At 43.3% G+C, this 144,179-nt stretch overlaps 1 protein-coding gene across 2 annotated transcripts; it reads right to left on the minus strand.

The window, feature by feature from the left end:
• Positions 1-52,012: 52,012 nt before the first annotated feature.
• Positions 52,013-116,747, minus strand: LOC147422764 (ATP-dependent zinc metalloprotease FTSH 9, chloroplastic-like). Of its 2 annotated transcripts, none has more exons than XM_086502483.1 (13): positions 115,465-116,747; positions 89,300-89,365; positions 89,051-89,158; positions 54,980-55,045; positions 54,681-54,866; positions 54,501-54,587; positions 54,293-54,406; positions 54,088-54,212; positions 53,900-54,008; positions 53,622-53,747; positions 53,028-53,351; positions 52,739-52,862; positions 52,013-52,588 (listed from the first exon to the last, which is right to left on the minus strand). In XM_086502483.1, the coding sequence occupies exons 1-13, from the start codon at positions 116,506-116,508 to the stop codon at positions 52,497-52,499; spliced, it is 2,571 nt and encodes an 856-aa protein (XP_086358609.1). In that variant the 5' UTR covers positions 116,509-116,747; the 3' UTR covers positions 52,013-52,496. The 2 variants fall into 2 exon arrangements, with proteins under 2 accessions (XP_086358609.1, XP_086358608.1); XM_086502482.1 differs by having other exon boundaries at positions 89,051-89,185; positions 115,465-116,746.
• Between the last annotated feature and the right edge of the window lie 27,432 nt (positions 116,748-144,179).

The following is a 144,179-nucleotide window of genomic DNA, read 5'->3' on the forward strand; positions in this document are numbered from 1 at the left end:
TTGCAGCAAGCAGTAATATTACAAGTACTCAACCTGCACGACCTAAGAGTACATATCAATGGGTCCCCAAGGCCTTACTTCCAACTACCTCAACCCTCCCATCCATTCCAAGAAAAAATTTCCCGGGAAAACCAAGAGCGCGCCCTAGGAGAGTCAAGACCAAATCACGATGGATTCCAAAACAACTATTAGAATCCCAAGGCTACTATGATGGAAATGAGCAAATTTGGGTACCTAAACGCAAAATGTGTCCTTCCCTATCGACAACAAACCCATATGAGTCAAACAGTGTAACGCTAAAGCCAATGGCAGACCGTGGGAAGGGAAAGATCACAGAATGCTACACACCTAGTCCAGATCTAGTTTGGGCTCCAAGGCAAAACCAATTTATTCCACCTAGCTCAGGAAGGGGGGAGTTCCATGAAGCTTCTAGCTCCTCATGTAATACATCCATAGAGGTAAAAGCTTCTACACAGCCTCAATCTATAGTAGTGGACCTCCATGAAGCTACAAAAGAATCCACACCTCCCAGTGTTCAAGAATCACCTGATGAACCACTTCAAGTTCGATCCTGGGAGAGTACCTTACCACCCTTGCAACTTGACGAGGCACCTAGGGTAATAGAAAACTACTGGCAAAAATCCTCACCTATTACCAACTGGAACAATTGGTTTCAAAGGGTGACGACATCATTTCAAACAGTATGATCTACCCAAGGAAGGGGGGAGTGTTTGTGGACATCCATCATTCACTTGCTTCCCTCTCAACCTTTCTCCCTGACCTCTTAATCTCCAATATTAGGGAATGTATATATAAAGCCTTATACTCACAAAAACAAGATAAAAAAGTAAAAGAGCAAGAGCCATAACACAAATCATAAAAACAAATTATGCACAAGAACACGACCCTTGTAATATTTGCACTCTTACCATCATCTATTTGCGTGTACAGATATGGCTAGTACGCTAGAGTCATCCACTCCTGCCTTGGGTGAGAGGTACCCTCGTTACTTTTCACAAATATTTCACATGGTCTTTCCAGTGCTTGCATGTGAATGGGATTTGATAGGTACGCTAGCATGTGAGAGGAATTTTGAGGAGTTAGAATGGTTGATACGTCTCTTGACCACGTCTGATCCATACTTAGTAGAGAGCGTTTCTCCCATTGCACAAGCCTACCCTTTTGACCAAGATGACTATAGGCGTCTAGTGACCTTCTTAGTAAACATGGGCACCTATGATGAAGAAGAAAATTTACACGACTACACGGATGGCACATATGGTCTCATGGATGATGACTTTGTTTATCTCGACGACGAGGATAGGGGTTTAGCCTTAGGGTTTCCCCCCAACCTCTACAATATCCTATTCCCTTGACTCTCTAGGGGGAGTGCAAATAATTAGGTTAGGGTTCCTTATGTTTTTTGTTGTGTTCAATAAGTGTTGGTACCTTTTTCCACTAATGTGCCTCCTGGAGGTATTCTTTTTGTTTCCTAGTGTGTACAGGAGCGTGTTGCTATGGTTAGGATTTGGACCTTCATGGAATCTTTATCTCCACTTACTCTTCAAATCAAGCGCGACCATCAACACAAACAGGTGTTTCTTGTCCATTAGCATTGCCCCTTATCTTTTTTGCATCTATGACTGTCAGCTTTAATTGTGATTGGTAGCCTAATATTCACCGCATTTGGTTAGTATAAAACATTTAATTCAATGTAATTTTTTGTCATAATCACTTGTTTAGGTTTAAAAATCAAGCAGTCCGACAAACTAGTTTGACCAAGTTAGGTGTTAGAAATCTTCTCTTAATACCATGGAGAATGCCTTCCTAATAATTAATGGTTACTTAGGTTCTTAATCCGATTTAGGCAGCATTGTGTGAAATATACTAGGGATTTCTAGTGGGCTTGACCCTATTGACCTTTAGCTTAAGTATTATAAAGGGAGTTTACTAGAGTGATGAGCCTGGGGAGGTGTATCAGTGTTATATGAACCCCAAAGTTACAAAATTAAAATGCTGAAAATGAACAAACAAAAAATCAAAGTGCCACACTGTAAAATCTTAAGCTGGAAGAGAAATCTCAGCTTGATTTGGTACTTCACTCACATGTATTGCCTATGGTACTAGAGCCCTAGAGGTTCCCAGTATGGGCGCTTTTACTTGAAAAGCAAAAAACCCAAGGCATACAAAATAAGCACACACATCAAAATTGAATCACTGTGAAAAGACTTTGGGGGGTCATAGAAAAAAATAATCAGTCAGGCGATGATTTCATGAGAAATTTCTTTTATGGTAGCTTAACTACAAGGTCTTCTAGATATAGCCTCTAGTCAACCCTCGAACATGAATACTTGGCTCTCGCGATTAAACAACTTAATTGACCACAGAAAATTAAGAAGCTTACCCATGGTATTAATATTCGATCTCTAGTGCCTTTCGACCGTCAAATTAGCGACCCCAGACTTGTTTAATTTTTTACCTTTACATCTGTTTATGCATTTAATTACATTGCAATGTAATGTTCATTGCTGACAAATTGTTTGAAATTCTTTTACCAATCAATTTGTCTACCTAAAACTGCATATGCTTTTTAATCACTTATGAAAATGCAATTACTGTGCCAATGTTGTTTGATTTTGCAGTGACTGAAGAAGGCTAAGGACATTCATCTCAAATGCTCTTCCACCTCGACGAACGAGCTTCAACTCAATAGCTTCCGAGGACGGAATCTACATCAGGAAGGGGGGCATGTTAACCCTCACGGCTCACGGACACCCCATCACCTACGACGGACGTGTATTATGTATTTGGTAGAGTCAGATATCGGGCTTGTCAGACCAATAGGAAAAGGGTAAGAGTGATCGCCGATGAGAGGCGCACTCTAATCGGGACATTCAAGGGATTAGTTGGCTAAGCATGGGCGCCCTAGTGTGAATGGAGTGAGCTCATATAAAAGCCAACTAAACCTAAAATTCACTTATTCTCTCATTTATGCAATAGAAGAGTGCTCTTGCTCCATCTCCATCTCCATCTTCTTCTTCTTCACCTCCTTGTGTGTGTGTGTGTATGTGAGAGAGAGAGAGAGGGAGTGTGTGTGTGCGATCGAGCATTACGAAGGCACGACGGCGGCAAAGCGGTTGAGCGCGACACGACTGCAGCTTCTTCTTCATCGCGGCGAGGAATCCACCACGAAGGCGAGCGTAGAGCGGTGAGTGACACACCCTTTGCTCTCTTGAGCTTGCTAGATTAGTCTTGTTGTGTGCTTGGAGCCATTTGTGGCTCGCACACGGTGTATCGGCAAGTCTCTTGCTTCGACAGTGCGGCAAGGAGCGCACACCTCTTTGGTTTCGCTCAAGAGTTGGCATCATTTTCTTCTTCTAGAGGAGAGCTTCTTGCTTCATCACATGGGAGAGAAATCATTTCATGCCCATGATTTTTGACTACCTCGTCAGATGTTATCATCAAAAGTGTCGTTGATTCTAGCACTTTAAGCTCACATTGCATATAGGCTTTGTGTTATGGGTCTCACACTTTTGAAATCCATCTTTGTATTTCTATATTTCTTGTTTTCAAAATCATGTAACCCACCCTCTGTAGAAGACTCTTGGTCGTCGTGAAAGTGCATCGGCCACTTGATTGTGCTTTTACCCAGCAATGTGAGCAATATGAAAATAAAATTACGAAAGAAAATTTTCCCACCTCATTTGTTTGTCGGAAAGCTTGGTTTGCGTCATGAAGTACTTGAGACTTTTGTGGTCTATTTGCACAATAAATGGAGTCCCCAATAGATAATGCTTCCATGTGTCTAGGACATGTAGAACAGCTAAAAGCTCTTTTTTGCATATATGCAAGACACGTTCATCAGCATTGAGCCTTTGGCTCTCATATTCTATGGCATGCCCTTCTTGAAGCAAGACTGCTCCAAGGCAATCACCACAAGAATCACATTGGACCTCAAATGGCTTTGAGAGATCTGGAAGCATAAAGACTGGTTGGGAGGTAAGTTTCTCTTTGAGCTTGTCAAAAGCATTTTTCTCCTTAGCAGTTCATGAGTACTTAACGTTCTTATAGTGGGCTAATTCTGAATAAATCCAAAACAGTGAGACACTTTAAGTTGTTGAGATATTTTAAGTACGTTGGCCTTGAGGTTCCAGCCAATGACAAGTGGTATGAATATTGATGGTATATGTCGTTTGGAAGCTAGAAAGAGAGCATACTATGCATTTGAGAACATGCGTAATGCAAGAAACATCAAATGTTGGGTTCTCAAGAAGTACCTTTTTGACACATTGGTGACACCAGTCCTTCTTTAAGGAGTTGAAGTGTGGGACGAGAGCATCTTGAAGTCTACTTGGAGATGGAGAATGTCCAAAAGCGTTTCCTTGCAAACTTTCTCCAAGTTAAGAAACAAACACCATATGTGCTCCTACTTCTTGAGTCAAGATCTCTTCCAGTTGAGGTTATGGGCATGGAAAGTGTTGTGGAGTACATGATAAAGATGCGTCAAAACCCCTCATATCAACTTTCTACAATTGCATGGGAAGCAAGCAAAAAAGGTTAAAAAGATGCATAAGAGCAAGATCTTGACCACAAGATGGATGCAAGACATAAAGAAGTGGTTTGGGAGATGGGATGCATTACACTTGCTATATGATGCCTCAATGGACTCCCAAGTGAATGAAGCGTCTCTACAATGCATAAACCTGGACAATTCTCTCTTCCAACTACAGTGTGGTCTCTCCTTTCTGACTCTCTTCACCACAATTTTGGAGCATCAAGAATCACTCAAGGACCACACACATACTACATCACATGTAACTTTGTTCCCATAGGTCATATTGACCTCCAAGTACAATAACAAATGCTATCTATCTATCTCCCGGTCTAATTTTCTCTCTCTCTCTCTCTCTCTCTCTCTCTCTCTCTCTCTCTCTCTCTCTCTCTCTCTCTCTCTCTCTCTCTCTCTCTCTCTCTCTCTCTCTCTCTCTCTCTCTCTCTCTCTCTCCCCCCCCCCCCCCCCCCCATAGCACAAGTGAGAGATAGATTGATAGATAGGTAGATTTTATTATTATCCTTGGAGGTCAAGTATGACCTATGGGACCAAAGGTACGTGTGATGCAGTATTTGTGTGGTTGATGAGTGATGCTCAATGCTCCAAAATTGTGGTGATGAGAGTCGCAATGGATAGCCCACAAGGTGTCTAGGAGAGGAAAGTGTGTAGGTCTAAGTCATGGTAGCTAAAAATGTGAGGGAAGCGAGTTCAGATGTGACCAAAAGCTGAGTACTATAGTAGTGTGGTACTCATACTCTCGCACTTGCAGTGAACATAATGTGCATAATTGATTTGACTCTTCTTCATTACCCAATGCCATGTCTTGCATCGAAGGGAGTGGGAGCTAAGACAAATGTCTACGATAGTGTGTATTGCTGACAAGGGGATAGGATCAAGCATGTAAGGGTGAGTACAGTTTCCTCTTTCTGCAAAGAACATGATTTGTAGTTGCAGAAAATATGGGTGGTGTAATGTATGAAGCGTGCCCACCAAATTCCTCCAAAGACATAATACATTGGTGTCCATTGTAGAAAATCTTCATTCACTTGGGAGTGGATTGAGGCATCATGTAGCAAGTGTAATGCATTCCATCTCCCAAACTACTTCTTTATACCTTGCATCCATCCTGTGCTAAAGATCTTTCTTTTATGTGTCTTTTGAAATTTTTTCTTGCTTCCCATGCAATTTTAGGAAGTTGGTGTGAGGGGTTTGATGTTTCTCAAGGATAACCGTAAGCTTTTGTGCATCCTCTAAAGAGTGTGCTAGAAGCACTACATCATACGCATACAACAAAAACATGATAACCACATTGCAAGTATTGACGTCTTCAATGCCTTTCATTGATCATTACTCTAGGCATGCATGGGTGTATCCACTCAAGATTAATTTTAAAGTGTTCATGTGTTTCAAGAAATTTTTGGTTATGACTAAAAATGTCTCTAAATGTAATATGGGAACTCTTTGTTTAGATCAAGAGGGGGATTATATGTCTCATGAATTTAATTTATGCTTGACTAGTTGAGGGACAAAACACCAATTTACAGTGCTATATAGACTGCTATAAAATGGTGTTTCTAAAAGAAAAACTTGTTTGCTTATAGAGATGGCACAATGTTTGGTCAATAGTCAAGATTTACCACATTTGTTTTGGATTGAGTCTCATATGTGTTGTGGACATGGCACAATGTATGGTTAAGAGTTAAGCTTTACCACATTTGTTTTGGCTTGAGTCTCTCATGTGTACTACTTATGTACTTAATAGGTGTCCTATTGAAGCCTTGCATTTTATGACTCCTTATGTGTTGGAATTAGGGTTGCACAAAAACAAACACAGCTTGGAGAATATGAAGGAATCCCAACACACACAATAGAGAGTGTATTACTTAGTGTGCAATGGAAAGATCGGTTAGCCCTAGATTGATGGGTGTATATACAATGCAGTGAGGGGAAAACCTCCTAGTGAGGGAAAAAATGCCCCAAGAAAATCAGGGTTGCAGGAAAACACACACAACTTGGAGAAGATGAAGGAAGTTGAAGGCACACAATAGAGAGTGTATTACTCAATGTACGATGCAAAGATCAATTATCCCTAGAGTGATAGGTGTATATACAATGCACAGGGGGGAAAACCTCCTAGTGGGGGAAAAAATGCCATGGTGGTTCTAAGTGTGTTCTCACATATCACTACCACATGTATATGGTAACAAATCCCCCTTGGGAGTGATGTGGTGAACGACAGTTAGCACATAGAGTATAGAGAAGTGCCATGCCATGAGGACATGATTGATCCACAAAGGGGAGTAAGCCCAAGTGGAACGCCTCAAACTTCTCATGAGACAATGTCGTTGTGAAAAGATCTGCAAGGTTGTTTTATGTTGGCACATAAGCCAAGATGATCTCTCCTACAAAGAGTCTCTCCCTGACATAGTGGTAATTCATATCAATGTGCTTTGTTTGAGCATGAGAAATTGGGTTCCTTGCAATTGCTAATACGCTCTAACTGTCAATGTAGATAGTGTTGGCAGTGTCCTGTCCAACACCCAAATTGCCAAGGCGTCTGAGCCATACACACTCAACCGTAGTTGTGAAGACTGCCCTGTACTTAGCCTCACAACTGGAAGTGTCGATAGTAGGTTGTTTCTTGCTCAACCATGATATGCATGATCTTCCAAGCATAAAACAAAAACTACTTGTGGACACTCATGTGTCAAAACAACCGGCCCAATCTGAGTTCAAAAAAGCATGTGAATCGGTCAGTAATGATCCACCCTTGGGATAAAACAAGCCAAGATGTAAAGTGTCACTCAAGTGGCAAAAAATCCTCTTGACATCCTGCCAATGCTTAGACCCTGGACTATGCATGAACCTGTTGACCTGTGACACTGCAAATTGAATATTCGGCCTCGTGTTGTATACATAAATGAGGCAGCCAACAGCAGTTTTGTAGAGAGTGACATCGACAGGATCACTAGCATCATGAAGACTTAATTTAAAACATGTTTCCATGGGAGTGGCAATAGGTTTGCAATCCTCAAGTTCAAACTTACATAATAATGTCTCTATGTTAACTTTTCTAACACAAAGCAATACCACCATCACACTGCTTAAATTGTATTCCCAAGTAATGATGCAGTATTCCCAAATATTTCATTTTGAAAGTAGCATTCAAAACAGCCTTAAATTCAACATGTGTTTCATTCAGACCAGTGAGATAATCAACCAAAAGAAAAAGATGATAACCGTACAAAAAACAAGGCTATCCATCAAGCAAAGAGTAATCCAATTGTAGAGTGTTTGATCAAGATCCTCTTCTTGTACATCATAATTCTTTGACTAATGCATTGAATTTGATTGCATTCAATGCAATTGAATTCAATTGCGTATAGGGGAAATTGAGGCCCTGCATGTTGGACTTAGGGTTACAAAAATGCACACACAGGTTGGAGGTGGAGAGGACACTCAAGACACATAATGGAGAGTACATTACTTGGTGTGCCAATACAAGATAAGATAGCCCTAGAGTGATGGGGGTATATATAATTCATAGGAAAGAAAAACCTCATGGTAAGGGAAAGAAAGTGCCTCGGTGATCCTAAGTGTCCTCACACACATCACCACCATATGTACGACAACAAATCAATTTTTGTTCTCAATGATGTAGCTTTGAGCTTGGTCTATATTTGTGTGTGTTTGAAGCTTGTACCATAGTTTGTTCCATTTGCTAATGCTTCTTCTTTCATCTCCACAACATCTTGGTCTTCTACAGATTTTTTCTTCTTTTGTTTAGATTGCTTTTGTGGTTTAGGTTTAGGTATCCAAAGAACCTTCTTTGCCCAAGTTTTCTTGGTTCATTTCATGCATGTGCTTATTGATTGTTGTAAAGCAAAGGTTAAAAGTTATGCCATATTTGCAAACAAAACGTATCTTTGTTTCACAAGATGTAGTGTTTGTGGAAGTTTGTTATCATGTACGAGAGATAGTAATGTAAGCTCATAAGACATTTATGACACTTTTTTCCCTCTTTTTAATGGTGGAAACTTGTATGTAAGTTCCAATAAGGACAATCTACACACTATGGGTTCCAAAAAATATTAGAGATCAGCCTATTACTAATGCAGATGTACATGATGTACTTGATGTGGAAAGGGTTGAGAATGAATAGGCTAGGGGTATGTACACGATGCAAATGTAGATGTATAAGATGTACTTGATGTGGAAAGGGCTAAGAATGAAGAGGTTAGGGATATGCCAAAATGCATGGCGCATCTTTTTTTGCATGACAGTAAATTTGATGCACATATGTCTTTTTGTACTTGTTCAAGTTCTTGCCATTCATCATATGCACTAAATTGTTATGCTTTGGTTGTTTCTAGTTAATGTGATGAAGACAAACCCCTTTGATGAAGCACATAATTAAAAAAAAGGATGGCTACAATGCAATCAAAATATGATGTAATGAAACATGGACTTTATGTGATTTTTCTCCTATCAAAAAGTCCATTAGTAATAAGTGGGTTTAGTTGTAACATAAGTGAGATGGTGAGATTCATCGCTTCTACGCTAGGCTTGTTGCAAAAGGTCATGCACAGTGAAAAGGCATTGACTATGAAGAGACTTTTCTCCCACTTGTCGTAAGACTACAATGCCTTTTCTATATGCATTGGCACCTCATTTTGCATGGAATGTACATCAATCATACATTGTTGCTGCTTTCTTAAATGGTGATTTATTTTAGGAATCATATGTAGTGCAGGCTCGTAGATTTGTTAAGGAAGGATAATAAACAAAAGTGTGAAGCAGACTCCTCCTCATGCTTAGTATGAAAAATATGACACTCATTTGGTTAAATTGGGCTTTTGTAACAGTCCACTAAAAGCACTTTGTATGTCAAGCATGAGGGTGATGTATATCTCATCATAGTTTTGTATGTAAGATGACTTGTTGAGCATTGGTCCAAACGAGACACATATTTTTGAATTCATGGCTGAATTGAATGCCACTTTCAAGATGAAAGACTTGGGGCTTTTGCATCATTACTTAAGTATACAATTTAAGAAAAGTAATGAAGGTATTGTTTTTGTTTGGTGGATACAGGCGTATACACACCAAACCCTGTAAACACTCACTTGATTTTTTGAAGAAAGGCATGTTATTCAGCCTATGATTTGTAATTATGATGTAATATGACAATACCCTCTCAACCTCTCTGAGTCTACACCCTTGTAAGTGGTCGGATGGCCGTGGGAAAGCTCCCTTAACCTTTAAGTCGAAACCCTTAGTTTGAACTAGAGAGAGAGGATTAGCTTGGAAGATTTGAAAACGTGCACTGTGGGAGCCTCTTGTTGCTACAAATTGTAATCCTCTTTTCTCTTGAATTGGTAATCAAAATGCATTTCCGAATAGCACATTGTGTTCCTTGTCTCTTGCTCTACAATCTAAGTGTGATCATTTTCAATTTTGTTGTGGTTTGTAACGCTTTGCTTGTGAGCTAAATGCATTGATTTGGAAGTTAAAATGGTTTTTTTTTAATGTTTTGACCGTGGATAAGTGTTTCTATGCTTAAGGAGGACCTTTTCGAGTACTTTTGTTTCAGACATTTTTTGTGATGGATCGGGATTTATGTACCTTCTTAGATGGTGATAGAACTTGGTAGGATTGTACCCTTAGATGTTGTGATACCTCTCCCTAAGTTTCGTTGCATTCCAAATTTGTTTGGATGCCGAAAAGGCGTGATGACCTAGAGCGGTGAGATTGGATGCATACTGATTGCCTGACTAGGAAGTGATTGATTTGATTTTTTTGTAGAATGAGTAGCCCTCTCATTTCACTTTGGTGAGATCGACACTCTCATTAAGTCTCCGTGCCCCATCCTCAGTCGCTTCCTTGCATATTGGCATTATGTTAGTACAAAAGAGCTATGTTGTAGATGTCTGTCGTGGCGACCCACTAACATTGGCGCCGTTGTTGAAGAAACCGATCCTTAGGTGGTGAGTGACTCAGTGTACGAAAAAATCTCCCTTCAAAGCTTTTGCCCAACCCCGTGGCTAGCTTCTGCCTGCACAGCTTCGACCATTGCTTTGCCAACACCTTCAAACTTTTCCTGCGAGCTCTGATCCATAGCTTCCTTTGATTCTTCATGCATACACTCTTCGACCAAGACCACATCCTTGCTAGCCGGGCTAACATACTCTTATATAGCAACACACCAAATTGGAGGTACAAACTGAAATGAATGACCAGAATGGCCTACCTGGCAAAGCAGCTACCTTTTCAACACTTGAACCTTCTTTTGATACATGGTGAAGCTCCGCTATCGAGCTATACCCATAGTCTATCGGCTTCAACACACCCATCTCCAACTTCTTCTTTGCTTTCTTGCTCTTTGCCTTTGCCAAGCAAACCATTTTCTCATAGTCCTCTGCACCACCGCACTCGACCTTCTCTTTGATTCGCGGATGCAAGCAAGCTAGAAACTGCTCTCGCTTGAAATGGTCTCCATTTCGCACACTTGTAGCAACAGCTAATCTCTCCCAAATAGATTCAAATAGATTCAAATCTCTCCCAAATAGATTCAAATTTACCCAAAAACAAAGAAAAATCTTCACTTACAGCTTGCTTTAGCTTGCTCAACTGCTCACCAAAGTCTGATGGAGAAATCCACTTTTGAAAAGCTTCAACAAACTGCTTGCGAATCTCGCTCAGCGAGACTGACGATCTGCAACCTTCAATCCTTCAAACCAGGCTTTGGCTCGTCCTTGTAGAACGAATGGTAGGGCCTTCAATCTGGCTTCATGTCCACAAATTCTCAACTGCAACAACAGGTATAGCTCTAGATCGAAAAACCAATCTGCAGCCTCTTCTCTTCCAGCAAGCACCAAGTGAATATCATGCATCATCTTCAGGCTTTAACACTTCACTGAGGAGCAATCAGTAGATCCTCAATGGGGGCACCACTGATCGATGGGATGGGGAAAATGGGAACACACACAGTACACAAACTAGATGCCTCTCTATAGCCCAGCAGATATCCAACACCCCAAACCACTCAGAAACATACACGCACGCACACTTTCTGCAACTTGCACTGAACAGCCTCGCTTACGAACAACTTCGGATACACACAATCACATTCACTGACGCATACACCAATGCACCCATATATGTAAACACACTCATACCGGGAGTCCTCGCACACCTCAACCGCACACACACTAACATACTACTACAACAACTCATTAGCTAACACATCTACTTACTATACTTTACACAGAACTAACATTATGGATCTACTACCTTAATTCTAACACCTTATCACAGAAAATACAAAGCACCTTTCAACACCTTATTAACAAAACAATACACTGCAGCAAAACAAACTCCTTCTCAACACACACATCTTCCTTCTTTACCTTTCCTCCATTTCAAAATGCACCACAAAGTAGCATAGAGTGCTACTCGAGCTTAATACAGAGCATTTCCCCGGCAGCGGTGCCAAAAATGTGCTTGTCTGTCGCACGTGTCAATGCAAGGGACTTACCGTACACTGTGTGCGAGCCACAAATGGCTGCCAACACACAACCAAACTAATCTAGCAAGCTCAAGAGAGCAAGGGTGTGTCACTCACCGCCCTATGCTCGCTTTCGTGGAGGGTTCTCTCCGCGAAGAAGAAGGAGCTACCGCCGTGCCGCGCTCAACCGCCGTGCCATCGTCACAATGCTCTAACGCACTCTCTCTCTCTCTCTCTCTCTCTCTCTCTCTCTCTCTCTCTCTCTCTCTCTCTCGCGTGCGCGCGCGCGCGCACGCATACACACACACACAAGGAGATGAAGAAGATGAAGATGGAGATGGAGCACGAACACTCGTCAATTGCATAAATGAGAGAATGAGTGATTTTTAGGTGTAGGTGACTTTTATATGAGCTCGCCCACTCACACTTGGACACCCATGCAAAGCCAACTATCCCTTGAATGTTCCAGTTAGAGTGCACCTCTCATCAACGATCACTCTTACCCTTTTCCTATTGGATCGACAAGCCCGGTACCTGACTCTACCAAATAAATAAATGACGTCTATCGTAGGTGACGAAAATGTGCGGAGGGTTAACACAAAGCAAGAATGAAAACTGTAGAAGAAGAGGCCAAACACTATCTGCTCATTGCCAACCAACTGTATAGGTGGGAAAAGGACAAACAACTATGGCTGTGTGCTACAGAAAGAAAATATTATGTTATCTTAGATCAAGCACACTCAGGACAGCCAGGGGGTCATTTCTCTGCTGATAAAACGGCAAAGCTCGTGCTACACTCAGGCATATGGTGGCCAACCCTGTATATGGATGCAGAGACATATGTCAAACAATGTGATGAATGTCAATGCACAAAAGCACCCCAACGAAGAGATGAAATGCCACTGAGGCCAATGATGGGGGTACGTGCTTTTGCCAAATGGGGCATTGACTTCATTGGTCCCATCATACCTCCGATATACAGGACTCACGCACAATACACATAGTAAGAACAGACTACATGACAAAATGGGCGAAAGCAAAAGCAACCCAAAAAAACGATGCAAGAACTACAGCTCAATTCCTTTTTGAACACGTCTTTAGGAGATATGGACTACCTATTGAAATAGTGAGCGATAGGGGAACACACTTTTTTAAATGACGTCGTCGAAAGTGTCCTTGACGAATGTTGGAATTAGGGTTGCAGAGAAAGGCACACAGCTTGGAGAAGACAAAGGAAGCTCAAGGCACACAATAGAGAGTGTGTTAGTTAGTGTGCGATGGAAAGATAGATAGCCCTAGAGTGATGGGCGTATATACAATGCTCGGGGGAAAAGCTTCCTAAAGAGGGGAAAATGTCCCGGCGGTCCTAGTGTGTTCACATACATCACTACCACATGTATATGGTAACAAATCCCCCCTCGAGTGATGCAGTGAATGAGAGCTGGCACATGAGTAAAGGGAAGTGTCATGCCCTGAGGACATGATCAGTCCACAAATTAGGAGAGTAAGCCCAAAGCTTTGCGAAAACCTTCAAGCTTCTCACGATACAATGTCTTTGTGAAAAGATCTGCAAGGTTGTCCTTTGTTGGCACATAATCCAAGCTGATCTCTCATGCTGAGAGCCTCTCCCTGACATAGTGGTAATGCACCTCAATGTTCTTTGTGCGAGCATGAAAAACTGGGTTCCTTGCAACTGCCAATGCACTCTGACTGTCAGTGTAGATAGTGTTGGCAGTGTCCTATCCAACACCCAAATCAGCCATAAGGCGTTTGAGCCATACACACTCAACCGTAGCTGTGGAGACTGCCCTGTACTCAGCCTCACAACTCGAAGTGGCCACATTAGGTTGATTCTTGCTCAACCATGATATACATGAACTGCTAAGCATGAAACAAAAACCACTTGTGGACACTCGCGTGTCAAAACAACCAGCCCAATCTGAGTCCAAAAAAGCATGTAAGTCTGGTGGCAATGATCCCCCCTTGGGATAAAACAAGCCAAGATGTAAAGTGCCACTAAGGTAGCGAAAAATCCTCTTGACAGCCTACCAATGCTTAGACCCTAGGCTATGCATAAATTTGTTAACCTGTGAGACTCCAAACTCAATATACGGCCTCGTGTTGCATACATAAATGAGGCAGCCAACAGCAGTTTGATAAAGAGTGACATCAGCAGGATCGCCAGCATCATGTAGACTCAACTTCAAACCCGTTTCCATGGGAGTGGCAATAGGTTTGCAATCCTCGAGTCCAAACTTACGTAGCAATGTCTCTATGTAACTTTTCTGACACAAGGCAATACCACCATCACACTGCTTAAACTGTATACCCAAGTAATGATGCAACAATCCCAAATCTTTCATCTTGAAAGTAGCATTCAAATCAGCCTTAAATTCAGCAATATGTCTCTCATTTGGTCCGGTGATCAGCAAATCATCGACATAAAGAACCACAATGAGAAGTACATCACCCTCACGCTTTGCATACAATGTGCTTTCTGTTGGATTGTTACAAAAGCCTCGTTTGACCAAATGAGTGTTAGCTTTCTCATACCAAGCACGAGGAGATTGCTTTAACCCATACAAAGCCTTCTTACATCTACACACTTTGTCCTCTTGTCCTTTTATGACAAAACCGCGAGGCTGTGTTACATAAACTTCCTCAAATATGTCACCATTCAAGAAAGCAGTAACAATGTCTAATTGATGTACATCCCAACCAAAATGAGCTACCAATGCACATAGAAAACGCACAGTAGTCATACGATAAGTGGGAGCAAAAGTCTCTTCATAATCTCTACCTTTCTGCTGTGCATAACCCTTTGCAACAAGTCGAGCCTTATGGCAATTGATCTCACCATCCGGCTTGCATTTCAACTTGTAAACCCACTTTGTACCAACGGCCTTTTTTGCCAGGAGGAAAATCACATAAACTCCATGTGTCATTTTCTATAAGTGCATCATATTCTGATTGCATGGCAGCCATCCAATTTTTTGAATTATGTGCTTCATCAAAAGACAGAGGCTCCTCAACATCATGTAAGCGAGACACAGCCAAAGCATAACAATCTGATGCATAAGATGCATGGCGAGAGCGTGAACGAGTACGACTAGACAAAGGTGCATCCAATTTATTGTCATGCAAAGTGTGCACCAACTATTTTGGCATACCTCTAGCCTGCTCATTTTCAGACCTTTCATCATCAAGTACATCATGTACATCTGCATCAGTAATAGGCTGATTTGTAACATTTTCAGAAACCCCCATAGGCTGTACATTTGCCTCATTGGATCTTACATTCGTATTTCCACCACTGAAAAGAGGCAACAAAGTGTCATAAATGTCCTATGAGCTTACATTATTGTCTCTAGTACATGACAGCAAGGGCTAAACAGAATCTTCCACAAACACTACATCCTGTGAAACTAGAATACATTTTGTTTGCGGATGATACAACCTTTAACCTTTGCTTTCAGCACTATAACCAACAAAAATACATTTGACAGCCTTATCATCCAATTTTTTGCACTGTGTTTGTGGCACCAAAGCATATGCCAAACAGCCAAAAACACGCATGTGCTCAATAGAAGGCTTTCTATCATGTTATGCTTCATATAGAGTAATAGGCTGCAAAGCTTTCGTAGGACACCTGTTTAGTACATAAGTGGTACACATGATGGTCTCAAGCCAAAAAGAATGCGGCAAAGCTTGACTTTTGATCATACATCATGCCATTTCCATAAGTGACCTGTTTTCCTCTCAGAAACACCATTTTGCTTAGGTGTATAAGGCACTATACATTGGTGTTTTATCCCACGACTAGCCAGAAATGCATTGAATTCATGAGACATATACTCCCCCCCTCGATCGAAATGGAGGGTGCCCATAGTACATTTCGAGACATTTTTAGCCATAGCCAAAAATTGTTGAAGCACATAAAAACTTCGGACTTCACTTTAAGCGAAAATACCCATGCATGTCGAGAGTAATCATCAATGAAAGTCACAAAGTACAGGTAATTGCCCAAGGACGGAGTTTGCATGGGCCCACAAACATCACTATGCACAAGCTGCAATCTGCATGTGGCCCTAACTGAACCATCTTTTGGAAACTTAGAACGCTGCATTTTACCCAGAATGAAGCCTTCACAAACATGTTTGATAGGTGCTTCAAGAGGCGAAAAAGAAGCAACCATATCAAATTTCTGCAAACGCAGCAAACTGGCAAAATTCAGATGACCAAAACATGCATGCCAAAGTTTTGTATCTAAAATACCCCTTGAATCTGCAACAGCATTTGCAAAATTTTGTCCACACTTGTCATACAAAGTGAGCTTATACATCCCACAGCACAAAATGCCAGATGCAACAATTTCATCACCAAAACTGAGATCATGAACTGTACATCTGTCATCCACAATTTTGACTACAAGTCCAAGTCTACCAAGTGCAGATACAGAAAAGAGATTTTTCTTGATCCCAGGTACATAAAGTGCATCAACAAGTGTGAAGGAACTGCCATTTGCAGTGGTAAGCACAATCTTTCCAACTCCTTGAATCGGATAAGCGGCATTGTTGGAACAAGTGACTAAATTCCCATGAGGGATAGACTCGAGAGAGGTGAACAATTCACGGTGTGAGGTAATGTGCTTTGTAGCACCACTATCAAAATACCATACATGTGAATCTGCAGCAACTGACATGCATGCATCATGGACAGCAGGATTGTAAGTGCACTCTGCACTAGAAGCCCATTCTGCATCAACATCAGCACAGTCTCAGAACCAGCATTTGCAGTGGAACCACCCTCTTTCTTTTTAGCCTCTTTGGTCTTCAACTTAGGACACGACTTGATCAAGTGATCATTAGCTTTACAATAATGGCAACACATTTTCTTTTTGCCCTTATCACCAGAATTTCCACACGAATTACTGCCAACAAAAGCATTAGGAAGATAATTTTTTCCACTCGCAACAGAACCATAAGAAGTGGGTGTATTGCTGTTACCACCCTTTCTCTGAGAAGCAATAAAAGCCTATTCAACTGCACGTTGCCTAGTCCTATTTTTTCTGGAAAGTGACTCTTGCAATAGCAATGTGCATAATGCATCAAACTCTCGCAGCAGAACCATAAGAAGTGGGTGTATTGCTGTTACCACCCTTTCTCTGAGAAGCAATAAAAGCCTATTCAACTGCATGCTTCCTAGTTCTATTTTTTTGGAAAGTGACTCTTGCAACAGCAATGTGCATAATGCATCAAACTTCACAACTTCAGGATTTCCTTGGATCATAAGTCTCCAAGTACTAGAAAAAGTCTGTAAGAATCTGGTAAGGCATCAAGAACAGTCTGCACAAGGGAACTGTCTGAAATGACTTCATCTGCAAAAATAAGTTGCTCATTGATATCCTTGACACCAGCAAGGAAAGTTTCCATATCATCTTCCTCATGCATAATCTTCGATTCCAGCTCTTTACGCAGTAAAGCAATTTTAGCCTCATTGCGGCTTGCATAAAGACCTGCTAGAATATCCCAAGCATGTTTTACAGATTTTGTTGAACGAATGTGAGGAACAATGGTGCGCTTCACAGACAACACAATCAATGCATGAGCCTACGCATCCTTGACATCCCAACGAGCTTGTTCTGCCGTAGGCAAAACAACTCTAATAGCAGCAATCCTTGCAGCAAGACCTGCAACATCCTCAAGATCACCTGCATCCTCAGAACCAGGACGTACATTAATGCCCTGCACAATATTCCAGACGCCCTTTGACACAAGAACATGTTGCATCATGTAAGCCCACATAGGATAATTGTTCCCATCCAACCTATCCTTAGCACAGCAAACATCTTGAACACATCTGTGTTGTAGTCAGCCATGGTAAATGTTGCACCTGATGTGAAAACCACCCAAAAATATGAGAAACGGAGTGGGAACAACACGTGCTATATAGCACAAACCGTAGAAGATTGTAAGGCACACCTGTTATGCAGAAAACAGCACTGACAGAAATTTTGCACAAAATGACGAAATAGCTTGTGCAGTACTGCCTATAGTGGAAACGGAGGCCAAAATGAGCCCAAATCAAAAATCTGAGCCCAAAATATATGTTGACCTGTGAACGCTCTCCAAACCTCACTGTAATCAAAGAAAGTGAGCAGGCGTGTGCTAGAGAAGCTGCTGGCGACTAAGCCCGGGAGGACGTAACCTGCTCAGGGTTGCAGAGAAACTCACACAGCTTGGAGAAGACAAAGGAAGCTCAAGGCACACAATAGAGAGTGTGTTACTTAGTGTTCAATGCAAATATAGATAGCCCTAGAGTGATGGGCGTATATACAATGCTCGGGGGGGAAAACCTCCTAAAGAGGGAAAAAATGCCCCGACGGTCCTAGTGTGTTCACACACATCATTACCACATGTATATGGTAACAACAAATTCATGGTAGTCCATCACAAATCGGCACCCTATCATCCGCAAGCTAATGGGCAGGCAGAGAGTACCAACAAAATCTTATGCACAGTACTCACCAAAATAGTTAGTGACTCAAGAAATGATTTGGATCAAAAGTTGCACACAGCCTTATGGGCTCTCGCAGTAGCTTTTAAAACTTTCATCGGCACGACTCCCTTTAACCTGGTATTTGGATTTAATGTGATCCTACCATTGGGATTCTTAATCAAAACCCTAAGAGTGGCAACACAATTAGGATGGACGTGCCATGAGCTATCGGAGAGACTAGACACCCTGGAACAATTAGATGAAACCCGACTTATAGCAATAGCTGGGATATATTCTCTAAAAAAACAAATGAATGCTTTCCATGATCAACACGTGATTGGCAAGGAGTTTCAAAAAGGGGATTACGTTTTAATGTATACCCTCAAACAACACTCCAAAAAACTCAAAAAGCGAGGGATGGGGCCTTTTGTAATACATGATATATCACAAAGTGGCGCCATCAAGCTTGCAACATTAGCAGGAGAGGAGATGCCTAATTGGATGAGTGGATGTAGATTAAAGAAATATCTTCTTCCACTGACACCAGAAGAACTCACCACACTACATGCAGCAGCTCAGAGCAGAACAAGCACAAGACATTTGGGAACAGGCACAGCAGGAAGCCAAAATCAAAATATTAAAGCACAAGGAGCCAGTAAACTTGCAGAGGAAAACACAACAGAACGATGTTATCGATACTACTCTAATAGCATCCATACAAACGGCAGCTACATGGTTATGAGGAATGGATCTACGCATTAATTTACAACTTACCGATGGCACCACTGAGCAAGCATTAGTGGACACTGGGGCCAGAGATAATGTGGTTAACTACTCCACTTTGAGAAAAATCGCGGGGGAGCCTCTAATGGCAAACACTATGGGGTTCAAAGTAGCAAACAAAGGCACTATGGATAGCCTGGGCCACATAAATTTACCAACCACAATTGATGGAACAGTTTATCCGCATCAGTTTCATGTGGTCGACGATCAGCATCTTAAAGAAGCAATTATTTTGGGAGTGTTGTGGATGCGCACTTATCAAGCCACACCAAACTGGCAGGACAATACCTTACTGCTCAAACAAGAGGACTAATCTTTTGCCACGCCCTTCGTACAAATAGACCATGTATGGGAACCTCTACCATCGCCACAAGCACCAACTCAGAGATATTCCCCAACCGTGGTCAAGAAAATATGGGTTTTAAAAATCCATCATGCAAACCAATCCTACGCAATTGTGGATACCAAAACGACAAAACAATACAAGTCTGCCTACATTGCCTACACAGAAATGTGTCAACCAAGATACATAGAGATGTTACTATGTAAGTTTGGACTTGAGGATTGCAAAGTTGTTGCTACTCCAATGGAACAATTTTGAAATTGAGGCTTCGTGATGTTAGAGATCTTGTTGATGTCACTCTTTATCAACTACTATTTGATGCCTTATTTATATATGCAATACGAGGCAAAATATTCAGTTTGCAATCTCATAGTTAGAAGATTTTTATGCATAGCCCAAGGTCTAAGCATTGGTAGGCTGTCAAAAGGATATTCTGCTACTTGAGTGACATTTTATATCTTGTCTTTTTCATCCCAAGGGGAGATCATTTCTGCCAAATTTGCATGCTTTTTCATACTCCAACGGGGTTGGTTGTTATGACACACGAGTATCCATGAGTGGCTTTGGTTTCATGCTTTGCATATCATGGTAGAGCAAGAAGCAACCCACTGTGGCCACTTCCATTTGTGAATTTGAATACATGGAAATCTTCTCATACCTACGGTTGAGTATATATGCCTCAGATGGATTATGGTTGATTTGCATGTTGGATAGCACACAACTGACATAATTTATAATGACAGTTAAAGCGCATTGGAAGTTGCAAGGAACCCAATTTTTATGCTCGCACAAAGCACATTGAGGTGCATTATCACTATGTCAGGGAGAGACTCTCAGCAAGAAAAGTCATCTTGGCTAATGTGTCGACACAGGACAACCTTAGAGATATGTTTACAACAAGCAAAACAACCAGCAGCATCACAACTTTTGCAGGTCACCGTCAAACATAGGGCGCTCTTCTCCAATTACTATTGTTTGGACCACGCAGCTTCTATGCAACCTCGTCACCAGCAGCCACTGAACATATTGTTCAGTACCTCTCTCTTGCACAACATTTTTTTCCCCATGCATATCCTCCATCAGCATCATAGAGCCACACTATACGGCTTTTCATAGACACGTGCTTTGTTCCCATGCACTCTACCACATGTTTGTCTAGGACGATTCACTCTAGGAAGGGGGGAAAATGCGGCAGGATTATCATTTGTATATATTATTATCATCAACTTATTTCTTTTCTTTTATCTTCTTTCATTTCTTCTTCTTTAAAACACGTTTTTCAAAGCCTTATAAACTCTTAGCCGGAAAAATCATAAGCCATACCGTCAACATCTAATACCAAGATAAAAATATGTATACAAGGGAGGTTACACTAATTTTGGCTAATTTTTGGCCGACTAATAATGATTGTAAATAATTTTATTTTACAAAAAAGCAAAAAACGACAAATAATCAACAAAATTGATAAGTCAAGCAAGGAAAGTCGGAATTGACTTTTGAAAGAAAACACCGAAACTTCAAAGCAAGGACTTCGAACTTGGAAAATTTTGAAAGATTCAAGACAAGATGGATTTTGAGCCAATTTCTAAAGGATCAAAACTATAGATTGAATGCCATCTGTCAACCGAGCGTCAGAATGATGGAAGGTTTAAACCACAGGTGATATGAACAACAAGATATGATCAATGGAGGTAAGTATAAATGGGACATTCCGGGTAGACTAGGAACATATAGTCAAATGGAGCAACATTAGCTCATTTGCATTGAGAGAGAGAGAGAGAGAGAGAGAGAGAGAGAGAGAGAGAGAGAGACATAAGCATAGAGTTGTCGGATTTGTTCTGCCCGCTGCAACCACCTCGATGAATCTTACTACACCATATTTGATAGGTATGACCATTAACCTTGCAAGAGCATGTGTACTGCATCAACATTGTCAAAACAACAGATCAGAGCAGTACAAGTCACAAAATTGGCAAACTAACAGGGCCAATGGGGAAGTCCAAAACCCATCAAAAACCAAAAATATTTCACCAATAGACCCCAAATAGCTGACAGAATCAGGCAGGACAAAAACAGCAGCAAAAGGTTGTGGAACATGGATCGCGATCCATGTTCCTCAAACCCTAAAATCATAGAAATTTCTACAAGAGCAACCACAGAGGGCCAGGAACAAACTCCTATAACTCTATTTTCAAAATGCATCCCAACATGGATCGCGATCCATGTTCCTTTTTGCCAAAATCAGGGCAAAAGTGGCTCACTAGCTGGGCAGTGCAAAAATAGTACTGGTGTTGCAAAAATGATCACAGAAAGTGCTCTTAAGATCATCAAATCCTCCTTGTTTGCTACCTTCGGTCTGCAAATGGTCCTTTGGTCATTTTCAAAAGGAAAAAAATGTGAGATCCTTGAAAAAAACTCATGAGAGGTCAAATGTTGGGATGCCAGCAAGACTTATAAAGAAGGGCTAAAGACAGAGTTCTTGACAAGTTTTCAAATTGCTGCTAAAGCGAATTGGGAGACTTCACACTCTCCTTGGAGCCTATCAACAAGCAAATGTAACTTAAGGATGGTGGTAGGATCAAAACTAAGCAAAGGATTACTTGCAAAATGGAGAAAATTGCAGGGATCAATTTGTCTCCTCAAATGGATTCAATTTTTGATAGAATTTGACAGGGAGGCAAAGCTATGAACTACATACCTAAATCATTGAGAACCGAGACAATGATAGATCTCAGGCAAAACATGTGTCCAAAAATGGTTGCAAGAATTAGATATGGTCAAAACAGAAAAAACATGGCCATAAACTAGGAAATGGGACAAACTAAGGAAAAACATGTCCAAACTTGAAAATATTTCACCAGTGTACTAGGAAAACCTATAGGAACATATGTACAAAAGAACTGTATCAAAATTTTGTCCAACATGATCGCGATCCATGTACCTTTTTGCCTAATCAAAGCAAAAACCAGGCCATCTGACCGAGTATGTTCAAGAAATCCAAGCCATGAAGTTTCAGGCCATTTGAATCCCAAATCCACTTCAAAATGCCAAGAATCTCTAAGTCTACAAAAGATTTCCAAAATTTAGCCCAAGTGTCAAACCATTGATCCAAATCCCAAAAAAATTGGACCAAGGCATCATCTAGATGAACCCTCCCAAATGGTATCATCAGATTTCCAAAATGTTGCCCAACATGGATCGCGATCCATGTAACTCCAACTCTAAATTCAAAAAAAAATTGCACAGTAGCATCCCCATATGCCGAGGAACAATTTCCCCTAGTTGGAATTTCAAAGTTCTTCCCAACATGGATCGCGATCCATGTTCCTTTTTGCCAAAATTCATCTTGTTACATTATATCCTTGTACCTATAGTAATCCTAGATGCATTGGTGAAATTTGGTCAAATTTGGGATAGTTTTGACAAAGTTATGCTCAATTTTCATTTTATGGTCAATTTTGCACTTTTCAATAGTTCTGATCAATGGCTAAAACCTATTTTCAATGCTAAAACTGACCGCAGGATGCCTCGAAGGAAAGCACAAAGGGAGTGGAATGTTGCACCCAATGAGATAACCGATATCTCCTCAAATGAGAAAGCTCACATCACCGAACAGGTACTTGAATCAATTTCGTCTAACATCTTCATTGGAAGGTTTCAAGCAGCAAACGAAGAAATAGTAAAGGCCACAATCTTCCACGGGAAATGTGGACACTACACCAAAAACCAAAAGTGCAAGCAAGGGGCAGGTGCCTACAGTTAGACAACTTCTTATAATTTCCTCCTTGGGGAACGGACTTCAAACGAGCTCACGAGCTCATAAGTTCAATTCAGTACAATGGGGAAGCAACTCTGACCAACAAGGATGAGGCAGTAGTCAAGGTAAAGATCACAGTAGAAATTATCAATGAAGCCCTCCACCTGCCGCAAGGGACACACAATCTCTTGCAAAAGACAAAGGCAATAGATAATGATAAAGCCTTCTTGAAGCAACGAGGCCACAAGCTGACGTATCAAGATTTGATATACTCAGAAATTGAACTGCCCTGGCGCCTTATATCGCAACACTTCAAAGTGCAAAAGCCGCCCAAATATACAGAACCATTGTTGCACATGGCCGTGGTAATGGCAATAGTCTTGGCAGAGGGAAGAGTGGTCAGTTGCGACTTCGGAAATTATCTTCTTGATAATATTGTCGAAGCAAACCTAAAGGGAAGCCAAAGAAGCAAAGCCTACATGAACGGGGACCAATGTTGACGCGTATTGCCTATCATGCACTAGGAATGGTCGATGATCTACCACCAACCGAAGCACAGATAGATCTGATCCACACATCCAAAAGAGCAGTAAGACCAGTGGCAAGAACTTCCATACGGCCAAAACCAAAAGTTAAGCAGACAAGGAAAAGCGCACCTTTAAAAGATTCTAATAGCAAAAAGACAGAGTCAGATGCTCGGAGTAGCCAGGAAGTGGGGTCCCAGCAGAGAGACACTCCTTCGAAGTACCAGTCTTTGAAGGAGGAGCATGACAGCCAATACACGCTTGGATATACACGATTGTGAAAGAAAGTTGTGCATGTGGTAGAGGCTATTTCCATTACTCATGCCAGGAGGACAATGGAAGAAGCTCAAGCATTGAGGGAAAGGCTCCGCCAACAAAAGCATGATGAGAAACAAACCCAAGGAATAGAAGCGATGATGAGAAAGAGGAGGAAGATGCAGAAAACATTCCACTGCTACTAAGCAGGCAAACACTTGCTTTAGAAAGGATCAAGAAATCGAAGAGGCAGGAAGCTGAAGAAAAATGTGAGATTGTCAGTGCCATGCAGCAACCAATCCATAATGAACTCAAGCGAAAGATGGAGCAAAGGGAAAAAGAAGAATCAAAGAAGCCACGCATCGATGATCTCAAATCATTTGGCGAATCTAATCAAAGCAAAAAGGAGGAAAGTAACTCCCAAGGGGAGGAACAGCAAGACACATAGGACCAGCAAGGTCAATATTTTGGTTCTCCCAAGGACACTAGGACACCTCCGGAGATTGCGAAAAAAGGGAAAGAAAAATTTGAGGACTTGCCAGAACAAGGAGCGGAAAAAAGGCAGTCGGAACTAAAAGCAGATCAAGAAACGGATGTTAAGTATGGAGCCTGATTTACCCTTGTAATTTTCTGTGGTAAAAGCGCACATTTGTAAGGCCCCCATTATGAGGAGAAGCCATCGTGCCTGAAGAAAAATCACTCGCCGGAAACCAAAATTTTCACGGCCAAAAATCAGGGGCAACTTTAGGGGCCTCTGGGGCGAAAGCCCCCGATACTTTTTTTTCCCCTCGCCAGAATATTATGGCCGGGCGGCAGCCGGAAAGTGGTCGGAAACAACCGGTCGGTTGGTCGGTGGCCGATAGTCAATGGGCGGTGGCCGATGGTCGGAAGTCAATGGCCGGCGGCCGGTGGCCGAATTCAAAAGCGGATTTGTCTTCTCAAGGGCGGTCACACATGGGCGGATTGAAGGGTCCGATTTGGACTTATTCACAAAAGGGAGGCTACACATGGCTGCCTCTCATAAGAGAGGGCAGCCCTTTTGGCCTATAAAAGGAGGCCATTTATATACACATTATATAGAGTGAAGTTGATGCAACAAGGTGAGTGTGAGGTGGTGAGAGTGAAGCAAGGCGGGAGCTCCATTAAGGGTATAATCCCTTTGTAAACTACTTCTTGTTTTGAAGTACTAAAGCCATTGAGTGGCTGCTTTCCCGTGGACGTAGCCCACATTGGGTGAACCACGTATATCGTGTGTACTCTCTCTCTCTCTCTACTCTATAATCTCTTGTGTGTGAAATCTATCTCTCTCCATTAAGTAATCTACTCAAATATCTATTTAGCTACGTCATATTTCCTAACAACGGAGGCTACACAAACAAAGCCCACCACAACCTCTGCTACTCTAGAAGATCAAAGATGGAGAGAAAAGCAAACTCATGAGGCTGAACAATCGGATCAGGGCCAAAAAAGCCAACAGAGGCCAAGATCGCCTCGATCACAAGCTGCAATGGAGGAAGGAGCGAAAATAGTCAAGTCCTTTGACATTGATGCTCACTCAGAGCAGATCAAGCTACATTTTCAATGTCAAAGGGCTCTTTACAATCTGCGAGAGCTGGAGTTGGAAGACACAAAGAAAGAAGCATCTAAGACAGCAGCATATTCCATGCAGTGAAAGCAAAGAACAGAGGAATTAGAGAAGATATAACTCCAGCCACAATCGGAGTTGCAAAGGGAACGAAAAAATGCAGCCTACTATTACAAAGAGGTGCAATAGTTTAACGAGGCAAACTCCACACTGCAAGTCAAGCAGCAACATCTCAAGGAGGGGCTAACCAAAGAAATAACAAAATGAGAAGCTGCAAGGCTTGTATGATGTGGTTAGTAGATCTCTCACTCGACTCCTTGCAATACAAGAGACCCCCTCCTCCTCAACGACGACTGCAAGGTCTACCTCCTCAAATCAAGAGATTAAAGTTTTGAAAGAAGCCCTAGCTCAAGAAAAATATGATAGACAGATCATGACAGCAGGACATAGGGCCCTACAACGAGCCAAGGATGAAGAAATCCAAGAATTAAGAAAGCAGTTAGCTGAGGCAAGAGGGGACTTAGAGACTCTGAGGGCCAGTGAGCCAAAGCATCAGCAGGCCCCCATAGAATTTGAGCAGGAAGGAGGATTTGAAACTTCCATGTCTGAGGCTCATCAAGAAGAGGTGCCCACTACCAGCACGGGAAAAGGAACGCAGGAATCTGTAGATCCAGCCACGACATCCACTTCGGAGTTGGAAAAGGAAGAAATTCAGTGCTGGATCTCAGAAGTAAAGGATCCCTCGCACAAAGCTTATATGTAGTATGAATTGAAGGTGCTAGAATCGACTGGCCTCCTCATGATTACTCTAGATGAGGTAGTAAAGAATCTCGGGCATGAGATGATCTCCCTGTCTCACTGATGCGGCAAGAGGCTAGGTTATGGCAGTAAAAAATGCTACCAGAACTTGAACCAAAGAGAAGAGGCGATTACAGGGAGGTTCCTGTCACAGCACTTCATATCCAGACAATCATTGATAATCAACCCCTCTAGCAAAAGAAATGGTTTGATCGAAGGCCAATAGATGAAACCTATTATAGGAACGCTCCCCAGAATCTCAGGATCAACCCAACTTACTTTCCCATCAACAGACGGTGATCCTGGGACAGCTTTTACACTTGGCAAAGCAAAAGGCCGGCGGTGCTGAACTACCCGGTAATCACAAAGCCACTCAATAACAACCCACCTTCAGAGCAATATATGGTTCAAACTCTCAAGGGGGTGATCAACATGATGAAGGAGATCCCGGATCTCGCCTGTCAGATGCTTGTAAAGATTGCCAAGATGCTCATCACCTACATTACAGCTTTCAGTGATATCAAAGCAGCAGAGCATCCTTGGCAAATCTTTGTTGAAGGCACGCGAGGCATTTGCTGGAATATGGAGACCGACTTCCCAAGCAGGAATGTCCTCATGGGATTATATGTAAGAGGCATGTTCCTTCCCTCTCATTACATGCAGACCTTCAAAGAGGCGTTCATGATAGGCTTCTTTGAAGTGTACTCCTCCATATTCAATCCCATGACAAAAGATCTATCAGCCTGTCACATCGCCTATCAAAGTACCCTCAATAATAATCCCTTCAGAGAGCTGGCCACCAAAGTAGAGATTGAAGCAAGAGCTCAGAAGTTCAAAAACCTCACTGTAACGCTCGAGGAAAGACAGTAGACTCACTCAGAGATAGCTTGAATGAGGACGTGCAATGAATAGGAAGGGGGGAATGTTTGGTGGATACAGGCATATGTACACCAACCCTATAAACACTCACTCGATTTTTCAAAGAAAGCCGTGTAATTCAGACTATGATGATTTGTAATTATGATGTGAATGACAATACCCTCTCAACCTCTTTGAGTCTACACCCTTGTAAGTGGCCAGATGGCCATGGGAAAGCTCCCTTAACCTTTAAGGAAAAACCCTTAGTTTGAACTAGAGAGAGAGGATTAGCTTGGAAGATTTAAAAACGTGCACTGTGGGAGCCTCTTGCTGCTACAAATTGTAATCCTCTTTTCTCTTAGACTGGTAATCAAAATTCATTTCCGAATAGCACATTGCATTCCTTGCTCTACAATCTAAGTGTAATCATTTTCAATTCTGTTGTGGTTCGTAACGCTTTACTTGTGAGCTAAATGCATTGATTTGGAGGTTAAAATGGTTGTTTTTGATGTTTTGACCATGGATAAGTGTTTCTATGCTTAAGGAGGACCTTTTCGAGTACTTCTGTTTTAGTTTTCTACACATTTTTTGTGACGGATCGTGATTTATGTACCTTCTTATATGGTGACAGAACTTGGTAGGATTGTACCCTTAGGTTTTGTGATACCTCTCTTTAAGTTTCGTTGCATTCCAAATTCATTTGGATGCCGAAAAGGCGTGATGACCTGAGCGGTGAGATTGGATGCATACTGATTGCCTGACTAGTAAGTGGTTGATTTTCTTTTGTTATAGAATGAGTAGCCCTCTGAGTTCACTTTGGTGAGATCGACACTCTCATTAAGTCTCCGTGCCCCATCCCAAGTCACTTCCTTGCATATTGACATTATGTTAGTACAAAAGAGCTATGCTGCAGACGTCTATCTACATTTGTTGAAGATCAATTTTTTGCTTGTTTGGCATCCAATGTTTCACACAATATCCCTTGTAGTAGTTTGTTTAAATTCTATCCCAAGCACTATCTAAAGGCTATTGTTGTATTTGTCATTCAACCTATAATGGGGCAACATAATTCACTTCTCCCGCCCAAAGGCATAAATTTTCTTCATTTTTCAATGTATAATAGGTTAAGTATTTTTTCTCCACAAGAGATGGTTTGAATCTCCACTTCCCAATAGTATACCCCTAGGTTCCCATTATTGGTCTTAATTCTTTGCATAATTCCAAAATTTTCTAGTACATAGATGATATCCCTTAAGTATTAAAGGAAGTGGTTGTTCAATGATAGCCTCTAAAAGATCACATTGTTGGGATTATCTACCTTAATGATCTAATCCCCCTTTGGATCCATGTATGCTACCTTGTTTATTAATTCTCACTTATTTTTCAAACACTATCATGTTTGTTGATCCTCATAACGTATTCCTCATTAGGGTTTAGGTAGATTTGAGCTATGTGCACGTTCTCCACATGATGAGTTAAAATGTGTTGAAGTCTTAGGCTGGTCCCTATTCCTCATGGAGATCAAGGCAATAGAGAAGCCATATATGAGCTAGAGTTTGAGTGAGTATCTATGACTTCTTCAAGAATAGTGAAGATACAATCTTTAGGGTTAATACTCTCTTCTATAGAATCCTTACTCTTTCGATCTCTCACCAAACCCCAATTTCCCAACACTTGTCTCGATCTAAGGTTTATAAAGATAAAAAATTGACTATGTAATAAATCTTCAACCTTACTTATGCTTACACCAAATTCCTTAACTTTGCAAAGCAATTTTAACCCCTTACTACTTCACTAGTAGATCCTATGTCCCGCACTGCTCCAACTTTGTAAAAAACAAAAAAAAAAAACTTTAGTAGTATTGAATGCATGTATGCTAACTCTAGTGTAACCTGTACTTGGCAAGAAAAAACAAAATTTAGTATGAAATCGACTCCACTAGGTCTCTGAAGCTTGTCTTGCTTGTAACTTCGGCTATGTTGGTGGATATTTTTGGCCCAAACTTCAAACACAACATGCACACAACTAGGGAAAGACACCTGTCAACATGCACACAATTAGGGAAAGACACCTGTCAACATGTAAACTATTAGGGAAAGACACCTGTCAAATCAATTATTCCCACTGTGAAGGAAGATTAAGTATCACAATTTTTAACTTTCCCAAGTATGAAGCTTTGGCCATGCACACTTATTACTAGAGAGCTATCCCCCTGCCCAGTCTAAGTTCAGTTTGGAACACTTTTGTAATATCAAAATTCTAGCTTTTTGTGGATTAAGACACTTTGGTTTTGGATCCTGAGTTTAGACTTGATTTTGTGATCCAAACTTGACTAAACTTCACAAGCACATTCTAAATAGTTTATATATACAAAATATGCCAAAGATTATGCAAAATGTCATATTTTTCCCAAATGTTAGCAATCACAATTTTTTACTTTTGTTCTATTTTGGAAAAGGTACCCAATGTTCCCCACTACTTTGTGATCACAATGGTATTCTCAAATTTGAATTCGGTTTCATAATTTGTCAAATTCCAAACCAATCATGCCATTGCGCAATTTTTAGACCAATAAGTGACTTTCTACACTATTCTTGTGTCCAAACACATTCAAACTTGCTAATAAGCAACCTATAAACATCATGTGCAAAAAAAGTAAAAGTTCAAACTTTATTGCTACTCACACTATTAAGAGATGTACTTTTTAACGATGGACTAAAATTTTGACTTTTCAATCTAAACTTGTTGCAGGCTAGCTAGGTAGTGGTTTTAAGCTTTTGGCAAGTATGAGACTCAAAGGAAATACCGTGAATAGACTTCAAGATTGTCTAAGCTATCAAGATTATGCACTTAAAGCAACTTTATATGGATTTATGGGGTTTTCACACCTCCAATGATGGAAACTACTTGCCCCACTCCTATGAAAACTTAAAATGATGGAATCTACTTGCCCCACTCCTATGAAAACTAAAAATGATACAATGTTTAAAATATTTTTCAAAAATGCCACAATTAAATCCATGACTCAATGAAGATCTCTTTGACTTACCCACAAGCCTCAAGCATCCAACTCCATTCAAATCTAATATAGCTACACTAACGAGGTCCTCTTTGACAAGTATCCACAATACTCCCAACATACCCCAAGACAGCAAGAAAAATACAATCTCCAATTATGTGCTATTAAACGAAAATGTTGACTACATTAGAATGATTTAAAGAAAGCTATGGGCAATCAAACAAAGCGCATGTTTTTGTCTAGTCTAAATTGCCTCATTCCCCACAACGGCACCAAATGTTTCATGGCTCTCTAACCACACCATATCTAATGCAATAAAGTGAGAATCGCATATAAAATTGTCAATCCATCGAATGTGGTTGACCCAAGTAGTGCATTGGGGGTACAAGAGGTCATCAATCTTTGATGATTGTCAGTCACAAAAGGCTAGGGCTTCCTGTAGCAAGCCCAACTGCATGTTTCATTGAGTTAAAGTGCTCTAAAAATAACCAAGCCTAAATAAGTAGGCAAAACCTAATAAGACCTCCCTACAATCTCAAATCCTCAAACCAATGCATGATGAGGCAAGCACTAAAAGGAAAAAATAATTTCTGGTGAGAACTTGGTGGTTGGGTACTAATGGCCAACTCCAAAAGGATGCTCAAAATATGGTAGATACTAAGAAGAAAGGTGGGAGAGGTAATAAGCCTATTGATTTGGTGCCTACTACATGCCAATTTTCAATTTAGATGAGTGTATTTTCATGGTGTCACTCCATGGTATACCTCTCCTAGTGGATTGATTTATTTGCGTGTTTTGTCCTCTAAGATATAGTTACATAATTTTTCATGTTGTTACAATGAATTTCAAGCGTTCCTCTCAAAGAAAAAGCAAAGATTGAGGCCGAGAGGAAGAAGCGTTTCGATAAGGCCACAAGAGTGGACGAGGAGCGGCTCAAAGATAAGAACTACAAGTACGAGAGACAAGTTGCAATGACTTACAAGTTCTAAAATCTCTCCTAATCGGTAATTTGAATGCAACTAAGTGTATATTTGTTCTTGTTCAATGCTTTCTTAAAGTTTAAGTGGTGATTCATTTTAAGAAGAAAATATTATTGCATCTTACAAGTCTAACAAAATCCAAAGACCCCCAATGCCCTCACTTTCAAGATTATAAGGCCTTTGAAATCTACATGAAAAAAGAGAGATATTGGGGTTGGCATCAGTGACTTAAGTGTATATTTGTTCTTGTTCAATGCTTTCTTAAAGTTTAAGTGATGATTCATTTTAGAAAGAAAATCTTATTGCATCTTACGAGTCTGACAAAATCCAAAGACCCCCAATGCCTTGAATTTCAAGATTATTAGGCATTTGAAATCTACATGAAAAAAGAGACATATTGGGTTGGCGTCAGTGACTATGGGGTTGGCATTAGTGACAATGTATCTATGTGACTATGTTGGCATTAGGGACTATGTGACTATGGTTGGCATGTGGCTCTGTTGGTTTGGGAGTTATTATGAGACTATCTGGTGTGACTTCAGAGGTTTATTCTTGTCATGTGACTATGTTAATTCATTCTTTGCTATGAAATCTTTCCTTTATAATCTACGTGGATGTCCCACAGAAGGTGGATTGTAAATGAAATTGAATAGGACAAGCGCAAAGGAAACTTGTCTAGGAGATTGCATGCATGTACTAATTTCATATTATGTGAATGCCTTTGTTTTGGATTCAAAATGCTTATGCTTTGTCTTTTGCTAAAGTTTTACTTCGGGCCTATAGTTTGTGCACATGTTTTGTCTTAGACAAGTTGCAATTCTGCTATGTTGCATTGCAAAAGCTCAAAAAAAATAGAACTACTTGCAAAAGCATGAAGGAAGAAGCTCGCAAAGTAAAATCCCCGATTGGAATGTGGTATTTGCATTAAGCACATGTATACCATTTTTGAAATTGTCTAATTCACGTGAAAGCAATCCAATATGTTACCAAAAGGTCTACCGCCATAGCTAGATGCATATTCATGTGGATATATTCGCACTTGATGACCTTGTAGAAGCAATTTCTTCAGCTCTCAACACAATGAAAACAAGAATGGTGGACATCATCCTCCAAATGGTTTTCATGTCAGTAAGCAAGGCTATCTAATTAATGGGGTTATGTAGCAAAAAAATAGATTAATCAAGAAAATTAATCTACATAAGTTCATTCACACATATGACATGAGAGAGAGACGTAATTTCATAATAATCAATATCTAATTCTCCTAAATGATTTTCTCATGTTAAACTGATAATTTAATATGGGGAAGTGCCACGGGAGAAAAAACTAGAATATTGGTTAAGTTAGCAGACCGGCCACAGTAGGGATCCAAAGGAGGGAAAATAGGGATCCAAAGGCGGGGGCATATGCAAAAGAGCTATGTGCAAAAATGGGCCTAAAAGACCTTAAGATTCATCCCATTAAGACTTCCAAAATGCTAAGGTTCCAAAATTCAAAGGTTGTGTCCAAAGGTCAACTTTAGGGAAAATTGGATGCTTTGTGTGTGTTCCAAAAGTCTTTGTCAAGCCCTACATAGGAGGGGGAGAGCCCAAGCAGTAGGGGATGAGAGAGAAACTCATACACACAGACACACACACACAAGCTCCCTTTGTACACAAGGGGAAAGAGGGACACGTGTCAGCTCCCTAGCCCAGATGCCCACAAGGTGTATCCAATTCCTATTGGATGGCCTTGGAGGTGGACCAATGAGAACTAGTCTAGAATAAATCTAGTTTAATTAATTTAAAAACACTTAATAAAGAACCAATAAGAATTAAGCTCTCTAAAAGACTATTGGACAATCTCCCAAGGGGACCAATGAGCATTCAGCAACCCAATGGATTGCCTGATTCCTATTGGCCATGAGGCAAAGGGGTCCAATGAGAGCTAGTTGAATTATTAAATTACCTAAAGCTCTCACAAAAGGGGAAAGGGGGACACATGTCATAAGGCTATCACTTATGCTGCTTAATTACCATGGGCTAAGCCTGGGGAGGTCTAATAGGATGCTAGCAAGAGCAAATAGCAAGAGGGGTCGACCGAGAGAGAGAGAGAGAGAGAGAGAGAGAGAGGGGGGGCTGATTTTTCAAAGGCATTATCACCTACACACTCACACTAGCTCATGTGTGAAGTAAAGAAGACTCTCTCTCCTTCTCAAGCTTTAATGGAAAGCTTATCACCTACTCCAAGCTGGTGAGAAGGGAGGCCTACACCAACAACTCTTGGCTTTGTGATGCAAATCCAACCAAGAGCCAAGCTTCAATGCATGCTCATCTCCTCTACCATGCTAATTACTAAGCTAATCTATGCTAATATGAGTGATTATGTGAGGAGATGTACATCTTTCTCGTAAGAATACTCCTTCTTCCTCCCAATCTACTCTCATACCCCGCTAGCTCTCACCATCTTCGAAGGTGTGTGAGGTCTTGGGTTCTGAGACCGTGAGGGAATTGATGTTGTGCTGTATAAGTGTTTTGCGTAGTGCATGAAGTTTCCATCTTCATTGCACTAGCTAGTATTGAAGGAACACAAGAAATTGTATTGTAAAATGTCTCTCTTGATGGGAGAAACCATATACAAAGCCTTTTGGAGGGGGGACCGGCTCCATGCAAATCCGGTCCTCAACTATTGTCAATTGCTTAATTTCTCTCTCCTTTGAAGTATTGTTCATGCTATCTAACTAGGTGTTATGCTTTTTGTTGCTTTCTCCACCCAAGCACTCTTGTTATTATCAGTAGGAATCTATTCTAATGAAATGCTCACTATGTTCATGCTATTTTCCGCTACACACAAGTTACTAGGCCATTAAATGTTACATTGTTATCAAAGGACAACTTGTTTCTCTTTTCTTGCTCAAGAAGGGAGGTCCTCAAGCTAGCTATAGATGGTTGGTACTATTAATTGCATGTGAGTAAGTAGAATAGGGATTTTTCAGTCTTGTAGTGTGCTTGCCTTTGTGCAGTTAATGGGGCATCATCGTCGAGAGCTATGGTCTTAATAGAGGAGTCCTACGGGGCTTGCCTACGGCTTAACCACTATTGAGCTATTAGAAGCTTGACAGGAGCCGGTGCTGTTTTGGTGTTGAATGACCCTCTCTTCTTTTCCTTGCAATTAATGGTATTCGAGCCACAGGTACAATAGCTTGAGTGCTTTTTCTAAAGGGGTAAAGAGGAGTAGCAACTAGGGCTTGAAGTGCCAAAGTACACCTAAAAATTTTACACCTAAAAGTTGTTAGAATGGCTGACAATAGTAAAGAGAGTGAAATTAATGTTGATAACTTTGATTTTGCTAATGAGCAAGCTACTAATGATGCCCCGATGCTTGTTATCTATCTTGTTTCTAGGCTTCAACAAGCCATGGGCAATCCATCCCTCCAAAGTGAAGTGCAACGGCAGCTTCGTGCTCATGGGATTCTCCAAGCTCCCCACCATGATGAGAGAACACCTAGGAAGCCTCCTTGCAAGACTTCCAAAAGAGGTCTCTCTCTGATTCGGGAATAAGAAGAGGATCCCTATGAAGGGCTTAGAAATTTTCTCCTTGATGACTTATCTCCTTCTCAAAGGAGAATTCAAGAGCCTCCACCGAAGGAACGAGAAAGAAGTGAGTCTCCTGCCACCTCGACGGAGATGGCTCCACAAAGATGGCGGGCTAAACGCTCTCCATCACCTCCAAAAATGGAGAAGACCATCACATACTTCTCCACACTATACTTCAAAGAGGGATGACAAAAACCAAGAGAAGAAAAAGGCGAGAAAGAGGACATTCTCTTCTCCATCTTCTTCATCCTCTTCCTTTTATGAAAGTGATGGTCAAGACAACTAAGATCAAGGCAAGAAAAAGGCGAGAAACAGGTCACCCTCTTCTCCATCTTCCTCAAATTTTTCATCTTTTAAAGAAAGTGATGGTGCAACCTTTGAACCATCAAAAAGAAGAGGCCATAGGAAATCCTATGCCGCATGGAAGAGGTCATCCAAGCTCACTCTTTCCTTACCTATGATGGCACTTTTGGTGCTACGGACAAATTCTTGGCCTTTATCCAACAATTTGATGCGGCGTTCATAGATGAGGGCTTCACGGAGTCCTCTAAGCTACGCCATGTAGCTATGCACTTTCAAAAGTCCACCAAACAATGGTGGTCTAGCCTACGGGCCAATGGTGAAGCTCCACGAACATGGAAAGCTTTAAGAGATTCCATTATGAAGCAGTTTTTGGCCACCAATGCCAAAGACAAAGTAATCACCGAATGGCGAAGCTTGAAGCTCTCTCCCTATGAATCCATCCACAAATATGTAGACATGTTTTGGGACCTACCACTCAAAGCCACTGTCTTCAAGAAGTTGGATTTTGGAGAGCAAAAGCAGCAATTTTGTGCGGGCTTAATCGAAGAAATGGTGGAGTATGTCAACTCCCAAAGGCCACACACCATATCGGCGGTAATACATTCATACTATGGTGGCCTCTTGAATCAATTTCCAAACAGGGTCTCTAAGCCCCCTGAAAACAAGGGTTCCAATGAGCCTAAGGGGAAGGAAAATGTCCAAAAGTATCCTAAAGGCAACTCCAATAAAGCTAAAGAGAGGGGAGTTTATAAAGTCAAAAATAAACTCTCTCCTGAAGAGCTTGAGCGTTATCGCAAGGATAATCAGTGTTTCAAGTGCGGCGAACAAGGGCATGCGTACCATGGTTGTCCTCAAAAGAACAACCGCCATGATCCTCCTAGAGCTACCTTGGTCAAAATCCAAGAGGAGGAAACTCACCACAAAGGATCTCCTCTATTCCATGCTTGGGAAAAGGTAAGAGAACATGATGCTTTTATTCTCTTTGACCCCGGTTCTACTCACAAACAATTTTATATCTATAGAGTTGGCCACCAAGCTAGGCATACAAGCCTACGAGATGGGAGATGTCCTACCTACAGAAGGTGCTTTCAAGGGGCAAGAAGCTTCAGTCACTCCCTTAATCGGGAAATTGAGGCTCCATGTCCAGATCTATGTGGACAAAGAGGACTTCTTTATCTCTCCTCTCAAACATGAGGATGTAATCCTAGGGGCACCATGGTTTGATTGCATGGCTGCCAATGTTAAATTCCTTGAAAGGAGAATCTCCTTTAAGTTCAGGGAAAAAGATATGTATATAGATGCTAAGGAAATGGGTAACACTATACCCATTGTACATACACAAGCTTTCAACAAGTCAATAAAGAGCTCTATTTCTATGTACATGATTTTTGTTAAAGATTCTCAAAATGAACCTAATGTTTTAACAAAAGAAAATATACACAATCAAAAGGAATTAGAGTTATCCAATTTTCTCAAGGGGTTTCAAGATGTCTTTATTGACGACATCCCTTGTGAGCTACCTCCTAAACGAGGCAATGATGACCATGCAATTGAACTTCTTCCAGGAAGTTCACTCTCAAGGGGTTTCAAGATGTCTTTATTGACGACATCCCTTGTCAGCTACCTCCTAAACGAGGCAATGATGACCCTGCAATTGAACTTCTTCCATGAAGTTCACCGCCTAACAAACCTCCTTATAGAGTTTCTCAAGCTCAACAAGAGGAGATTTGCAGCAAGTGCATGAGTTAGTTGAGAAGGGCATGGTTAGGCCTAGCTCATCTCCATTTTGTTCTCCTGTGCTACTAGTGCAAAATAAAGATGGCACATATCATATGTGTGTCGACTATCGAGCACTAAATAGGATCACTATCAAGAATAGGTTTCCCGTTCCACCGGTAGAAGACCTATTTGATAAGCTACAAGGGTCCACCTTCATCAGTAGGATTGACCTAAAAAGTGGCTATCATCAAATAAGAATAGTTGATCAAGACATTTTAAAGACCGCATTTCACACTATGTTTGGTCTTTATGAATACATTGGCATGCCTTTTGGCTTGACCAATGCACCAGCCACATTCAACCGCTTGATGGAGAAGCTATTCAGGCCTCACCGAATGTTTACTGGAGTGTTCTTTGATGATATCATCATCTACTCTAATTCATTAGACGAACACAAGCGACACCTCCAGGTAATATTTCAAGTTCTAAGAGACAATAAACTTTATGTTAATTGAAAGAAAAGTGAATTTTTCTTACAAGAGATTCAGTATTTAGGTCACATTATCTCTCAAGATGGCATCCAAATGGATCCATCAAAGTTAGAGGTAATAAAAGGATGGCCTAAACCAAAGAATCTTCATGAGTTAGGAAGCTTTATAGGTATGTGCGTATACTATAGATGCTTCATAGAAAAGTTCTCACTAATAGCAGGACCATTACATGACCTAACAAAGAAAAACATTAGGTACACATGGTCTGCCAAAGAGAACAATGCTTTCGAACAACTTATCTCTCAACATGTGCTTACACTATCGGATCTCTCAAAGCCATTTGAGGTCCAATGTGATGCTTGTGGTGATTGCCTTGGAGCTGTTTTGCTTCAAGAAGGGCACGCCATAGGCTATGAAAGTCGAAGGCTCGACCCTGTTGAGCAAGCTCTATGCATATATGAAAAGGAACTCCTTGCAGTTCTACATGCCTTAGACTCATGGAAGCACTATTTATTGGGGACTCCTTTCATTCTGTGAACGGATCACCAAAGTCTTAAGTACTTCATGACGCAAACCATGATCTCCAACAAACAAATGAGGTGGGCAATTTTCCTTTCTCAATTTCATTTTCATATTGCTCACGTTGCTGGCAAGCATAATCAAGTAGCCGATGCACTCTCAAGACGGCCGAGAGTGAATGCGGTTTCCATAGCAACTCAGCATGATCTATCTTTTATGATAGATCAATATGCTATTGATCCCGATTTCAGAGATGTGATTTCAGCCCTTGCACTAGGGAAGAAAGAGGAACCATTTATTTTACAAGATGGTTATCTTCTCTACGGCAATAGACTATGCGTTACTAGCTCACTACGTGAGAAAGTAATGTATGAATCTCATGCTCCTCCTTACGGGTCATAGAGGGATTCAGTCTACCCTAAAGGGAATTGAAACATATTTCTATTGGCCTACCATGAAGGCGAACATACAAGAGTATGTTTCTAAATGTGTGGTATGCCAAAAGACAAAATTTGATAGAGGGAAGCAACCTGGATTGCTTCAACCCTTGCCAATCCCTAATTCACCATGGGAGAGCATATCCATGGATTTTATCTTTGGATTGCCTAAGTCTATCCATGGGAATAAGAGAATATGGACGATAGTAGACAGGTTCAGTAAACAAGCTCATTGTATACCTTTCAAAAAGACTATCAAAGCCCATCAAATGGCAACCCTCTTCATTTCACAAATTTTGAAGTACCATGGCTTGCCAATGTCCATAGTGTCAGATAGAGATCCTGGAATGACCAGTAATTTCTGGAAGGGTCTCTTTGAGAATTTAGGAACAAGGCTAAACTTCTCTTCGGCCTATCACCCGCAAACGGATGGCCAAAGTGAAATGGCTAACCTAACAATTCTCGATCTACTAAAAGCCTATGTAAAATAAGTAGATCAAAGATCCCAATGGGAGAAGTACTTACCCTTAGTGGAGTATGCCTACAATAACAATGTACATACTTCCACGGGAAAAGCACCTTTTGAGGTAATTGAGGGAAGATCAAAAAGTCCCTTGTTACTTAAGCTACACGGGAAGATCTTCGCTGCAGATGAGTACAGCTGAGACCTACAAAAATCTTTCCAAAAGATTAAGATGCTATCTCTATCTCAAAACAAAGGCAAAAGGATAATGCTGACAAGCACAGAAGATCCCAAGCCTTTAAAGAAAATGATTGGGTCTTACTCAAAATTTCCCAAGGCTCGATTAAGGCACACAATGGGCAAGAATCCTACAGGACACCAAAAGTACTACGCTAAGTTAGCAAAAAGTTACTATGGTCCCTTCCAGATTCTTAGGCCAATCAATGAGATGGCCTATCAACTCAAGTTTCCCAACCATTGGCTCATACACAATGCTTTCCATGTGAGCCTACTAAAGCCTTACAAAGGAGAGCCACCTCAAGAACCAACTATTAAAGACCCACCAGAGATCGAGGAACAAGAAGAGGTGCTGCAGCCCGAGTCCATTCTCCGACATGAAGACAAGGTACTAAGAGGTGGTAAGACTATCCGAGGACATCTTATTAAGTTTAAGAATTATCCTTTTGAAGATGCTAGTTGGATGCAAGGCATACAATTAAAGGATAACCTAAACCTTGTCAATGCTTACAATGCTTCCCAAGAGTAAGCAAATGTAAAAATGTTAAAAATGAACAAAGTTATTGTCTTACAAGACTCTCTTTTTCTTTGTTGTGCACAAAAATGAAGTAGTATGCATGCTTAGATCAAGTTTGCGGAGACGACGTCTCCCGAACACCAAGTAGATCTTGTCACTCTACTATGGAAGATTGATAGGACTAATGTGCAGACATGCTTACGGCAGCCCCAGGCTCTCAAGCACCAAATGGACTAGTCATCCATTCTGGAACGATGTCATAGGGTAACATAGGGATCCTCTACCGCTAAGAAAAAGGACTCATGAATATGCTTTATCTTCTCTACACCATATTCGAGGACGACTATGATTTCAAGAGAGAGTTAATGTCATAATAATCAATATCTAATTCTCCTAAATGATTTTCTCATGTTAAACTGATCATTTAATATGGGGAAGTGCCAGGGGAGAAAAAGCTAGAATATTGGTTAAGTTAGCAGACCGGCCACAGTAGGGATCCAAAGGAGGGAAAATAGGGATCCAAAGGGGGGGCCATCTGCAAAAGAGCTATGTGCAACAATGGGCTTAAAAGACCTTAAGGTTCATCCCATTAAGACTTCCAAAATGCTAAGGTTCGAAAATTCAAAGGTTGTGTCCAAAGGTCAACTTTAGGGAAAATTGGATGCTTTGTGTGTGTTCCAAAAGTCTTCGTCAAGCCCTACATAGGAGGGGGTGAGCCCAAGAATTAGGGGATGAGAGAGAAACTCATACACACCCACACAAGCTCCCTTTGTACACAAGGGAAAAGAGGGACACATGTCAGCTCCCTAGCCCAGATGCCCACAAGGTGTACCCAATTCCTATTGGATGGCCTTGGAGGTGGACCAATGAGAATTAGGCTAGAGTAAATATAGTTTAATCAATTTAAAAACACTTAATAAAAGAACCAATAAGAATTAAGCTCTCTAGAATACTATTGGACAGTCTCCCAAGGGGACCAATGAGCATTCAGCAGCCCAATGGCTTGCCTGATTCTTATTGGCCAGGAGGCAAAGGGATCCAATGAGAGTTTAGTTGAATTATTAAATTACCTAAAGCTCTCACAAAAGGGAAAAGGGGGACACATGTCAGAAGGCTATCACTTATGCTGCTTAATTACCATTGACTAAGCCTGGGGAGGTCCAATAGGATGCTAGCAAGAGCAAATAGCAAGAGGGGTCGACCAAGAGAGAGAGGGGCTGATTTTTCAAAGGCATTATCACCTACACACTCACACTAGCTCATGTGTGAAGTAAACAAGACTCTCTCTCCTTCTCAAGCTTTAATGGAAAGCTTATCACATACTCCAAGCTGGTGAGAAGGGAGGCCTACACCAACAACTCTTGGCTTTGTGATGCAAATCCAACCAAGAGCCAAGCTTCAATGCATGCTCATCTCCTCTACCATGCTAATTACTAAGCTAAGCTATGCTAATATGAGTGATTATGTGAGGAGATGTACATCTTTCTCGTAAGAATACTCCTTCTTCCTTTCAATATACTCTCATACCCCGCTACCTCTCACCATCTTCGAAGGTGTGTGAGGTCTTGGGTCTGAGACCCTGAGGGAATTGATGTTGTGTTTGATAAGTGTTTTGCGTAGTGCATGAAGTTTCCACCTTCATTGCACTAGCTAGTATTGAAGGAACACAAGAAATTGTATTGTAAAATGTCTCTCTTGATGGGAGAAACCATAATACAAAGCCTTTTGGAGGGGGGACCGGCTCCATGAAAATCCGGCCCTCCACTGTTGTCAATTGCTTAATTTCTCTCTCTTTTGAAGTATTGTTCATGCTATTCAACTAGGTGTTATGCTTTTTGTTGCTTTCTCCACCCAAGCACTCTTGTTATTATCATTAGGAATCCATTCTAATGAAATTCTCTCTATGTTCATGCTATTTTCCGCTACACACAAGTTACTAGGCCATTAAATGTTAGAGAGAGAGAGAGAGAGAGAGAGAGATGGGGAAAAAGAGTGAAGATAATAGGGTTAAAGGTAGAGAGGTGGAGGTAGAGAGAGTTAGTAAACATAGGGAAAAAGAGTAAAGATAGGGTGTGGTGAAGAATACGTTGGGAGAGGTGAGAGAGGGGGAAAGAGAAATAGAGAGGAATAGAGGTAAAACTAGAAAGAAGATATTTTCAAAAAAAATTATCTCTACAGACGATAGAATGGAAACTGCGCGCAAATATAGTTCATTGTTAAACTTCTTTCCAAAAAACAATAATATTTTATTGTGATACCACATGTTTTAAAATACTAGTGTCACTTTATATTCTTCTCTCTCATAAAGAATCCTCTTACCATGAAATTCTTCTCAATAACCTTATGTAGGCGATAGTGAATTTTCACCTTGTATAATATATAAAGGTGTCGTAGAAAGGGTTAATTTAGGGATATTTCATGCACATATGTGACGTGACCCTACTATTACTACGTAAACCCCCTCAAGATAATGACCACAATAAATTGAGCCTAGATAATGAATAGTAGGTGAGAATAGAGTAAATCCATGCTCATAATGACATATAGCATGAGGGTCCATGATAACAACAGCTCGTGAGACCCCAAAACCAAGCCCCCTTTCGGAAAGAGCTTGAAAATGTCCAAAAGCATTCTCTTAGTCTCACCCAATGAATATGCAAAACTTTACATGCTCCTCCTCCTCGAGTCGAAACCACTTCCCCATGAGGTTATGGGTGTGGAGAGAGTTGTGTACATGATAATGATGCACCTAAGTTTGTCACATCGATTTCCTAGAATAGCATAAGAAGTAACAAAATTCAAAAGAGTCGCACAAGTAAATTATTAAGCTCGGATGAATGCAAAACATCAAGTTCCCTTCGAGGTGAGAAGGCATTGGGACACTATGGAAGAGCCCCTTAGTGTTGAGAATCATAACCTACTTGAGTGCTCAACTTTTATCAATTCAATCTCGCTTGCCTGATATTTTTAACTGCTGGCACCCTCATACCCACAGGTCTCATGCATCGAGAGTCATTTTTCAACTCAGCATAGAGCATGTGACACGTTTCATTTGGCCCCATAGGTCATAGTTGACCTTCAAAATTAATAAGACAATCTCCCCCCCCCCCCCCCCCCCCCCCCCCCCCCGTATCTCTCTCTCTCTCTCTCTCCTCTCTCTCTCTCTCTCTCTCTCTCTCTCTCTCTCTCTCTCTCTCTCTCTCTCTCTCTCTCTCTCTCTCTCAAGCCTCTTGGGATTCCTACTACGACGCTTAAAGAACACCTTTTTCCTGCATCACATGTTGCCTTCTCGTTAGTACGTAATCCCCACACCCTGCATAACATGCTAGCTCAAACGTTCTTGGGCAATCAAACAAAGTGCATGTTTTTGTCTAGTCTAAATTGCCTCATTCCCCACAAGGGCACCAAATGTTTCAGGGCTCTCTAACCACACCATATCTAATGCAATAAAGTGAGAATCGCATATAAAATTGTCAATCCATGGAATGTAGTTGACCCAACTAGTGCATTGGGGGTACAAGAGGTCATCAATCTTTGATGATTGTCAGTCACAAAAGGCTAGGGCTTCCTCTATCGAGCCCAACTGCATGTTTCATCGAGTTAAAGTGCTCTAAAAATAACCAAACCCAAATAAGTAGGCAAAACCTAATAAGACCTCCCTACAATTTCAAATTCTCAAACCAATGCAGGAGGCAAGCACTAAAAAGGAAAATTAATTTCTGGTGAGAACTTGGTGGTTGGGTACTAATGGCCAACTCCAAAAGGATGCTCAAATGTGGTAGATACTAAGAAGAAAGGTGGGAGAGGTGATGAGCCTATTGATTTGGTGCCTACTACATGCCAATTTTCAATTGAGATGAGTGTATTATCATGGTGTCTCTCCATGGTATACCTCTCCTAGTGGATTGATTTCTTTGCGTGGTTTGTTCTCTAAGGTATAGTTACATAATTTTTCATGTTGTTACAATGAATTTCAAGCGTTCCTCTCAAAGAAAAAAGCAAAGATTGAGGCCGAGAGGAAGAAGCGTTTCGATAAGGCCACAAGAGTGGACGAGGAGTGGCTCAAACATAAGAACTACAAGTACGAAGACAAGTTGCAATGACTTACAAGCTCTAAAATCTCTCCTAATCGAATTTGAATGCAACTAAGTGTATATTTGTTCTTGTTCAATGCTTTCTTAAAGTTTAAGTGGTGATTCATTTTAAGAAGAAAATATCATTGCATCTTACAAGTCTGACAAAATCCAAAGACCCCCAATGCCCTCACTTTCAAGATTATAAGGCCTTGGAAATCTACATGAAAAAAGAGACATATTGGGGTTGGCATCAGTGACTTAAGTGTATATTTGTTCTTGTTCAATGCTTTCCTAAACTTTGAGTGATGATTCATTTTAGGAAGAAAATATTATTGCATCTTACGAGTCTGCCATATTGGGTTGGCATCAGTGACTATGGGGTTGGCATTAGTGACCATGTATCTATGTGACTATGTTGGCATTAGGGACTATGTGACTATGGTTGGCATGTGGCTATGTTGGTTTGGGAGTTATTGTGAGACCACCTGGTGTGACTTCAGAGGTTTATTCTTGGCATGTGACTATGTTAGTTCATTCTTCGCTATGAAATCTTTCCTTTAAAATCCACGTGGATGTCCCACAGAAGGTGGATTGTAAATGAAATTGAATAGGACAAGCTTATGCAAAGGAAACTTGTGTAGGAGATTGCATGCATGTACTAATTTCATATTATGTGAATGCCTTTGTTTTGGATTCAAAATGCTTATGCTTTGTCTTTTTCTAACGTTTTACTTCTGGCCTATAGTTTGTGCGCATGTTTTGTCTTAGACAAGCTGCAATTATGCTATGTTGCATTGCAAAAGCTCAAAAAAATAGAACTACTTGCAAAAGCATGAAGGAAGAAGCTCGCAAAGTAAAATCCCTGATTGGAATGTGGTATTTGCATCAAGCACATGTATACCATTTTCTAAATTGTCTAATTCACTTGAAAGCAATCCAATATGTTACCAAAAGGACTATAAAATTTAGTTTTGGTCTAGCGCCATAGCTAGATGCATATTCATGTGGATATATTCGCTCTTGATGACCTTGTAGAAGCAATTTCTTCATCTCTCAACACAATGAAAACAAGAATGGTGGATATCATCCACCAAATGGTTTTCATGTGACTAAGCAAGGCTAATGGGGTTATGTAGCAAAAAAATAGATTAATCAAGAAAATTAATCTACATAAGTTTATTCACACATATGACATGAGAGAGAGAGAGAGAGAGAGAGAGAGAGAGAGAGGGAGAGGGAGAGGGAAGGGAGGAAGGTTAAAAGACTTGACAATAATAGAGAGCCCGATTGGTTAAGGGGGGAGAGAGAGAGAGAGAGAGAGAGAGAGAGAGAGAGAGAGAGAGAGAGAGAGAGATGGGGAAAAAGAGTGAAGATAATAGGGTTAAAGGTAGAGAGGTGGAGGTAGAGAGAGTTAGTAAAGATAGGGAAAAACAGTAAAGATAGTGTGTGGGGAAGAATAGGTTGCGAGAGGTGAGAGAGAGGGAAAGAGAAATAGAGAGGAATAGAGGTAAAACTAGGGAGAAGATATTTTTAAAGAAATTATCTCTACAAACAAACGATAGAATGGAGGAAAGGGTTAATTTAGGGATATTTCATGCACATATGTGACGTGACCCTACTATTACTACGTAAACCCCCTCAAGATAATGACCACAATAAATTGAGCCTAGATAATGAATAGTAGGTGAGAATAGAGTAAATCCATGCTCATAATGACACATAGCATGAGGGTCCATGATAACAACAGCTCGTGAGGCCCCAAAACCAAGCCCCTTTCGAAAAGAGCTTGAAAATGTCCAAAAGAATTCTCTTAGTCTCACCCAATGAATATACAAAACTTTACATGCTCCTCCTCCTCGAGTCGAAACCACTTCCCCATGAGGTTATGGGAGTGGAGAGAGTTGTGTACATGATAATGATGCACCTAAGTTTGTCACATCGATTTCCTAGAATAGCATAAGAAGTAACAAAATTCAAAAGAGTCGCACAAGTAAATTATTAAGCTCGGATGAATGCAAAACATCAAGTTCCCTTCGAGGTGAGAAGGCATTGGGACACTATGGAAGAGCCCCTTAGTGTTGAGAATCATAACCTACTTGAGTGCTCAACTTTTATCAATTCAATCTCGCTTGCCTGATATTTTTAACTGCTGGCACCCTCATACCCACAGGTCTCATGCATCGAGAGTCATTTTTCAACTCAGCATAGAGCATGTGACACGTTTCATTTGGCCCCATAGGTCATAGTTGACCTTCAAAATTAATAAGACAATCTCCCCCCCCCCCCCCCCCCCTATCTCTCTCTCTCTCTCTCTCTCTCTCTCTCTCTCTCTCTCTCTCTCTCTCTCTCTCTCTCTCTCTCTCTCTCTCTCTCTCTCAAGCCTCTTGGGATTCCTACTACGACGCTTAAAGAACACCTTTTTCCTGCATCACATGTTGCCTTCTCGTTAGTGCGTAATCCCCACACCCTGCATAGCATGCTAGCTCAAACGTTCTGGGGCAATCAAACAAAGTACATGTTTTTGTCTAGTCTAAATTGCCTCATTCCCCACAAGGGCACCAAATGTTTCAGGGCTCTCTAACCACACCATATCTAATGCAATAAAGTGAGAATCGCATATAAAATTGTCAATCCATGGAATGTAGTTGACCCAAGTAGTGCATTGGGGGTACAAGAGGTCATCAATCTTTGATGATTGTCAGTCACAAAAGGCTAGGGCTTCCTCTATCAAGCCCAACTGCATGTTTCATCGAGTTAAAGTGCTCTAAAAATAACCAAACCCAATAAGTAGGCAAAACCTAATAAGACCTCCCTACAATCTCAAATTCTCAAACCAATGCAGGAGGAAAGCACTAAAAAGGAAAATTAATTTCTAGTGAGAACTTGGTGGTTGGGTACTAATGGCCAACTCCAACAGGATGCTCAAATGTGGTAGATACTAAGAAGAAAGGTGGGAGTGGTGATGAGCCTATTGATTTGGTGCCTACTACATGCCAATTTTCAATTGAGATGAGTGTATTATCATGGTGTCTCTCCATGGTATACCTCTCCTAGTGGATTGATTTCTTTGCGTGTTTTGTTCTCTAAGGTATCGTTACATAATTTTTCATGTTGTTACAATGAATTTCAAGCGTTCCTCTCAAAGAAACAAGCAAAGATTGAGGCCGAGAGGAAGAAGCGTTTCGATAAGGCCACAAGAGTGGATGAGGAGCGGCTCAAAGATAAGAACTACAAGTACGAAGACAAGTTGCAATGACTTACAAGTTCTAAAATCTCTCCTAATCGAATTTGAATGCAACTAAGTGTATATTTGTTCTTGTTCAATGCTTTCTTAAAGTTTAAGTGGTGATTCATTTTAAGAAGAAAATATCATTTCATCTTACAAGTCTGACAAAATCCAAAGACCCCCAATGCCCTCACTTTCAAGATTATAAGGCCTTTGAAATATACATGAAAAAAGAGACATATTGGGGTTGGCATCAGTGACTTAAGAGTATATTTGTTCTTGTTCAATGCTTTCTTAAAGTTTAAGTGATGATTCATTTTAGGAAAAAAATATTATTGCATCTTACGAGTCTAACAAAAGCCAAAGACCCCCAATGCCCTCAACTTCAAGATTATAAGGCATTTGAAATCTACATGAAAACAGAGACATATTGGGTTGGCATCAATGACTATGGGGTTGGCATTAGTGACCATGTATCTATGTGACTATGTTGGCATTAGGGACTATGTGACTATGGTTGGCATGTGGCTATGTTGGTTTGGGAGTTATTGTGAGACCACCTGGTGTGACTGCAGAGGTTTATTCTTGGCATGTGACTATGTTAGTTCATTCTTCGCTATGAAATCTTTCCTTTAAAATCCACGTGGATGTCCCACAGAAGGTGGATTGTAAATGAAATTGAATAGGACAAGCTTATGCAAAGGAAACTTGTGTAGGAGATTGCATGCATGTACTAATTTCATATTATGTGAATGCCTTTGTTTTGGATTCAAAATGCTTATGCTTTGTCTTTTTCTAACGTTTTACTTCTGGCCTATAGTTTGTGCGCATGTTTTGTCTTAGACAAGATGCAATTATGCTATGTTGCATTGCAAAAGCTCAAAAAAATAGAACTACTTGCAAAAGCATGAAGGAAGAAGCTCGCAAAGTAAAATCCCCGATTGGAATGTGGTATTTGCATCAAGCACATGTATACCATTTTCTAAATTGTCTAATTCACTTGAAAGCAATCCAATATGTTACCAAAAGGACTATAAAATTTAGTTTTGGTCTAGCGCCATAGCTAGATGCATATTCATGTGGATATATTCGCTCTTGATGACCTTGTAGAAGCAATTTCTTCAGCTCTCAACACAATGAAAACAAGAATGGTGGATATCATCCACCAAATGGTTTTCATGTGACTAAGCAAGGCTAATGGGGTTATGTAGCAAAAAAAATAGATTAATCAAGAAAATTAATCTACATAAGTTTATTCACACATATGACATGAGAGAGAGAGAGAGAGAGAGAGAGAGAGAGAGAGAGAGAGAGGGAAGGGAGGAAGGTTAAAAGACTTGACAATAATAGAGAGCCCAATTGGTTAAGGGAGAGAGAGAGAGAGAGAGAGAGAGAGAGAGAGAGAGAGAGAGAGAGAGAGAGAGATGGGGAAAAAGAGTAAAGATAATAGGGTTAAAGGTAGAGAGGTGGAGGTAGAGAGAGTTAATAAAGATAGGGAAAAAGAGTAAAGATAGGGTGTGGTGAAGAATAGGTTGGGAGAGGTGAGAGAGAGGGAAAGAGAAATAGAGAGGAATAGAAGTAAAACTAGGGAGAAGATATTTTTAAAGAAATTATCTCTACAAACAAACGATAGAATGGAGGAAAGGGTTAATTTAGGGATATTTCATGCACATATGTGACGTGACCCTACTATTACTACGTAAACCCCCTCAAGATAATGACCACAATAAATTGAGCCTAGATAATGAATAGTAGGTGAGAATAGAGTAAATCCATGCTCATAATGACACATAGCATGAGGGTCCATGATAACAACAGCTCGTGAGGCCCCAAAACCAAGCCCCTTTCGAAAAGAGCTTGAAAATGTCCAAAAGAATTCTCTTAGTCTCACCCAATGAATATACAAAACTTTACATGCTCCTCCTCCTCGAGTCGAAACCACTTCCCCATGAGGTTATGGGCGTGGAGAGAGTTGTGTACATGATAATGATGCACCTAAGTTTGTCACATCGATTTCCTAGAATAGCATAAGAAGTAACAAAATTCAAAAGAGTCGCACAAGTAAATTATTAAGCTCGGATGAATGCAAAACATCAAGTTCCCTTCGAGGTGAGAAGGCATTGGGACACTATGGAAGAGCCCCTTAGTGTTGAGAATCATAACCTACTTGAGTGCTCAACTTTTAACTATTCAATCTTGCTTGCCTGATATTTTTAACCATTGGCACCCTCATACCCACAGGTCTCATGCATCGAGAGTCATTTTTCAACTCAGCATAGAGCATGTGACATGTTTCATTTGGCCCCATAGGTCATAGTTGACCTTCAAAATTAATAAGACAATCTCCCGCCCCCCCATCTCTCTCTCTCTCTCTCTCTCTCTCTCTCTCTCTCTCTCTCTCTCTCTCTCAAGCCTCTTGGGATTCCTACTACGACGCTTAAAGAACACCTTTTTCCTGCATCACATGTTGCCTTCTCGTTAGTGCGTAATCCCCACACCCTGCATAACATGCTAGCTCAAACGTTCTTGGGCAATCAAACAAAGTGCATGTTTTTGTCTAGTTTAAATTGCCTCATTCCCCACAACGGCACCAAATGTTTCAGGGCTCTCTAACCACACCATATCTAATGCAATAAAGTGAGAATCGCATATAAAATTGTCAATCCATGGAATGTAGTTGACCCAAGTAGTGCATTGGGGGTACAAGAGGTCATCAATCTTTGATGATTGTCAGTCACAAAAGGCTAGGGCTTCCTCTATCAAGCCCAACTGCATGTTTCATCGAGTTAAAGTGCTCTAAAAATAACCAAACCCAAATAAGTAGGCAAAACCTAATAAGACCTCCCTACAATCTCAAATTCTCAAACCAATGCAGGAGGCAAGCACTAAAAAGGAAAATTAATTTCTAGTGAGAACTTGGTGGTTGGGTACTAATGGCCAACTCCAAAAGGATGCTCAAATGTGGTAGATACTAAGAAGAAAGGTGGGAGAGGTGATGAGCCTATTGATTTGGTGCCTACTACATGCCAATTTTCAATTGAGATGAGTGTATTATCATGGTGTCTCTCCATGGTATACCTCTCCTAGTGGATTGATTTCTTTGCGTGTTTTGTTCTCTAAGGTATCGTTACATAATTTTTCATGTTGTTACAATGAATTTCAAGCGTTCCTCTCAAAGAAACAAGCAAAGATTGAGGCCGAGAGGAAGAAGCGTTTCGATAAGGCCACAAGAGTGGACGAGGAGCGGCTCAAAGATAAGAACTACAAGTACGAAGACAAGTTGCAATGACTTACAAGTTCTAAAATCTCTCCTAATCGAATTTGAATGCAACTAAGTGTATATTTGTTCTTGTTCAATGCTTTCTTAAAGTTTAAGTGGTGATTCATTTTAAGAAGAAAATATCATTGCATCTTACAAGTCTGACAAAATCCAAAGACCCCCAATGCCCTCACTTTCAAGATTATAAGGCCTTTGAAATCTACATGAAAAAAGAGACATATTGGGGTTGGCATCAGTGACTTAAGTGTATATTTGTTCTTGTTCAATGCTTTCTTAAAGTTTAAGTGATGATTCATTTTAGGAAGAAAATATTATTGCATCTTACGAGTCTAACAAAATCCAAAGACCCCCAATGCCCTCAACTTCAAGATTATAAGGCATTTGAAATCTACATGAAAACAGACATATTGGGTTGGCATCAGTGACTATGGGGTTGGCATTAGTGACCATGTATCTATGTGACTATGTTGGCGTTAGGGACTATGTGACTATGGTTGTCATGTGGCTATGTTGGTTTGGGAGTTATTGTGAGACCACCTGGTGACTTCAGAGGTTTATTCTTGGCATGTGACTATGTTAGTTCATTCGTCGCTATGAAATCTTTCCTTTAAAATCCACATGGATGTCCCACAGAAGGTGGATTGTAAATGAAATTGAATAGGACAGGCTTATGCAAAGGAAACTTGTGTAGGAGATTGCATGCATGTACTAATTTCATATTATGTGAATGCCTTTGCTTTGGATTCAAAATGCTTATGCTTTGTCTTTTTCTAACGTTTTACTTCTAATGTATCATTAATAAGACAATCTCCCCTCTCTCTCTCTCTCTCTCTCTCTCTCTCTCTCTCTCTCTCTCACTCTCACACACACACACACACACACACTCACAAGCCTCTTGGCATTCCTACTACGACGCTAAAAGAGCACTTTTTTCCTGCATCACATGCTCCTTCTCGATAGTGCGTAATCCCCATACATTGGGACACGTGGCATAACATGCTAGCTCAAAGGTAACCTTTTCTCTCTTCCCAGTCCCCACCCTCATACTAACTATCCTAGTTTCAAATTATACAATTAAATTTCGCTTCCCTGAAATCCACATTTCTCATGCATCAAGAGTCATTGATCATCTCTCTCTCTCTCTCTCTCTCTCTCTCTCTCTCTCTCTCAAGCCTCTTGGGATTCCTACCACGACGTTAAAAGATCCTTTTTTCCTACATCACATGCTGTCTTCTCGTCAGTGCGTAATCCCCCACATCTTGGGTCACCCGCCATAAGATGCTAGCTCAAAGGTTCTTGAGCAACCTTTTCTCTCTTCCCAGTCCCCACCCTTATACTAACTATCCTAGTTTCAAATTATACAATTAGAGGTACAGCCACTTAAGCCCTCACCACTCCAGAGATCTTAAGACTAATACTGATCAAAGGACTCTAATTAATTACAAATGCACTGACATCCTCGGAGAGTTAATTACAAACTCACTGACAGTCCCGGAGGTTCGATTACATCCTCACTGACATACTTGGAGAGTTAATTACAAACTGACACCCTCAGAGAACTAATCACAAACTGATGCCCATGATAACATCCTCTGGAACAGCAGGAGCCCACCATATAAAATTAATACCTGATTGACCCACAATATTGCCTCCGGAGAAAAAATCACAAGATTCTTACCTTCACAATCAGTAGACGCTTGCAAAGATCGAAACACAAAAACAAACTTCACATTTGAACCTCGTTATGTAACCAATTTAAAAATTATGATACATCATAGAACTACCTTGCATGGCAGTCTGTCTATAGGAATCAAGAGTAGAATCAACTTCCAAGTGTCACTTTTTTTATATACATATGATAAGCTTAAAAGCAACACTATGGCAAGCTACCCAAACCAATTAATATGGTGATACACCGCGAATACCGCATGACCCATCCGGGAAGAAAGAGAGAATGTTACACTCCACTGCTCCTTAGCAGAAGCATGTATGGACCTAGGCTCATGACAAACTAGTATGTCATCCAGAGAGGTTGTAGGAAGACTTTTCAATCAACACCCAAAGCTAGCAGCAGATCATTCATTCCTATTGCCGTTCTTGCAAGGTACTAAAAATCCCACTCTTTCCCTGCCTTTGAATAGCTCAGAGACGACTTGTCATTCAGTCATTACATTGACTTTTCAGAAGGTATTAATCATTCCCCTCGCACAAAAGCAGCGAGCTCCATAGGAGCTACAACAAGACTCAGCCACTTTTGTAACACTTCACCTTCAACTTTGTCCTCAGCTGCTCAAGTTTACACACTAAGAGTCAAAAAGCATGAACTCCATAGCAACAAGTTTATCTATAAAAATTCAGCCATTTTATAAAAATATAACCTTAGGACCATTATGAAAGCTATCTCAGGTTTTCTCTGATTCACACAAGCTGGCTTACCTTCTAGCTGAGCACCAAGACCTTCCAGAACTGTAGGATTTGATCGTATAACAAGAAGAGCTATTGATAGAGCAGACTGCAGCAAATTTCTCACTTCTCTTTGTACGAGATCGACCATTTGGCCCTAAGATTCAGTTGACAACACAAATGTAAAATTGACGATACGCATGTAAGTTCTTACAAGCCAGAGCACCCTCTGGCACTACAAGAGTGCTCATACAAAATCATAAAGAGTGCCTCACAGAGAATATTAGATGCAGCCTGTAAAAATGTCCAATGTCAGCCTCACCTGATCTTTGGCCCATGGAAATGCAGACCCCGAATCGTCTAATCCTCCTCCTGACAAAGTTGCAATCGAAATTGGACCAATTGATGAATTTAGTCCATACTCTGCAACAGCTTTATAAGCAAAGTCTGTGGCTCTCTTGATGTCATCCAGTGCGCCCGTAGAGACACGACCTGAGTAAACCACCTCCTCAGCTGCACGCCCACCCAACAATGTCACAAGCCGCCCTCGAAGCTCATCCACAAACAGGAGGTAACGATCCTCTGTAGTAGGGGGGATGTAGGTAAAACCAAGAGTACCACCCGATCTTGGTAATATGCTAAGCTTCTGCTTTACGAAACGAGTAAGAAATCAGTCACACAATGCAGCAATGGAGAAGACAAGGGAAAACCACCGAATTTTAATTGAAACTCATTCACACAACACAGTAAGACAAAGGACGAGAGAAAACAAAAAGCATTAAACAATTTGTTTTCAAATGTGGAACGCAAAAGGGGAGGGAAATAGTTATTACTTCATCCACCCCTCCATCTGAGGATAACAAATGCAAATAGTAGAAGTATATCATTACAGGATCTGACAGGAGTATAAAATTACCTCTACTCTAGAATGCCCTGGAAGGAGATTTGCAACAGCAGTGCCAACAACAGCATGCCCTGCTTCATGCCTTGCAACAACTCCCTTCTCACACCCATGAAGTGAGGAGCGCTTTTTTTCAATACCCTGATATGTGTAGGCACAAACAAAACCTCAAACAGTAATACCTCAACAACAACGAGACCAACAGTACATGCATACGTGCTGACACCTATGGTTCAGGTACCTAAAAAGATTTATTATAAGAAGTCACAAGTTTGACAACGTCTTTTACGTACAGCAATGGATCGCTCAACAGCTCGCATAAAATCTTCTTTCCCCACCTCCACCTTGTTGGCACGTCCAGCCAGCAAAGCTGCTTCATTGACAAGATTGGCAAGGTCTGCCCTGCGTGGGTTAACAAAACCAAAGTTATCAGACTCATGCAAAGTGATTCACTGTGATGACAAACAAGTAGGAATCAAACCCTGTGAACCCTGATGTTGATGCGGCCACAATATTTAGATCCACATCTTTTGCGAGAGGCAATTGTTTTTTCGTGACATGCACATTCAAGATCTCCTGTCTTCCTTGCCTATCGGGTGGTTCCACCTGATACAAATAATTAGTTAGAAAGAGCAATGTTACACATCCAAAAAATAAGCAGGGCAGATAGGAAACGCCAAAACAACCGTCACAATGCGATCAAATCGACCAGCTCTTCTTAATGCAGGATCCAGCACATCTGCACGGTTGGTAGCTCCTAGCACAATAACAGTCGATGTGCTCTCAAACCCGTCCAGTTCCTACATGCAAAGCTATGTAACACGATAATTGGGTTTGTTGATGAGATTAAACTTGTCTTTCTTCTCAAAATCACAATATTTGCAAGCTCCTTACAGTTAATAGCTGATTAAGAGTCTGCTCCCTTTCATCATTGCTCACAGTTCGAAGGCGTCCATCACGACCTTTTGCAACGGCATCAATCTGCATATGGCAATAACTTCCTCAGCTTGCTCTTATACAATGCCGGAAAATAATACTTTTGACGATTAAAAATCATCTTTTGCTGGCAACAACCTCATCTATGAAAACAATGGACGGGGCATCTTTCTTCGCTCTTGTGAACAAATCACGCACTCTGGATGCTCCCATGCCAACATAGAGCTCGACAAATTCACTTGCTGAGCAGCTTATAAATGGTACATCTGCTTCACCAGCAACCGCTTTAGCAAGCAAGGTCTTTCCTGTTCCCGGGGGACCAACCTTAGAATATAACCAATTGCATGCCAGTATCAGGAGCCTACACATGTTAAGCCATCACTACTACATTGTATTCCGGTATTGACCATCTTGGAAAAGAGACTCCAAGGACTTACAAGCAGCACTCCTCGGGGTGGCCGAGCACCCAAACGCAAATACCGCTCTGGAGTTCTCAAAAATTCCTGTTTACAATCACCAACAGATAATTGTGAAGTACACAAAAAAATGTGCCTATGTATACTCAAAAGGCAAGAAAAAACTGCTTTTAAATCTTTCATGAGAAAAGAAAATCAAATGTTTAGGAGTACTAAAAACCCCTTCTGAAGTAACCGATATGGATGCTAACACATGAAACCCAAGCAGTCAAATCACAACTCTCTCCACCTACATCCAGGAAAGTTAGGAACCCATTAACACCCAGGAAATACAAACCACCTCCCAATTGAGGACACCTTGAAGACCCAACGAAACATCACGGGAGGCATCTAGGAGAGATTTCGACCCAATGATTCATCACAGCAGAACCAATCTGAAACGCAAAAAAGTGCAACAGGTCTAGATGCAACTGCAAGGCTGAAAACGCTACAGCTGTAATGGGAGGGCACCACGTGCCAACTGAAATAACAGATTGGAAACACACTTTTAGCACTTCAGAACAATTGAACAGAGAAAAAGAAAGATCCACACGAACACAGAGTGGCGGAGTTCCACTCCCACATCACTCGCCCCAAAAAGCTGGCACTCCACACGAACACATAGTGGCGGAGTTCCACTCCCACATCACTCGCCCCAAAAAGCTGGCACCCCTTCCAGTATTTCTTTTATAATGCCTAGCAAAAGGTGCAACTGCCGAGAGGCTTGTATTTAAAGCAAAGTTACCAGGAACGGGAACGCAGAACGACAACGGGAGAATGCGGAACATTATGGAAACGGGAGGGAGGGGGGCCAGAACGGCAAACTAAAGATGTAATGTGCAACAGAAGTGAATGATGGTATAAGCTCAAGATGACTGATCAGTGAGTCTCAAGGTTCGTTTTACTTAGAGGAAGGGAGAGCCTTCCTTACTTAGAGAGAGAATGTGCAATGACCAAATCAAAGAGAGTGGAAATTGTGAGAGAAAAGTGCTGAGAATGCGAGAGAGAGAGAGAGAGAGAGAGAGAGAGAGAGAGAGAGAGAGAAGAGACGACACCAAATGGGGTCCCAAACCCCCCTCCAAGGGCCCCCCTCTCTATTGCTAGAGAGGTATTTGCACAGTGGTTATAGATGTTGTGCTACTTGACGACAACAATGATGATGTCGACGACGATGATGATGTCGACAACGATGATGACGTCGAGGCTAAAGGGCTGATCTGCTGAAAACTGAAAACGCTATGGATGCTGATGACGTCGTGTAACAGACTTGGACACTCCAAGTCAAGAATCAACCGCGACAGCACCAAATAACCACTTCAAAACAATTCACATATCACAATAGATTTGCACTGGCCCAGCGGAGTTTCGTGCCTAGAGATATTGGCCCCAAAGACTGGCGCCCCTTTCGGTATTTCTTTTTATATTAATCAGATCAAAGTACAAGAGTGTGGCTAGGGTTTCACTCTCAGACTCTACGTCCAGATGCTCTGAGAAGTGAAGCCCTCTCCACATATTTAAAGGTACAAGGGATGCCCAAAAGCAGAGCCCCAAAAGCTTTTAAAAAAATAAAAAGCATAAGAGTTCAAACGCTCTTCTCTCTCAAGCTCTCCTTTTTTTTTGTTAAAAAAAAGCATTCTCTTCAAAAGCGAAATTCGCGTCGCTCATCATTCAAAAAAAAAAAAAATCAACCTCCACGATTTTCGGAAATTAGGGTTTTTGCTATCCGCCACGTCATCACTTTGTGACATACCCCCCTCTTGAAAGCATTGTAATCGACCGCGATTACGCCTGCAAAACCGACAAAAGCCATAAACCGTCTTAGTAGACACTGACTATTAGTACCTACGTACTAGGAACACACATCTAGCACATGTACAAAATCGACAGTCACATCACACAACATCACAGGACATCACCAGATATCACAGGACATCACATGACATTCAACATTCATTCGGATCTTAGACCATGATTTATCGGCAATGTAACTAGCAATCACATCTAGGTCCAATCGGGACCTCAACGATGTCCGATTGACTAACCCCTATTGCAACCATGTCTATTCGAGATGAATCAAACCAAAATGTTGCAGTCATTTCGGCTTTCAGTTCCTGCACTCACAAGAAGTCAAGCACAAATCAGAATCATTATCAGGAATTCCATTTCATAAAGTCATACAGCAGAATACTGTCAGCTCTCAGTATCCCTGAAGCTCAAAGAGACATCAGTGACTCTAGTATCTAAATCAAGGCATCTGTTGACAAAGGAGCGGAATAACTCCCCTCTTGTGCATCCCACTGCACCAAATCTTCGGCCAAGCTGAATTTCTGGGTTCTGTTTGGAATAGACTATGCTAAACCAAAACATCGAGGTGAAGTTTCACAATCCGAGGAGTATCTGCTACGGTTTCCGAGACAAAGCATCTGCCACCACATTCTTTTGTCCCTGCACATGGACAATCTGGAAGTGGAACTGTGACAAGATGTTCGCCCACCGCATCTGCTTTTCCGAAAGCTGCTTCTATGACAAAAAGTAGCACAAACTATGATGGTCTGTAAAGACAGTGAAATCCGCTCCGAGTAGGTAATGCCGCCACTGAGCAAGAGCATGGATAACCGCCAAAAGCTCTTTCTCATAAATCTGTGCTGTCATCTCTGGCCTAGAGAACAAACGGCTCACGTAAGCTATGACATGGCCTTCTTGCATCAAGACCGCACCCAGACTACGACCACAAGCATCACAATATACTTCAAATGACTTTTGCAAGTCCGACAAAGTCAAATTTGGTCCTGTAGTCAATTTCTCTTTCAAGGTCTAAAAGGCAATCACCTCTGTGGATCCCCACGAGAAAGGTACTCCTTTTCTGTGTCAAGATATGCAAAGGGGAAGCAACCTCTGCAAACTTTCGTATGAACCGCCTGTAGTACGAACATAGTCCCAAGAAGCTTCTAACTTCATGGACATTCTTCAAGTCGGGCCAATCACGGATAGTCTCTATCTTGGCCGGATCCATTTGCACTCCTGCTGCTAACACAATGTGTCCCAAAAAGTGTATCTCTGGTAGGAAAAATTCACTTTTCTTTGCATTAATCACTAACTTGTGATCTCGAAATTCCTGAAAGACTTGAAGCAGATGATCTCTATGTTCTGCCTCGTTCTTGGAGAAAACAATGATGTCAAAGAAAGTGCCAACAAATAGCCTGTACTCTCGAAAAATCCTATCCATCATCCGGTTAAATGTCGCAGGAGCATTGGTCAAGCCAAAAGGCATCACCAAAAACTCAAATAACCCAAAAGTCGTCCGAAAAGCTGTCTTGTAGACGTCTCCCGGCGCTATCCTGAGCTGATGATATCCACTCTTCAAGTCAATCCTGCTAAAGCACGAGGATCCTTGTAACCTGTAGAGTATATCATCGATCCTAGGAATCGGAAATCTGTTCTTGATGGTGATTTTGTTGAGAGCTCTATAATCGATGCACATTCTCCAAGATCCGTCTTTCTTCAAAACCAACAACACTGGAGAGCAATACGGTGAAGTACTAGGCTGGACAAGACCCTTTTCCAAGAGGTCTTTCACTTGGTTCATAATCTTTTCATTCTGCACTCGGCTCACACGGTAAGGTGGCCGATTCGGTGGCGTGCTTCCAGGTATCAGATCAATGGTTTGATCTTCAGGCCCTCTGAAAAGCAATCAGCATGAGTGTGGAGAAAAATCTTGGCGTTCTTTTGGTCAAGTCAAAACATATTCAACCTTTATCCATCGTTCAGTTCTCTCCCGGAAGAATGAGTAAGAAACTGAAGTTCATCAAGTACAATCTCTAAGCCCTTCATGTATCAAAGTCGCTTTCTCGGCCCGGTAGTCAAACCACGGCGTAGTTCTTGTGGTACCAAGGAATCCTGAGTAGAACATCACTCGCGTGCCCTGAACACCCCTGTCATTGCAAACGAAGTTTGCCAATGCTCGGTGTAATGGCAACATCCCATCCGGGTGCCAGTCGAACTACCTCCGCCTGTGGCGTCAGTCCAAGTCAAGAATCAACCGCGACAACACCAAATAACCACTTCAAAACAAGTCAGAGATCACAATAGATGTACACTGGCCAGGCGGAGTTCCGTGCCTAGAGATATTGGCCCCAAAGACTGGCGCCCCTTTCGGTATTTCTTTTTGTATTAATCAATCAATTTTCGACGCTCCATCTCTCGCTGCTCCGCTGGAGTAGGCCTAGGCGGGCCATACTCCGTGCCGGAATCTTCGTTGTGATCCCTGCCCGCATCTCCAGATGCAGAGGAAGTCGACTGATCATTGCCTGAAGCCATAGGTGCCGCGGAAAAAAAATTCGGGGATCGGATTTCCCGTAGAAGAGAAATCGGCCGTGCTCTGATACCACTGTAACAGACTTGGACACTCCAAGTCAAGAATCAACAGCGACAGCACCAAATAACCACTTCAAAACAATTCACAGATCACAATAGATTTCCACTGGCCCAGCGGAGTTCCGTGCCTAGAGATATTGGCCCCAAAGACTGGCGCCCCTTTCGGTATTTCTTTTTATATTAATCAGATCAAAGTACAAGAGTGTGGCTAGGGTTTCACTCTCAGACTCTGCGTCCAGATGCTCTGAGAAGTGAAGCCCTCTCCACATATTTAAAGCTACAAGGGATGCCCAAAAGCAGAGCCCCAAAAGCTTTTAACAAAATAAAAAGCATAAGAGTTCAAAAGCTCTTCTCTCTCAAGTTCTCCTTTTTTTTGTTAAAAAAAAGCATTCTCTTCAAAAGCGAAATTCACGTTGCTCATCATTCAAAAAAAAAAAAAATCAACCTCCGCGATTACCGGAAATTAGGGCTTTTGGCAAAAATTAGGGTTTGCAGGAATTTTAAGGTTTCTGGCAGAAATTAGGGTTTCTGCTGTCCGCCACGTCATCACTTTGTGACAGGTCGGGATCGTGCAGCAAAGCTAATGGGCCTGATCTGTCGCCGGGAATGACGATGTAGGCTGAAAACTGAAAATGCTGATCTATTCGCGATGAGAAGGCTGATCGTGGCGAGACGAGGCTGATCTAACGAGGTACTGCGGCAGTATGCCGATGGTGAACCAAGCGCTGCTGGCTGAAAACGTTGCTGTCCAAAACGCTGTCTTGGCTGAGAAAAACGCCAGAAAATCTGGGTACTGCGGGCATTGCTTAGCTCTGAGCTCCTAATCTTGTCTCTATGTCTTCTGACTTCAACTAGCGCCCAGTCAAGCAGTTCCCCTTCAGCCTCCACTATTTGGAATATGAAAAGTAAATTTATAATAAATTGATTTACAAGAGGTGGTTCATATGCGCTTTGGGAAAATAGGTTCATGCGGTGAAAAATGCTCATGTTGGGTACTGGGTGATGGTCTGGACATGCACGTCCTGCGTACAGACTCACAAGGTTGCCCGAACACTTCCTAAGCTATCACCCTAGAAATAGGAGTTACAGCTTGTCCACATGCACATAGGGTTAGATGTGCACCTGACATCCCCCCCTTTTCAAGGTGAGGTACTGGTACCGAGCTGCATGGCTTCTTTGTAGTCCGCCAACAACTCAGGGAAATCTTTGAAAAAAGCTTCATCGACCCACACTGCCTCGATCCTTGAACTTCAAAAGGTATTGTCGTGCTTGTTTCAGGTAACTGCAATTTCATAAAAACCTCAATCATCTTTTTAATGATTGGAAAAGACCATACATTCAAAAAGATAACTTTGGAGACTTCTTTTCTACTTGCTTAAGACGTTGCTTCATGATCCTAAGATAGACCCAATCCCCTTCCTTGATAGTAAGATCCTGACGATGCGTATTAGCCTGACGTGAATAAGCGTAACAAACTTGGACATTCCAAGTCTAGATTCTGTCACGACACAACAGAGATTCACTTCAAAACAATTCACAATTCAAGAGTCAATACGGCCCGACGTAGTTCCGTGCCAAGAGAGGTTGACCCCAAAGATTGGCACCCCTTTCGGTATTTTGGTGTCGACTCTTGAATTGTGAATTGTTTTGAAGTGAATCTCTGTTGTGTCGCAACAAAATCTAGACTTGGGGTGTCCAAGTTTGTTACAGTGGTATTAGAGCACAACCAATTTCTCTTCTACCAAGAAATACCATCCCTTTTCTCACGACACTTATGGATTCCGAAAAGAATCAATCGACCTCTTCTGCAACCGCTGAGGCGGGAGGAGGCAATACGGAAAACTCAAGCGACTTAGCAGAAGAGGAGTACGGACACCTCGGCCCCCACAGTATGAACTCTTGGAGATGCAAGGTCGACAACAGATTGACAAGTCCACAAAGGAGATGCTTCAGTTTGCTAAGGATCCCCAATTTGCAAAATTTTTGACCTAGCAGTCGATGGCTAAAGAGCAGCCGATGGCTAAAGTGCATATATCAATGGCAGAAAGCCACTGAACCACCAATCAAACCGGCAATCAAGAAGTCTCCTACTCCGAGGATGTTCACTGAACAAGGACTCCATGATGTGATCCAGACTCAATTCAGTCAGCTTTTGGGCACGAAGAAGCGATTGAAGAAGCGCATGAAGGGGGCAGACTACCCCGATTACCTCGGTTGTCAATCTTCTTTCGCATTTGCACGAAAACAGAAGAAGCGTGTGCGTTTCGAAGGACTACCCAGTTCTTCTTCTTCTTCTTCTTCTGACAATTCTTCTAGATCTTCCTCTTCTGACTCGAGTGAGGAGGACAAAAAGGGCAAGAAGCGAAGCAAGAAGCAAAGCTTTGGAAAGAACAAGAAAAAGGCAAAGAAGGTCAGATTCCGACCAGTTTCTGATAGTTCTACATAGGAGTCATCCTCTGACAATTCAGACTCCGGCGATCACATGTTTTATGCGAAGAAGAAGCACTTTTACAGAGCCAACCAGTACGATTTCCTCGAAGATAAGAGACAAAGGAATTTAAATAGGGTGGACAGTCAATAAAATTTGAATCCTTTTCTGGATTCCGAGATGCTCCGAGGGCTTTGGCTTTCATTCAGCAGTTTGACATAGCCTTCTCCGAAGGGCATTACTCAGAGCACTCTAAGTGTAAGGTACAGCGGAAGTGAATGTTGAACTTTGCTCAAGATGAGTGCTCCGAACTGTGCTCAAGGGATCCTTTTACTTACGGAAGGGAGAGCCTTTCGTTCCTTTAGTGAGAGAGTGCAATGGACACAAACAAAGTGGATAAACACTGTGAATGAAGGTATTGAGACTGAGAGATAGAGAGAGAAGAGAATACGACACCGGGAAGTTGTCAAACCCTCCTCCAAGGGCCCCACTCTCTATGGCAAGAGCGGTCTACTTATGATTGCACAAATCTCTACAATGCTTGGACTTGCCGACAATGTCGACGATGATGAGGACGACGACGAGACGGGCTGAAATCTGAAAATGCTAATGGCTGAAATCTGCAAATCTTCTATCTGCTGAATTTTGACTCTATGTCGATGACGACGATCCGACGACGACGCGCTGAAAACGCAGATGCTGAAATCTGCGTTTTCTGGGCTGAAACTGTAAACCTTGATGAATCTAACCGTGCGGCGAGGATCTGCTGTGGGAAGGTGAGATCTGCGAGGTTTGGGGGTCCTGCTGCGGGATCTAACTGCTGAAAACTGAAAACGCTAGTGCTTATGAGTGTCTTTTTTTTTTTCCAAGAAAAAGATCCTTCTATTAGTTAATGAAACTGCCCATAGGGCTACAACCACCTCTGCGAGAGAGGGCTAAAACAACCATGATGGGGAGACTCTCCCAATGAAAACAACACCAAATGTACAAAGAGGCTAAATTAAGAGATGGGAGGAGGGAAAAGCCACACAGGTGGACGGTAGTGCCATCTGAGTACACCCTGGACCATGGTGTAGAAAGACCCAGGACGCCAGAGTCGAAGGAAAGCCTCTCTGCGCTCCCGCATGCGGTCAGAGCTGCCCTGGAGTCTCTCGAGCTGTCCTCTGAGAGTGTGGATCAGCTCTAGCCAAAGATCGCGAACAGTCTCTGCTGGTGGCACAGGGCGAGCCTCACGGGCCTTCCAGATGAACCAGAGTGTCAGGCCACTGATGAGCTCCCAACACTCCTCTCTCTCACTGCACCACTCTTGTGGAGTAAGCTCTGTGGTGGCAGGCTGAAGTGTAGGTCGCCCCCCCTGCATCACTATCATCCTGTTGGTGGAAGACAGCTCAAACTGAAGTGCCAGGCCCTTGAGGGTGGACCAAGTAGCTGCTCCCCAAGTGTACTGTCGAGCCGTGGAAAGAGCAAGCATCAGCCAAAGAACACGAAGCCACACCTGCTGTGCCAAAGGACATCCCAAAGACACTGACCTTGACTCTCCACAAGATGGTCACAAGCTGCACATGCGACCGAGAGACCACTATGCACAAGCCAGCTCCCGACTGCTGTAGCTCTGTGTGCGACCAGCCACTGAAACAAGGTGACTCGCCTCGGCTGTCTAGAGTCCCACAACCTCTCCCAAAAGGCTGCCAAGAACTCGGCTATGAGACCCTCCTCCTGCCAATGAGGTGCTGCAGCGGGGCGAGCCTCTCTCTGTGCTGCCACTATGTGACGTCCCAGTCGAACAGTGTACTGGAAGAAAGGTTCACCTGGGTGGTCTGCAAAAGAGAAAGAGTCCCTCCAAAGCCACTCTCCAGGATCCCACTGCACTCGTGTCAGTGGACAGCACTCCCAAGCCCCTAGTCTCCAGTGTCCAGTCTGTTAGGGAATAAAGGCCTAAGTGCCTTGTACTTATAACTTATAAGTTAAAAAGACTTATAAGTGAGGGGGCCCAAGTGTGAATGGCCCCCTAGTCGCTTACTCATATACTCAAATGTGAAGCCCAAAAAGAAGCTAGCGTGGCTTTTCCCAAAATCCAACGAGCTCTCTCTCTCTCTCACGTTTTTCCCTGCGTGTGCTTCTTCAGCGCCTCTCTTCCCTTCTCCTTCACTCTCATTGCATAGGACAGCAAGTGGGCTCTCTCTCCTGCTCCCCCACACATGGTATCAGAGCTTTAGGGTTTCCAAGAGAGCCATCTTCGCAACACAGATCAGAATTCTGTTTTTGCTCGCTGCGGGAAGGATATTCAACCGTTTTCGATCAACTCTGTCGCGAAGGGATCCTCTCACCGTGTAGAATCGACCTCCGGTGACAGTTTCCCCAAAATTAGGGTTTCAAAAACTGGCGAACAGCAGCCTATTTCTGCTGAAATTGACCGATTTCGGGGTCAATTTGATGCAATTTCATTAGGGCAAGTCTCACAGGTCAATCTTACAGGTGTTTCCACCAACGAGGTTCTGAAAATTCAGCAAAACAGGTGTTTACAGGTCTGATTTTTGCCCTAAAACAGGGAATTTCAGCAAGCAAATGATGTATACACCTTGTGGAAACCTTTGGTAAGGGTTTGGCAGTGAATGTACGCCGTTTTGGGGTGATTTCGCGTGAAATTTGCTCGCTGTTTTTCTGTAACAGCAAGCTGTTTTTTGCCCGATTGCGCACATTTGGGCGTGTTTAGGTCGGCAAAACAGGGTTTCAGTGTTTGCAATCACTCAGAATGGCTTCTAGCAGTGAAAGTGGCAATTTGTTGCACATTCGCAAGCTTGAAGGTGCCCATAACTTTGCTATATGGAAGAAGCAATGTTATAATGTGATGTTGCAGAAGAAACAGGCGAAACCTATTAAGTTACAGGGTGTGAAACCGGTTGATATGGAGGTTGAAGAATGGGAAGAAGTGGACGAGTTGGCTCGCTCCACGATCATGCTTTCGGTGTCTGACAATTTACTCTTCAATGTAGAGAATGAGCAGACAGCATGGGGCATGTGGAAGCGTTTAGACGAGTTGTATGCACAGCAGAGTGCTGCCAGTAAAGTGTATTGGCTTAAGAAGCTTATGGATCTCCGCATGAAGGAGGGCACGCACATGTCAGTGCACCTCAATGAATTCAATTCTATTTTCAGCCAACTGACAGAGCTGAAATTCACGATTGATGAGGAGTTCAAAGCTACTTTTCTGCTATGCACATTGCCCGAGAGTTGGGATGTATTCCGAACGGCTCTTAGTAACTCAAGTGCGTCACTTAAGTATGCAGATGTAGAGAGTTCTCTCTTGATGGAAGAGATGAACAGGAAGAACACCACATGTGGGTCTTCTAATGCATTGCACTTGAGAGGCAGGTCTCAACAGAGGGAGAAATCTGACAGTAAGGACAGGGCACGCAGCAAATCTCGTAGGAAAGATGTTGTGTGTCATCATTGTGGAAAGAAAGGGCATTATAAACGGGAATGCTATGAGTGGAAGAAAGAGAAGAACAAGGGTGCTGAAACTGATGCAAAGGACAAGGGAAATGCCAAGAAGAGCACTGTGTTGATTGAGGAAATCAATGTTGCTAGTAGTTGTGACAGTGACAGCAGCACTGATGTACTCAATGCCTCTTCTGTGGATGCACATACCCTTGCTATGGGTTCTGATGTGGACATGCATACTTGGATTCTTGATTCAGGTGCCTCCTTTCATGTAACACCTCATAGGGATTGGTTTACACAGTACTCAGGTGAGGTGCAGGGCACTGTTTATTTGGGAGATAACTATGCATGTGACATTGCACGTATTGGCTGTGTCCAGTTTTCCTTTGCTGATGGTATGACTTTTGTTTTGCACAAAGTGCGTCATGTGCCACAACTCAAGAAGAGTTTGATTAGTACAGGACAGCTAGATGATGCAGGCTATCACACCACTTTTGGTGATAGCAAGTGGAAAATTTGTAAAGGGGCCTGGATTGTAGCCAAGGGTTGTAAATCGGACACTTTGTATCCTTTGCATGTATCTAGTGTGCGTGACCATGTTGTCGCCGTAACCGAGCAGCCAAGTGTTTCTTTGTGGCATGGCCGGTTGGGACACATGAGTAAAAGAGGAATGGAAACTCTGTCTCGTTGTGGTTATTTGCCGTGTTTGAGGTATGCTGATTTTTCTCATTGTGAGCACTGTATTTATGGTAAGCACAGTCAAACACCGCACAAAAGGTCTATTTCTTTGAAGTCTGACAGGTTAGACTTAGTGCATTCCGATGTATGTGAAATGCCACAGTTGTCCTTAGGGGGAAAGAAATATTTTGTCTCGTTTATCAATGATGCTACACGTAAGGTGTGGGTGTATCCAATACGTGCTAAAAGCGATGTTTTGGATACTTTCAAGAAGTTTCTTGCGTTTGTTGAGAATCAAACTGACAAGAAGCTTAGGTCTTTGCGCTCAGACAATGGGGGGGGGGGGGGGGTATGTATCAAAAGCATTTATTGACTTTTGTGCTACTAAAGGTATTAAAAGAGAGCTCACGGCTCCTTTTAATCCCTCTCAGAATGGAGTTGCAGAGAGGTTGAACCGGACTATCCAAGAGAAAGTTCGGAGTATGCTGTCACATGCTGCATTACCTCATGGTTTTTGGGCAGAAGCTGTACAAACAGCTATTCACTTGATTAATCGCTCACCTAGCAAGGCTTTGGGTGGAAAGGTGCCTGAGGAGGTGTGGTCTGGCAAGCCACCCTCATATGCACATTTAAGAGTGTTTGGTTGTGAGGCCTATGTTCACATCCGGAGTGAATTGCGCACCAAACTAGAACCAAAGTCTCATAAATGCATTTTCCTAGGATATGGTGAGGATGGTGAAATGGGGTATAGATTATGGGATCCCGCATTACGGAAAATCATACGCAACAATGATGTCATCTTCAATGAGAATTGCATGCACAAACAGCCCACAAAGGTCGAGGAAGTGCGCCAGGTTGTTTTTCGTGAAGATGTTACATATGGACAGCCACGAAGGCCCAATGTTCAGCAGCCTTTACATGCTGAAAATCAGCCATTAGCTGCTGAAAATCAGCCATTAGCTGCTGAAAATCAGCCCCAACAAGTTGCCATTGATGCACCACAGGTAGAGGAACAGATGGATGCTCCTAGACCGCCCTTTGTTGCGATGCAACCGGCTGAACAGCCTGCTGTTTTTGATGGTTTACAGGCTGAAAATCCACCTGTTATGGATCATTGGGTGCGTAGGTCTACTCGGGTGACAAGGCCCCCCGATAGATATGAACCGTCTTTGGACTATGTCATGCTTACTGATTGTGGTGAGCCGTCTTGCTATAAAGAGGCTATGCAACGGGAAGACAGTAAGAAATGGTTCAAAGCAATGGTTTCGGAAATGCAGTCTTTGGAGAAAAACCATACATGGGACTTGGTTGATTTGCCTAAAGGGCATAAGGCTCTGCCATGTAAATGGGTTTACAAGACCAAGGTCACATCTGATGCTTCTTCTAAGTACAAGGCACGTTTGGTTGCTAAAGGGTACAAGCAAAAGCATGGTGTTGATTTTGATGAGATTTTTTCTCCTGTTGTAAAGCTTGCCACATTACGCCTTGTTTTAGGCCTGGTTGCTTCTGAAGATATGGAGTTAAAGCAAATGGATGTCAAATCAGCGTTTTTGCATGGCGATTTGCTTGAGATGATCTATATGATGCAGCCAGAAGGTTTTGTGTCAAAGGGGCAAGAGAAGAAAGTATGTAGACTCTTAAAGAGCTTGTATGGTTTGAAACAGTCTCCCCGTGCATGGTATCACAAGTTTGATACATTCATGAGGTCTCAAGGATACAAAAGAAGTAATTCTGATCACTGTTTGTATATCAAAACGGCAAGTGATGGATCTCTTCTATTGCTGATTTTGTACGTTGATGACATACTTATTGCGGGTAAAAATGTCACGGAGTTGGATGCATTACAGCAAAGCTTAAAGACTCGCTTTAATAAGGTGCTACATCGTTTTCATATGGATGGGGGAAAGGCACTTGGTACTCCACTGCCTCCATATGTAAAACTGACTGCACATGACTGCCCAAACACAGATGATATGCGGGCTGAAATGGCCAAGATTCCTTATGCATCAGCCGTTGGCAGTTTGATGTATGCTATGGTTGCTACACGTCCGGACATTGCATTTGCGGTGGGAGTGGTAAGCAGGTACATGAGCAATCCTGGCAAAAAGCATTGGGAAGCAGTGAAGTGTATCTTGAGATACTTGAAAGGCACTAAAGACTTGTGCATTTGTTTTGGGAAGAGTGAGACATCTGTGCATGGCTTTACAGATGCAGATTTTGCTGGACATCCAGATTGCAGGAAGTCTACCTCTGGATATGTGTTTACATTCACAGGAGGTGCAGTTTCTTGGATTTCTAGACTGCAAAAATGTGTTGCTTTGTCCACCACTGAGGCTGAGTATGTGGCTGCCACTGAGGCATGCAAAGAAGCTTTGTGGCTCATGCGTTTGGTAGAAGAGCTTGGCATTAAGTCACCGGTTCCTGTGCTACACTGTGATAGTCAGAGTGCTATTATGCTTGCAAGGAATCCTGTTTTTCATGCCAAGACAAAGCACATAGAGGTGAAGTATCATTTTATCAGGAGTGTGCTTGATGACAAGAGCATTACACTTGTCAAGGTGCACACAGATGGCAATCCTGCAGATCTTTTGACCAAGAGTCTTCCAGCAGAGCGGTTTGCGTATTGCCGTCAGATGATGGGTGTTGGATGAGTAAGTGCATGATCAGCTGTTGTATCATAGTTAGCTGATTCTTTGATCTCCCAAGGTACATTGCCTTTAGGTGGGAGGTTGTTAGGGAATAAAGGCCTAAGTGCCTTGTACTTATAACTTATAAGTTAAAAAGACTTATAAGTGAGGGGGCCCAAGTGTGAATGGCCCCCTAGTCACTTACTCATATACTCAAATGTGAAGCCCAAAAAGAAGCTAGCGTGGCTTTTCCCAAAATCCAACGAGCTCTCTCTCTCTCTCACGTTTTTCCCTGCGTGCGCTGCTCATATACTCAAATGTGAAGCCCAAAAAGAAGCTAGCGTGGCTTTTCCCAAAATCCAACGAGCTCTCTCTCTCTCTCTCACGTTTTTCCCTGCGTGTGCTTCTTCAGCGCCTCTCTTCCCTTCTCCTTCACTCTCATTGCATAGGACAGCAAGTGGGCTCTCTCTCCTGCTCCCCCACATAGTCTCAAGAGCTGCTGGGTTAGGATCGATGACACAAGTCCTCCCGCGGGTGCACACCACTCGGATCCTCTAAAAACAGCACTCTGCCACCTGCGGGGCCTCTACTGCAACTCGCTGTAAGCGTCCCTCACCCTGTAAATCGAAAAAAAGGGAGGGAACACTCTCTAAGCAGCCCCGAACTGAGATGAGAACCTCCAGTCGTGTGAAGGCTCCCATCCACCTGGGTGCTACTGGCTCGAGAGGTGTGAGCCACTCAGCTAGAACTGCCTCTAAGATGTCCTGGCACATGCTCTGCACCCCTCTCATGCCTTGTAGCTAGAAACCCTGCAGCTCCTCTGACAAGCCTGAAAACTCTAACCAGTCACCTAAAGAGCGTGTTGGACCCGCTGCCATGGGACCCCAGGAAACATGAGGCCGACTACCAACCAAGTGGCCTCTCTGAGTGCTAACCATGGGGTTCCAAACAAGGGGCTGTCGTAGGCGCTCCTCCATGCAAGTAGGCTGTCGCTGCTCCAGGCCTCGCCGCAAATGCTCCCAAGACCGAAGCAAACTCACAGCGAAGCGGACCTCCAGTCTCCTGCTCAAACCAACTCTACGCATCTCTGTGAAGATACATCTGGTCGAAGGTCGCCAGGGGCCTCCCGCTTGAGGCACCCTAGCACGAAGCCGCTGTAGCAAGAACTCCTTCCAGGGCTCCTCACCTTGAAGAAGTCCTCTGACTATGAACTTCCCAAGAAGGGCTCTGCTCTGCTATGCTGAGGCACCCTAGCACGAAGCCGCTGTAGCAAGAACTCCTTCCAGGGCTCCTCACCGGGAAGAAGTCCTCTGACTACGAACTTCCCAAGAAGGGCTCTGCTCTGCTATGCTATGCTGGGTCAATGATCCCAAGCCCTCCCTGTGAACAAGGAAGAGTGATGACCTGCCAAGCCACTTTGGCCCGGGCTATCTAAGTGTCACGTCTTGACCAAAGGAAGTTCCTAATCAGCCTCTCTACCTGGCTGATACAAGAACTCGAGAAGATCCAGCAAGAAGTGATGTAACACATAGTCGCCAACACCACCTGGTTGGCCACTACAACTCTGTCAGCCAAAGATAGTCGTGCTGAGCTCCAATGTAACAACTTCCTCCTGATAGACAAAAGGAGGGGAGCAATCTGCTGCTCGGGAGACAAGTCCAGACCAACCTGACAGCCCAAGTACTGAAATGCAGTCCCTGGGGGAATCCACCTTGAAACCCTCACCTGGCATCCAATCGGGCACAGGAGCCCTACCAACCGAGAAAGCCACTGTCTTTCTCCAGTTGATTAGTGCGCCAGATGGACAACAGAAGGTCTCAAGAGCCTGCTCACACCTGTGAAGGTTGGCCTCCTGGCCATCCAAGTACAAGGCTGAGTCGTCAGCAAACTCAGTGTCCAGTAGCTCATCTCCCCGAATAGGAAGTGTGCTAAGCCCCGCAAACCAACCTGCTGCGACACCAAAAACCTGCTCATCGCCTCAGCATAGAACAGAAAGAGAAAGGGGGCAAGAGGGCAGCCCTGTCTGACCGAACGTGTGAGCATGAAACGATCACCTCTACCTCCTAACAAAAGTACCTGACTATGTGCTAGCCTGTATAAAGCTGACACCCCTCTGATCCAAGCATCTGAAAAGCCCATCCTGCGTAGAGTGCCCTCCAGAAAGTCCCAGTCAACTCTGTCGTAGGCGTTCTCAAAATCGAGAAGAAGAATCACCAGATCCTCACCACAAAGCCTCGCTAGGGCAGAAGCCTCCCAAAAAGTAAAGATGTTGTCAAGGATACTACGCTCCTTGACAAAACCAGTCTGAGTCCCATGTACAAGGCTCTCTAGAAGTGGCTGGATCCTCAAACTCAGAGCCTTGGCAAGAATTTTGTAGGCTGAGTTAAGGATGGTGATGTGTCACAAGACGGGCACCACTTGCCAATAGAAAAGAACAGATTGAACACGCTTTTAGCACTTCAATAACAACTGAACTGAAAGAGAGAGACGACACGCGACCGGAGTGGCGGAATTCCACCCCAGAGAGTATTGGCCCCAAACCTTGGCGCCCCTTTCGGTATTTCTTTATATTACATCAACACAGTACAAGCCGGTACTCCAGACTCTACACCTTCTCCAGGAAGCATGCCAGAGAATGAGCCCTAGCCTCATATTTAAAGGCCCTTGCCCTAAAAAAGCAGTTACAGTAAAAAACCTTTAAAACTCAAAAGCTTCTGGTCCGAAAAGCAATGCCAAAAGCTGCCAGCATAATTTACGGAAATCTGTACAGCCTGCCACGTCATCAACCAACGCAAAACGTGGAAATCCGTACAACCGGCCATGTCATCATGCCAGCGCAATTTTTGGAAATCTGCCACGTCATCAATTTTTGGCGTGTGTCCGGATCTTGCTTTATTTTCTTCCTTTATGTCACTTAGGGCCCCATCAAACGGGGTCTCCATCAATTGGTAGGACTTCTTCTGTTACTTGTTCTTCTTAGGGTTTAGGCCCCTCAGCCACATCTGTAAGTTGGCTCCATTCTCTAGGCTTTGACACGTCAGCAGTTTGTTACATCTCCCCTTCTTGAAAGAGAGTAATCGTCCGCGATTACAGCATATCTGCAAAACAACTCAAGTTAGCTCAAAAATTTCCGACGGTCATTGCGAGGGACATTCCGAGGGACAATCAATTTGCTCTTTTTATTAACGAGTTAGCTTCTCCTTTCTGCTCTTTTGATCGAGGAGTTAGCTTCTCCTTTCTGCTCTTTTGATCAAGGAGTTAGCTTCTCCTTTCTGCTAGATCGGAACTCTTGATATTCCGGCGTAGTAAAATTAGCCATCACACCCAAACCGTACTGATCTTCGACAGGTGTCTTGATGCACTAAAATTACATACCCAAGCAATCTCATCCAATTAGGAATATTCAGTAATTGGCACATCACAATGCAACACAAATGCTTACATATGCATGTTACAAGGCACAACAAACAGCGCCGATGAGCACTCCCCCGAGACAAACGGTCTTCGGTATGAAGCTACTCAACGACTACCTCGTCGCTCCCCCGCAAATAAACTAAAAAGGTCCGGGGCATGAGCTCAGAAGACTGTATAACCAAACGCTCCCCAGACCGCAGTCTGCATCGCCTGGAGGTTCAAGCATACAACCAAACGCTCCCCAGGCATCGGCCTGCGTCGTTCCAAGGTTTTCAGGCATACAACCAAACGCTCCCCAGACATCGGCCTGCGTCGTTCCAAGGTTCAAACAATACCAAAACAGTATTTTTCACTTCTCCACCCGGGGGTAAAATCACCAATCATTGAAACCAATATCAAACCAGAGTCAAACAATTCAAATCGGCACCAAAACAGGTTCAAAACAGATACCATCCATTTCAAAAAAATTCCAAACAGGATCACCAAACAAGATCAACCAGACCTCAAACTTAAAAAGCAATCTCGACATCAATCGAGCTCGAAAATTCGACTGACTTTCCATCTTGAAACCTGCACCAAAAATTAGGGTTAGGTTCCTTCCATGAGATCGTAGCCGAGCATAGCATGCTCCATCAGCTCTTGGATAGACAATGTTTCTTTGGCGGCAATGGTAGTCTCAAGAGATAGCAATCACACCAAACCTCCAAGGTCATTTGCTCGTGAAGAGACATCTCTTGATCAAGTTATAATCTGCTAGGGTTTCCATGGCAAGCATTTCAGGATACCCCACTCTGCCAGAAGTTGCACTCCGAAGGAAGATGTCAGAAACCATACAATTTCGGACAAAAATTTTCTTGAAAGCTTGCCAAGTACTTGGAGTATGCAGCTTGGTAGCTATCAGCATATGCATGGCAGCGCCTCTGAGAAAAACAGTGACTTGAAACAAATCTCGATCTTTCTCTTGCAAGTGATCTTAATTGGCTTATGCCCTGTAAGACATGAGCGGTGAAGACGGGAGTGCGTCCGGTGCGCGATGAAGTAAGGGTGGGAGTGGCTAATAAGTCCGGGTTGGAGGGCCGAGATACCTCAACTAAATTTCTGATAGCTCTGTCTGCTCTTTTGTAGGACCGGTATGCTTTCAGAAAAGCACACGCCTGATGCTCTGATACCACTTTCACAAGACGAGCACCACGTGCCAATAGAAAAGAACAGACTGAACACGCTTTTAGCACTTCAATAACAACTGAACTGAAAGAGAGAGACGACATGCGACACGGAGTGGCGGAATTCCACCCCAGAGAGTATTGGCTCCAAACCTTGGCGCCCCTTTCGGTATTTCTTTATATTGCATCAACACAGTACAAGCCGGTACTCCAGACTCTACACCTTCTCTAGGAAGCATGCCAGAGAATGAGCCCTAGCCTCATATTTAAAGGCCCTTGCTCATATTTAAAGGCCCTTGCCCTAAAATAGCAGTTACAGTAAAAAGCCTTTAAAACTCAAAAGCTTTTGGTCCAAAAAGCAATGCCAAAAGCTGCCAGTGTAATTTACGAAAATCACAGCCTGCCACGTTGTCAGCCAGCGCAAAACGCAGAAATCCGTACAATCGGCCACGTCATCATGCCCGTGCAATTTCGAAAATCTGCCATGTCATCAGTTTTTGGCGTGTGTCCGGATCCTGCTTTATTTTCTTCCTTTATGTCACTTGGGCCCCATCGAACGTGGTCCCCATAAGTTGGTAGGACTTCTTCTGTTACTTGTTCTTCTTAGGGTTTAGGCCCCTCGGCCACATCTGTAAGTTGGCTCCATTCTTTAGGCTTTGACACGTGAGCAGTTTGTTACATGATGGGGCGCCACTGTCGAATCTCATCCAAGGAGCCACCCTCTTTGGGAATGAGGTAGATCAAACCCTCACTCATGCTGTCAGGCATCTCTCCTGTGTGCAAGATGTACTGGAAAGCACTACAGAGATCTGGGCCAAGCAAGTCCCAGTACTCCAAGAAAAAACTGGAAGTCAAGCCATCCTCACCTGGACAGCTACCACGTGGGAGTGCACTAAGAGTCGTCTGCAACTCCTCACGCTGAAGTGGCAGCTCAAGTCTCTGACGCATCTCCTCAGTCACAAGGCAAGGCATCTGTGCCCACACCTGCTCCCTACATGCATCCTGACGCTCTGACTGAGGCTCTGCAGATAGTAACTCACGGTAAAAGTCAGTAGCAACTGCACGCATGTCCTTTGGCTCAGAAGCAACTGACCTGTCGGGCCTCCTCAACTGACTGACCTTGGCATGCGTATGCCGAGGTCCCACTGCCTCGAAGAAAGCACCAGTCACTCTGTCACCCACCTACGTCCACTGAGATGCCTGTCGATGGAAAGCAAACTCATGGCCCCGCTCCTCTGTGCTAACAAGCTCTTGGCGAGCCTGCTGTAACTGCTCCTCCAACCAAGGACTGTCTGGATGCTGCTCCTACATCCTCTGCAAGGAAGCAATGCCCCCTCTGAGACGTTGCTCCTCCTCTCTCGCTGCAGCCAAGCGAGCCAAGGACTCCTAGAGAAAGAAACGACTAAGCTGAGCTACTCCTGAGGCCACTCTGTCAGCAGGAGAATCCTGCATGTCCAAGCTCTCTGTCCAAAGAGCCTCCACTCGCTCTCTGAATGCAGAGTCCAGCAAGACCCTCTCAAGGATGCGAGGCATCGTGCTCCCTCGCCTCTGCCTATCTGCCACTGTGAGGATCACTAGTGCATGTCCGAGAAGGAAGTCCCTGCCAAAATACCAACTGTCCCACCCAAGTCACAGAAAAAGTCACTAGTGTAGAAGCGATCTATCCGCGATAGATTCACTCCTCCCACTCTGCGGTCCGAACGAGAGAAGGCCGGGCTGTCTGGGGGCCTCACAAAGCTAGAGTGTTGCCAGCTCAACTCCCTACACAGTAGCGTGGCTACCACCAATCCTGTCAAAAGGGTCCTCCAACATGTTGAAGTCACCCCCAATGCACCACTGCTCTGCTTGCGGCAGAGACTCAACAATCTGTGACCAAAACTCTGCTCGTGCACTCACCACATTGGGTGCATATATATTCAGGAAGCCCACAAGGCAACCCTGAACCTGCATAGTGATCCACTAAGCCTTGCCTGGCACAATAATCCCTCTGCCCACAATGACCTGTTGTAGAGACTCTGTAATAGTCATACATACCCCGCCCTGGATGCCTCCACGTCCAAAAGCAGCTGACCAAAAAGTATCATATCGTCCACGCAAGAGCTGACCACATCGTCTAATGCGGCTCACACACAGATGATGCTCCTGTAGCATAAGGAGATCCATCTCTCCTCCCACAAGGCAACACTGAAGCTCCTGACGCAATCGACCCCTTTGACGCTGAAACTGGGGGCCACCTAATCCCTGCACGTTCCATGAGACGATCCTCATGGGGAGCGAGAGAGAACAGATGCTGCCACAGCACCTAAACGTGCTATCTTCGAGGCTGGCTTGGATGGGGAGTAATCCGCATCCGAGCGTCCTCTATATAGGCGTGACTGCAACGAGTGCTTGGCCCAAGCCCAAGTAGATCAAGCCGTACGTAAAGCAACCTCCTCTGTCCAAGAGTCCTCACGAATGTGTACATAGCATGGCAAGCACTGCGTATCAGCAAAGAAGTGAACCACAATGTGTCTACATCCTGCTGTATCTAGAGGGGTCACCGCAAACTTGGCCAATGGCCACAAAGTCTGAAGCATGTATGACTCCCAGGTCTCCCATGTGGTGAGAGAACTCTAGGACCTGTGTATGCAACCACTCCAATACTGAGTCGAGAGTCCACTCACTCTGGTCCCTGCCGCAAAGGGGAAAAGAGAAGCCAACCGCCGAGTCCAGGGCCTCTATTCCCCTAGCTGCAAGGAACAGAATATGAACCCTGAAGCAGGCTGCCTCATGGTCTGCTGAGGGGTCGTCGAGAAAACGAGTAAAGTCGTAGTCAAAGAAGTCCCATCGGCGCCAAATGTCGAAGCTCATCAGACCACGAGGGACTGCTGCAAAGGGAGACGTCTGTACCTGTAGAGGGGGTCGCAAGAAAGGCTGTCCCTCTCTCGCCAAGCGACTCGTGGCAAAGGCGCTACCAAGAGATCTCCTGGCAGCCGGAGATGGGCCTGCCCCTTGGGTCGATTGTGGAACTGGAGCGAGAGGGGGGGGGTAGGAGTAGGGGGGAGTGGGGGGGAGTGGGGGAGAAGAGGGGCGAGGGGGAGCGGCAGAGGTAGAGGGGCGAGGGGGAGAAGCGACGGGAGCAGGAGGCGGGGGGGGGGGGGGGGGGGGGGGGGGGGGGGGTGATGAGGAGGGGGGGAACTCGGGGGGAGGGGGGGCTGTCGAGGGTGAAGCCGAGGTGGGGGCTGGGGCAGGGACCTCGTCCTGCTAAAGAGGACCAAATCGGTTTCCCGTGGGAACCCACTGCTGTTGGGCAGGCCCATCTGTCGACAAATAAAGCACTGATTCCGGAGGCCCAAATACTCCACGCTCTATCTAAACCAACCCCCACTCACTCAAGGAAGAAGGATGACCTTCGGGAGAGTGTGAGTATCCCTAACCAGAACGCGAACTGAGGAAATGCCGGCCGCCTTGGCAGCTACTGAGGCTGTCGGGCGAGGTGTCTCCAGGACAATCCCAATCACTGAGCCCATCCTGCATAAAAGTGGTAGGTACTCCCGTCGCAAACCAAGAAAGCAGACGGAGATGGGAATGTGTACCTCCTCTACCAAAACATCTGAAGCAGGGTCAAAACCATGTCTCCACTGTCGAAAGTGGGCTCGAACTGCTCGGATGGTCAAAGGGCTCATGGCGATGACCTTGTACGCCATCTCGGAGGTCTCAAACTCGATCTGGTAGTAGCCTCATCCGAGGATTTGAACATCCAAGATCTTGCCCACCTCTACGAGAAGGCGTGCTTGGAGAAGATCACGCTGCTCTCCTCTGCTAGGTCTAGTGCCGAGAATCTTGCAGATGACAGAAATCTCCTGCAGGCGCTCTACCTCTACGGCTAGGCTCGCTTGCCCTGTCGGTGAAAGAGCAAGTCGAATGGTGGGCTCAGCGGGGTCGGGGGAGGGGACTTCATTGGAGTTCCTCTGTGGCGGAGCATGACCTCCATCTGCATCTGCTCTTGTGAAGAGAAGGCGGAGAAACTTCGATGAAGAGGGAAACTCCGCGAGACCGAGCACGTCAAGGATGTTGGCGAGGCCCGACAAGCAGGAGAGGTTGAAAATAAAATAAAATGGAGCGAGGGGGGAAATGGCTAAAGGTAATATGCCAGAAGGCGAGCGCGGCAAAGGGGGCGGCAGGCGAAAAGGGTTGCGGCCGGGGGGGGGAGGGACAGCGGGCGAGCAACGGGACGAGCAGGAAGAGGGGGGGCTGGCGACGGACAACGGGAAAGGGGTGGGCAGTGGACGTGGCTAGCGAAAGCGGGCAGGCAACGGGTGTGGCGGCGGGCTGGGAGATCGGTCAAGGGGGTGGGCAGGGGGGCAACGCGCGAGAGGGCAGGCAACGGGGCGGGGGGCAGCGATGGCGAAAGGGGGTGGGGGTGCGAGCATGTAAGGTGCAGCGGAATGAATGTTAAACTTTGCTCAAGATGAGTGCTCCGAACTGTGCTCAAGGTTCCTTTTGTTCTTATGGAAGGGAGAGCCTTCCATTCTTAATGAGAGAGTGCAATGATCACTAACAAAGTGAATGGACACTGTGCATGAAAGTGTGTGAGACTGAGAGATAGAGAGAGAAGAGAATACGACACTAGAGACGTTGTAAAACCCTCCTCCGAAGGCCCCACTCTCGTTGGCGAGAGTGGTCTACGATTGATTGCACAAACTGGTACAAAGTGAATGCATGTGATTGTGCAAGTCTAGGCTAGATCGATGACGACGACGGGGATGGCGAGACTGATCTAAGGGCTGAAAACTGATGCTTTTTATCTGCTGTCCAAAAACGCAATTGGCTGAAATATGTCGCAGATTTGTTGCTGTCCCAAAGACGCTAATGGCTGCAAATGACCGGAACCAAAAACGCTGATGTGGCTGGGTCTTTGATGGCTGAAATCTGTTGTTCCTTTAGGTGGTCAAAGGCTGAAATCTGCTGGTTCCTTATCTGCTGAAAACGCCATGCAAAGAGGGGGCGATTGTGGTTTTGAAAACGCGATTGTGGTTCTGATCAGATGGTCATGCTGTGTGCAACCAGAGGATATGCATCTAATCTAAGTGTCTGGGCATGCACTGTCTGCGAATAGACTCACAAAAGTGCCAAAACACTTCTAAATCTAGACTAACTGGACTGACTAAACCCTTGTCGTGTTGTAGCTTGTCCACGGACACATAGGGTTGGATGTGTCACGTGACAGAGCAGCAGCAACGAGCGCTCCTTTCACTCTCTTTGGACCTACATCGTGCTTATGAGTGTCTTGTTGCGAAGAATCTGCAACACGCTGGGAGGTTCTGCAAATCCAAAAACGCTAGGCTGATTTGGAGTTCTGCTGCGGAAAACTACTAACGCTAGGGAGTATGTTGTGTCTTGCTGTGGATCTGCTGATCTGCAAAGCAAAAACGCCAAAGGCTGATCTTGTCCAAAAACGCTAGGCCTTGCCAGAGCAAAAACGCTAGGTTTGCTGATGGAGTGAGTCTTGCTGAGAAGTTGCCTGTTGAGGAAAGGTGCTCATGTGTCAGAAAGTGCTAGCGCTAGGTTTCTTATATACAAACTTAGTAAATTTGCCTACCTAGTTTCCAACAAAAGTCACTTAAAAATAATAAGTGAAAAATGTCAAAAATAGGGAAAATAGGTCTATGCACTGTAAAAATGCTCCTGATGGGTTCTGATGGAAATCTAATGGTCACGTTGTGTGCAACCAGAGGATATGCATCTAATCTAAGTGTCTGGACATGCATGGTCTGCGAACAGACTCACAAAAGTGCCAGATCACTTCCTATTCTAGACTGACTTGATTGAACTGAACCCTGGTCATGTTGTAGCTTGTCCACGGACACATAGGGTTGGATGTGTCACGTGACACCAAGATCAAAAGGGCCGCATCGTTTTTAAAGGGAAATGCTCGAACATAATGGTCCACTCTTCTTCTTAGGAAAGAAGCCCCCGTTAAGTAGTTGAAGTTCAAACGGCACTTTATTTCTTCTTGGTTGACTCAGGAGTACGAACGAGATGTGAGAACCACTTGGAACCATCTTCGGATGACCAAGCATGATACTTTGGACACATATTGCAAGAGGTTTTGGGATTCCTTTCTACCGACCTCTTCGTTTAAGAAGGCCACTTTTAAAGAACAGATTGAGAGGTTTTGTTGCGGACTCCCTACAGAGATCCAAAGATTACTGCCTTGAACAAAAGTCTGAGTCTATACAACTATTAATGGGACATGAGAAACGGGGATCCTCGACACATTCAGGGAATTTGACCTACCCCACAGATGTTGACTCAGAGGACCAGACAGACTTCGACCAATGAAAATAGAAAGAAAAAGAATCCCCAAAAAAAGAAAGATGCACGACCTCGATTGACTACTGAAGAGAGAGATATCTCAAAGAGGGGAAGTGTTTTGGTTGCGAGGAACAAGGGCACAACTCCGCAAGGTGCCCCAAAAAGGCACAACGAGGACAAACTATAGACATGCCAGAGAGTTCTAGAGCAGCAGAGGAACGTGGCAAAAAAGGCAAGATGAAAGCAGGATTGGTACCGGATTGTATGGGAACCAACCAAAGCAGATGGATGAAAGTACAGAACTTTGTTGCGCATGGGACAAAGTGAAAGATCAAGAAAGTGGTTGAAATTCAAAAAGCTCTTTATTTCTTCTTGGTTGACTCGAGAGTACGAACGAGATATACGAACCGCTTGGAATCGCCTTCTGATAACCAAGGGAGATTCTTTGGACGCTTATTGCAAGAGATTTTGGAACTCTTTTCTACCAACCTCTTCATTTAAGAAGGTCTCTTTTGAGGAACAGATTGAGTGGTTTTGTTGCGGCAGTGACTGAGTCGTCTTTGTGCAAGTACTAGATTTGTGGTGTCTAGTGCATCGGTACTTAAGAGTCAGTGTCTACTGAATTGGTTTATGACCTCTATCTATTTTTGCAAACATAATCAAGGGCGATTACAATTCTTTCAAGAGGGGGGTATAGTCCAAAAGGGAATAGTCCCAAAGTAATAAGTTGTTCCAACTTATTGTCACATGACACATCCAACCCTATGTGTCCGTGAACAAGCTACAGCATGATCACGGTTCAGTCAGTCCAGTCAGTCTAGATTAGAAGTGATCTGGCACTTTTGTGAGTCTATTCGTAGACCGTGCATGCCCACTCACTTAGCATAGATGCATATCCTCCGGTTGCACACAGCATGATCCCATCAGAATCCATCAGATTCCATCAGGGGAATTTTTTAGTGATTTTAGCCTATTTTTTCTATTTTTGACATTTTTCACTTATTAATTTAAGTGACTTCCCAACAAAAGTAGGTAGGGCAATTTTGCTAAGTTTCTATATAAGCAAACCCAAGTTAGCACTCAATGGTAGAAGAGGCAACAGGAGCACCTTGCTCAACACGCAACTTCTCAACAGAACCCAAGGACTTCTAGCGTTTTTGCTTCACAACAGCTTGGCTAGCGTTTTTGGACAAGACCACCGCAGATCAGCCAACGTTTTGCTCTTGCAGATCCCTGGCGCCAAGACCACAGCAGATCAGCCTAGCGTTTTTGCATTTGTAGAACCACGGCGACAGAAACACCAATTTCAGCCCCTAGCGTTTTTTATTTGCAACACCACCTCACCGTTTTTGCAGATCATCGCGATGGAAAGTCAAGTACCATCAGCAATTTCAGTTTTCAGCAGTTAGACATCGCAGACCAAGTCTCGAACCTCGCAGATCTCACCTTCCCGCAGCAGTTCCTCGTTGTACGGTCAGTTTCCACCAGGTTTAAAGTTTCAGCCCGGAAAACGTAGATTTCAGCATCTGCGTTTTCAACGCGTCGTCGTCGTCATCGACATCGTCACCGACATAGAGTCAGAATTCAGCAGATAGGAGATTTGCAGATTTCGGCCCATAGCGTTTTTGGACAGCAGTAGAAAGATTGCAGATTTCGGCCCTTAGGTCGACTTCGTCATCATCGACATAGCCTAGACTTGCATCAATCACTTGCATTCATTTGTACCAGATTGTGCAATCATAAGTAGACCACTCTTGCTGACGAGAGTGGGGCCTTCGGAGGAGGGTTTTACAACGTCTCTGGTGTCATATCTCTTTTCTCTCTTTCTCTCAGTCTCATACACTTGCACGCACAATATCCATTCACTTTATTTGTGATCATAGCATTCCCTCATTAAGAACGGAAGGCTCTCCCTTCCATAAGAACAAAAGGAACCTCGAGCACAGTTCGGAGCACTCATCTTGAGCAAAGCGCAAACATTCATTCTGTTGCACCTAACATTGGTACCAGAGCTTTGGCAGTGTTCTGTATCACTCAAGGAAAGAACCACAAGAATCACAAGAATTTTTTTGCTTGTTGCGGTCGCACGAACCCAAGTTCGCTTGGGCGTGTCGATTCCTAATCGTGTTTTTGAAGAGTGACAAGAATCCCAAGAAAGAAGGGCTTGTCCAGCCTCCCCTTGTCTCTTTTCACTCATTGAGAGCGGACCGTGCACTTAGCGGCCGGCCAATCGACGTGAGGTGGGAAAAAGCAACCTTGGTGTGAGCGCAAGGCCGCCAAGGGGTACGCCCGCGGATAGGAGTAGAACTCGGGTGAAGAGAAGATCCTTCTCAAATGCGGTTTGCAAGCGAAAGAAAACCTCAAGAACCTCAAGAACTCAAGACCTGCAAGAACCCAAGTTTCTCGTGAACTTAAGAACCCAAGACCCCCAAGAACCCAAGTTCCTCGTGAACTTAAGAACCCAAGACCCCAAGAACCACAAGAACCCACGACTTCAGTGGATGGTCATCACTCGAAGCAGAATGGATACTTCACTTGGAGGTGATGAGCATGAGAGAGGCGAAGAAGAATTTTCTCCACCAGGAGGTTTTTCTGACCCTCCCCCTTCCCCATCTATGATAAAGATTACACTAACTCCTATGGAGGAGTTGAAGCAGTTGTTTAAGGAAAGACAGTTAGACCACGAAGAAAGAAAAGCAGAAAGAAAGGCCTACGAAGAACGAAGGGCAGCCATAGATCGTGACTACAAAGAAGGAATGGCAGCCATAGAGCGTCAGTACGACTTGGAAGAAAAGGAAAGTGAAGCCAAATTTGATCGAGAGAACAAAGCAAGACAAGCAGAATTTGATCGCGAGAACAAAGCCCTCACAGATGCAGGCACAGATGCAAGAAATTTGGGGAAAGCCCTCAAAGATGCAAGCACAGATGCAAGAAATTTGGGGAAAGGAGACTCTCTCAGTCTCTTCTTCTCCCAAGCATGACACACAGGAGTTGCATGATTGTAAAAAGCATGATGATTTGGATGCCAATGACAAGCATGATGATCTGCATGATCAAGATGTGATTTCTCACAAGCATGATGATTTGCATGATCAAGATGTGATTTCTCACAAGCATGATGAGTTGCATGAAATGATGTGATTGTTCACAAGGATGATGAGTTAGTGGATGCTTTTTCTAGCGAAGCTAACCTCGTTGTAGATTCGATCAATCACGAAGAACCGATCTTGGCTTTCGAGTCGAGGTCCAAAGAACCCCCACAGGACGATTCGATCATTCAGGAAGAACCGATCTTGGCTCTCGAGCCTAGGTCCAAAGAACATTCACAGGAAGTATTATGTGTTCACATGATTGATATGCACGCATTGTTCGAGTGTTTCCTTCGTGATCGTTTCTTGTATTTTCGTCAGCATCGTTATGTGATCCCTTTTCCTAGGCATGACATATTGTATGCTGAGCACGTTTCTCTCATGGATGAGCACGAATGTATGCGGATTTTTCATGAAAATCTGAAAAGTATGTATGTAAGGAAGTCACATTCCATGTCTCTTCCTTGGCATGACACAGTTTTCGAACGAGCACATGAACGTATGAGCACCAAGCATGGGCATTTCCGTTGTGAATTGCCACAGTTGATTGCTCTAGATCATAAGAGAAATATTCGATCTCATTGTTTGCATGTGTTTGATGAACGGTTTGTTACTCCGTCTCTATGTTCATCTACATTGCATGCACAATCTTTGAGGAAGACAAGATTTTTTCCATTCACTTTACATGGAATGGGTATGTTCATGTTTTTGTGTTGGAAATGGTTTCAAAACTTTTCAGCCATGGAGATTCTTGAAGAAGAAAGAAGCTTGATTCTCGACAAAGTTGAAGCATCGAAGGAGCCACAGAAGACTTTGTGTCGCTTTCGGCGCGGCCCAAAGAAGCAAGCGTTGCAGACCTTTATGAAGTTCAAGTACCGCACGACCCACACATCAGAGTGGGCCAACGAAGAGTCCCTTCCAGGAATCCGGATGCTATTGGCGATCTCCCTCGACGCCATACAGTTCGGTACCAGTACCTCACTTTGAAAAGGAGGGGATGTCACGTGACACATCCAACCCTATGTGTCCATGGACAAGCTACAGCATGATCAGGGTTCAGTCAGTCTAGATTACAAGTGATCTGGCACTTTTGTGAGTCTATTCGTAGACCGTGCATGCCCAGTCACTTAGCATAGATGCATATCCTCTGGTTGCACACAGCATGATCCCATCAGAATCCATTAGATTCCATCATGGGAATTTTCCAGTGATTTCAGCCTATTTTCCCTATTTTTGACATTTTTCACTTATTAATTTAAGTGACTTCCCAACAAAAGTAGGTAGGGCAATTTTGCTAAGTTTCTATATAAGCAAACCCAAGTTAGAACTCAATGGCAGAAGAGGCAGCAGGAGCACCTTGCTCAACACGCAACTTCTCAGTAGAACCCAAGGACTTCTAGCGTTTTTGCTTCACAACAGCTTGGCTAGCGTTTTTGGACAAGAACACCGCAGATCAGCCAGCATTTTGCTCTTGCAAATCCCTGGCGACAAGACCACAACAGATCAGCCTAGCGTTTTTGCATTTGCAGAACCACGGCGACAGAAACACCAATTTCAGCCCCTAGCGTTTTTTATTTGCAGCACCACCTCAGCGTTTTTGCAGATCATCGCGACGGAAAGTCAAGTACCATCAGCGTTTTCAGTTTTCAGCAGTTAGACATCACAGATCAAGTCCCGAACCTCGCAGATCTCACCTTCCCGCAGCAGTTCCTCGCCTTACGGTCAGTTTCCGCCAGGTTTAGAGTTTCAGCCCGGAAAACGCAGATTTCAGCATCTGCATTTTCAGCGCGTCGTCGTCACATCGTCGTCATCGACATCGTCACTGACATAGAGTCAGAATTCAGCAGATAGAAGATTTGCAGATTTCAGCCCATAGCGTTTTCGGACAGCAGTAGAAAGATTGCAGATTTCAGCCCTTAGGTCGACTTCGTCTTCATCGTCGTCATCGTCGACATAGCCTAGACATGCATCAATCACTTGCATTCATTTGTACCAGATTGTGCAATCATAAGTAGACCACTCTCGCCGACGAGAGTGGGGTCTTCAAAGGAGGGTTTTACGTCTCTGGTGTCGTATCTCTTTTCTCTCTTTCTCTGTCTCATACACTTGCACGCACAATATTCATTCACTTTGTTTGTGATCATAGCATTCTCTCATTAAGAACGGAAGGCTCTCCCTTCCATAAGAACAAAAGGAAACTAGAGCACAGTTCGGAGCACTCATCTTGAGCAAAGCACAAACGTTCATTCCGCTGCACCTAACACTAATAGGGTCCCGTCCGATGGGGCCCTAGGGACATAAAAAATTAAAGAAACGCACAGGCGACCTAGGCTATACAGACCCACCGTAAATTGCGTTGGCTGGCTGTACGAACGCCCGCGATACGCGCTAGCTGTGCTGATGTGGCAGCATACGGATTTTCGTAAATTACGCTGGCTCAAATAAGCACCAGCTTTTGGGAGCCACTGCTTTTGAGTTTGAAAGCTTTTCATATAATTGCTTTTCCATGGCCAAGGGCCTTTAAATAAGACCCCCGGCCACTCTCTGGCTCATTTGTGTTGACGAGCCTATGAGCAGAGAGAACCCGTAGGCAACGGTACTTTGCTCAAGCATTAATATAAAAAGAAATACCGAAAGGGGCACCAGTCTCTGGGGCCAATCTCTCTAGGCACGGAACTACGTCGGGCCGTGTCGATTGAAAAAAATTGTGATCAAGTGTTTGAAGTATTTCAAGAGATGTCCTCTCGTGTGCCGTGCCAAATTCTCAGCTTGGGGTCCCCAAATCTGTTACATGTGATATGACTTAAATGTGATGTGATGTGACTGTCGTCTTTGTACAAGTGCTGGATTTGTGTCGTCTAGTGCAACGGTATTACGAGTCAGTGTCTACTGAGCTGGTTTATGCCTTATGACTGATTTTGCAGGCGTAATCGAGGGCGATTACAGTTCTTTCAAGAGGGGGGTATGTCACAAATCAATGACGTGGCAAATTGTACGAGTTGATGGTGTGGCAAAACTATATGGCAGGCCCGCATTTTGCGCTGACAATGTTGACGTGGCAATAGTACGGACTTCTGCGATTTGCGTTGTGCCACGTGGCATGCTGTACAGATTTCCGTAAATCACGTTGGTTGCTTTTGGGCCAGCAGCTTTTGAGTTAGAAGCGTTTCGTGTAAAATTGCTTTTGAGTTTGATGGCCAAGGGCCTTTAGATAAGAACCCAAGGCCCCTCTTTCCCTCAGTGTGTGCTGACGAGCGACTGAGCAGAGAGAGCCTGCGGGAGTTGTAGCTTTGCTCAAGCATTAATATAAAAATAAATACCGAAAGGGGCGCCAAATTTTGGGGCCAATACCTCTGGGCACGGAACTACGTTGGACCGTGTCAACTCTCTAATTAAATGTGTGAAAATTGTGAAGTATTTTAAGTGATTCTCTCGTGTGTCGTGCCCGATTTCTGACTTAGGGTGTCCAAGTCTACGACAAGAGGCCATTGATTCTCCTCCGTCGGGGAGACAGCTGAAAGAAAAGCCTAGTTGGAAACTGTACTCGCAAAAACAGCTAGATGGAGCTCTTGACAAGAAGATGAACCAGATAATGAAAGGCTGGAAGCACTCTCCAGAGGAGAGGAAATCGGTCGATTTCCCCTGTTATTTGGGCCGGAAGTTGAGTTTCGAGGTGGCAAGCAGATCCAAGAAGCATGCTCGTTTCGACGATGGCTCAGATTTTTCTTCGTCTTCAGAGAGTTCCGATAGTTAATCGTCCTCTAGTTCCAAAGAGGATGAGAAAAGGCGGAAGAAGCGGAGAAAAAGCAAGAAAAGTAAATTTCTTTAAAATCTAGAAGGCATTGAAGGCCATCTAGCAGTTTGGAGGAGGAGAGCTCGTCCTCTTCTGAAAGTGAGCAGATGAGCAAGAAGACCAAGGGGCTAAAGGTAGAGGGTCAGGCCGTTAGGTTTGAGACGTTTTCAGTCTACCACGACACCCTTCGAACCCTTGAGTTTGTACAATAGTTTGACGTCGCCTTCTCGGCAGTTGGTTCACGGAACACTCTCACTTAAAATTCCCGAAATGAATCTGTTACATGTGCTCTCATGTGAGTAGCGTTTGAGTGCATGTTTGAGAGACAAAATGACTGCAGCATTTTGGTCTTGTTCTCAAGAGAGATGAGATGGACATGATCGAAACAAAATTTAGTCAATTGAGACATCTGCGAGAGATCAGTGACAGATCTAGATGTGATTGCTAAACATGTAACCGTAGATCATGATTCTCGTCCAAGATCTCGACGGAGGTGTGTGATATGAATATGATTTGAATGTTCAGTGTGAACTAAGTGTGTGATTTGTGAACTGCATGCTATGTGGATGTATTGTCTTGTGGGGATAGTCATGGGCATGGTTTGCTTTATTGAAATGTGAAAGGATATGAACAAGATCTAGTAGATCAAGACATCCGTCACTAACAGATCTGGGATGTCATTGCTAATGGTTACAATGATCAGGATTTGTATCTGAGACCCTCGACACAATGTGATTGATTTGTGACTGATGTCTTTGTAGAAGTGCTGGATTGGTGGAGTTTGGAGTCGATGTCTACTGAACTAGTTTCTGGCTTATGTTGGTTTTGCAGTCATATTCGAGGGTGATTACAATTCTTTAAAGAGGGGGAAATGTCACAAAGTGATGATGTGGCATGACCAACCAGCAGAGAGATGGTCGAGTGGACAAGAGAAACTGAATGGACTAACTTGAAGAACTTATGAAGCACCAGCCGTGGGGCCCGAAACCCTAAAAGACAAAAGCTTGAACCCTAAAAGAGATTTCCGTAAAATGCACTGGCATGCTGACGTGGCAAAACGTACGGATGCTGACGTAGCAGGGCCGTACGGAATTTCCGCAATGCACTAAGGTGCCACGTGGCAGCTGTACGGATTTCCACAAATTACGTTGGCTGCCTTTAAAAGTCTCCAGCGCCAGCTTTTGAGAGCAGATGCTTTTGGGGGAAAGTGCTTTTAAACTGCTTGCTTTTGGGCATCCCTTATAAGAATAAAAGGGCCCTTGGGGCCTCAGTTTGCGGAGCATCTAGAAGCAGAGTCTGAGAGCAGAGGTCCCTCGAGAGTTGTACTTTGCAATGATCCATGATAAAGAAATACCGAAAGGGGCACTGGTCTTTGGGGCCAATGCTTCTGGGCACGGAACTCCGCCGTGCCACGACTCTCACTCTCTCTCTCCCTATTAAAGTTCAGTGATTTCGAAGTTTCTGTACGTGTTGCTATTGATTTCTCGCTTGGGGTGTCCAAGCCTGTTACACTTGTGTTGCTGAGATGATTGCAACTATGTCTCCAGCACACTGGTGAAAATCCCCATGATCCACATCAGACATTATAGATTTGAATTGTACTCAGCAAGAATAACGAAATGTAGTGTCTTTGAGGCAGAATTCTAATGCTTGTAGAGCACAAGTAATCTCGCACAACAAGAAGCACGGACAGGAGCACGACCACCAGCTTCATTTTCACTCAAGGTCAAGGCTGAGGGAAGTGCCAGCAGGCTAGAGTCAGATAGGGTAAGCTTTGGTCAAGGATGGCAACAGTTGTAAAATAGCAAGTGACATAGATTTCACATGAGTAACTACCTTTTGTGAGCATGGCGATGCTCTTCCTGGCTGTTTTGCAAAACTTCTCTGCGAGCCATGCACCAAGAAGTTGTGAAAGGCCTTGGTGCAAGATTGAAAACAGGTTGGCACTTTGTCCTTCTGCTTGGAAGGACGGGAAATTACCAAGTTCCATGTCAACTTTCATTTCTTCATTACCCTGAGAAGCGTCAAAACTTGCAGAGGTTGTTTGATGCAGGTCTAAGTTAACTGTACATGTGCTTTCTTCTCCACTTTTTGCATGGGGCAGGAGCCAGGCCTGTTCTTTTCCTTCTCCACTTGGTGCACGGGGCAGGAAGCAGCCCTTCTTTTCATCATCTCCACTTGTTGCAGGGCAGGAGCAGCCCTGTTCCTCTTCTTCTTGCCCATCTTTTGTGGGCTGTAGGTCACAGTCCTCTGCAACTTGATCGTTGAAAGGCTGTCGGAATGAATCTGCGCATCTGCTGCTCCCAGAAGGCAGCTGGTACGCAAAATCTCCTATAAATTAAAGCCTCCACACAGGGCAGAAAAGCCCGTCCAAAACCATGCTGTACTTGCATGGTGACCTCGCATCTCTCTCAGACACACACTTCTGGCTGTTATGTCATACACACAGAGAGGCAGCCACACCATTTCATTGGTGCCGCTTTGAACATTACAATTGAGCCTTTTATCCTTTAGTTGTGCTCTTTCATATTTCATGTGGACGGCCACTCGACTCAACAGGGATGACGAAGCAAGACTAATTTGATGATTAAATTTATTCAATTGAAACAGAACAACAGCTACTTACAAAGGTTTTAGACAAAAAAAAGGGGCAAAAGAATTGAGGAAAGCTTACTTGACTTGAGTTTTACAAAATTGGAATATCATTAAATACATTAAAGTTTAATGAAGAGTGGTAACTTTAACATACCACAATTTCCTCCAACTCCTCTTTTGCTTCATCCACGCCTGCCACATCTGCAAATGTGATAGCGCCACCTCGATCTTGATCCCTATTTCCATTTGAGTCTTGGCCCTTCTGGTTTCTCAAACGACCAGTTGACCGCTTTCAGCAAGCAAATGCTCTCAAATCAGGACATAAACATCAACAATCTCAAGCACCTGCTGTCAGCAGAACTCTATCTTATTTTACTATCAAAAACAACCGACCAATTCATACCTGTGGAAATTTGATTGGAAAACGTCCAAGAAGACCAGCGATAAGACCAATATATAAAAGGCCTATCTGCAAGTCGCAGGCAAACTCTTAATATGCCATTAACTGTTAACTTGTTTCGGACCAAAATAGCAACTATTCCCAAAAACAATTGTTTGGCCAGGCTTTAAGTGACCCAAAATAATCTCAACACATTACTTGAGAAAGTACATGAACAACCTCAAGAATATCAGCCATTCATCAATCAGCCTAGAAAATCGCTTTCAGTTAGTATTCAGAGTAAAAAGTCACACAACTCCGGATATCCAATCTCTGTGTTTATGTGAGTGCATTGCATTTTATAAGTGTGATTGTGGCTCAATGTTTGCATAAATAAACGCCTCCCTCAGCTATACCATCAGATCTCTTATCACCAAAATTTGTATGATGTGTAATCAGCGTTAGAACATTTTTCTATGCAGACAGGTTTACAGGGTTTTTCCAAAACTTTGCAGGCTTTTTGGAAATTATAACTAAAATATGCCAAATTGCAAATCTTTATCATAGGTAAAAACTAAAACCTAGCACGTGCATTGTAACTATTTACAAGTTTCCTGTAAACGCTAGGTGCATTTTGTGGTGAGAGATGTCCTCAACTGTTGTACTTTGTTCTAGTCTCATGGGCCATTTTGCTTCAAGTATTTGAAATGAAAGACAATTTAACACTTGAAACAAGATACAATGAGACAAAGTTCATCACTCAAATGCAATGGCCCCTCAACTAGGCTCCCCTTCCGATATTTCTTTATGTTAAGCTCTCATGCTGTGTCTACAACTGCCAATGTATAAAGCTCCACTCAACGTAAATCCCGCCACAATTTTCACCACATTTTACGTGCTTCCAAGTTGGCTATTGTCTTACCATATACATGTGGCAGTGATGTGTGTGAACACACTTAGGACCGCCGGGGCATTTTTTCCCTCACTAGGAGGTGGCTCCAATTCAAGACAATCCTCCAAAAGTCGAAGAGACTGAGAAAATCCTTCAACCAGACCAAATAATAAAGTCCGGGAGACTACATCGAAAGTATTTAGTCAAGTTCAAAAATTACACACCTTTAGATGCAAAGTGGATGACTGAGTTCGATCTCAAGGATTACCTAGACATCTTGCACAGTTATGTCGACGCTCTACAATTGAGGTCAACTGTTTAGAACCAAGAGGGATGTAACAATGTCAGTCTTTCGAAGTAATTAATTTATTTAGGAGAAAATAATTATTTAATTAGTTGTGTGCACATCAGAATAGAACTAGCAATTCTAGGACCTCAGGTGTGCCTAAATGCAGGCTAGAGCACCTTAGAGGGACCCTAGCACAAAATACCCTGAAGCCCTACTAATTGGACAATCAAATCTTCAATAAGGGATAAACAATAGCCGCAAAATTTGAGGCTCAGAAAATTATGCGCACCAGTGCGAGCACAGGAATGAGATGGGGTCCTTAGAACAATGATCCTAGGGCCGGAATTATTTTTAATAAGGCCCTAGGATAAGCTAATTAAATTAAGTTTAATTATTTGTGCCCAGACCAAATGGCCGGACAAGTGCGAACAGGTGGTGCAAGAGCAATGCCGGTACGGCATTGTGCCGGGGAGCAGCTGACGTTTTCATAAGTAGCATGCAATGTGCAATTGTGAGTTAATTGCACATTTCATTAATGGTCTACGAACTTTTAAAGTCAAAAGTTGAATGGTTTTTGAGTTATTAAGTGTGCCAATTGGCACACTTACCCATGCAAAGTGACTCTCTCTCTTGCTGTCACAAAGTGATGACGTGGCGGACAGCAGAAACCCTAATTTCTGCCAGAAACCCTAAAATTCCTGCAAACCCTAATTTTTGCCAAAAACCCTAAATTCCGGAAATCGCGGAGGCGGATTATTATTAAAAAAAAATAATAATAATTTTTTTTTGGAAAATGATGAGCGACGCGAATTTTGCTTTTGCTTTTTTTTTATTAAAAAAAAAGAGAAAAGACTCTCTAAGAGAGAGAGAGAACTGATGCTTTTGATTTTAAAAGCTTTTGGGGCTCTGCTTTTGGGCATCCCTTGTAACCTTTAAATTAGTGGTGAGGGCCTCACTTCTCAGAGCATCTGGACGCAGAGTCTGAGAGTGAAACCCTAACCGCTCTCTTGTACTTTGATGATTGATTAATACAAAAAGAAATACCGAAAGGGGCGCCAGTCTTTGGGGCCAATATCTCTAGGCACGGAACTCCGCCGGGCCAGTGCAAATCTATTGTGATCTGTGAATTGTTTTGAAGTGGTTATTTGGTGCTGTCGCGGTTGATTCTTGACTTGGAGTGTCCAAGTTTGTTACAGTGGTATCAGAGCACGGCCGATTTCTCTTCTACGGGAAATCCGATCCCCGAAATTTTTTTTTCCGCGGCACCTATGGCTTCAGGCAATGATCAGTCGACTCCCTCTGCATCTGGAGATGCGGGCTGGGATCACAACGAAGATTCAGACAGAGAGTATGGCCCGCCTCGGCCTACTCAGGCGGAGCAAACAGAGATGGAGCGTCGTCAATTGATTGGCGATGCAACAAAGATGATGCTCAATTTTGCCAAGGACCCGAAGATGGTAAAATATATGAACCAGACCTCTTTGAAAGAGGTACAGATGGAGTGGCAGAGAACCACAACACCACTCCCGAAACCCGCTCTCAAGAAACCTTCTACCTCCAAGAAATATACGGAGAAGGAACTGGAGAACGTGGTTGATGCACGGATTGCTCAGCTTTTCGACGTGCAAAAGAAAGGCAAAAAGCACGGCAAAATGCACGGCAAAAAGCAGAACAAAGGTACTGACTTCCCGGGATATTTGGGTCGTCAGTCGACATTCGACAAAGCAAAGAAACGGAAGAAGCGTGTTCGATTTGAAGGAGTACCCAGTTCTTCTTCTTCTTCTTCTGACAGTTCTTCTAGCTCCTCGGATTAGAGCGAAGAAGACAGAAAAAAAGCAAAAAGCGAAGCAAGACACAGCTTCGGAACGGGCAAGAAAAAGGCAAAGAAGGCTACATCTCGCCCAGAGACTGACAGTTCTACTGAGGACTCGTCTACAGACAGCTCAGATTCCGATGACGAAAAGTTTTATGCGAACAAGAAGAATTTTTACAAAGCCAACCAGTATGACTTTCTCGAAGATAACAGCAAGAAAGTCCGAGAGTTTAAGGAAGGTGGCCACTCGATCAAGTTTGATACTTTTCAGGATACTCAGATGCTTCGAAGGCTTTGTCTCTTATACAGCAGTTTGACATCGCTTTCGCGGGAGGACGCTATTCAAAGCACTCCAAGATTCGGAGAGCTGCCTCTTACTCTGAGGGGAATGCTCGTACTTGGTGGTCCACGCTTCTATTAAGCAAGACTGTGCCAGTTACATGGCTGAAATTCAAGAGGCTTTTTATTTCTTCTTGGTTGACTCAAGAGTTTGAGCGAGATATACGAGCTGCTTGGAACCATCTCCGGATGACCAAGAGCGATACAGTGAATTCTTATTGTGAAAGATTCTGGAGCTCTTTTCTACCCGCCTCTTCATTCAAGAAGATCTCGTTCAGAGAACAAATTGAGCGGTTTACCTTGGGTCTACCTACAGAGATCCGAGATCACTGCTTGGAACAGAAGTCAGCTTCTATTCAGGAGTTGATGAGTCATGCGAAGCGGGGCTTTGCCATTCACTCTGGCAGTCTGACCTACCCCACAGATGAGGCCATGACACAACGAGCCAAACAGACTTCTGGGAATGAAAGTAGAATGAAAAAGAGCAACCCAGAGAAAAAAAAAGGATGCACGACCCAAGCTTACTCCTGAGGAGAGAGCTCGCTTCATCAGAGAGGGGAAGTGCTTTGGATGCGGGAAACATGGACATATTTCCGCAAAGTGCCCTGATAAGGCACAGAAAGAACAGAATGATAAAGACGACGACAGGTCTGAGAGTTCGAGAGCAGCTGAGGAATGTGGCAGAAAAGGCAGATAGAAAAGCAGAACTGGTACCACATGACGTGGGACTTGCACCGAATCAAATGAATGAAAGTACAAACTTTGCCGTTTTTTTTTGGGGCAAAGTGAAGGATCAAGAAGCTCTTTTGAAGGAGCCAAGGCCAACTTCTTTTCACTTGGAATTGGCGGCTCGATTTGGAACTGCGCCCGACAGACTGACGCCACTGGCGGAGGTAGTTCGACTGGCACCCGGATGGGATGTTGCCATTACACCGAGCATTGGCAAACTTCGTTTGCAATGACAGGGGTGTTCAGGGCACGTGAGTGACGTTCTACTCGGGATCCCTTGGTACCACAAGAACTACGCCGTGGTTGACTACCGGGCCGAGAAAGCGACTTTGATAAATGAAGGGCTTAGAGATTGTACTTGATGAACTTCAGTTTTCTTACTCATTCTTTTGGGAGAACTGAACCATGGATAAAAGTTGAATATGTTTTGACCTGAAGAAAAGAACGCCAAGATTTTTTTCTCCACGCTCATGCCGATTGCTTTTGAGAGGGCCTGAAGATCATACCATTGATCTGATATCTGGAAGCACACCACCGAATCGGCCACCTTATTGTGTGAGCCGAGTACAGAATGAAAAGATTATGAACTCAGTGAAAGACCTCTTGGAAAAGGGTCTTGTCCAGCTTAGTACTTCACCGTATTGCTCTCCAGTGTTGTTGATTTTGAAGAAAGACAGATCTTGGAGAATGTGCATCGATTATAGCACTCTCAACGAAATCACCATCAAGAACAGATTTCCGATTCCTAGGATCGATGATATACTCAACAGGTTACAGGGATCCTCGTGCTTTAGCAGGATTGACTTGAAGAGTGGATATCATCAGATCAGGATAGCGCCAGGAGATGTCTACAAGACAGCTTTTCGGACGACTTTTGGGTTATTTGAGTTTTTGGTGATGCCTTTTGGCTTAACCAATGCTCCTGCGACATTTAACCGGATGATGGACAGGATTTTTCGAGAGTACAGGCTATTTGTTGGCACTTTCTTTGACGACATCATTGTTTTCTCGAAGAATGAGGCAGAACACAGAGATCATCTGCTTCAAGTCTTTTAGGCATTACGAGATCACACGCTAGTGATTAATGCAAAGAAAAGTGAATTTTTTCCTACCATGGATACACTTTTTGGGACACATTGTGTCAGAAACACAACAGGAGTGCAAATGGACCCGGCCAAGATAGAGACTATCCGTGATTGGCCCGATTTGAGGAATGTCCATGAAGTTAGAAGCTTCTTGGGACTATGTTCATACTACAGGCGGTTCATACGAAAGTTTGCAGAGGTTGCTTCCCCTTTGCATATCTTGACACAGAAAGGAGTACCTTTTTCGTGGGGACCCACAGAGGTGACTGCCTTTCGGACATTGAAAGAGAAATTGACTACGGGACCTATTTTGACTTTGCCGGACTTGCAGAAGTCATTCGAAGTATATTGTGATGCTTGTGGTCGTAGTCTGGGTGCGGTCTTGATGCAAGAAGGCCATGTCATAGCTTACGAGAGCCGTTTGTTCTCTAGGCCAGAGATGACAGCACAGATTTATGAGAAAGAGCTTTTGGCGGTTATCCATGCTCTTACTCAGTGGCGGCATTACCTACTCGGAGCGGATTTTATTGTCTTTACAGACCATCAGAGTTTGCGCTACTTCTTGTCACAGAAGCAGCTTTCGGAAAAGCAGATGCGGTGGGCGAACATCTTGTCACAGTTTCACTTCCAGATTGTCCATGTGCAGGGACAGAAGAATGTGGTGGCAGATGCTTTGTCTCGGAAACCGTTGGTTCTGGCTATTTCCGCGATACATCATAGGAGCTTCGAGGATATGGTCGATCAGTGTGCCACAGATACAGATTTTGCAGATATTTTCACACGGATACGGGATGGGGAGACAGTAGCTGGATACTCCCTTCGAGAAGGCTACTTGATGAAAAAGACTATGTTGTGCGTTACACAGCCGTTGAGGGAAAAGGTTATGACTGATTGCCACTGTCCACCTTTTACGGGTCACCGCAGCATTGCTACCACCATGAAAGGGGTAGAGAGAGATTTCTTTTGGCGGAGACTGAAGAAGGATGTGGAAGAGTTTGTGCGCAGTTGCTTGGTATGCTAGAAGGTCAAGTTTGACAGGCATAAGGCACAGGGATTGTTACAGCCTTTACCCATACCCACCCACCCGCCCCTGGGAAAATATTGAAATGGATTTCATTTTTTTTTATCTCCCGAGAATACAGAATGATCACGATGATTTTCCGATTACATGGCACGCCTGAGACGATTGTCTCCGACAGAGACCCCAGATTTATGAGTTTGTTTTGGAAGGCAATTTGGGAGAACATTGGGACGCGGTTGCAGTTCTCGTCATCGTTCCACTTGCAGACTGACGGGCAATTTGAGATTGCCAATTCAGTGATTTTAGATTTATTGAAGTCTTGTATCTCGCATCAGAAGACTCAATGGGAAAAGAACTTACCTTTGGTGGAATTTGCCTACAATAACACGATACACTCTTCGACGGGGAAGACGCCATGAGAGATTGTTGAAACTGCTGCGAAGGTTCCATCCTTCCTGAGCACGAAAGATTAGAAATTTGAAGCGGATGAATATTCGCGAGATTTGGATACGGCTTTTGCCAAGGTTCACGAGACTTTACAGAAGTCTCAAGAACGACAGAAAAAGGCAGCGGATCGCCATCGTCGCGACTGGAAACTGAAGGAGGATGATTGGGTGCTCTTACTTTTGAGAAGGCACGCCTAAGAAAAAAAAAAGGGAAAGGAGAGGCTTTTTCCAAAGCTTAGTATGTGATACTACGGACCTTTCCAGATTACTGACAAGATAAATGATGTCTCCTTCCGATTGGACCTGCCAGATACTTGGAGGATTCATAATGCATTGCATGTGAGTCTCTTGAACCCTGTTAAGGGTGATGTGCCTGATGATGGGGAGCCTGATGAGCAACCCGAAGTGGAAGAAAACGAGGAGATCCTTGTTCCTGAACAGATTTTGGCACATAATGATACGAAGAAAGGTAAAGTCCGAAGGCGGTTCTTGGTTAAGTTCAAGAACTTTCCTGCATTTGATGCGAAGTGGATGGAGGAGGAGGACCTAGCAGATACTCCTCGGATTGTGAAACTTTACCTCGATGTTTTGGTTTAGCATAGTCTACTCCAAACGGAACCCAGAAACTCAGCTTGGCCGAAGATCTGGTGCAGTGGGATGCACAAGAGGGGAGTCGCTCCACTCCTTTGTCAACAGATGCCTCGATTTTGATACTAAAGTCACTGATGTCTCTTTGAGCTTCAGGGATACTGAGAGCTGACAGTATTCTGCTGGATGACTTTATGAAATGGAATTCCTGATTATGATACTGATTTGTTCTTGACTTCTTGTGAGTGCAGGAACTGATAGCCGAAATGACTGCAACATTTTGGTCTGATTGATCTCGAATAGACATGGTTGCAATAGGGGTTAGTCAATCGGACATCGATGAGGTCCCGATTGGACCTAGATGTGATTGCTAGCTACATTGCCGATAAATCATGGTCTAAGATCCGAATGAATGTTGAATGTCATGTGATGTCCTGTGATGTCTGGTGATGTCCTGTGATGTCGTGTGATGTGACTGTCGATTTTGTACATGTGCTAGATGTGTGTTCCTAGTACGTAGGTACTAACAGTCAGTGTCTGCTAAGACGGTTTATGGCTTTTGTCGGTTTTGCAGGCGTAATCGCGGTCGATTACAATGCTTTCAAGAGGGGGGTATGTCACAAAGTGATGAAGTGGCGGACAGCAGAAACCCTAATTTCTGCCAGAAACCCTAAAATTCCTGCAAACCCTAATTTTTGCCAAAAACCCTAAATTCCGGAAATCGCGGAGGCGGATTATTATTAAAAAAAAATAATAATAATTTTTTTTTGGAAAATGATGAGCGACGCGAATTTTGCTTTTGCTTTTTTTTTATTAAAAAAAAAGAGAAAAGACTCTCTAAGAGAGAGAGAGAACTGATGCTTTTGATTTTAAAAGCTTTTGGGGCTCTGCTTTTGGGCATCCCTTGTAACCTTTAAATTAGTGGTGAGGGCCTCACTTCTCAGAGCATCTGGACGCAGAGTCTGAGAGTGAAACCCTAACCGCTCTCTTGTACTTTGATGATTGATTAATACAAAAAGAAATACCGAAAGGGGCGCCAGTCTTTGGGGCCAATATCTCTAGGCACGGAACTCCGCCGGGCCAGTGCAAATCTATTGTGATCTGTGAATTGTTTTGAAGTGGTTATTTGGTGCTGTCGCGGTTGATTCTTGACTTGGAGTGTCCAAGTTTGTTACACTTGCTCTCTCGCCCTCCCTCATCTCCTAATGCCCCCTCTCGCTGGCTATATAAGAGCAGCCTCTCCCCCTCTTCACGGGTTGGCAGTGCTCCTACCCCCCCTAATGTGAGCATGCTCTACGCGAAAGAGCCCTCCATTGAAGCAAGAGAAAAGCCCCTTGTGACATATGTGGTAGCCTTGTGCTCCCATGGTAAAGTGCGGTGGCTGTAAATTCTCTGTTTTCAGCCCCTAATCACCTCAATTAGGGATGTTTTCAACAGAGAAATCATAAAATTTCACCCCTCTCTACTTATCCTACGCTTACGCAAGGTTTGGTGAGATTCCATTGCGAAGAAGGCCCTATTTTTTTCTCTTTCTCCTCTTTATTTTTGGCTCGGCTCATTATACTCCCTTCTTTGCATTGATCTCATGATGTAAAGAAAACCCCCTACCACCATCTACCCTTTACCCTTTACCATTAAAAAAGTTTTGCCAAAACTTGTTGATGTAAGAAAAAGAACCCCTAACCCTCTCTTGATGTTGATATCCTTACCACCTACCTATATTCCACTAAAAGTTTTTCTTGCCCAAACATTTGTTATGGTAAAATTATCACACCTCTCCTCTCTCTCTCTCTCTCTCTCTCTCTCTCTCTCTCTCTCTCTCTCTCTCTCTCTATATATATATATATATATATATATATATATATATATATATATATATATATATTTCACTCGCAAACCCCCATCCTGTTGGGTTAAAGGCCTAAATAACCCCTTTTTGTACATTTTTATACTTTGTCCAGGTTCATATTGAACCTGGACATTTTTTTAAAGGTCACTTATAATAAAAGTGGGAAAACCCAAAACTCACTTATTGAGTTTTCCCCAAAAACGTGAGTCCTCTCTCTCTCCTCATCGTTCTGCTAGCGCTTCCTCTCCTGCTGGCTTTCGCCACCCCTCTCTGCACACACATTGCACTTCCTCACGTGCTCTTTCACTTGCACACACCGCCGCGCGCTCAACAACTGGTATCAGAGCCAGATTAGGGTTTCAGAACCTTTGCGCAGGTGGTTGGACAGCAGACGAAAGGCTTCTCTCGCGTCAAATTTCCGCTTTCATCGCGAAGCCCCTTGCTTCCGGTGGTTATCACAGAGTTATCCGACAGTGAGGAGATCTTGGTTGCAGCTTCATGCCCCTCAGATTTTGTTGTAGCAAATGCAGAAGACATGCTTATCTCACGAAGAGATGTCGTTGATGCATTGCTAAGTGCAAATGATGGCCTTACACAGTCTTGGATAGTAGACTCGGGTGCCTCATTTCATGTGACTCCATCTGTGGAGTGTTTTGCTTCTTATCATGCAGGCAAGTATAGCAAGGTTTACCTTGGGGATAACCATGCTTGTGACATTGAAGGAATGGGCACTGTGCGCTTGGCATTAAACAATGACCAAGAGTTTATGCTTAAAGATGTAAGATATGTACCAGGCATCAAGAAGAGTCTATTGTCTGTTGGCCAGATGGATGCACAGGGTTATACAACCATTTTTGCTGGGGGTTCATGGAAGTTGCTTAAGGGATCAATGCTCATTGTCAAGGGATGCAAGAGTGGTACATTGTACTATTTACATGGTAAAGCTTTGCCTGGCAAGTTTCTTGCAGTGGCCGAAGTTGCTTCTCATTTGGAGTTGTGGCACAAAAGACTTGGCCATATGAGCCAGAAGGGACTTGATGTGCTCTCCTCTTTGAAGAGGGTTGATGTAAAGGGCACCAAGTTAGATTTTTGTAATGACTGTTTATATGGTAAACAAAAGAAGTCTTCTTATTATTCTGGTGTCTCGCGCAAAGCTAATGCTCTCGATTTAATTCACTCCGATGTATGTTCAATGCCTGTTAAGTCTTTTGGTGGTGCATTATACTTTGTTACATTCATTGATGATTGCACTAGGAAAGGCTGGGCATATTTGTTAAAGAATAAGAGTGAGACATTTAATGCATTTAAGAGGTTTCATGCTTTTGTGAGCACGCAAAAGGGTAGTAAGCTTAAATGTTTGAGATCTGACAATGGAGGGGAGTACACGTCTGCTGAATTTCAGCGTTATTGCGAAGAATATGGGATTAAAAGGGAGTTGACAGCCCCTTATAATCCATCTTCTAATGGTGTGGCTGAGAGGTATAACCGTACTTTATGTGAGAGAGTGCGTTGCATGTTGTCCACGGCTAATCTCCCTCATGGATTTTGGGGAGAGGCTTTGAAAACTGCAGTTCATGTATGCAATCGCTCTCCTAACAGTACGCTAAAAAATGACATTCCAGAGGAGGTTTGGTCTGGCAAACCTGCCTCTTATGATCATTTGAGAGTGTTTGGCTGCAAGGCTTTTGTCCATGTTCGTAATGACTTGAGGACAAAGCTAGATGCCAAGTCCATCCATGGACTCTTCCTAGGTTATGGGGAAGAGGGTGAAATGGGCTACAGGATATGGTTGCCTCAGTTTAAGAGGGTAGTACGCAGCCGAGATGTAGTGTTCAATGAGACTAAATTGCTGACAAGAAATCGGTCAAATTTCAGCCTCTCTTGCCACCTATTGATGTTGAAAAAGAGCCTCAGGATGCATTACCGCAAGCTGAAATTGATAATCAGCCGGTTAACCTTGAGCCAGAAGAGGTAGGACATGATTTAGATGCTCCAAATGAGGATAGACAGCCACCTGTCATGGCTGAAAATGATTTTCAGCAGCATGAGCATGCTAAAAATGAGTTGCCTCCTGATGTAGAACCTGTGCCTGAGAATGTAGATCATTGGGTACGCAGGTCTACTCGTGTCAGAAGGTTGATACAGCGCTTTGACCCCTCTTTGCATCATGTTATGTTGACAGATGAGGGTGAGCCTCTTACATATAAACAGGCAAAATCATGTGAGTTAAGCAGTAAGTGGGAGCTTGCGATGCAAGAGGAAATCAAATCTTTGCATGCAAACAATACTTGGGATCTTGTGCCATTGCCTAAAGGAAGAAAGGCTCTTCCTAACAAATGGGTTTACAAGGTCAAATGTGTTGATGGAAAGCCCAAGTATAAAGAAAGGTTAGTTGCCAAAGGGTATGCACAGAAAGAGGGGATTGACTTTCAAGAGATCTTTTCTCCTGTTGTAAAGCTTACGACATTGCGTGTCCTTTTTGCTCTCGCTGCAGTGCTTGACTTAGAATTGAATCAAATGGATGTAAAAACATCTTTTCTTCATGGTGACATTGATGAAGATATCTACATGAAGCAACCTGAGGGTTTTGTAGTTCCTGATAGAAAGGCATTGTATGGTTTGAGACAGTCATCACGTCAGTGGTACAAAAAGTTTGATACTTTTATGCTATCTCAAGGCTTTAAACGCAGCCATTCAAACCATTGTTTGTATACAAAGAAGAATAATGATGGAAGTCCTATAATCCTTGTGCTATATGTAGATGATATGTTGATTGCTGAGAAGCATAAGTCTACCATTGATGCTCTTAAACGTCAGCTGAATTCAGCTTTTGCAATGAAGGATTTAGGTGATGCTGAGCACATCTTGGACATGAGAATCAAGAGAGATAGAAAGCTGAAATTGCTCTTCTTATCTCAAGAAAAGTACATTGCTAAAGTACTTGACAGGTTTAACCTGGCTGAAGCTAAGTCACTTGGAGTACCTTTACCTCCACACACAAAACTTAGCAAAGCCGATTGCCCAAAGGATGACGTGGCAGTAAATGCTATGAAGGAAATCCCTTATGCATCAACTTGTGGTTCTCTTATGTATGCTATGGTTGCCACTCGTCCTGACATTGCCCATGCGGTGGGAGTTGTTAGTAGATACATGTCCAATCCCGGCAAAGCACATTGGGAAGCTGTGAAATGCATTCTGAGATACTTGTCAGGTACACAATCTAGGTGTATATGCTATGGCAAAAGTGACCTGAAGTTGCAGGGCTATTGTGATGCAGATATGGCAAGTGACTTGGATACCAGGAAGTCCACTAGTGGCTATGTGTTTGCTATTGTTGGTGGTGTTGTCTCTTGGTGTTCACGACTACAGAAAATTGTGGCATTGAGTACTACTGAGGCTGAATATATTTCAGCCACTGAGGCTTCTAAAGAGGCCATATGGTTGGGCAAACTTGTCAAAGAGCTTGGTATGCCTGCTAGTACTCCTGTCTTGGGATGTGATAGCCAAAGTGCTGTCTATTTGGCCAAGAATGCCATGTTTCATGCACGGACAAAGCACATTGATGTGCGATACCACTTCATTCGACAGGTATTGGAGGATGGTCTAGTCACCTTGACTAAGATTCACACACAGGATAACCCTGCAGATGTTCTCACCAAGAGTCTTGCTAAGACTCAACATGAGCATTGCATACAGCTTGTGGAAGTTGGTTAACTTAAAGGCGTCATTTATGCCTTTAAGTGGGAGGTTGTTGGGTTAAAGGCCTAAATAACCCCCTTTTGTACATTTTTATACTTTGTTCAGGTTCAATATGAACCTAGACACATTTTTTAAAGGTTACTTATAATAAAAGTGGGAAAACCCAAAACTCACTTATTGAGTTTTTCCCAAAAACGTGAGTCCTCTCTCTCTCCCTCATCGTTCTGCTAGCGCTTCCTCTCCTGCTGGCTTTCGCCACCCCTCTCTGCACACACACTGCACTTCCTCGCGTGCTCTTTCACTTGCACACACCGCCGCACGCTCAACACATCCTCCTTATATTGCACACGCTAACCCCCACCCTCGCAGTTTCCCTCTCTCTCTATCATTCGCTCTAGTTGCAATACACTTGAACCTTTTAAAAACCAGGCTGTCTTTAACTAAGCGGTCTCCCCCTCTCTCACTCGCTCTAGTTGCAATACACTCAAACCAGGCTGCCTTTAATTAAGCGGTAGTTTTTACCCTCAAACCTTTTAAAACCAGGTTACCTTTTACTAACCTCTCCTTCCTGTTTACACCCCTTGATAAACCTTCCTGAAACACCCCCCCTAAACCTTCCTGAAACACCCCCCCTCCCTTTTTTTTTGGGGAGGGAAAACCTCTCCCTTAAACTAGCCTCTGCCCTCACCCCCTTCCCCTTCACCTTTCTATAAATCTTCAAAATTACAAACCCCTTTAGGCACAATTTCCCATACAAACCTCCCCCCCCCCTCTTGTTATTCCCCAACCCACCTCCTATATAAACTCCCCCTCCCTTTTTAGAACTCCTTTTAAATCCTACTACCACTTCCTACCACTGATAAGCTCCTCACGGAGCGAAACACGTTTGGTTCCTCTCTCAACCCTTAACCTAGCCCCATCCTTAACCCCTTTACCTTATGCTTAAATTTAAGTGCTACGCACGCTTGACATATTTTTACCATTGATGCACATTTCATTAATGGTCTAGGAACTTTTAAAGTCAAAAGTTGAATGGTTTTTAAGTTATTAAGTAAGTGTGCCACTTGGCACACTTACCCATGCAAAGTGACTCTCTCTCTTGCTCTCTCACCCTCCCTCACCTCCTAATGCCCCTTCTCTCGTTGGCTATATAAGAGCAGCCTCTCCCCCTCTTCACAGGTTGGCAGTGCTCCTACCCCCCATTATGTGAGCATGCTCTACGCGATGGAGCCCTCCATTGAAGCAAGAGAGCAGCCCCTTGTGACATATGTGGTAGCCTTGTGCTCCCATGGTAAAGTGCGGTGGCTGTAAATTCTCTGTTTTCAGCCCCTAATCACCTCGATTAGGGTTGTCTTCAGCGGAGCAATCATAGAATTTCACCCTCTCTACTTGTCCTACGCTTACGCAAGGTTTGGTGTGATTCCATTGCGAAGAAGGCCTCCGTTTCGGCGTAGGAGCGCGTGCAAATAAGAATTTCAGGTTATGTGCAGAAAATTACAGCAAGCATATGTGCGTGCATTTTGCTTGTTTCTCTCTTGAGTTTGATGCATGAATGATTGCGCATGAAGGGCAACACATAGCGAAAGATAGACTCTCCATTGTGAGAGTTTCCGACAAGTTGTTTGGAAGATAGAGTCTCCTAGTGAGAGCTTCCAACAAGACTTGCAGAAGAGGGGGAAGTCCTATTAGTAGAAAGAGAGTGGAAACACTCTCTCAATCAGTAGTCGGCGCAAAACAAAGAAAGAATAGAGAATGGGCGATGCCCCGTTCCAGTGCTTGTAAAGATTCTCCCTTAGTAATAAAGATTTTCTCTTTATGGGGGGGGGGGGGTCTTCTTGTCCCCAATGATGTGTCAAGCTTCTCTCTCTCTCTCTCTCTCCCCCCTCAATTCTCTGAAGTACATGAATTGCATTTTAAAAGTTAGTTTACGCTTCCGTCCATTTTGTGACAGAGTCTCCTGACCAATCAACCTTGGCAATGAATAATTGATCCAATGTACAATGGGGGCTATATACCCACCTCAGTAAATTGCCCTACCCAGACTTTGACAAATAAGTAAAATAAAAACTTAAAAGCCAAAATAAATAATGGGATCACATTGGCAGTTCACTTGAGATGCCAAAACTCTAACACCCTCTCTATAGCTCATAGTGGACATAAATACCAAGTCGATGAAGAAGCTACCATGGACACCCCAGTAGTTGTACACTCCACTGGAAAGCTCGGATTTGGTACCCTCAACTTTGTTCCTTAGAAGAATGCCATCTTGAGCATCGTTTGCCTTTTAGAAAATTGAATTGTAGACCGCACTACGTCCAAGAATCCCCATTCATGAACTGTGAACACATCACCTCCAAAATACTCCAAGGTAATAAATTGTGGAGCACACCTGTCCATGACCCGACCAACAACAATGGATTGGTGCACTCATCCATAGTGTTTAGAATACGTCTGATTAGTTCCCTACAAGATGCATGTGCCTTGAACTTCGACCATGTCACAAACTGCTGACGTGTCAAGCCACTCAAGAATGGAGCCAACGAGAAAATCTCAGCCAAGGAGCCTAAACCCTAAGAAGAAGCAACAGAAAAAGTCTTCCTCAACTTATGGGACCCCGTCTGATGGGGGCCCAAGTCACTAGAAGTAAAGCTAGCACACATACACACTCAAACTCCCCTGCGTAAAAAGATGATGACATGGCAGTTGTACAAAGTCCAGATGGCCCACAATTTGCATTAGCATGCTGACATGGCACTATACAGACACCCTCAATTTGCGCTGACATGTTGACGTGGCAGCTGTATGGATTTCCGCAAAATGCGTTGGCAAATTTTGGCCCTGGTGATTTTGGGACCAGATGCTTTTAAATTTAAAGCTTTTCATGTAACTGCTTTTCATAGGCCAAGTGCCTTTAAATATGTGTACAGGGCTCATTCTCTGGCATGCTTCTGGGTGAAGGTGCAGAGGATGGGGTACTGGGAATGTATTGAGTTCAAGCAATATAAAGAAAAACCGAAAGGTGCGCCAACGTTTGGGGCTAGTGCTCTCTTGGAGTAGAATTCCGCAACTCCCCGTCTCTAGTGCCGTGCTCTCTCTCTCTCTCTCTCTCTCTCTCTCTCTCTCTCTCTCTCTCTCTCTCTCTCTCTCTCTCTCTCTCTCTCTCTCTCTCTCTCTCTCTCTCTCTCTCTCTCTTTAAATTCAGTTGTTATTTGAAGTGCTTAAAGTTGTTCAGCCTATTCTTTTCTGTTGACACGTGGTGCCCGTCCCCGTGACAAACCCACAGGTTCAAACACCGATAACTTGAACCCCAACACAAGGGTCCAAAATAATTATACGAAGCATTGTTTGCCCCTCTCTGCCACTCACAAGTCTCTCTTTGGCTGAAGCTGGTGGCAGCAACTGCCTCTTGACTAGAAAGCTGATGTTGTGGCCACGGTGGTCACCACCACGTGTGCCATGTCGATCTCCTCTGTCAAATCTTTATCACCATTATCTTTGTCCAGCTTGCCTTTGCCTTTGTCTTCCTCTGAGTTCCTGCTTTTGTCTTTGGTTTCAGACTCTCGAGCCAAACAAAGCATCATGTCACATTTATACAAGTGTTATCGGACCTCGTGGGTACAGAGGTAGCTAACTGAGTATTAGTATTGTCGTCCTTGTCAAGCTTGCCTTTGCCTATGTCCTCTACCAAACTCGTCCACTTGCTTTTGGTTTCACAATCTCGAGCCAAACAAAAGAACAATTTCCTTGAGAACTGCAGTTAAGCATAGGCCGCTAACTAGATGGTTGACCTGCTTTCCATAGCCGATCGATGTTGCTGGCGCTTGAGCAAGGGGGGGCCTTAAGTTGCAAGATCTTGAAATCTCTGGCTTCCTTCTTGCACTCGGGGTGGTGGCCGCAACAATTCCACCAAGCCGCTTCGCCCTAAGCCGATCCACGTTTACACCTCTCCTTCCAAGCCGGTACAACACGCCACCATCTCAAAGCCGATCCAAGGTTTCATACCCTTGGCAAGCCGCTACCACGCCTCCCAAAGCCGATCAAGGGGAAAACTTCTCCACTGCTCTTCATGAACCTTGTACACACCTCTCAAAGCCAATCAAAGCATTTGTAAGGCGCCTTTCCAAAGCCTCTCCAAAATCCCTCATCTCCAAGTAACCATGCAACTCACTTTTGTTCCTCCTTTGGCAACACACCGCCCACTCCTTGCTAGCTCACAATGTTCTAAAACGCTGGGTCACAACGTGGGGGTGACAATAGGCGCCGCTGCTAAAGGGGAGGAGGAGATATTTGTTGTCGTCGTCAAGGTCAGCTTGGAAACAGCGAGTCAAAACGCAAGGGTAAAGAATGTCTAGTTGTCGCGCTATGGCACAGGGAGGGCAAGGCACAAAGGGGCACCAATGAGGCCAGTGTTTCAAAATGCTAGGCCAAGAAAGGGACAGGCCGACACCGAAGTGTAGTAGGGCTTCAGCGTTTTAAAACGTAGTGTGCAGTGGGTTAAGTGAATGGCGCCGGCACAGGGAATAACACCCAGCGTTTTGAGAGGCTGCCATGTAGAGGAGGATGGACGCCCCCGGCAAAGAGTGAGGGCTCTCTAGGTTTCTTTTCACGGTGTCGCCTTGCTCCACCAAGGCTCTGATACCATGTCAAAATCGACGATGCAGAATCCTACAAACCAAGGGGAGAAAGCACGAAAGAGAGAGGAAAAACGAGAAAGAGTGTCTCCTAAACCAATCAACCTTGGCAATGAATAATTGATACACTATACAATGGAGGCAAGGGGTCACATATATACCCACTTCAGTAATTGCCCTACCCAAACTTTGACGAATGAGTAAAACAAATACCTAAAAGCCAAAATAAATAATGGGATCACATTGGGCAGTTCACTTGAGATGCCAAAATAACACTTTCGTCTAGAATCATGCCATGTTGCCCATTTGGTTTTTCAACCAATAGACTACTAAGGAGTGTGCTGATTTTCAGCATGGAGTTGAGCGAGATCTGGGTTGCGCCTTGAAGACCAAAAGGTGATTCGAGGGCAATGGTTCATGCCAAGAACTTTCGCAAATTTTCAACCAGCCGGTTGGTAGGTGGCAAAGGGGGTTGATTTTGGACCAATTTTAGACGGTGTACTTGCACTTGTCAAGGAGTTTGGACTTTGGAGATCCCTTTAAACAGAACATTGCTTACAGCCTTGAAACCCAGTTCATACCTATCCATAGAGGTTTCTTTGCGACCTTGAGTATCTTGAAGATGGAACCCAAAAAGAAGAATGCTACAGAGAGTTCTCATGATGTGGACACCAAAGAAGAATTCGTAGTTACGGTGGATGTGCAATCTTGAGCTGCCAAAGGCTCCTAGAGACGGGTCTCTTTCTTCCAAGAAGTTAGAGAAGCTTGCAACACTTCAACAGGCTTGGAATCTGTTGAATGCTGACGGGAGCAAAGCGAACCCCGAACTCCGACGGCCTCTAAAACACCGGGGACCGAATGGCGCGCCTCGAGCCTGTCATGGTAAAGCAAACAGGGGGCACCACCTAGCTTCAGCGGCTAGGACGCAAACAACACACCACCATAACAAAGTTTTCATCCAAGAGAGATGGATGCTTGGGAGCAATGATGAAGAGGAAAGGGAATGAGATCAAGTGAGAGAGAGAGAGAGAGAGAGAGAGAGTGAGGGAGGGGGTATAGCGGCTTAGTACTTAGGCACCACAAAAGGATGGCGAATCCGCACACCCTTCACACATACACAAGCTCACTCCAAACACAAAACTAGGTGGCGATTCCACACACCTCACACGGGCAAAACATTGCAAGAAAACATACTCACAAAACCTCAAGCTTTATTTAGAGAATAAGGCGATGAAATGGGGAGCATAGGGTAGGGGAATGAGAAGGGAGAGTGTGGTAGAGCACATGGCGGATAAGTGGGAGTTGATGGCGAAGACTCGCACGAGAGTTACGGCCATCATCCTTCATTTAGTTTCCCTTCATCTTCCATAGCCCAAAGGTGTAGAGGTCATGCTTAAGACGAGCATGATGATTGCGGTGATGGTGATGGTGTGGGTGTGTGTGTGTGCACTAGGCACACACAGTGTATAGTGTACTCTTTGGTGATGGTGTGTGTCTAGTGTGATGGTGACCCCTCTTTATTTAGGGGAGGAGGGGGGAGAAATTCTAGAATTTAGAAATGAAGAAATCATTATCTACATAGGCCATGTGACTGTGGGCCCCACTTGTCTGGCTGTGTGTATATGTGCCAGAACAGCAGTCTCATGAGAGAGAGACTAAGAGAGAGAGATGGGTTGATGAAAAAAAGTGAGAGGTGACATGGAGAATAAAGTAATTACAAGAGGGGAGAGAGGGGAGTGTGTTCAGAGGTGAATCTGTGTGCAGATGTGTGTGAACACAAGAAAAATCAGGTAACCACCAGGTAGGGATGGGTTTGTGGGCACTTTTTTCAGTGAAACTGAGTGTGTGTGAGTGTGGGGGAGGTTATTTAGCTACAAGACAAGAGACATGGCGCCCTTTAGAGAGAGGGGGGTATTTGGGTCATGGGATATGATAGGAGAGAGAAAGGGGGGGGTGGGGTATACTATTTTGGAAGATAGCATAAGTTGCATGTGAGTTAGGGTGCATTATTGGTGAGTTAGAATGCATTATTGGTGAGAGGTGGAGTAGCTTGAGGGGAAAGATAAAGGAGAAAGGACAAGGGGAAGAGAGAGGGGGTTGACCTTTTGAGTGGAGGAGAGGAAAAGGGACACACGGCGGGGTAACAGTGAAGAAAAAGGAGGCAAGGTGGGGATGGGCTGCCCCGCAGGCATGAGGTGGCCTATTTTACCTTTCTCATATATTTACATAATCATACTTTATTTTTTTCTTACTTTTTCCAATGCCTTTAATCACTCCCTCCCTAAGAGAGGGTTTTCATGGGGTGGGGACGAGAGAAAAGGGGTATGGGAGCTTAGCTTGTGAAAAGCCCCCATCAATGCGAGGATCCAGCATTAGGGACATGTTTTGTCACGATTGTGACTATGTTAACAGTATTACATCTACTCCTAGTTGCAGATGCGCAAAGTGCCATTCCAAAGAGGACCCCTGTGCTTCGATGGTCACACCCCTTCGCCCAAGAGACGTGCCTCTTTGCCAAAAAGCCACACTCCTTCGACAATTGGTCACACCCCTTCGCTCTATAAGTGCAACTCTTCGCCCAATGGTTACATCTCTTCGCCGAAAGGATGTGTCTTTACGTCTAAAGTCATGTCTCTTCACTAGGAGACGTGTCTTTTCATTTGTCTCTTTGTCTCCTATATAAGGAGCCTTTGTACTCAGTTTTATTCATTCAATCGAACACAGAGTCTTCTCTTCTGAGTCTTCTTTCTAAGTTCAGTTCAAGTTTCTTAAGTCTTAATCAACTTAATTAAGATTAGTACCTAGAATCCTTACAGTGGTATCAGAGCAAATTTTTTCCCCGGGACCCGAAGGTTGTGAGCCTCTCACCCTCGCCGCTACCCTCTCCCCCCCTTCCTGGAGTTGCATGGAAGCAGAAGAAAGGTGGTTTACACACAACTATGAGCCTGAGGTAACTTAAATTTATTCTGTTCCAATTACATACATACAGAACAAAGGACAGAGATGCAGATGTGGGTGTGCGGGAGTGCCACGTACCCGGCTTCTTCATCGGGTGGTGTCCTTGCCGGATTGCGCTCGCACCTCTTCATGTGAAAGGATGGCACCTCTTCACCCTGCTGGCACCCTTTCGCATACGCGTGTGTCTCTTCACAGATGTAGCTCTCCCTTTGTTGGTGGCTGAATTTTCTTTGCTGGCTGCTGTACATCAAAAGGACGAAAAGGCACCAGAGAAGGAACCCTCCACTCCGGTGGAGCCCTTTCCCCCAGGGTTGCACATAGGGTGTGCCCCTTCGTGGCACCCTTCCCCACACACCCCGTGGTGCAATTTCCACGGCTGCTGAGTTTCCACGCTCACTGGCTGCTGAAAAAACATTACATGCTGGAACCTCTTGCGCTGGCTACCGGTGACGTTGAATATGTTTTTACGCTAAGTATAATAACCAGCAGCGCATTAGTTTACCCCCTTATATTCACCATGTCCGGCCAGCAGCCCATCATGTGAACATATTCAGTGGCACCCTTTCAACAAAAGATCGCTGGCTGTGCAGCACAAATTTGCCACCTCAGCAGAAGCTCTGCTCTGCAATTAAAACAGCCAGCGTACAAGAATACTGCAGCCAGCATAAAGATAGGCCACGAGCCTGCCAGCATGTCGCTTCGCGAACGAAAACCAGCCAAACGATAAAAATTGCCCATGGCAGCCAAAAAGCGATCAATTTTTGCCCAAATTTTTTTAGTATTGAAGTGGAATTAAATTAGTGAGCTTGGCAATAAGTTAAGTGACATTAAATTATTGAGCTTGGCAATAACAACAACTAATCGCTACAACACTGCAAGCGATGAGAGATTCTCAACACCAGAGCGCCACGCCATAGGAACACTACCCCTTCTCACCATCACTGTCTCCGAGTACTCCTTCGTGCTCACAGTTGCATGGATGCCGACGCCAACGAGTTCCGTGTGCCAATGCCATACCTGAGCTACATTGACGCACTCCCACAAGAGGTTCACCACAGCCTCTCCCAAAACCGGAACCTCTCCCAGAACCGGTTCCCCATTACCCATCCAGAGGCCAACCCCATACAGCAGGAATACACGTGGTATGTGGCACATCGTCACGCCACAGTTCCAATTATTCCCTCAAAGCAATCGGCATGGCCGAATCACAAGATGGCAAGAGCTCTATTCCACCCAAGGACCCGATAGCAGTTCTCAAAGAGCAGATAGCAGCACTTTCCACGAGCCTCGCATCACTTTACACTCGCTTGGAGCAGATGCAGACACAAACCTCTTCCCGGAATCATACTACTACTTCTCGAACAATACATGCATCTTCTTCCGACGCTTCAATGGTCGACCAGAAAGAACCACTCAAACATAAGCCTTCGGAACCGAAATTTTCTCACCCAAAGCATGGTTTCTCAGAGACAACTAGACGCAAAGTACCTTCGTACGAGCAGCAAAAGTCTCATCATGAATATTCTTGGAAATGCTACAATCCTAAGCAACCAACTTCTTATCAGAATCATCAGCAACAAAAGCAGCAATATGAAGCTTCCAAAGGATCATCAGCGATATCAAGATGGGCTTATTTAGTGGCACATATATCCGACCCTAGTCGAGTACTCGGTCATGAATGCTGCGACGCTGGACAAGTTCCCCCTCGCGAGCCATGCCCTACATTTAAGTCTTTCTTGTCTGATGGTGGTAAAGTCAAAGATTTATTGATCCTTTCCTTGTGAAAGAGGATCCTTCAGAGGTCTAAGAGGCGACAACTCCCTCAACCTCCCCCTTCTCAATTGAAAGCCTTAATACCCGCTAAGAAAGCTGAAGATTCAGAAGATTCCAGATCTTATGTGACAACCAACAAGCACATAACCCCTTCTTTGACCGTGATCCAGGCAGGAAAATTCGCCTCGTCACCACCCTTGTAGAATACAGTCTTTGTCTCTAAACAGATACCAGATGCTATGGTGAATGATAATTCTTCAAACTTGAAGACTCCAGTTCTTACCTTCAACGGTGCAAAGGATAAAGCAGATACAGACTCTTGCAGCACGACTTTAGTCGCTGCAAATGAATCTTTGGACACAACTTGTTCTATTGATAAACCTTTACAGATGGATATACCTCCAAACACTACTCTGTCTCAGTCTACGACATCCCTTCAGGAGGATTTTAGTGTTCCAGACAAACCAATGGAATACCTTATAGATGTACAACCGGTGGTCATCACTCAACAGAAAACTCAAGTCAGTTTACCACTAATTTCACTCAAAGCAGATAAAGATTCAATCTTTTATTGGACAAAGCTCAAAGTTACAAATGACTTCAACAAAGGCACTTATCAAGTTGCAGATATGATCACTTTTCAGTTTGGCAAAATAGTCATGGTCAATAACAGTGCCATGACGTGGGACTTAACAGAAAGAGCTTTGGATGCAGAAGCACAACAACAATACATTTCCTTCTCCCAGAGTTTCTACAACTACCCTGGGTTTTATTTAAAGAGGGAGGGAATGTCACGATTGTGACTATGTTAACAATATTACATCTACTCCTAGTTGCAGATACGCAAAGTGCCATGCCAAGGAGGACCCCAGCGCTTGGATGGTCACACCCCTTCGCCCAAGAGACGTGCCTCTTCGCCAAAAGCCACACTCCTTCGACGACTGGTCACACCCCTTCGCTTTACAAGTGCGACTCTTCGCCCAATGGTTGCAACTCTTCGCCCAAAGGATGTGTCTTTACGTCTAAAGTCATGTCTCTTCACTAGGAGACGTGTCTTTTGTCTCTTCGTCTCCTATATAAGGAGCCTTTGTACTCAGTTTTATTTATTCAATCGAACACAGAGTCTTCTCTTCTGAGTCTTGTTTCTAAGTTCACTTCAAGTTTCTTAAGTCTTAATCATGAGTTTAAGTACTTAGTTAAGATTAGTACCAAGAATCCTTACATGTTTGGAGTAACAATAATGCTCGAGAGATCTTCGATCACTTGCAAGAAAGTTTAAATAGGGTCACCACTATGAAGAGAGCTCACTTTGAGGTACACTTGCAGACTTTGGAGCCCCGGCAATCGAAGTCCACATTGTGAAGATGCAGGCAGTGCAGTAGGTGATTCTTCAAGCAGGAAAGTTGATAGCTTCGGAAGATAAGGCTATAATCTTGATGACACATTTAACTCCTGAGTACAATGCTTTCTATTCAACCTTAATTACTTAGGGGAGGACCAATGATTTGACATGGGAGGACCTTGTAAGTGATCTTCAATCACTTGCAAGAAAGTTTAAATAGGGTCACCACTATGAAGAGAGCTCACTTTGAGGTACACTTGCAGACTTTGGAGCCCCGGCAATCGAAGTCCACATTGTGAAGATGCAGGCAGTGCAGTAGGTGATTCTTCAAGCAGGAAAGTTGATAGCTTCGGAAGATAAGGCTATAATCTTGATGACACATTTAACTCCTGAGTACAATGCTTTCTATTCAACCTTAATTACTTAGGGGAGGACCAATGATTTGACATGGGAGGACCTTGTTCCCATGGTGTTAGATAAGGAGGACCAATTACGATAGTCCGCATTTAGAGGGGGCTCAGAGGCCCTTGGCTAAACAATCATCCAAGAAAGGAAAGCAAAAGCGAAAGAAAGAAGGATGATACTTCTTGTACTATCATCCTTCTCATACCTGTGAGAGATTGGAGGAGGTGATATAAGTGAGGAGAACAGGGGCATATTCGGGGGAATTGCCTTAAGAAGTCAGATTCGGATATTGTTGTCACAATTGATTCATCTACCTTCAACTTCATCAAGGACTCACAGACTTGCAGATGGATAGCACTCGTCATTGTCACATTTCCTCCCTCACTACCAGGCTCAGGGGGTTGATCCTAGACATAGGTTTCTAGGACATGACATACACTGATGGCGGTTGCTAGCACTTGTTGCACATGGTGGACAAGATTGTCTATCCTGGTAACTAGTGCCCTCTGGTTCTCTAAAAAGAGGTGTGCTTGATGTAGTGGTGGAGTAGACTTGCAAATTCCTTCATCACTCTTGGAGCCCTGGTCTTGTTGTGTACCCACAATCTGAGAGGGGGTGCTTTGGACGTCATCTCCTGAGTTTCCCGTCTAGATCCAGTGATTGAGGGCTTCTTTGTGGCTGTGCCGGGCCTTGTGGGGCTTGTCCAAATTCTAAACATGTTGACATTGTGAGGTTTTTTCCTAGATTTTGTTTGGCTGGCCACCTTCTCGTTGGGCACCCTTTTTTCCGAATTTCCCCATTTTATGGCTTGTTGCGTTTTAGGTGTGAGTCACGCATTTCACTTACGTGCCAATATAGAGACAGGGGGTACCCCTCATTCCAGCAGTTTTCCAAAATTTTGTACTCTTGTTTGCAAGTTTGTGTCCCGTAAGGCTTGTGCCATAGTCTCTCCATCTTCTCTTTAGTATTTTTCTCTCTCCTCTTCTCCTCCCTCTCCCATGTGTTCCCTTGTCACCACATCTTGCATTGCCAGATGCAATACAATTCACAGATGCATAATCACACATCATCCACTCGGACATGACTACATATAGTGGGACATATGCGGTGTAGAACGGGTCACAGACTGTTGTCCAAACCATTCACAGTGAAAACTGTCACAACAGCTCCTAGACGTGTGGTCAGCCATTAAGCCAAATCTACGGAACAGTTGTGCCATGTCCTGCACTCTATCCAACCATAGCGCCAGATCTGTGTTATGGGTCCTGGTTGGCCAACAGTACAAAAAATCCAAAACATCAGTTGGTGAAAACCAAAAAGCTCCTTTGGTTGAGCAAAGCAAGAGACTCTTGTCACATGAGTACAAAGGATACACTATACATGGTAAAAATGTGTACCTAAGGTATATACTTCCAGTGAACATATAGGCATAGAAAGTCACTGAATGTAAGCACACTTCAAGTCAAATATTTTTTGCCAAGCGACGTTCTGTGTGGGAACTTGGATCATCGTGTGTTATTGACAAGTTGCTTTTCTGAGAACAAATCTTCACACAGCTGACCGGCTTTGCTGGCTTTCACAGAATAGTTTCCCTAGCAAGAAAGAAAATTAAAACAGTATGAAATAGCAGCTGGCTGAAGAATAGGAGGGGAATGGCCAAAGGTTCTACTAATTTCGGTCACTAATATTTTTGCCAACTTGCCCCAAATTAAGAAAAATAGTCTACTCAAGTAAAGGCGCTCTTGACAACCTCATCCGTATTAGCTCACTCATTAAGTTCCCAACATGTGCTCTTGTGTTTGCAGTTCCATACTGTGACCAGCTTTTCCATGCAGAATTCGATTTTCATAAAGTACATAGGAAAACTGTTGAATCCATTTGAACTTGAATAGACAATCGAGGCTAAAAAAACCCTTTACAAACGGATATCTCAGAGAATTGACGAAATCTAAGGGTGCACATTGAGACTACTAGACATCAACTCAAAATGCACAGTGTACAAGACTTGAACCTAACGAGATAAGCCAGCAAAACATGTCTAGCATCTTGAAAACTGACAATGTTCATAATTTTCACCAAAACACGTCCTTCTTCTACCAACTTCATTAAAGAGGAGCGCGCACAAAGCAGCATTACTATGAGGAAAATGTGTGTTTATAGTCGCTTAACAGCTCCAAATCTGGATAACATGGTTTATTGACCAATCTGTCACGGTTAAATATTGTACTAAAAAATAAACAATGCATGAGCCTCTTCACATGAATTGACTTTTAAAGCTATGCTAAAACATAGAAGCTTACCAAAATAGAATTAAGACCATAGAACCTTACCAAAACAGAATTAAAAAGACGGGCTGACCGCCTATCAGGAGCTCCAAATTCAACCCCATTCTCAATCATCTTCTCGTAAGGCGTTGTCATGTCAGTAGGTCGAATTGTTGTGAATACAGTACGCTTCGACACTGGAGCTGACCTTGCTAGTGTTGCCAATGATGTTGTCTCCTCCAACCTTCCATCATTGATCAAGTCATTTGGATGTGCAAACGTTTGCTCCTTAAGTAAAGCATCTCTTGCCCGAGGTCTTACCGTGAAAGTTAGATGCACTCCATCTACTTCCACACTCTCGACTTCATTGCTGTGGATTTTGTGTAAAAAGTCACTGAAAGCAACATTCACATAGGAGGTAGACACATGGGTTTCGGCAGGGGGCCTCATACCAGGAAGTGGAAAACCAGGTCTAAGCAGGCGCATCAAGAAAATAACTACACTCAGCTGCAAGAGAAGGGCTCCAACCTCATGTACTTGCAGTGCTGGCCCCGTTTTCCAGTTCCATACCCAACTCCAATGTTTAGAGGGTCTCTTCCAGGACCGCCACCAGTTCGCATCACTGTGAGAGGGGGATGCACCACTGTCCTGCCGGCCTGATGTGCTTGCATTGCCATCACCCTCATCGCCTGCGCTGTGTGAAGGCCGCCTGCCATCTTCTTTGCTGTTGGAGCTTGAACTTGGCCGTCTTGACGTTCCTGATGAATCAGTACTCAGAACTGTGTCAGGCTGCTCATCGCATGAACCTTGTGCATTTGAATTCGTTGTTGCATGTAAGAAAAGCCTACTGTCTACACCAAGCGGATGTACTAACAAGCTCTCTAACCCGCATGATAGCAGACCACTGGCTCCAGAATTCAGATGCAATGCTAACGGCAGTCGTTGCTCCTTGGAAACCTTGTGTGCATAAGCGGAGCCTTTGTGAAGACTGTACTGCCGTTTTCCAGACGTGTGAAGATTGTATTGATATAAATCTTGCCCGAAGCTTTGTAAGGAAGCGCAATTTGAGCACGCTTCGCCAGACAAGGCCAAAATGGAGGCCATAGACATGGCTACGAAGAGCCCAACAGCGCCAGAAGGGTCATACCAAAGAGTCACGGCTTTTGAAATGGAGAACAAGATTGGATGTGTTCCTGATTCAGCTGAAAAGCCTTACGCTTGGATTGTATGACTGCCAAAAAAGACGAAGCGCCCTTGCGCCACAAAAGAGACGATCGCACGGTGCGACAGAAAGACCGAGAGAGCGCAGAAGAGAGCCAGAGAGGACGCTAGACAACGCGCGTATTCATCCAATCATATCCTGTCCACTAGATTTTTTTCAATTTTGTTGTTTCATTTCAGCTTAGCTACAAGTATTACATTTATTCCGCGGTGTTAAGGGAATCGATTCAGATACTCTCTCTCTCTCTCTCTCTATTTTTTTCTCTCTCTTGAGAAGTTCCTACGAAGTTAAAACTCTTCTTCTTCCTACCCCCGCCCCGCCCCCCCCTCCCCACCACGAGTGAGTGCTTTTGTAGAGGGCGGGGCACAAAGCAGAGGAAATAGCCGACGGAGCCACTAAAGCCAAAGAGTAGGGGAGAGAGGCAAATATTCTTAACTTTTGAGGTGTTTTTATTAAAACATCTCCAATAGGTGTCCCGTACGACACTGAAATATGGAAGGCCCATTCATGCATGGCGGCGAACAGCGAGAGCATTGTTGGGCAAAGCGTATGTGGCGATGCTTGGTGGCTCTTGAGGGGGGCACCCGTGGGGTTGTATTCTCACAAAGTTGTCCGGCTATGCTCTAAAACGCACCCACCCTTTTGTTAATTGAAGGCATTTGGCTCCACCTTAAGGCAACAGTCACACAGCTCCGTGACTATTCCCAAGGAGGGAAGGCATTCATGTGCACCAAATATGATAAATGAGTGCTTAGTAGGGAGCTCGTTGAGAAGTGGTTGACTCCATGCAAAGTGAAGTAAATGGGTGATTGGAAAGTAGTGAAAAAGGACTTCTAGAAATGGGAAAAAATCACCCCTTTTACACACGTTTTTTGAGAAGGTAAAAGAGGGAGAGAAAGAAACAGAGCTCAAAGGAGTCGCGTTTCTATAATACTCCACCATAGCCTATCAATCAATTTTTAAATAAAGAGGTCCATGTGCCTTAAAAGCTACCTTTATCTTAGAAGGCCCACGTGAGTGAAAAGTCTGCACCTTGTTTTAAGGATTGAGGGGCTTTAGCTAATGTATATGAGTTAGTGAATGGTTGCCCTCTTGCTAATCTTTCTTTCAAGGGTAGCTTCGTATAAGTCCAACAGAGCACTTCAACAAAAGGACATTTTCAAACAATCTTAGATCTTTTCTAGATTGCCAAACTCCTTACATTGTCCTCATGGTAGTTCTATATTGTTGCTCTTAGTGGTAGGTATTTAGAAAATTAAAAAGGCACCTTTATTGTATAATGTGTGCTCTTTAAGAATGTAAGGCACACTAGTTATGATGCAAGCAAGTTGGAAAGTACTGCATCATTCAAAAATTCTTCTTATGATAAAAAGAGAAGAAATGGAAATGCCATTATTTGTCATAAAAGTGGGCATTATTCAAATGAATGCCCAAAGCGAATTGCTAAAAAGAAGAGAAGTGCAAGGTTGAAGGTCTCCAGGAATCATGTATTCTCTTCGGATTCTTATACACATGTATCAAATGATGCAAATGTGGTTTCTCTTGAGTAACCCGATGCATGGTTTTTCTAGTTTGTTCTTAGGATGGCCTAGACGCATGTTTAAAGTGTTGCAAGCACTTTGTACTTTGATAGCGATGCTTTTTGTCATAAAACATCTCATAAAGACTTTTTTGTCACATTGAGGGATGTCCCGGCCAGAAAACATGTTATATGTGCCAAGAATATCTATTATGTTGTCAAAAGAATTGGTGAAATCTTGCTTACTTGATTGCAAGTTACAATTGGTAAAGTATTCTATGTACCATGCATACTTTACAATTGGTAAAGTATTCTATGTACCATGCATAAAAAAGAATCTATTATCAGTCTTTACATTTGCACTCCAAGTTTCTGATATTTTTTCCCACATTATAGATGCATTGTGCAACATAAAGATTGTGGTTCCACTCTCTCATTAGCAAGTTCTATGTTGAATGTTTTGGATATGTATGATGTTGCCGCTCATTATATTGAAGGGAATGAAGCTTCTCATGTGGATTCAACTATGCAATTATGGCATGAATGGTTTGGTCATGGTGGCTTGTAGGGTTTTCAATAATTGCAAGAGAATGGCATGGCATTGAATTTTTCTATGATATCTCCTCTAAAATCATTTGTATGTGAAGTTTTTGTTTTGGGCAAAATGCATTGTTTTGTGTTTCCAAAGATGATAATGTTGGTGCTTCTCGTAAGCTTCAATTGATACACAGTGATGCACGTGGACCAATGGCTACTACTTCGTGCTCCGGCTTTAAATGCCTTTGTACTTTCAATGAATATTTCACATGCTTTACATGGGTGTATGCTTTGAAAGAAAACTCTTGGCATATTAGATATTTTCAGAGCTTTTGTACACATGTGGAACTCGGGGTGGTTGCAAGATTGATACCTTTCACGATGATAGAGGTAGAGAGTATATGTTTCATGCATTGAGGGATTCATAAGCCATAAAAGATCAAGTGGCATTGCCATACATGCCACAACAAAATGGAGTTGCCAAGTGCAAGAATCATTCTTGTATGTGGAATGGCTAGATGTATGTTGAAGGCAAAACATCTTCCGCATCAATTTTGGATGGAAGCCATGGGTTGTGCTACTTATGTTTTGAATAGGTGCCCTACAAAGGCATTAAATAATGTAACTCCGTTTGAGGCTTACTATGAGCATAAGCTTGATGTTGATTATTTAAGGGTTTTTGATTCTCTTATATACACGTTCCTTCACAATTTCATAAAAGGCTTGATGATAGGGCAATAAAATGCATATTTGTGGGTTATTCTTTTGATAGCAAAAGATATTTATTCTTTAATCCTTTGACAAAGAGAATCATTTAGAGCAGAGATGTTGTTTTTGTTGAGGATTCTCATTATCCTCTTTTTGATTTTGGTGTAGGGAAGCATAGTTGGATTCAAATATATTTGAGGGGTTGCTACCTATATTTACTAAAGGAAGGCAAGATGATATGACTATGTCTCAACAAATGCCGTTGTTGGAGTGTGCGGTTCTCAAGGGGTTGATCAGGTAGGCGCCAGGCCTTTAGCAATGAGAGAGATTATAGAGAGAAGTAGAAACAGAGAGAAACAACAATAGATGCACATCAAATCTTGAATCTAATAAAAATCGATTATATCAACCTTAAATAATCACCAAAAATGAACAAACCCCTGGGTAAAGGTCTCAACATGAGCTTCGACACCAATAGGCAATAAAACGTTGTTGCTTGGATTTTAATCGATCATAAACCTAATCACTTCTTTAGCAATGAGAGAGATTATAGAGAGAAGTAGAAACGGAGAGAAACAACAATAGATGCACATCAAATCTTGAATCTAATAAAAATTTATATAAAAATCGATTATATCAAGCTTAAATAATCACAAAAAATGAACAAACCCCTAGGTAAATGTAATGAAATTGGCCTATTTAATTTGAGAGTAGCGAAAATTAATGAGAGTACTTTTGAGAATGACTTTGTGAGCATAGCAGGTGAACATAATTGAAGATAGCAACATAATCATAGCAATTAGTTAACTTGGCATGAACAATACTTTTGCAAGAGAGAGAATTTAGAGAACATGACAACAGTTGAGGACCGGATTTATGTGGAGCCGGTCCCCCCTCCAATAGGCATTTGTATTATGATTTCTCCCATAAAGAGAGACTTGTTACAATACAATCTTTGTGTTCCTTGTGACCTAGGTGATGCAATGAAGATGGAAAGCTTCATGCACCACAAACATAACATAAACTTGAAGAAAGCTTTAACTATCCCAAGCCTCAGTCCCAAGACCTCAAACACCTTCGAAGGTGGAGAGAGCTAGCAGGGAATGAGGGTAGGGAAGAGGAAGAAGAAACATTTCGTAGGAGAAAGAATTAGTTCCTCACTTATCATAACTCTTGTTACTAGCATACATAATAGCATAGTAATGAAGAAGAAGGAGATGGCAAGCTTAAGCATTGAAGCATGGCTCTTGGTTGGATTTGCACTCCATATCCAAGAGTGTTGGTGTAGGCTCTCAACCTCTACTTGCTTGGAGAAGGAGAGGGAGCTCTTGCACTTTGCATAGCACACAATGAGAGTGTTTGTGAGTGTGTGTGGGTGAGTATACCCCCTAAGCAACCCCCTAGCTTGCTTGGGTCGACCCCCCCTTGTAGCTCATGCTTGAAGCTCATTGAACCCCTCCAGGCCTAGCCAATCACAAGCAAGAGGCATTACAAGCAGCAAGGGTAGCCTTGAGACAAGTGTCCCCCTTTTCCCTTTGAGAGAGAGGACTAGATAAATGCTAAATCAATAAATTAAATCTCCTAAATTATTATTGGACCCCTTGGGTGGCCAACCAATAGGCTTCAGGCACACCAAGAGGGCAACATGAGGAGGAACTTGACAAGTGTCCCTTTTGCTTTCTTTGTACCATGCATGCCTTGTATGAGTGTGTGGGTGTTCTCTCTCATCCCCCCTCATGTAGGGCTCGCCCCCTCCTTGTAGGGATTGAATCTTTGACTTTTTGACACCTCAAGCCCCTCATGCATAGGCCTAGTTCCCACCACAAGCTTGGCTCATAAGCACTTTAAGCTTGGGCTGGGTTCTCACCTCAAGTGCAACCCTAGCATCTCAAGCATGTCAAGCACCTCAATCATCAAGCACCTCAAGCACCTTAGTCATCAAGCATGACAAGCAGGACAAGCACCTCGAGCTGGGTCGGGTTCCCGCGCCTCAAGCTCAGCCCTAGCTTACCTAAGGTCAAAGGCCTTTTACACACATTATTGAAGGTCTTCAATGAAGCTAACCCTAAGTTCTTATGCTCCATTTGTTAGCCTTGCTCTTTGATAGACCATCTCTCATTTGGGCCCCTTTACCATTGGCCCCGTGTTGAGATAGATCTATAAGCACATGTCTATATCTTAACACTTGTTCCCGTTTATTCTCCCACATTAAGTGATCAATTTAATATGAGAAATTCATTTGGGTTGGTTAGATATTAGATATTAGATTTTATGACATTACCTCTCTCTTGAAATCATAGTCGTCCTCGACTATGAAGTAGAAGAGATAAAGCCTTAGTCATTAGTCAATTTTACTTAGCGGGTAGAGGATCCCTTTTTACCCTACGACATCTTTCCAAGATGGATGATTAATCCATTTGGTGCTTGGGAGACATAGCTACCGCAAGCATGTCTGCTCTTTAGTCCATTTCATTCTCCCAAAGTAGAGTGACAAATTCTACTTGGTGTTTGAGAGAGGTCGTCATCACAAACATGATTCTAAGCATACATACTAGTTAAATTCGTGCACAATTAAAAAAGGACTAGTCTCACAAGACAAAAACATGAGTCATTTAAAAGAAATTTGTACATTTGCTTACTCTAATGTAGCATTGTAAGCATCGACAAGATTCATACTATCCTTAAGCTGTATGCCTTGCATCCATCTAGCATCTTCAAAAGGATAATTTTTGAACTTAATAAGATACCGTCGGATAATCTTACCATGTCGTAGTACCTTGTCTTCATGCCGAAGAACAGCTTTAGGTTGTAGCACCTCTTCTTGGTCTTCAACTTCAAGAGGGTCTTCAATAATTGGTTCAGTTGGTGGCTCTCCTTTGTAGGGCTTAAGTAGGCTTACATGAAAGGCATTGTGTATGAGCCAAAGGTTGGGCAACTTGAGGTTATAAGCCGTCTCATTGATGGGCTTCAAGATTTGGAAAGGACCATAGTATCTTTTTGCTAGTTTAGCATAATACTTTTGATGGTCCGTAGGATTTTTGCCCGTCGTTTGCCTTAATCGAGCCTTAGGAAACTTGAGTAAGACCCAATCATTTTCTTTGAACATTAAGGCTCGTTGTTTGCCTTAATCGAGCCTTAGGAAACTTGAGTAAGACCCAATCATTTTCTTTGAACATTAAGGCTCTTCTATGCTTATCAGCAGCTTTTTGCCTTTGTTGAGAGATGGATATAGCCTCCTTAATCTTTTGAAAAGATTCTTGTAGGTCACGGCTATACTCATTGGCGGCGAAGATCTTCCCATGTACTTTGAGTAGCGATGGACTTTTAGGTCTTCCCTCAATGATCTAAAAAGGTGCTTTTCCCGTAGAAGTATGTACAGTATTATTGTAGGCATACTCTACAAGAGGTAAGTACTTTTCCCATTGTGAGTGTTGATCTACTTCGGTAACATAAGTCTTGAGTAGATCGAGTATCATAAGATTGGCTATCTCACTTTGGCCATCCGTTTGTGGGTGATAGGCCGAAGAGAAATTCAATCTTGTTCCTAGATTTTCAAAGAGACCTTTCCAGAAATTACTGGTCATTCTAGGATCTCTATCTGACACGATGGATGTGGGTAATCCATGGTGCTTGAAAATCTAAGATATGAAGAGAGTTTCCAATTGATGTGCCTTAATAGTCTTTTTGACAGGAATAAAATGTGCTTGCTTTCTAAACCTATCAACTATTGCCCATATCCCTGTATTCCCATGGTGAATTTGGGACAGGCAATGGCTGGAGTAATCCAGGTTGCTTCCCTCTATCATACTTTGTCATAAAATCTAATATCTGACCAACCCAAATGATTTTCTCATATTAAACTGATCATTTGATGTGGGAGAATAAATGGGAACAAGGGTTAAGATATAGATGTGCTTATAGATCTATTTAAGCACGGGGCCAATGGTAAAGGGGCCCAAATGAGAAAAGGTCTATCAAAGAGAAAGGTTAACCAATGGAGCAAAAGACCTTAGGGTTGTCTTCATTAAAGCCTCCAAAGGTAAGTGTTAAAATTAAGTGTTAAAAGCTTTAGGACATAGTCTTTAAAATTTTACTCTTTATCACTAAAGTCCAAGCAAGCAAGGGCGCAGTTTGCTTAAGCTAGGGCTGTGCTTAAGCAGGGGGGCTGCCTGCTTACCAAGTTCAAAATACTTGCTACTAAAGAGGGGGAAAGCCTTACGAGGGGGGGGGGGGGGGGGGGGGAGTAGATAGTAAGTGAGCACCTCACAAAGGACCCATACCCTTATGAAAGGAAAGGGGCCACTTGTCAAGTGTAGAGACACACTACTCAAGCAAGTAGGGGTTGTGTTTAAGCACGGGCTGTGCTTAAGCAAGGGGGCTGCTAGCTTAGCCTCACAAAGGGAAAGAAGGACACTTGTCAAGAGGCTACACACCTTGCCCCAAAGGGAGCCCATCTCTCATTGGCTAGAGGGCTACATGGCCCAATCAGCTTCAAAGGAACCCTAGGAAAGGGGGTCGACCTAGCTAGCTCCCTCTCTCTCTCTCTCTCTCTCATTTGAGCCTCCCACGAGCTCTCGCTCCTTCATTCTTCCCTTCACACACTCTTGTGAAGCAAGGATTCCATCTCCTTCTCCAAGCTTGAGAAGTTGAGTGCCTACTACTACAAGCTCTTGGCTATGGATGCAAATCCACACAAGAGAATGCTTATGCTTGCTTATCAATATCTCTAATCTCCATTAACTCTATGCTAAGTTATGCTACAAGAGCTATGAGTGATTATGTGCAAGGGGTTATTTCTTTCTAGTAGAGCTACTTCTACTTCTCTCTTCTTCCTCACTCCCTGCTAGATCTCCTCACCTTTCATGGTGTTTGAGGTCTTGGGATTGAGGCTGGGCATTTTTCAAGTTCATGCTATACATGTTTATTGTTGTAGTTATGCTAATGCTTGGTGAGTGAAGCTTACCATCTTCATCTCATCAAGAAGGTCTCAAGGAACACAAACAGTTGTATTGTAAACAAGTCTTCCGCCATGGAAGAATCTATAATACAAATGCCTATTGGAGGGGGGACCGGCTCCAACTAATCCGGTCCTCTATTGGTGTCAATTTCTCTAAACTCTCACTCTCTTTTACAAGTATTGATCATGCCATGTTAATGAAGTAATGTGTTAAGTGTTGCTCTTTCTATCCAAGCACTTTCTTTCTCACTATACATCTACACACTAAAGAATACTCAAAGAAATGCTCAATATGTTATTTACTTTCCGCTCCAACTCAAGTTAAAAGGCTAATTACATTACATACTTGGTCTTTTGGCATACTACACATTTTGAAACATACTCTTGTATGTCCACGTTCATGGTAGGCCAATAAAAGTACGTCTCTACTTCTCGGAGAGTAGGTTGAATACCTCTATGCCCCGCATATGGAGGAGCATGGGATTCATACATAACTTTCTCACGAAGGGAATGGGTAACACATAGCCTATTGCCGTGGAGAAGATAACCATCCTGCAAGGTGAATGGTTTCTCTTTCTTCCCCAAAGCAAGGGCTGACGTTATGTCTCTAAAGTCAGGGTCAGTAGCATACTCATCTATCATAGAGGATAGATAATTGTGAGTAGCTATAGACACCGCATTAACTTTGGGTCGTCGTGAAAGTGTATCGGCCACTTGATTGTGCTTACCAGCTATGTGAGCAATATGGAAATTAAATTGTGAAAGAAAATTTGCCCACCTCATTTGTTAGTCGGAAAGCTTGGTTTGCGTCATGAAATACTTGAGACTTTGGTGGTCGGTTCGTAGAATAAATGGAGTCCCCAATAGGTAGTGCTTCCATGTGTCTAGGGCATGTAGAACAGCTAAAAGCTCTTTCTCATAAATTCCCGAGAGTCGTTCATCAATATTGAGCCTTCAGCTCTCATATGCTATGGCATGCCCTTCTTGAAGCAAAACTGCTCCAAGGCAATCACCACAAGCATCACATTGGACCTCAAATGGCTTTGAGAGATCCGGAAGCACGAGGACTGGTTTGGAAGTAAGCTTCTCTTTGAGCTTTTCAAAAGCATTTTGCTCCTTAGTAGTCCATACAAACTTAACGTTCTTCTTAGTTAAGTAGTGTAGTGGTCCTGCTACTTGAGAGAATTTTGCTATGAAGCGTCTATAGTATGCACACATACCAACAAATCTTCTTAGCTCATGTAGATTTCTTGGTTACGCCATGCTTTTATTACCTCTAACTTTCATGGATCCATTTGGATACCATCTTTAGAGATAATATGACCTAGGTATTGAATCTCTTGAAGGAAGAATTCTCTTTTCTTTTGGTTGAGAAAAAGCTTGTTCTCCCTTAATGCTTGAAGAATCACTTGGAGATGTTGCTTATGTTCCTCCAAATACTTGGAGTAGATGATGATATCATCAAAGAACACTCCAGTGAATTTGCGGTATGGTCTAAAAATTTTCTCCACCAAACGATTGAACGTAGCTGGTGCATTAGTCAAGCCAAAAGGCATGACTAGATATTCATAAAGACCAAACGTTGTGCGAAACGCGGTCTTTAAGATATCTTCATCCTCTATCCTTATTTGATGATAGCCACTCTTAAGGTCAATCCTACTGAAGTAGGTAGAGCCTTGTAGCTTATCAAACAAATCTTCTACCCGAGGTATGGGAAATCTGTTTTTGATAGTGATATGGTTTAGTGCTCGATAGTCCACACACATACGGTATGTACCATCTTTCTTTTGCACCAAAAGGACTCGAGAACAAAAGGGAGAGGAACTAAGCCTCACCATCCCTTTGTCTACCAGCTCTTGTACTTGCCTCATGATCTCCTCTTGTTGAGCTTGTGAGACTCGATAAGGAGGCTTGTTAGGTGGTGAGCTTCCAAGAAGGAGCTCAATGCGATGGTCATCATCCCCTCGTTTTGGAGATAAGTCCATAGGGATATCATGTATGAACACATCTTGGAATCCTTTTAGAAAATTAGACAAGTCTAACTCTTCTTGATTCCTACCATTTACATTTGATGAAACATTAGTATCTTTTAGAAACTCTTTGACAAAAATCATTGATAGCCGTTTTTCGGCTTTCCATAATTGCCATAGTAAGCTACCTCACCCTATCAAAAAACTCAAACATTTTGGTTATCCCTACCATTTCACTGTACATAGGCGTGTGTGAGTTAGGGAACTTTCTCCATATTTTCTTAAAAACCCTTAATTAGCTAGTCACTGGGCTAGTTGAGCCAAAAAAATAAAAAATATAAGTATATTATGGCCCATTTGTGTGTAAATATTTCATTGTATATAGGGCCTAAATAAAAAGATTTTTCATAATTATTTTGATATTTATTTAAATATTTCTACCTATGGTGTGTTATTTATGCTATGTACATTGACTCAACATTACCATATTTTTTTTTACCATTTTGCATACTCTTTATTCCATATAAAAATAATTTCATGCAAGCTTCTCTTATTTTTGGTGTAACTCCATCCCAACAAAAATCCAAAAAAACTAGTTCTATTTATGTGTATATTTTTTCACTATTGTCATTTTTTCCTTCCTACATCTATTCTCTATTACTCTCATAAATTATACCACCAAAAATATCCATCTTTTTATGGTAGATTGATAATGAGAGAGATTTATTTTGACCCCTTTATATTTTTTCCACCTATATTATTTATATTTGATATGTACATATTTTTTTTAGACCCCTCAATATTTGATTTTCTTAGTTGTACTATTCATTTATATCATGATCTCAACAATATCTTCAATTATAGACCTACCAAATAAGGTCAAGGGTATGTGGCATGCATGCATGCACAATGGGGAACTCACTCTTGGAGGTATTCAAATGAATCATCCAAAGAAGGACCTCACAAGGACTTTGTGCAGTGGAAAAAACAGTCGGTTTTGCTGATTTTTTAAAGATCACATGCTCCCCGAATTTGAAAAGGTGATACAAACAAACATTGTAGCTCGTGAGTTGAACTTTTACCTGAAAGTTTTTCATATTTTTTTGAGCTACGAGCTGTGAGCTATGATTTTATTGGTGGACCCCAGTTTGCCCATGCTATGCAGTCACACTCCCTCTTCCACTTTATCATTTTCCTCTTTCACACACACTCCTCCCTCTCCTTCCCACTCCCAAACCTGCAACTCCCATGTCCTAATTCACCCTTTTCACCATTGCCACTTCTCTCACACCTCCATAGACTTCATCCTCCATTTCTACACCTATGTGTCCCCTTTTCTCTCTACATATATGTCCATATTACCATACTCTCTTCAGCTTTGTAAAGAACTTCAAAAAATCAGCAAAAATCCAAGGATAACCTCTGCAAATAAAGGCTTTTGTCATGAATTTTTCAAGGTTTGAAGATAACATAGCTTCATCGACACGCGCTACTTCGCCATGCTGACCGCTTCTTCTACCGGTGCTGTAAAGAGGTGAATGTCAACTTCCCCAAAGCTTCAACCTCTCTTTACAAGCTCATCCCTTCTCTAAATTTTCTCATCTTATATCTCACCATTTGGTGAATGATTTTGTAAATATTTTGTGGTGATAATTACTAACTACTAACCACTAACCTTATTGTAAAATGCACCCTCTACTAGAGTAGGCACTCCCAAATTATTCACTTAATCCTCTCTCCTTTCATCCTCAATAATTCTCTTACCTTGAGCCCACATCCATGTGACTCAAAGGAAAAGAGAGGCCCACCCTCATTTTAAAAAAATAAAAATTTGCATAATCTTTGATTTCTTCAAATAAACTTGATTAGGCCTAATCTTAATCGGGGCTTTTAAAACCTATAAATACAGCCCTTCTCTCCCTTGTAAATCATCACATGATCACACTACACCACACCATTCTCAACACATAACACACTACTCTTCAAGCCTAGTTGTGTAGAGTGTGTGCATCGTGAGTGCTCTATTCCATTATTACACATAGGTACATGGAGAAGCTTCAAGTTAGTTATGCCATCTAGAGGAGTGGAGTGTATGCCATACTCTTCACCACACTTGTAGCCTACTCTTGTGCATAAATAATATTTATAGTTTTGGGTGCAATTGTATGCTGCAACTACGACTCTTCTCTCCAAATTGACTTGATAAGTTGGCTCATCAGGTGGTTGAATGTATATTGTCTTTGAAGTTTGTTGTGTCATTTCATGCTTGGTGGTTTGAGGGCTTGTTGAATTGTTTGCCTAAAAGGTAAATTGTAAGAGGGTGCTCGGTGAGAGGGCTCCCGTGACCCTAATACATTTTGTGTATTGGCAACAAGGTCAAGTTTTGTGTTGTCTCTCTATTTCTCATCAAGCTTTGTGTGCATCTAGTCTTTAAGGCTAAGACCGAGTTGCTCAAGTTGATTTGTGCTCTTTACCTCTCTCTAGCGTGGTGAATGTTTTTGTTTGGTGTGTGTGGCTATCTTGCATTCCCCTCTCTTTGTGCGTTTGAGTACAAGGAGATATCACGTGCGTCCTAGTTCGCATCTACAACTAGGTGGTGCCCCTTTTCTTGTTTGGTTTTTGGCTGTGTGCGCTCCTTGCCGCACTGTCGAAGCAAGGGACTTGCCAATACACCGTATGCGAGCCACAAACGGCTCCAAGCACACAACAAGCCTAAACTAGCAAGCTCAAGAAAACAAAGGGTGTGTCACTCACCGCTCTACGCTCGCCTTCGTGGTGGATTCCTCGCCGCGATGAAGAAGAAGCTGCAGTCGTGCCGCGCTCAACCGCTTCGCCGCCGTCGTGCCTTCGTAATGCTCGATCGCGCACACACTCTCCCTCTCTCTCTCTCTCACACACACACACACAAGGAGGTGAAGAAGAAGAAGATGGAGATGGAGCAAGAGCACTCTTCAATTGCACAAATGAGAGAATGAGTAAAAATTAGGTTTAGTTGGCTTTTATAGGAGCTCACCCCATTCACACTTGGGCGCCCATGCTTAACCAACTAATCCCTTGAATGTCCAAGTTAAAGTGCGCCTCTCATCGACGATCACTCTACCTTTCCCTATTGGTCCGAAAGGCCCGGTACCTGACTCTACTAAATAATACATAATACACATCCATCGTAGGTGATGGGTGTCCGTGAGCCGTGAGGGTTAACATGCCCCCCTTCTTGATGTAGATTCCGTCCTCGGAAGCTATTGAGTTGAAGCTGGTTCGTCGAGGTGGAAGAGCATTTGAGATGAATGTCCTTAGCCTTCTTCAGTCACTGCAAAATCAAACAACATTGGCACAGTAATTGCATTCTCATAAAAAGCATATGTAGTTTTAGGTAGACACATTGATTGGTAAAAGAATTTCAAACAATTTGTTAGCAATGAACATTAAATTTCAATGTAATCAAATGCATAAACAGATGTAAAGGTAGAAAATTAAACAAGTCTGGGGTCGCTAATTTGACGATCGAAAGGCACTAGAGATCAAATATTAATACCATGGGTAAGCTTCTTAATTTTCTGTGGTCAATTAAGTTGTTTAATCGCGAGAGCCAAGTATTCATGTTCAAGGGCTGACTAGAGGCTATATCTAGAAAACCTTGTAGTTAAGCTACCATAAAAGGAATTTTTCATGAAATCATCACCTGACTGATTACTTTTTCTTTGACCCCCCAAGTCTTTTCACACTGATTCAATTTTGAAGTGGGTGCTTATTTTGTATGCCTTGGGTTTTTTGCTTTTCAAGGAAAAGCGCCCACACTGGGAACCTCTAGGGCTCTAGTACCATAGGCAATACATGTGAGTGAAGTACCAAATCAAGCTGAGATTTCTCTTCCAGCTTAAAATTTTACATTGTGGCACTTTGATTTTTTGCTTGTTCATTTTCAGCATTTAAATTTTGTAACTTTGGGGGGTCATATAACACTAATACACTCCCCAGGCTCATCACATTAGTAAACTCCCTTTATAATACTTAAGCTAAAGGTCAATAGGGTTAAGCCCACTAGAAAGCCCTAGTACATTTCATACAATGCTGCCTAAATCGGATTAAGAACCTAAGTAACCATTGCTTATTAGGAAGGCATTCCCCATGGTATTAAGAGAAGATTTCTAATACCTAGCTTGGTCAAACTAGCTTAGTCGGACTGCTTGATTTTTACCCCTAAACAAGTGATTATGACAAAAGATTGCATTGAATTAAATGTTTGATACTAACCAATGCGCTGAATATTATGCTACCAATCACAATCAAAGCAGACAATCATAGATGCAAAAAAGATAAGGGCAATGCTAATGGACAAGAAACACCTGTTTGTGTTGATGGTCGCGCTTGATTTGAAGTGTGAACGAGAGAAAGGTTCCATGAAGGTCCAAATCCTATCAATAGCAACACGCTCCTGTACACACTAGGAAACAAAAGGAATACCTCCAGGAGGCACATCAGTGGGAAAAGAGATCTTTGCTAATCACTCAACTCTAAAACAGAAACACTCCTATCGTACTAATCTTACCTACCCTCCATCACTCAAGTGATGAGGATCGAAGGTGTTTTATGGCATAGGTTTCTGTTTCACTGTACCAAATGTGACATGTGTAGGTCTGAGTCAATGTTTTGACTTTAATGTGCATACTCGTTTGCTAATTGCTCTTGCTCTTTTTTTTTTGTTTTTTTTTTGTGAGTATAAAGCTTTATATGTACATTCCCTAAGATTGGAATTGATAGGTCAGGGAAAAAGGTTGAGAGGGAAACAAATGAATGAGGACTGTCAGCAAACACTCCCCCCTTCCTTGGGTAGATCATACCTTTTGAAATGAGCTTGTCACCCTTTGAAACCAATTGTTCCAGTTGGTAATAGGTGAGGATTTTTGCCAGTAGTTTTCTATTACCCTAGGTGCCTCGTCAAGTTGCAAGGGTGGTAAGGTACTCTCCCAGGATTGAACTTGAAGTGGTTCATCAGGTGATTCTTGAACACTGGGAGGTGTGGATTCTTTTGTAGCTTCATTGAGGTCCATTACTATAGATGGAGGCTGTGTAGAAGCTTTTACCTCTATGGATGTATTATATGAGGAGCTAGAAGCTTCATGGGACTGCCCCCTTCCTGAGCTAGGTGGAACAAATCGTTCTTTCTTTGGTACCCAAACTAGCTCGGGAGCGGGTGTGTAGCGTTCTGTGATTTTTTTCTTTCCACGATCATTGATTCGTTTTGGAGATACGGGATTGGGCTCACTTGGGTCAGGTGATAGGTAAGAGCACAATCTACGTTTTGGCACCCAGATTTGATCATTTCCTTGATAGTAGCCTTGGGCTTCCAATAGTCGTTTAGGGATCCATCACAACATTTTCTTACTTTTCTTGGAGCGAGTGGTACGTTTCTTACAAGGCTTCTGTTTTTTAGCACTAGCTATGGTCACTAAAGAAGCTTTAGGGACCCACTTGTATGTTTTCCTCGTTACATTAGGATGAGTCTTGTCGGAAGCGATATGCATTGCTTATAGCATATTTAAGGGTATACGCATTTCATCCCCCTCAGGTGTTACCCAGGTCGTCCCCCTATTTCCCCAAGTGTCTATGGTTGATGCTAGGTGGACCCAATCCACATTGTCCGACTCCGTCATCCCAGGTAGGATATCCATATAAGGAGAATCTTGGCCAATGTCTGTATCCTTCTTACAAGTGTAACAATATTGTAGTGGGGCCGAGTGAACTGTGGTGTCAGAGCGATGATCAATAATGGTTTTACTCCCTAAGGGGTGTACCTTACCAGTCACCAAATCCACTCTAAGGACAGAGTCTTGGAATTGCAAATAGACATGATTTTTAGACCAATCGTGAACCATTTGTGCTTCCCTCATGAATGGTCGTCCTAAAATCATTTCATATGACATAAGGTGTTTAGAGAAATCCATTACAATGAACGTATGTCGTACCTTGTGTCCTAGAACTTTGATCTTAAGATCCTTGAGCATCCCCATAGGTTTGGCTATGGTACCATTTGCCATCTTTACCACAATGTTAGTAACACTGAGGCGGGGTTTTCCCATGGATTCCCAACAATCTTTTGTAACGATGCTAACTCCCGCACCACCATCAAGAATTCCCTTTATAGTTAATCCCTTGGTAGTGATGGGTAGGGTCGCATTAGACTCGTCGCCTTCAAAATACTGGCCTAATTCGTTAATGGGTACCTCGATCACAGAATCGTGTCCATCTAAGTCAAGTGATTGCACATGATTTTCCTCATCAATCATAATCGAGTCAGGCCTATTTGGTTGCGCAAACTGCGGTAATCCCGTTTGTAGCTCTCCGTTAAGGAATGCTCGAAGTGCAAGGAATAACTCAGGATCTCCATACAGCTTTGCTATGATCGTGGTTCGGACCTCAGAAGACATGAAGTCCACTAGTTTGGCAACATTCATTGGCGTTTTGTAGGGTGTAGGTCCTTGACTAGGAACTGGTGAGGATGGAATCTCATATTCCTCAATGGGATCAGGTATTCCTTCGTTAAACATCCTTTCCAACAAGAAGGGTGTATGCTCACTTTCTGATGTCCTGTCCTCACTCCCTTCTTGGATGATACTAGATATGGCTAACGGTCTATGGTTCATGTGGGGTGGATGAACTTGCGTGGGAAACACTGTGTCATGAATTTTGATATGCATGGGTTCTGGTTCTAGTTTCCTTTGAGTCTCCTCCACTAAACCTCTTAGATGTTTCACCTGCTTAATCTCGTCTACAGGGTTTGGGTACGTCCCAATCTTCTTTTTACGATTCTTCCCTTTTTGCCCCTGCGGTTTATCTTGGGGGTCTTGGATTGGATTTGGAAACACTTGTGGTGTTTTCAAAGGCTCTTTATGGTTTTCTCTTATTCGGTTTTCATTTGGTTCCATGTTACGGTTTTCTTTGTCGGTCTTTCCCTTTGTGGTATTGGTTCTAGTCTCCATTGTGTCGACTGAATCTGAATCATCCTCGAGGTCATTCATATACACGGGGTCATCTCCTGTTCCTATGTTTGTTTTGGAACTTGGCTTTGAATTTTCCGTATTCTGCGACTTCTTCCTTCGTGTCTTCTTTTTCTTTGCTTGGATAATTGACGCGGTATCTCTCTCTTCGAGGATATGTCCTGGCCCTTGAAGCATGGACCGTGTAATCGCATAAGCGGGTGCGACGGGTGGTATTGGTGATGTCACAGTAGCAATTTCGACCAAATTCAGGGGTGTGATTTTAAGCGCATTTGGGTTATAGGGGCATTGGGCAATCAAGTGATCTATGCCACAACGATTACATCTGAGTATTGGCATTGCAGACGTGCTCCCTTGATTCACTTGCATCTGTGCAGCATTCTTTTGCAGCCTAATAGGGCACTCCGCTACTCGATGTGGTCCCCCACACTCGTAGCATTGAAGAGGTGGCCTCCTAGCCTGGGTGTTGATATTTTGACCTCTGGATGCGAGAGCAGCAGCTTGATAAACCGGCTTGACTTGTCCCCAACAATCTTCCATGTAGTATATAGGACACTCTTCCAATGTATCAAGTCCGTAGGCAATACTAGTGTCTATTTCCTCCTCACAACCATCTGCATAAGCATTAGATGGCTCGCAACCCACTTGGTTCATAGGGGCGACTCTTGGATGCGGGGGCTGCGGTCCTAGCACAGGAGGTGGTAGCGGTGTAGCTTGTACAACATTTTGAGGTCTAGGGACCATGTGTTGCGGTAGTTGCTCAACAGGTGGAGTAGGCATCAATACAGGAGCTCGAGGCGCATCCGTCCAGGCTACAGGTGGTCTATTTGCCATCATACGTTTGATCATTAAACAATCCTTAGCTTGGTGACCATACCTACCACATGCGTTGCAAGTTCCATTAAATTTTACTCTAAACGTAGGGCACTCAGTAGTGCTATGTGGACCTAAGCAAATGGAACACCATTGTTGCTCCCTTCTTGGATACATGTGACTATTTTGAGGGGGTCGATTATCCTTAAGAGACTCTTGGATTGCCTTGGTGAGGTCTGTCAAGAATGTCTCAAATACCTTTGGCTCATTGGCAATGGGCTTTGCAGTCATGGGTTCATACTCAATGGCTTGTGAGCTAGTGGATCTCGTGTCAGTAGACACCCTCATGCCTGCTATCATCAAGTTGTCCTCTAATTGGATTGCATTGGCAGTGACATCTTCCCAGGTTGTGATACCTCTAATCACTAGTCCATTATAGATTCCTTCATTCCTCAACCCTCGAATGAATCGATCAAGCAGTTGGTTATTGTTGAAGCGCTCATTTACAGGGCAGCGAGAGTTTAAGTGCTTTAGACGACTAATGAAGTCCCTTACTGACTCTCCTTCCTTACGTTCGGCCTTTTGTAGCTGAGATGCTACACCCCAAAGCACACCTTCTCGTATGTACTCCTTTAGAAACAACCTTCGAAGGGTAGGGTAGATTGTTTTCTCGTCCACCCTTAGGGTCCTATACCAATCTCCAGCCTTCCCACTTAATGTCAAGCTTAAGGCATTGCACTTATGTAGTTCGTTGCGTTCCCCTAAGGAATCACATACTTGTTCAAACACTTCAATGTGTTTTCTAGCATCTTCGTCCCCATTGAATTTTTGCGTGAGTTTGGCAATTTGTACTGCCTTACTTCTAGGCTCTCTATCAGATGCATGACGCATATTTTCCGCGATAGATCGACCTATGGTTTGAGCAAACGCTGCCAAGTCACCTATGTGAGGAGGTAGGGCCGGTGGAGGTACTCTTGGAATCATATGTGGGAGAGGAACGGGTACCGGTCTTGGCATATGTGTAGATGATGCAGGATATGGAACATAACCGGGCATAGGTCCACTCGGATAAGAGCTAGGGAGCGGCACTCGAGGAGCATAAGCAAGTGGTACAATTGGAGGTGTGGGGGCCATGTGTGCATAAGGGGCTAGAGGCACATATGGTCGAGGCCCCATATTAGGTACTACGACACTAGGTAGTGGCACTGCGCTAACCGTAGATGTCATCGGTACATTCTCTGTCAGGCTTATCCCTGGAGTGAGCACTGTGTTTTCCTTAATAGAGGGTTGAGCCAAGTTAGGGAAGCTAAAGTTTTCGCTCGGAGGCTCAGATTGCATAGAGACCCCAGGTGAAATGACGTAAGATTGGTCCATGGGACTCATTAGAGGAGTCTCCATTTGTGATAGAGTAGGCTGTTGAGCCTTACTCGTATCCAGAAATCTCATGGGGCCAGTTGAGAGTATATCTACCCCTCGGTTTTGCCTTTCTGATTGAATAATGCCATGGATAACATTACAGATCATTTTCTGTTGATCTTCGATGCTCGTGGCACTAGAGGTGGATTGTACAATCTCTATCCATCCTACATGGTAGGCGTGGCCAGAGTGTAGATCCGTCAACACCTCAGTGTGGAGGTCGTATGTCCAATGATCATTAATGAACAATCCTTCTAGAGTCGACGTGTTAAGGGTTTCTTGTGAGGTAGAAGCAATGTTGCTCCCCGTGGTTTTACTTGCCACCAACGGTACTCTAGAGGGAACTTTTGAAGGAGGCAGCTCAACAGGGCCTTCTTGGTAAGAAGTTGGTAGGATATCCACATGGACACTCTTTGGGGGTGTGGGGTCCACGTGCGATGTGAAAGGAGATTCCACTTCCCCACCCCCTTCGCGTGCTTCATCTGCATCAGGTTCCGAGCGAGTAGCTCTACCTAATGTTTCCATGAAACGGCTAAACATACTAGTACTAGGCTGTGGAGCTTCGGGAGGTGCATGGCCTTCTCTCTCAGTGTTTTGGGTAGGGTATGCTTCCATGATTTCTGAGTCGGAGGAGGAATCACTAGCGGCTATTTTAGGGTCTTGGGTGGTGCTACCTTGTGTCCCCGCTGAGGGTCTAGAGCTTATCGTGGATGGGTAATGGGTGTCCGTATGAACAGAGGCACTTTCAATATGCTCGTGTTCTAGCACCCGCCCAGAGCGTAAGTGCATGTGCTTTTGATACCCTAAGGTGTCAAAAAGCTGCTCTAGGAGGCCTTGTGACTAGTTTTTAGCGTGTTTTTTGTTTGTTTTTTTGCTAGATTTTTTAGAGCGTGTCGTGGAATGGGCCGTGTGATAGATCAAAACGAGCGTATCGGTCAGAGGGTCGTGCCGTGCTTTACAGCCCTCCGTTTGGTCACTCTATGCCCTCGGAATCCCTAAAACTGTCAATTTCCAGTAGGGAACTAGGCCCAAACTAGAAAGTCTAAGGGTGCAAGTGGGAAGAGAAAGGAGGAGAGTGGAGGACTTGTCCCACATGCTCTCATTCTCTCTTGAGGGAGTAGGGTATATATATAAGAGTGAGTTTAGTATATATCATAAGATTGAGGACTGGGGCTTGGGCTTGGGCTTGGGCAAATGATCTCGATCCCGATCTATCTTTTATACAACCCAATCCGTCCGTTTTAAGAGTCACGTTTTTTATTTTCGAAAAATTTCGCCGCCCGCTCACTCGCGTTTTTTTATTTCCGAATTTTTTCTTTTTTCTTTTTTCTTTTTCTTTTTTTTTTTTTTGGGGAGAAAAAATAAAAAACTTTTTTTTTTTTTGCAGAAAATACAGAAATTGAAAACGCAGGTATGCAAAAAATGCAGAAATAGCAGAAAATTGCAGAAATTGCAGGAAAAAACGCAGAAATTGCAGAAACTGCAGAAATTGCAGGAAAATGAAAAAAACGCAGAAATGCAGAAAATTGCAGAAATTGAAAACGCCGAACTTGAAAATGCAGAAATTGCGGAAATTGAAAAAACGCAGACAATAGCAGAAATTGAAACTTGACAGCAATTGCAGAAAACGCAAAAAAACAGAAATCTCCACACACTCCTTCCCTGCCTTTCCTATGATAGAAATTGCACCACAAGGAAGCGTAAAGTGCTAACCGAGCTTAGTGTAGGGCATATCCCCGGCAACGGCGCCAAAAATGTGCGCTCCTTGCCGCACTGTCGAAGCAAGGGACTTGCCAATACACCGTATGCGAGCCACAAACGGCTCCAAGCACACAACAAGCCTAAACTAGCAAGCTCAAGAAAACAAAGGGTGTGTCACTCACCGCTCTACGCTCGCCTTCGTGGTGGATTCCTCGCCGCGATGAAGAAGAAGCTGCAGTCGTGCCGCGCTCAACCGCTTCGCCGCCGTCGTGCCTTCGTAATGCTCGATCGCACACACACTCTCCCTCTCTCTCTCTCTCTCACACACACACACACAAGGAGGTGAAGAAGAAGAAGATGGAGATGGAGCAAGAGCACTCTTCAATTGCACAAATGAGAGAATGAGTAAAAATTAGGTTTAGTTGGCTTTTATAGGAGCTCACCCCATTCACACTTGGGCGCCCATGCTTAACCAACTAATCCCTTGAATGTCCAAGTTAAAGTGCGCCTCTCATCGACGATCACTCTACCTTTCCCTATTGGTCCGACAAGCCCGGTACCTGACTCTACTAAATAATACATAATACACATCCATCGTAGGTGATGGGTGTCCGTGAGCCGTGAGGGTTAACAGGCTGTGGGTTGTTGTTGTCTCTGATTGTGCTTGCCCCAGCTCCAATTGAGCAGCACGGGAGCTTCGAAGGGTGTTTAGAGGCCGCTCTTCTTGTTGCCCGCCCCGGACCGCCTCATCATGTACACAGAAACTGAGCTCTTCATTGACTTATCAATAGCAAGAGGATTTACAAGTGGAATAGTGCGAACACGCTCACTAGCATCTATATACATGTTCTTTCCCTTGTAGGTGAAGTAGATTCTCCTTTTAGGGTACTTCATGTTGGCAGCCATGTGTTCAAACCATGGTGCCCCTAGGATAACATCCTCATGTTGGAGAGGAGAGATGAATAAGTCTTCCTTGTCGACATAGCTTTGGACATGAAGCCTCAACTTCCCAATCAAGGGAGTAACGGAGGCTTGTTGTCCCTTGAAAGCTGCATCAGCCACTACTATATCTCCCATCTCAAAAGCTTGAATGTCGAACTTGGTGGCCAACTCCATTGATATGAAGTTAAGAGTAGAGCCAGGGTCAAACAAGATGAAGGCATCATGCTCTCTTACCTTTCCTCAAGCATAGGAAAGTGATGATACTTTGCAATGAGCATCCTCTTTTGGAGCTTCGATGGTGGAAGCCCTGGGAGTCTCATTTGGAGTATTCTTCTTGGGGCAAGAACGATAGCCATGTCCTTGCTCCCCACACTTGAAACACTTATGGTCCTTGCAAAAAGCTTCAAGCTCTTCAGGAGAGAGTTTGTTTTTACCTTTGTAAACTCCCTTCTCCTTGGACCGATTGTTGTTGTTGTTGGAATTGACTTGGGAAGTATTTTGAACATTGGTTTTCCCCTTTGTATCATTTTTGTCTTTGTTTTCCATGGGCTTGACATTACGTCTAGCCCCTTGATGGAAATTGATGCATGAAGCAACCATGGTGTGATGGATTACTTCGCTAATAGTACCAGGCCGTTGAGAGTTGATGTATTCAGCCATCTCTTCAGGTAATCCCGCACAGAATTGCTGCCTTTTCTCGGCAAAGTCTATCTTTTGAAAGACAGTAGCCTTGAGATGCAAATCCCAAAACTTGTCTACATATTTGTGGATAGACTCATGGGAGAGGAGCTTCAAGCTGCGCCATACGGTAAGCAATTTGTCCTTTGCATCGCTTGCAAGGAATTGCTTCATGATGGAAACTCGTAGAGTTTTCCATGTCTTTGGGGCTTCACCATTTCCACGAAGGCTAGCCCACCATTGACGAGCTGATTGTTGGAAGTGCATAGCTACATGGCATAGCTTAGAGGACTTTGTGAAGCCCTCATCTCCAAAGGCTGCATCAAATTGCTGGATGAATGCCAACACTTTGTCGGTAGCACCGAAGGTGCCATCATAGGTGAGAAAAGAGATACGCTTTCCTCCCTCCTTGAACTTCTTTAGCTTTTGTGACCTTCGCCATGCAGGAAATGATTTGCGATGTCCTCCCCTCTTGTATTCTCTAGGAGAATAACCATAACTTTCGTCAGAAGAGGAGGAAGGTGAAGAAGAAGGAGAAGAGGGTGACCTCTTCCTAGCCCTTTTCTTACTTTGTTTCCTCTCTTGCCTTTCAGAGTGATGTGGAGAAGGACTATGTGTTGATCTTTTCCTCTTGGGAGGAGTGGGCGATGTTCTAGACCGCCGTCTTTGTGGAGCCACATCTTCCGAGGAACTTAAACTTTCATTGCTTTCTTGCTCTTTGGATTCCTCCTCTCGAATGGGAGAGAGTCTTCTTTTGGAGGTCTCTTGAAGAGGCCTCCTAAGCTCTCTCTCCTCTTGGGGAGGAAGGGAAATTCCATAAGCACGAAGTTGTTGAGTAACTTCGGCTTGCAAAGCAAGGTTGCCCATAGCTTGCTGCAACCTAATGACGAGATAGTTCACAAACATGGGAGCATCATGATTAGCACCTTCATGTGCAAAATCAAAGCTATCAATGTTCATTCTAGTCTCTTGATTATTGTCAGCCATGTTAACAAAATTTATGTATGTACTTAGTGTATGCTTTGGCAATTCAAAACCTTAGTCGCCACTCCTCTTAACCTTTGAAAATTGGCTCTTAAGTATCTACACCCATGGCTCGAAGTGGTTAATTATAGAGAGTAGAGGAGTAGGTCTAACATAGCAGAGTTGCCAAGGGCTAGCTCCTTTCGGACTTCTTATGGCTCAATAATGGTAAAGCCGTAGGCAAGTCTAAAAAGACTCCATTATTAAGTCCAAAGCTCCCGAGGTGTGCACCATCCCCCACATAGTGGGCTCAACAAAACCGATAATAGATCCCAGTTCCACTTACCCTAATATAATTAACAACATCAACCATTTATAGGCTACTTAAGGACCTCTCTTCTTAAACAAGAAAAGAGAAACCAAATGCTCTGATACCAATGTAATGAAATTGGCCTATTTAATTTGAGAGTAGAGGAAATTAATGAGAGTACTTTTGAGAATGACTTTGTGAGCATAGTGGGTGAACATAATTGAAGATAACAACATAATCATAGCAATTAGTTAACTTGGCATGAACAATAATTTTGCAAGAGAGAGAATTTAGAGAACATGACAACAGTTGAGGACCGGATTTATGTGGAGCCGGTCCCCCCTCCAATAGGCATTTGTATTATGATTTCTCCCATAAAGAGAGACTTGTTACAATACAATTTTTGTGTTCCTTGTGACCTAGGTGATGCAATGAAGATGGAAAGCTTCATGCATCACAAACATAACATAAACTTGAAGAAAGCTTTAACTATCCCAAGCCTCAGTCCCAAGACCTCAAACACCTTCGAAGGTAGAGAGAGCTAGCAGGGAATGAGGGTAGGGAAGAGGAAGAAGAAACATTTCGTAGGAGAAAGAATTAGTTCCTCACTTATCATAATTCTTGTTGCTAGCGTACATAATAGCATAGTAATGAAGAAGAAGGAGATGGAAAGCTTAAGCATTGAAGCATGGCTCTTGGTTGGATTTGCACTCCATATCCAAGAGTGTTGGTGTAGGCTCTCAACCTCTACTTGCTTGGAGAAGGAGAGGGAGGTCTTGCACTTTGCATAGCACACAATGATAGTGTTCGTGAGTGTGTGTGGGTGAGTATACCCCCTAAGCAACCCCCTAGCTTGCTTGGGTCGACCCCCCCTTGTAGCTCATGCTTGAAGCTCATTGGACCCCTCCAGGCCTAACCAATCACAAGCAGGAGGCATTACAAGCAGCAAGGGTAGCCTTGAGACAAGTGTCCCCCTTTCCCCTTTGAGAGAGAGGACTAGATAAATGCTAAATCAATAAATTAAATCTCCTAAATTATTATTGGACCCCTTGGGTGGCCAACCAATAGGCTTCAGGCACACCAAGAGGGCAACATGAGGAGGAACTTGACAAGTGTCCCTTTTGCTTTCTTTGTACCATGCATGCCTTGTGTGAGTGTGTGGGTGTTCTCTCTCATCCCCCCTCATGTAGGGCTCGCCCCCTCCTTGTAGGGATTGAATCTTTGACTTTTTGACACCTCAAGCCCCTCATGCATAGGCCTAGTTCCCACCACAAGCTTGGCTCATAAGCACTTTAAGCTTGGGCTGGGTTCTCACCTCAAGTGCAACCCTAGCATCTCAAGCATGTCAAGCACCTCAATCATCTCAAGCACCTCAATCATCAAGCACCTTAAGAACCTTAGTCATCAAGCATGACAAGCACCTCGAGCTGGGTCGGGTTCCCGCGCCTCAAGCTCAGCCCTAGCTTACCTAAGGTCAAAGGCCTTGTACACACATTATTGGAGGTCTTCAATGAAGCTAACCCTAAGTTCTTATGCTCCATTTGTTAGCCTTGGTCTTTGATAGACCATCTCTCATTTGGGCCCCTTTACCATTGGCCCCGTGTTGAGATAGATCTATAAGCACATGTCTATATCTTAACACTTGTTCCCGTTTATTCTCCCACATTAAGTGATCAATTTAATATGAGAAAATCATTTGGGTTGGTTAGATATTAGATATTAGATTTTATGATAGTAAAGGTCTCAACATGAGCTTCGACACCAATAGGCAATAAAACGTTGTTGCTTGGATTTTAATCGATCATAAACCTAATCCCTTGTTAATGTATACTTGAGCCTTCATGGAGGCATACACTCAAGCCCTTTAATGTTCACATGTTGCCCCTATCTTGAAGCATCAACATCCATCCACTTGCACTCAAACTTGCCCTTTTCTTCCGAAATCCATCATAAAAACTGCAACATCAACTCTCTAGAGAGAACACCCCAAAACTTTCAACGATTATGCACCCAAAATTGCCTTTGACGATCTTTGCTTTCGTTTCCGAGGGAGAGAAAAAAAAAAACTCTTCATCTTCTCTCGCTCTTCCTCTTCATTGAGAGATAGAGAGTCTCTTCTTTTCTTCTACTCCAAGAGAGCCGTTTCTTCCTCTTCCCCTTCGTTGAGAGAGAGAAAGCCACTTCTTTTCTTCTACTCTTTTGAATAAGTAGAGTGACCAACTTGACGTATTCTAAGCTTGTGGTAGGTCCCCATCAAGATCTAGATGACTACTGCATTATATTTGAAGAAACATACTATGTGAACAACCCACTAACAAACTCCTCTACACTCACTACAACATATGAGTTACAGATGAAGAGGACATTTACCTTGACAAGGATGTTGTATTGCAAGCATGGTTAGCATTGTATATGATGCTAACCACTGATACCGTGCTTCAAAAGCAGTTCCTCATCACATATTGTCAGAAGGTTACTGAGGCGCACATCTTGAACTCACTGAACCATTTGAAGCAAATTCACGGATCATTTTATGCATATGCTACCAAAATTCAAAAACTAGTGAATTGGCTAGATGCTACAAACCAATCTAGTCAGTTGATGCAATGTGAAACATTCTTGAAAGGATAGGATAAGAACCTTGTAGGGCATGCACTTGTAATGGAAAAGGCCTATGAACTTTATGTTGGGATTAAAGCCCAAGTGGCCTCTTATACGGATATGGCCAGCCGCCCGCTTAACTCACTTATCACTAACTCTTTGTATATACTCACTTATACTTGTGTGAATAATAAGATTTTGGAGATAACCATTCAACGAATTCTCTGCGTATATGTAAGCTCTCTATCTGTGTATCTGTGTGTGTGTGTGTGTGTGTGTGTGTGTGTGTGTGTGTGTGAGAGAGAGAGAGAGAGAGAGAGAGTCGATCTAAGCTCCGCTCCGCGACTTCAATTGGTATCAGAGCAAGGTTCGGTGCGTTTTGGCGTAATCGTGCGCGCACACTTTTCAGGCAGATTTTGGATCCAAATCTTGGAAATTCACACTCGGCGTTCCGGGAGTATGTCCAGCAGGTGACCTACAGTTTTACCCCCCTTTCGAAGTTGTTTATGCCCTCAGAATTTCGTTCTGATCACTACATCAAAAGATAGATTTCAGCCGCAAAGAAACCCGTCTTGTGTAGATTGGCAAGTAGGAGGTGGTCAGCATCAATATCGGCATCGACATACATCACTCATTCGTCTTCAAAGCATCATCTATAGACCAGGTACACATACATATCATCAGATATATATATTGCAGTCTGCATTGCCAGGTTCCAGGGGAGGTCTGGCCATACGACAGCTTGACACCACTGGCATGTATTGCAGATTGATGTACTGTGATTGTGGGTCTGCTAGTTGTGAGTCACGCGAGCAGACAGACCGCTGCAGCGGTCATAGGACAGTGATTGGTCTATTGTAGGATGTATGCTAGTTCTGGGCAATTTGCTGAGCGATCTAAGAGGGTCGTGTGTGAGGTTTTTTGAAGCCAAGCACTGGGGGTTGGGTTACCCATTGTGAGGTGGATTAGGTTGCTGGAGTTCCTCTCTAAACGCATCCTCTTCGGCGACTTTTATCCCATAGGATGTATGACTTTGTGTAGGCACTAGATTGCATCTTATGCGTCAGGCCGTTGAGGCATTGTCCAGGGTTCAGTCTTGAGACAGATACAGGTTTTGTGATCGCCCAAACAGGAGACAATGTATGCTTACAGGATAGCATATTACAGAGATTTTTAGATTTGTCACTGGTCAGCTATTTATGATTGTTTTTGAGCTATCTTTTGTTTTCTAGAGCTCAGTTTACAGGGGAGATTCGATCAAAATTTTTCAAAATACTGATAGTTCTTGAAAAGAGGTGTTCAGCTTGTTGTTTACAGCTTGTTTATTGTGTACAGAGGCCAGTTTACAAGGGAAACTCTGTTGGATTTTTCCTAGGAGTAAACAGTTTGGAAGACATGGCATCTTCTCAAAGTGAGACTCTTTACAACATAAAGAAGCTGGATGGC

Source organism: Adiantum capillus-veneris, chromosome 27 (assembly GCF_014529385.1).
Source record: "Adiantum capillus-veneris isolate H3 chromosome 27, ASM1452938v2, whole genome shotgun sequence".
In the NCBI taxonomy this organism is placed as follows: domain Eukaryota; kingdom Viridiplantae; phylum Streptophyta; class Polypodiopsida; order Polypodiales; family Pteridaceae; genus Adiantum; species Adiantum capillus-veneris.

Bases quoted from the DNA above. Each gene is read 5' to 3' on its own strand.
- LOC147422764 (XM_086502482.1), bottom strand. From the start codon at position 116,508: ATGTCTATGGCCTCCATTTTGGCCTTGTCTGGCGAAGCGTGCTCAAAT. The intron at 89,366-115,464 runs GTAAGGTTCTAT...TGCGACTTGCAG, and splicing joins GTCTTTTTAATTCTGTTTTG to ATAGGCCTTTTATATATTGG. The intron at 89,186-89,299 runs GTATGAATTGGT...GCTTGCTGAAAG, and splicing joins TTCCAATCAAATTTCCACAG to CGGTCAACTGGTCGTTTGAG.